Below are 144179 nucleotides of genomic sequence, written 5' to 3' on the forward strand. Positions count from 1 at the left end.
GAATTATTAGTTGTTTTTTGGTAAAATGTGGTTATTCAGTTTAAATGCTGTGTCTACTATGCATTTTATCACACTGGAACTTTCTTGTGTTGGATCCCAGTGAATCTTTGTCACTAATAATTGTGTTTTACAAATAATAGATGCACAGGTATTTTGATTCAGGTAATATTAATGTAGCGCATCTTTTGATTTCAGGGCATGGGAGTGTCAATTTTCAAAAATAGAGGGAGGGTTTTGTAGTTGGACATGTTTTATGGGAGGGATATGTTATTTGTCTTGCAATTTATTATTTTAATTATGGTTAATTTGGCTAGTCTTGCAAAAATTCACCTTTTCCTCATATAAGTTGCCAAGAACTTAGCTCAGTGCTGACATTTGTTTAGCATGTATGATTTCTAAACAATGTAACAATTTGAACTAAGTTCATATTTATGATTGTGCAGGGTCTTCTGTTGGAACATAAACCTAATGAGGCAGCAACCGTCATTCAGGCCCTAAATGAGGTATGCTTGGCGTTGCCTATTTTCTAATGCAATGTGTTGTTTTACCTGATGAAGTGAAACAAATAATTTCTGTTTTTTTTTTTTTGGTTGAAAAAACAAATAATTTCAACAAAAGAAAATAAAGGTAACAAATATATTTTCAAACAAGAATAAGAGAAAATGTCTCAAGCTGTAACACAAATATATATTTTTTTCCAAAGGCACTAAAGCTAAATTGATTCTGGCAACAACAGAGTGAAGATATTTTTTTCTGTTTTACTTGGAATTTGGCTTTTGGGATACCATTATTCTTGACTGATCGTTAATTGAGTTTGTGGGGTGTGAGCTATCATGTGTGTTATAGCCGAGGTCTGGATTTGCAGATTTAGTGTGTTTGGATGACTTCAAACCGTGTTTTGGAAAAGTGATTCTGGAGAATAGATTCTGTGAGAATAGATTCTGAGAAAAAGTGATTCTGAGAAGTGAGAGTGTTTGGATAGTTATTACCAGAAGTGCTTTTTACATGTGGAAATTACCAAAAAGGGTATAAGTTAATATGATAATTATATAAAGGATAGATTTTATGATTTATTTTGATTTGAAGAAATAAATTGTTAATGAAATTTTTTTACTAACAAATTATAATATAATAAGATAATATAATATTAATTACATATTAAAGTTGTACATATATTTATAAAACATAATATTAAATATGTTTATAGAAAAATGATTTTTTATAACAGAAAAATATTAATTTGGTTTAAAGATTGTAAACGTGAAATCCCATAACATTTTTTCACAACTACTTTTTTGTAATAACATACTACATGTATAATAACCTCTGATGTTTAATACAATTAATTAATTAATTGTCACCACACATATATATTCATAAAATATAAGAGTGAAAAATATTTTTAGAGGAGAAGAATTATTTTGTTGCAAACAGAAAGTCATGTATTTTTCATGAAGATTATAAACATAAAATGGGATGATATTGTTTGATAAAATAGAATAAACACGACTTAAAATAATTTATTAATTATTCAAGTAAGTAATAATTAGCTTGAGAATATAAGGCATAATATTAATAAGAGAAATATAAATAAAGAAGTGTCATAATCATTAAGATGATGCATCGATACAAAGCATTTGTAATAGGTTTTGTTTTTAACTACATATTACAATCTATGATAAAAGGAAATAAATAAGACATGACTACTATCCTCGTATTGAATTAACAAGTTCGTCTCTTATGCTGTCACGAACCTGAGCCATGTAAGATGAAGATTGAATTGATGAATGTATACGTGAAAATCTAACCCCATTATCATCATCTTCTGCATAAGTACCTTCTTCTTCCAACTGAACGAATCCAGGATCAGTAATAGATGTCATTCTAATAAAATTATGTATAGCCATCGTTGCACAAACGATTTTAACTTGTGTTTCAAAATCATAAGATGGCATGTTTTGTAAGATTGCGAATTTTTTTTTCCAAACTCCGAAAGTTCTTTCAATTGTACTCCTTAAACTTGAATGGAAATAATTAAAGATCTCATTGTCATTTTCAAACCCAGATGTCCTTCGAAAATCAGGCAAATGGTAACGCTCCCGTCTGTATGGGCCGAGATATCCATTCGGTGTTGGGTATCCAGCATCCACCAAATAATATTTTCCTATATAAAAAATGAAATTATTGTAAATTATGTTTCTATTGTTAAGCTAAATATAAAAAAAATATAGAAAATAAAAAAAATACCTTCAGGTGGATGGGGAAAGTTCATTGAAGGAGTTGTGAGGGCATGATCAAATATCCGAGCATCATGTGCACTACCTTCCCATCCGGCCAAGACAAAAGTAAAACACATGTCCCAATCACAAACCGCCATGACATTTTGTGACACTGTTCCTTTCCTAGAGATAAATTTAGTTTGATCTGTTGCACTGACAACGCAGGAAACATGTGTGCCATCAATTGCTCCAATAGCATGTTTAAAAAAAGGCCAGTATTTATCAAACCGAATTTTTGTATGAACATGCCGGAATGTTGGATCTTTTGGTTTGATATTAGACATGGCAAGTCTACAGCATGCCATTAGGACATTATGAAAATGTCTACTAATTGTCTCCCCTGAATGTTGAAATCTTTCTTGCTGCATTCTGCTACTAAGTGCATGCCCAACAGTATGTAAAAACATTGCAACTGATTCATGTATCCCTATATTTTTAGTTTCTTCTAGACCATGTTGTTGTAATTGTTCCACCAGACTTAAGAACACATCCCGTTCCATCCTAAACATGTTATAACAACGACTGGAGTTGCCATCTAAAACATCCCTTACCCATATGCAGCCTGTATAAGCACTTGTATGCCGAGGGTCCTTACACAAGTTCAAAGTAGCGTATGCACCAACCAATGCTGCAACTTTGTTAACTCTTTTTTTCCGTCCCTTAGCATGCTCTTCCACATGTTTAATTTCATCATCCATATTCGTTTTATCCTGTGCACATACACATAAAGTTTAGAATTCCTACGTAGAAATTACGAAACATTTATAAAAGTTACAGAGTTGTCTGATTCATATAACAATCCACTGGTCACATAAAACATACACATATGGAACTGTCTAATATAATAAACAAGTCATAAATCCCTAGTAAAATGCTCTAAAATGGGTAGAAGTTGTTCCTTCTGATCCTTCAGAGCTGCATACATTTCTCGTGCATCCTGCCGTTCCATAAGGAGTTGTGTGCACCGTCTAAAGAAATCAGGATCACTGACAACTTCAGGAACTGTTTTCAGGTGAGACAGGACTCCCCTAATTGAAATCTCATAAGCACGCGCTTCTTCTTCCAACCTTCTCGCTTCTGCTCGTGAAATTACCTCATTTCCACGCTCGGCCTCAGAAATATTTGTTTCAACAATCTTGCTAATTGCATCCGCTATTTTCATAGAGGGAGATGTGCGTTTCTTCTTGACTTCACTCTTCCTTCTGACCCCCAGTGAGCTACTAGGTCGACTCCTACCTCTGCTTGTACCCCCACCACTGGTATCCTGCCTCAATTCAGTGTTGCCTCCACTACCTCCACTATTATCATTGAAGTTCACTGTGTTAAATTCCCCACTTATACCAGTTGGTGCACCTAAAATTTCATCACTGTCTCCGGACCCTTCTTCCAAATCTTCATTCGGTGTTCCTTCACTTGGAAGTGTCATGGAAGAAGGTGCCCATGCTTGTGGTCCAGTTGCAGCCACACTTCCAAATAGTTGAGTCAATTGATCCCTAAATTGAAGTCCTCTTTCTCTGAATTTTTTGTAGTTTGGAACTTCCTGCACATTAGACACCAATAATATCATAAAATATTCCAAAAACAGTAAATATACACAAAACATTAACAAGTAGAGAAAAATGTAAGATCAAAAGGTTCAATAATTACCCTTATTTTTCTCTCCCACCAATCATCAGTTGCACTGACAGTATTCCTTTCAGTATCCCATTCCAATCCCGTCTCACGAAGCAGCCTATCCCATGTCTGCCACTCCTTTCTTAGGGAATCATATTTATTCTTAAATTGAGCTTTTTCATACACTCTTCCAGTTTTGGCAGTAAATTTATCAGCCAGAATATCCCAAGCTTTCTTTGTTAAGCTAGTACCTTTTCTTTCCCCTTGTTGCACAAGTTCAATGCATAGATCAATAAACACTTTCGTGGTTCGTAGGTCCCAGGAAGCTTTCACCGTATTCTTAGGCATTATGCTATAGCACAATTACAGCTCTTCAGTCATCACAGGTTAATCAACTCAAAATCAATTGAAATAACAAGTGTCATTGTTACCCAAATCAACTATGAATACCATATTAACATTTTTCTTTCCTTCATTTTTATTTCAAACAAAAAGAAATTCATTCTATGTTTTTATAACATGTAATTAATTTTTTTAATCCAACATAAAATGAAACTATGTTCCCATTCCTTTAATGACAAGAAAAAAAAATTAAATAAATTAAATTTGATTACCACAAATACAACATCCTATAATTTTGTTTAGAACAGGATTACAAAAAATAAAACATAAGGATTACAAATATATCTCTAAAAAAACTAGTCAAACTATATGAACCGAAAACTGATCCTCTGGCCCCGAAAGCAAAGACCATCCTTGAGAGTAGCACGATGTTTCGGTTTCAACAAAGGAAGCAAACCGAAATCAGATAAACCAAGCTACACAAATGAATCCATGAATGAAAATTAACCCACCAATGAAACCAAAACGTCAGCCACAACTATCAATGAAGAAAAATCAGCACCAACCAAACACCTCAAGCCAGCACTGAAAAAAAAAATTCACTACAGTCAGGCGACAAACCGTGATGCGACAAAACTTATAAATGTTGAACATTTTTGTTACCATGATTCAAACATTTAACACAAAGATTTGCATTTGGTATATTTGTGCATAAGATAAACATATCTCAGAACCAAAAAAAAAATTCAGACATTATAAACCAACCGAAAATACCATATATCAGGCTCAAACCAACCGAATAATTTCTGTCCTATGCCACGCATAAACCAACCTAATATTAATAAGCAAGATTAATTCAGATCAGAATTTATCCGAACGGACATTCAACGGGTCATGGCAAGTTTCCAGCAAGCATCAACGACAAACGGCCGAACAACATCAATGTTCAAATCAGAATTTTTCCAACAAGCATCAACGACAAATAAGAATTTTTCCAGCAAGCATCAACGACAAACAGCCGATTAAACAACATCAATGTTCAAATCAGAATTTTTCCAGCAAGCATCAACGACAAATCAGAATTTTTCCAGCAAGCATCAACGATTCCGAACGGATAATTAACGGGTCAAACTCTCATGGCAAGCTCACGATTCCTAAACCCAGCAAGCATCAACGACAAACGATTCCTAAACCCAGCATCAACGATTTCGGTTTCATTGAAGGCAGAAGAAGACCCAGAACCAGAAGGTCCAGCTCGCAACACGCCGATTACAGAGCAAGAAACAGGGGCTATGGAGAAGAAGAAAATTGCGGATCTGAGCTACCTTACCTGAGCGACGGATCTGAACCAGGGAACACCGACCGGCGACCACAGCCAAATGCTTCACACCGAACCTAAGCGCCAGAAATAGCTACAATCTTCTTCAACCATGGAGCTGCGATTTCTCTCACCGGCGGCGACTTCTTCAAACCGTGGCTACACGCCGACTTCTTCACCGGCGGCGACTGGTTCTGTGAAGGAGGAGACGAAGACCGTGGTGCAGACTGTGAAGGATGGTGTTGCGTGGGGTGCGAGGACCGACGGGAGAACTGGAGGTGTGAACGAGAGGAGTGAATTATTCAGAGCAATAATGGAGCCTTTGGTCATTTGTGGAGGGACCCACCCGCACCTTTCAGCAAATATCCGAAAAGCAGAAAAATTGTGCTGCTCGCCAAACCATGGTTTCAACCGTTGAAACCATGGTTTTATCAGAACCTTGGTTTTCCAAATTTGCATGACCGTTTGGATGACATTTTGGCCAAACCTTGGTTTGGGCCTCCAAACCAAGGTTTGGAGTGCAATCCAAACGGTCCCTTAAATTTTGTTCCTTCAGATGTTTTGTTTTGCTTGTTTTGCTTACTCTGCTAAGATGGTGGTTGTGTTTGATTCAATTGTTGGATAACTTGTTATTTATTTCACGTCTTTCTTTTGACACTATTGGAGTTTTTGCTTGGCAGACTCTGCCTGATGCTAAAAAGTCAGGCATGAAGGACGAACTTCAGAAGCTTGTATCTGAGTGGCCTTTGGAAGTTATAAAGCACCAAAAAGAAGAGGACAGGAAGGTATACTATCGAATTGTGGAAGAAAAGGGAGAATTACCATTCCTGATGAAAAATTTTCCATATTAATATATAATTCTCCCAAATTTTTACTGCCGAATTTCTTGGGTTCTGCCACTTCAAAGAAACTAATTCATGATTATCTGCCTCTTTTTTTCTGTTGGACTTCTAGGCATTAGCAGCCTCCTTGAAATCTGATATTCTTGCCATGGTTGATTTACTAAGCACGGGACTGGAGGCAAGCATAAACTTGGAAGACCTGAACAGAAAAGATGGAATCCTTCTATAACACGAGCTCAGAACTTGATGATGCCCTTGCCTTGGAATGAGATGCACACAAGGATTAATCAGTGGCCCTAGTTAGATAGATACTGAAACACTTACCTTAGCATTTCTTGTTCGTCAAAACTATGAAATATATTTATTTTATGCGTGTCCTTCCCTTCCATTTCTTTATGCCTCTCAAAGTGGTGTGTAATTTTGCAAACATGTCAATGCAATTTAGTTCTTTAACGACTGAAATTTTGTTGTCACTAGATTATGTTGTATAAATAATGTGGAAGGTCTCATCTTGGGCGCATGCAAAAATGTTCTTCAGTAGGGCTGACATGGAACAAAAATTGATGTTCTGTTTCTGGTTACTGTGCATTTGAGTTTAGATTCGTGAGGCAAATATTGATGATATTGCGTTTTCTGATTTTATGTTATGGCATCTGCTTCCTTATGGCCATATTTGTTGCCTTATTTTGTTGATATGGCAATGGTTCTTTCGCTACCGAAATTATAAGATGAAGAGAATTGGGTTCGGTTTCATTTATGCTCTGTGTTTTCTTCATACATTTATTAATGACCAAGACATAGCAAACATGAAGAGTCCAACATCAAACTTGAGCTCCTCCAAATGTGCTCGTGGATGATGATAACCCTGAACCATTTGTTGATATGGCAGAGCTCTGGAAAGCTTAGTTGCCTATACCTAATAAGTTGGCATTAAGTTTTTAAAAATCCACCTTAGGGTTTTAGTAGGCGCCATCCAATGCTGAATCTCACGGCACGATGAAGGAAAGCTGAGAATGCAATGGAGACTTGTGCATGTAGTTCGCACGAAAGAGAAAACATGGAAACTATTAAGTGACAAAACATGGGCAATCCAGATGTCCGGGTCAATAAATCAGAACTGAGCAAGCACGTGCTTTTGGGGGGTGGGGGTTGACAACCCATGAAAACATTTATAAAAATGTTTTCACTCGAGGTAAAATTTTTTTTTTACATATTTATTTCGTATATCTTAAAATTACTTTTAAAGCTATAATTTGATTTTCACCCAAACAGGAAAATCTAAGAAGAGTAGGGACATTTTGAATCCACACTAATATAGTCCCAAAAGATTGTTTATGGTGAAATAATACCTTCTTATTATTTTGAAGTTTGATTTAAGATGAAATAATAGTATTATATTATATATAATTTGTTATAAATAAAAAAGAAATAGAGAAGAATAATAAAGAAGAAGAGAGTATCAACAAGAGAGAGTGTTTCTCATTTTATTCAATTGTACTCAATATATGATACATGAATTCTATTTATACACACGGTTTTATATCTGATAGAATCTACAGATTACATAATAATGAGAAAATAATTGTGGGATATAGAGATAATGGAAGATATTAGAGATTATAGGAGATATAGGAGATAATGGAAGATATATGGACATCCATAAACATATTATTATATTCATAACATAATTTAGGATTTGAAATCTTTAGAAAATTTATTTTGAAATATAAGATCTTTGGGCGATGTCATATGAAAAAAATTAATATCCTAAGTTAAACCGAATTATAAAATTCTATTAAAGATACTTGAGGATCAAAATTAATATATTTATGATATATATAATTTTTGAAACAGACTTTATTATAATATATAGATGTAATGGTGGTGGACAAATTTTATATATTTAATATATAAAATTTGTAATAATATATATCATTTTATTTAAATAAAGGCTTTAAGTTGAATTAAGTTTTTTCTTACATATCTAAGCACCCACATTCATAATAGAAGTGGGGAATTATTAGAAAACCACCTATAAAAAGAGGAAAGTTATGGGAAACATTAGGGGTAGTTTTCATTTGAGCCCCACACAAAATACACACACACTCACACACACACACACACACACTCTTTTTGGATTGTAAGAACCAATTACGATTCGAGAAAAAAAATGCAAGTACAACATTCGTATTCGTGATGCTATTTTAGTGTAAATATTATTTTTTTTAATCATCTGCGTATTCTAACTATATATATAAATGTAAAAGAAGCGTGAAATGTAAAAGTAAAAATTTGACTTTGTAAATGAAATTGAATAGATAATTAAATATTATGTTTTTTATTTTTTATTTTTTATTTTTTATTTTCAAAATTTAGTTAGAGGATAATACAATCTCATTGTATAGTGTTATTTTATAGCGGCCCCTACTCCTGTGTCTTCATGTTAACAATAATCCATTTTAATCCATTCTAACAAGATAGCTGGCACCTCCAGATTTCCTTATTTCTATCTTGATGGGATCCTTTATGTGCCAAAATTGTTTCTAAGTCCACCTGACTATTACCTTTGATCTTTAATATAAAATCTCGTTTGATTTTATTTTAGTCTTAAATATAAGACCTCAATCTATTTTGTCTTTCATATTTATCTATTTTTTGTAAGATAGTCCTTCTAATAATAGTAATTATAGCCAACAATCTTGATTAGCAAATATATGTTAGGAAAGACAACACCTATTTATCACAAATAACTAACTTAACTTATTTCATTAATCCACTTAAATTAATTAATGAATTCTTATATTTAGGACCGGAGGTAGTATTTTTTAAATTTGTGTAATATATATTTTTTTAACTTGACTATTTATGCCCTATAGCATTATTTATTTTAAGTCATTTTATTTTATAAAAAGGAATATTTTTATCAGCGCAATGATAATAGTGGCGATGACTTGGAAATGTTATTGAAGAAATAACTAATTCATGTTAGACCTTTTCTTAATATTTTTAAAAATTAGTTAAACATTATTGCAATCATATTGTAGATCATTATTTAAATCTATACTTTTCTTAAAAAGGGTGATTCCATCGTATTTGAGAGTGTATATGATAGTCTAGTTGGAGCCATGTGATTATATTTGGTTAAACCAAATGGCTGCCTCTATTCGATCCGAGTGTATCTTCTCATATAGTAGTTTATGAAAAATGTGATTTCCACTTCACGCATATGAAAATTTAAATTATATATTTTATATTTTAATTAAAAGTTTTCAAAAAATTTCTCTTATTTCCCCAACTTCTTTCTTTCTGTTATAATAACTTCCATTGTAATCTTAATTTTCAAATTTTTAATTTCTAATCTTCAAATCCCTTCCATTTTTTATGTAACTTTTTCTTATCATATTATTATATGTTCAAAAAAAATATTTTTAATCATTCAATTTTATACAAACTTTTTGTTTAGTCCTTTAATTAAAACGGGTATATTTTTAATTATTTAAACTTAAAATCGTTAAAAAAACATGTTAAGAAAAAATTTAAATTACTACAATATTAAGTTTAATTTTTAAAATAATGATAGTTATTATAAAAAATATTATCTAAAATTAACAATTTTATAGTTAAAGGGTTAAATTTTTTTTTTAAAATTAAGGATTAAATTAAAATTTTATACAAAATTAAAAGATTAAATATATACTTCAGCATATATATTTCTATTTTTTTGGCATCTTGTTTGTCTCCACTCTCCAATTTAAAAATCAGGATAATTTAAAATCAAATTTTTTTCATCACAACTTCTGCATTACAATAATATTTAACATCACGTTTATGAAATAGAAGGTTTGTGTATTTTTCCTTTTTTTTCCTCTCCTTTCTCTATAGCCTATATGTATACTGAAATATTTAATTTAAACATTTTATTTTTTATAATTTTTATTTTCTTGTAAAAGTAATACTAGGAACTAATTTTCATTTTTAATCATATTTTTCCTTTAAATTCTTTAAAAAAATCAGTTAGAGAATACCGCAAATTTTATTATATACTGTTATTCGGATCTATACTTAATCTATCCAATTGCACCCACCACACTCTCATATTACGATCTATTCTCTCCGCTTTCAGCAGCAAAATGGTAAACGACGGCAATGATGTCACCGTGGACGACGTTGGTCTACGGAGGAGGGGATGTACATTTCGTAAAAACGACTTCCTCCCGGAGGAGTCGTTCCGGAGCTTGGGAAACTACGGGAGGGCGCTCTTGGACACTCCGTTTCGGTTGAAGGATCGGTTCATGACCCGGTCCATGGATAAAACCGAGCTCGTCGATATGAAGTCTAGAAGCCAGGGCGAGATGAAGAAGACGCTCAATTGGTGGGACTTAATGTGGTTCGGCGTCGGAGCAGTCATCGGGGCCGGAATATTCGTGCTCACTGGCCTTGAGGCTAGGGAGAAGGCCGGCCCGGCGGTGATAATCTCTTATGCTGTCTCCGGCGTCTCCGCCTTACTCTCAGTCTTCTGTTACACCGAGTTTGCCGTCGAAATTCCCGTCGCAGGTAACTGATTCTTTGATTCGTTCGATATCTTTTACTATTAAATTAGGTAATTTACCACCAAGCGTTTAGGTCAACTAGTAAGGGGCCATCCTAGGTTAACCAAGGGTCTTGAGTTCAAGTTTTAATTATGCAGTAGTATTAAATACTTGGTGGTAGGCTAGCCGCCCTTAGGGTCCTACGACGGCCGAACAGGATTAGTCCAAGCCTATTGAGTTTTCCGTGACACAGGGGCTGTCGGGTGAAGTAATTGAAAAAAAAAAAGGTAGTTTGGTCCAAAAAAAAGGTAATTAATTAATTTAATCTGTTCATTTAAAATTGCAAAACTAATGATCTACTGGGAATCAACGTTTGAGTGAACATGTGCATAAATTGATTTTTGGCCAGAGCGCATAAATAATTGATGTTAATCTGTATTTGTATGTTATTTGTTCTCCCATGCAGGAAAAAAATACTCCCTCCAATCCTTAATTAATTAAGGTTTCGTGTAGTTTGAAAAATTAGATAAATTAATTAATTATAAAAAAATGAAATAATCTCATTGAAATACTATATAAAATTATATATTATTTTATATGCTAGCTAAATTACTAGTTTAGTAAAAAAAATGATAAACATAAAAAATAAAATGGATTGTAATGTTATATTTAGGATCAAATTCAATCATCAATTAGCTCATATATTCAACATTTCAGTACTGTGAATTTGTATTGAATACAATATACAATATACAATATACATATACATAATATATATATACATGTGTGTGTATATAATGTGTGTGTGTGTCTACACACATATAAACTCACATACGCATGGAGGTTATCCTATTCATATCAATAAGTAGGTTATTTTTTATAAATCATATATTATTTTGATGTGTTGATTTAGATGAAGAAACTCTCCTCGTAATTGCCCATACTTACAAAAAACAAAAACAAAAAAGTTGTCAAACTAGTGTGTATTCCATAACATTTTTTTGTTAATTTTTTAAAACTAGTTAATGTTTTAAATTTATGATTTACTTATATTTATCTATAACTAACAGCATTGAGAAATGAAAAATAATGGAGAAATGAGAAACAAATGTGTGTATTCTAATATTATAAATTATAAATTAAGCATATACTTTGGCAAAAAAAAATGAAACATATAAATGTTGCTAATCAAATTAGATATATAAATTTTTTACAAGATTTTATTTTATAATAAATTTTTCCTATTAATATATCATTCATATTTAAAGTATATCATTATTTTTTAAAATATTGATTTAATTTATTTAAATATAGGTTTTTTTTAATTTGTTCATATTCTTCGGTTCGCAGAGAACCCTGTTAATTTTTAATTAAGTTCAAAGCAATATATTGGTTTTTCCTCCCAGGTGGATCATTTGCCTACCTAAGGGTAGAGCTAGGCGACTTTGTGGCCTTCATAGCCGCCGGAAACATCCTTCTCGAGTACACAGTCAGCAGCGCCGCCGTGGCTCGATCATGGACCTCCTATTTCGCCACCCTCTGCAACAGAGGCTCTGACGACTTTCGCATAATCGTTCACGGCATGAACCCCAGCTACGGCCACCTTGATCCCATCGCCGTCGTCGTTCTTGCCATCATCTGCGTCCTCGCCGTTTTCAGCACCAAAGCCTCCTCTCGCTTCAACTATGTCGCCACCGTCATCCACATAGCCATCATCGTCTTCATCATTATCGCCGGTCTCATCAAAGCCAACCCTAGCAACTACCACCCCTTCGTCCCCTACGGTCCACGCGGCATCTTCGTGGCCTCCGCCGTCCTCTTCTTCGCCTACGTCGGCTTCGACGCCGTCTCTACCATGGCCGAAGAGACCAAGGACCCTGCCAGAGACATCCCCATAGGACTCGTCGGCTCCATGGTGATAACCACCGGAGCTTACTGCTTACTAGCCATGACCCTCTGTCTTATGCAACCCTACACCGAAATTGATGTAAACGCACCGTTCTCCGTCGCCTTCAGCGCCGTGGGGATGGACTGGGCGAAGTACGTAGTGGCTATCGGAGCATTGAAGGGCATGACGACGGTGATGCTGGTGAGCGCCGTGGGCCAGGCTCGGTACTTGACGCATATAGCTCGTACCCACATGATGCCGCCGTGGTTCGCTCACGTGGACGCCAAGCTAGGGACGCCGGTGAATGCAACAATAACTATGCTCGCAGTGTCGGCCGTGATAGCTTTCTTCACGGAGTTGGAGATTCTGTCGAATCTGTTGTCGATTTCTACACTGTTCATCTTCATGCTTGTCGCTGTGGGGCTTCTTGTTCGACGATACTACTCCAGTGGTGTGACCACGAAAGCAAACCAGGTAATGTTGCCGTTGCTTTTGTAAAATTATTTGATGTGAATTTTGACATTGTTTAAATTTAATTTGATGTTTGTTTCTTCTACTTAAATTGTTTTTAAATCTTATTTTTTAATTAAAAAGTCTTTTTTTTTTGTATAATACTAGCTCCGATCATTAATATAAGACATCGTTTGACTTTTATTTTGATTATAAATTTAAGACCCCAATCCACTTTGTCTCTCATATTTATGTATTTTTTTCCTAAGGTAGTCCTTTTAATAATAGTAGCTATGGCCAATACATTTGATTAGTAAGGATATTTTAGAAAAGACAACATTTATTTATCACAAATAACTACCTTAATTTATTTTTTCAATCTCCTCATAGGTCAACTAGCTCTTATAATTAGGACCAAAGTTAGTATTATTCTTTTTGGGTAATATGACTATATAATGAACTTAACTTCATGAATCTAAGTGATCATCTTCTTATTTGATCTGTACTACCATATTACTTTTTATAGAAGAAGCTCATAGGGTGCCTGGTCCTAATTCTGGGATCCTCAGCCGCCATTTCCGGATACTGGGCGACCAGCGACGGGTGGGTAGGCTACGTGGTGGCGGTGCCATTCTGGGTGGTCGGCACGGCGGGGATGTGGCTGTTTGTTCCACAGGCGAAGCAGCCGAAGCACTGGGGAGTGCCACTGGTGCCATGGCTTCCATCTTTATCAATCGCCATCAACGTCTTCCTGCTAGGCTCCATTGACAAAGACTCGTTCATAAGGTTCGGGATATGGACGGCATTGCTTTTGGCCTACTACGTCCTGTTTGGCTTGCATGCTTCTTATGACACTGCCAAAGAGCTTGAGAAGAATAACACTACTTCTGCCAACGATGATGTCGTCATGGAAGAAGGTGTGGCTTCTCCAACACACCCAGCTTCACATGTGTAAATATATATGATGAGCTATGGATAGGTAGATTGGATTTTTTTTTTTTAATTTGTACTTAGAATTGAGTTAATTTCTGTGATTCTAAACCATTCTTTTCATGCTAAAGTGTACGTAAGTGCAGTTTTTTAGGATTCTTTTTCTTTTTTTGGTTCTTTTTGGCAATTCTAGTTTGAGGAGGAGTCTTAGAGCTTTTCTTCTTCTTCTACTAACTCTGCTGCTGTGACTTAGTACAAAATTTGCTTCTTTTTTTTTTTTTATAAATAATTCGTTGATTTATATAAAAGTGTTAGACTTTAATTCTATATTCGATTAGCGTCTTTCCTCCTCTCACGCTGCTCGTTCACCACCGCGTGGGGGTGGCTTCTGAGCTCACTTGCCGACGGTGGAGGGGTTCGGAAGGTGGCTCCTATATCCGTAAGATTTTGGGTTCATGGGGTACGTGCTGGAGCACACAGATATGTAAATTTAGTCAACATCACTTGCTAATTAATAAAGCAATATTGTTAATAATGCGTGGGGAACTCTGAATATAAACCTTCAGTCCCTAATATAAGAGTTAGTTTGACTTTTAATTTGATCACAAATATAAAACTCCAACCCATTTTGACTATCATATTTATCCGTTTTTTTTAAAATAGTTCTTGTAATAATTACATATATTAAAAATTTTATTAAATGACAGTTTCAACTAATGCACATTATTGGCAAGTGCATTAAAAAAAATACTTATTTATTACAAATAAATAACTTGATAAATTTTCTTAATCTATTTAAATTAGTTAATTAGCTCTTATATTAAAAACCAGAGATGACATTATTGTTGTTCCCGTGCTTCTCTTTTTTACTTTCCGTAGTCTCCAAGCTTCACTCCCATTACGCAAGGTGCATGTGATCATTTATCCCTTCTCACCGCCTCTGAAGAACTTTCTTTCTTCATTTGCTTCACTTTTTTTCTATTACACTATTTTGATATTTTCTTTAGGGTAATCTGTGAATTTTATTAGATTGTGAAGTTACATTGGCTTGTCTCTCGTATATTTTATGCGGGAGCTATTTTTAAAAAAATTCTAGCATAAGAAAGTATTTATATATAGTGAACATGGGGATATATATATATATATATATATATATTTATACATGCCCCACCACCATGGGGCATATAGAAAATGGAACACCATAGGCTGACTCCTTTTTTGGTAGGTTGGAAGGGGACTGCTGGCAGTGGTCTTGCAAAAACTTTTTTTAGTATTGTATAAATACTTAAGTAATACTCCTCTTGTGCTTAATATGTCCTATTTAATTAATTTAATTAGATTAAAAAAATTAGGTAAGTTAGCTAATTATAAAAAAATATGACATGTTTTTCCTAAAACACTATAATCATTATTAATATCCTTCTTAGCTCCCTCTCCTACTTGATTATAGTTGAAGGAATATTAATGGAAGTATTTTAGAAAAAATTGATAAATATGATAAATAGATCTTATGTTTAAAATTAAAATCAACTTAACGATTAGATTCTATATTAAAAACAGAATGAATATATTTTTTTTTGGTAAAGATACTTAAGTAGTATATTTGTCTTCGTCCTTTTCAAATTTATGCAAATTTTATTCTACTATTACTATCTATGTTTTTCAAGTTTCAAGTTTTCAACTTTCTTGATAATTAAATCCTGATTACGTCTCGTAAAAGAGGTCAGGCCTCTCCATTTCCATTTCCCTTCATTCTTGTCTACTTCTCATCCCAACCGGCCCAACCATAAAATTGAAACTAATAAATTTTAGTCATAATAATTTTAAAACAATAATAATAAATATTTTATTCATAATTTTTTAAAAATATAAAATCTGGACCATTCAAATTTTAATCTTAATGGTTGAGATAAAACGTTCATGAAAATGGAAAGGAAGAAAAGTGAAGAGATCCGTTCCTTCCCTCTAATTAATTTCAACTATCTTGATCTTTTTCCTTGAATGGTAAAACAAAGACAGGAACTATTATTAATCGTTAATTATTAGGAAAAATAGCCAAAAAAAAACTAAAATGGAAAAATTGTAAACAAGGACCCATAACAACATTAACATGGATTTTGACAACAATTTTTACAAACCAAACCCTGTATGCAATTTTTCTATTTCAATGGTCTTTTTTGCCATTTTTCCTAATTATTAATTATAACAAAAAATGTAAACGGGAAGAGAAGGAAGAGATTAAAAGTTTGATTTTGCCCATATTTTAATGAGGTAATTTGTTTTCACCAAAAGGATCGAGATTTTATCCACGAAAAAACGGAATGAAATACACCACCACTTGTTCAAGTCGTTAAGAGTTAAACTGAAACAGTACTAGAACAATACAAAGCAAACAACCAGAAAATAAGCAATTTACGAAATTTAAATAAAAAAAACCGTTTCAATGAGGTAATTGAGACAATGATGTGGTAAAAGTCAATTTAATTGCAATGGAAATTTGCTGTTTACCACAAATGCCCTCATCAGAGAGCTGCCGCTGTTGTTGTCAGACGGTGGTCGGAGACCTGCTCGGCGACTATCGGAACCCTTGCCAACGACCCCACTTTATTTTCCGCCTGTTCATGGCTGCATGAAAAATATAAACATTTTTTTAGAATTACTTTTTCGCTGAAGAAGTATAATTAGTTGTTTCTTTTTTTTTTGTTATAATTTAAATTTCAAACAGACAAAAATCAGAATAAAAACTAAATCCACCAAACTGTTTCAGTAAAAATCGTGTGGTTAAATAATTTTAAACAAGCTTCATCCAACAGCACCATTTTTGGCATTTTTAATACTCCTCCAATCTTTAATATAAGACCCATTTAACTAATTTGATTAGATTAAGGAAGTTAGGTAAGTTAGTTAATTATAAAAAAAGTGACACATTTTTTCTAAAACACCATAATCATCTTTCTTAATATCCCTTTTCCCTCATCTACTTGATTATTATTGAGAGAGTATCCATAGGGGTAATTTAGAGAAAATTGATAAATATGAGAGATGTGTCTTATATTTAGGACCAAAACTAACTCAAAATTGGGTCTTATATTAAAGACCGGAGGAGTACTTCTAATTATAATATTGACTAGATGCATTACCCATACAGAGAATGGAATGTGTAATAAATTAAACTACGTTATTTATTTATAGCAATAAGGCCATAGCCCATAAGCAATGCTTTTTGTAATAAATCTTATATGCATTTTAAGCGTCTTTATATAATACCCAATGGCCGGTAATTACAATGTATAAAGAAAAGATACAATATACCACATTCAGTCCTTGATACAAAAATTAGTTGAATAATTTGAGTAGATTAAGAAAATTGATTAAGTTAGTATATAACTGATACTCTTCTCATACAAATTAAATGTAAGAGGTAATACAGATATAACTAGCTTAGTTTGTACAAATTAAAACAAATTTAGTTAATTATTTGCAAGAAAAATATGTATTGATTTCTTAAATAGTCCATTTAATAATTTCCATTAGAAACTACATCTAATAAAATCCCTTCACTAAGTACAACTGATTAGTAAAAAAAATAATTAAGAGAATAAATTATAAATTTAATAGACATGTTAGATTATGGTCTTTCATTCAGAACAAATTTAAGATTGGAGGAATAACAAAGTACTCTTGTAATTCCATAAACAAATAGTGTGCAAGCAGATTCTGTTCAATAATATGCCCATTCCTGCCTAATTTGTCATTGTCGGTGGCACAGGAAAAAAATATAAAAAGAGTTAATTCCTTTCTTAAAAAAGGAGAATTAATTGTTTCTTCCCATTTTATATATTAAATTTAAAATAAAATCATATTATAAACTATCCTTTAAATTTGTTCAATTCATAAAGTTAACACGTTTTCCTATTTTTAATTAAGTTGTTTCCAATAACATAGCTACTTTTGCTATTTCTAATACTTGTTATAATACTGGCTAAGTACATTTCGCAGGTGAGAAATACTGGCTAGGTACATTTACTCATACATATATTGAATGACTGAATGAATTTTGAGGTTTATAGTTTATAAAAGTACATACTAAAATGCAGTTTAATACATTGATTACAATATTAATCACAATAAAAGAATTAAACAGTCATTTAAATTGTGTAATTAGTTTTCCTTAATTATATCCATGTATATAGTACACTATATGTTGTCAAAAAAATTAAAAATAAAATAGGAATACAGCCATAGAAATGGGAAGGGGCAACAGAAGTGGGACACGGATGCAATTATACATAATTTGAAAAATCAATAATTTCGGCGAATAATTGTAATTAATATTCTTCTTAATATATTTTTTTTTATTTTGTTAGAAAAAATCGCTGTCACAGTGTAGACACGGCTATGCGGTTCATTCTTACTATAAATAGCGCGTTTCTATCACTTCAAAATCCCATAGTTTTTTGGTCAACAAAACAAAATCCCATAGTTTCCTCTGAAGTCTGAACGACGGTCGTTTTCTGTGAGGTGCAGCGGCACAATGGTGAAGGACGGCAACAGCTTTGTCGTTGACCACGGCGGGTTACGGAGGAGGGGATGTACGTTTCGCAAAAACGACTTCCTACCTGAGGAGTCGTTTCGGAGCTGGGGCAACTATGGGAGGGCGCTTTTGGATACTCCGTTTAGGTTCAAGAATCGGGTTATGACCCGTTCCATGGACCAAACGGAGCTCGTTGAGGTCAAGTCTCAGAGCCAGGGCGAGATGAAGAAGACTCTCACTTGGTGGGATCTCATGTGGTTCGGCGTCGGAGCTGTCATCGGCGCCGGAATATTCGTGCTGACGGGCCTTGAGGCCAAGGAGGAGGCCGGCCCGGCGGTGGTGCTCTCTTATGTTGTCTCCGGCGTCTCGGCGCTGCTTTCCGTCTTCTGTTACACCGAATTCGCCGTAGAAATTCCGGTCGCAGGTAATAATCCGTTCAATACATCTTCAATGAGAAATTAAAGTTTTGATTAATTAATTTTAAATTTTAATGTCTTCCGTTTAAAATTGGAAATTATTACCGCCGTACACCAAAAAAGGAATTTTTTTACCAGAAAAAAAAAGGGAATTAAAATTCAGTAAGTATGGATTTTTTTTAATCGTACGTACATAATTTTCCCTTTAAAATTTTCAGATCTTTAATTGAGTAGAAACAGCAGAAAGTAATTTTTGTTGCGTGCCTACATATATAATTCATATTTTTATTGCTTGTGCAATGGATGGAGTTTATTTTATTGATGCTTTATAAATAAAATAGTTTCTTATAAATTATATATTATTGATTGACGTGCTGAACTATTACACAGAGAAATATGCTTAGTACTTCGAATTGTTCATGCTTCCCTATTAAAATTGTCAAACTTTGTAGTGCTTATTAATTGCTTTTGAGTTATGCATTATAAACTCTTAATTAATGGTTTTCTTTTATCAATTCACCAAATCGATGCACAAATTTTATTTTTCTGCTGAAATAATATTATCATTCTTACAAGACAACATGTGCAATCTGCCAGTGAGATGTAAGTAAAGAATATTTTAGACACACACGAACATATATATTTTATTTTATTTTGATGGCAATATATGTATATATATTATTCGAATACAGTGGATAAGACTGTAGAGATGCCCCAATAATTAACTATATAGATGTTGAAATTTTATAACACTTGAGTAAAGGACTATTAGGTCAGGACAGACTGTGATACTATTTTAATTGTGACTTCACATTAAAATTAATGATTGTCAAAAAAAATCAATTTAATTAAGTGGCTATGTTGATTAAAAATTTGACCTTTTTTCCTGTATTTAAAGAAGTTGATTCTATATTGACGAAATTATATGGTTGTTACAGTATTTAAATGGTATGTGTAGTATTAAAATGAAATTTGACAAAAATGATAAATTCAATTTATTCCACTAATTAAAACGTTGATTTTGTAGACAATTTTAGAAGCAAGCTCGGCAAAACTTGTGGGTCTATGCATGTGGTTTTTTATTTATTTATTTTTTGGTCAACGGAAACCGATGTGTTGACTTACGGATGCTTTACAGCTGGTGCTGGCGTGAAGTCGTCGTCGTCGTCATCGTTATTATTATTATTATTATTATTTACTCCCTCCAACCATTGTTGTTATTAGATAATTAATTTACATATATTAATAAAATTAGTTAAATAAGTTATCGGTAAGAAACATGTATTGATTTTTTTAAAATACTTTCCTTAATTTTTTACATAGTAAACTACCGCTCTAGTCCTTTTTAATTATTATTTATAATAGTTTCTCACATAAGAAGAAGATCATTAAATACATAAAATCTTTTATTTTTATCTTTATTAAATTGTCAGTATATTTTTTCTCGTTCATCCTCTCTTCGGCCTTTACCTTCATATTTGTCTCCATTAATTAATAATTAATAGGAACGGAATTGGAAATGATGCATTAAAAATAGTACAAGTGATAAATAAAAAGGAGCGAAATTCCCTCCTACAAGTGACAATTAGGATCAGAGTGGTACTCTTTTATACAAGCTGATTGATAAAATGAATGACTAGAGTTTTATATTCAAACTTAAAATATACATCTATATTTAAGTTTGGAGGAATATGGCTGGCAAAAAAAAAGGGTCTTTATTTGGCCAAATATATATATATTATATGCGAGTATGTGTGTGAACATGAAAATTGAAAAGTCTTTGTTTTGGGAAAATATATATGCAAAATGTCTACGTTTTGGGAAAATATCTGAGCTGAGTGATTGCTATGTTTGACCAGACTGACTTCACGGGATTTGAATTATCTTTATTATATATATTGCTCCTTTTCAAAATGGAGGTGAAATTACGATTTTATTTAGTTCTTTAAGTTCACACTTGACTTAAAACTAGGACTCTTCTTCTTCTTCTGTTCTGTTTTAAAATGAATGACATGTTTTAATAACAAATATATTTAAATATATTAAATATAACAGCAAACGTTCCCTTAACGAAATGCTGTGGATGTAGACTTTTTGATTGTATTTATATTATTCTTTATTAATTTTTATTCAACTTTGTAAGAGAGTGACATGAGAATGATGTCCTTGTTCTTTATATTCACGTCATCGCCTCTTGTTTTTGAAATCAACGCACTGTTCCATGTCAAAACCAATGCGTCAAAGTCTTTATTCGTCATGTTCCTGAATTTTTTTAAATTTTTTTAAATTCTCAAACGTGATATTATAATTATAAAATTCGCATCCCCTAATTAACTATAGTAATATTCCACTTATGAGGTTGCTGACTTACACTAATCTAGTCAAGTTAATAACCCTTCTATTGGGACAACCTCTACGTAGTAGTGTAACTACCAAAAAATGTTAATTCAAATAGTCTAAATTAGCCTACATAATATTAATATTCTAACTTATTCTTCACTCTATTAGGTTTCTACTAAATTTTCGTCCCATTTTTACAATTTTGTTTGAATAACTTGGTATTTTTTTATTTGTTGGATTGTTTGATAGTTCAGATCCAGATTCTTTGTTCTGGTAATTTTCGATTAGATTCAAAGTAATATATATATTTATAATATTTCTCTCCCAGGTGGATCGTTTGCGTACTTAAGGGTAGAGCTAGGCGACTTTGTGGCATTCATAGCCGCCGGAAACATCCTTCTCGAGTATGTGATCGGCGGCGCTGCCGTGGCCCGATCATGGACCTCCTACTTTGCCACCCTATGCAACAGAGGCTCCGACGACTTTCGGATTGTTGTTCACAGCATGGGCTCGGACTATGGCCACCTCGATCCCATCGCCGTCGTTGTTCTAGCCGTCATCTGCATCCTCGCCGTCTTCAGCACCAAAGCCTCCTCTCGCTTCAACTATATCGCCTCCGTCTTCCACATGGCCGTTATCATCTTTATCATCATCGCCGGACTCGTGAAAGCTGACACTAAGAACTACCACCCCTTCGTCCCCTACGGCCCACGTGGTATCTTCGTGGCCTCCGCCGTCCTCTTCTTCGCCTACGTTGGCTTCGACGCTGTCTCCACCATGGCGGAAGAGACCAAGAACCCCGCCAGAGATATCCCCATCGGACTCGTCGGCTCCATGGTGATAACCACCGGAGCTTACTGTTTGCTAGCCATTACCCTCTGTCTCATGCAACCGTTCAAAGAAATTGATGCTGATGCACCGTTCTCCGTTGCCTTCAGCGCGGTGGGGATGGATTGGGCGAAGTACATAGTCGCCGCCGGGGCGTTGAAGGGCATGACGACGGTGCTGCTGGTGGGCACCGTGGGCCAAGCTCGGTACTTGACGCATATAGCTCGAACCCACATGATGCCGCCATGGTTCGCTCACGTAGACGCTAAGCTGGGAACGCCGGTGAATGCGACGATCTCTATGATAGTAGCGACTGCGGTGATTGCTTTCTTCACGAAGCTGGAGATTCTGTCGAATCTATTGTCAATTTCTACACTGTTCATCTTCATGCTCGTCGCTATAGGCCTTCTTGTTCGACGATATTACTCAACTGGAGTGACGACGAAAGCAAACCAGGTAATGTGCCATTACTTTTACGAAAATTCTTTAGATGTGAATTAAGAGATATATATATATATATATATATATATGGATCTTTATAATATTTTGATTTAATTTTACCTTCAATGTTTATAACAGCAGTATAACAACTAGCATGTGTGTTTTCCTCACCTTTCGTGTACAGTCCACTGAGTACGGACTTTATTTTCCTTCATATTGCTATGGGATCTTCAAGAAGAAGATCATGTTCTGGCCAAAAAGAAGAAGAAGAAGATCATGTAGATCTTATTTAGATTGCCAAAACTATATAATTATTTTTAATTTTGGTAATTAAAATAATTTTTTTAAAAAAATTATCAATGAATAAAATATACCTTTAAATATTAAAAATATAATAAAATCTATTTAAATCTTTTTCAGATACAAAGTTTTACCTTACACATTGCTCTTATTGTTAAAGGAATATAAAATGTGCTTATAAATTAAGTGATGCCAAACGAGCACTTTAATAGTGTGAGTTTTTAAAAAATTCTAAAAACTCTTTAACGTGTTTACAACTAGGTTTCTTTTGGAGTATAAAATCTCAATATGTAATAGTGAAGTTAAATATGTTAAAAAGTGAGTTGAGGTATATATACATTATAGTATTTTCTTGTTTGGGAATATATGATTTGTATAAAGGTTCTAAGTTCATGAATCTGAGTTGTATCTATTGTTGCATATACATATTAACTCTGACATGTACAAACCCGGATGCTTTTTGCAGATAAAGCTCATAGTGTGCCTAGTGCTAATTCTGGGATCCTCCGGCGCCATTTCCGGCTACTGGGCGAGTAGCGACGGCTGGATCGGGTACGCGGTGGCGGTGCCGATCTGGCTGGTGGGCACGATGGGGCTGTGCATGTTTGTTCCACAGGCGAAGCAGCCGAAGCACTGGGGGGTGCCTCTGGTGCCATGGCTTCCATCTTTATCAATTGCCATCAACGTCTTCCTGCTAGGCTCCATTGACAAAAAATCGTTCATAAGGTTTGGGATATGGACGGCATTTCTTTTGGTTTACTACGTCCTGTTTGGCTTGCATGCTTCTTATGACACTGCCAAAGAGCTTGAGAAGAATAAGATTGCTTCTTCTGATATGGTCATGGAAGAAGGAGCACAACCAGGGCCAAAGATGTAGATATATATATATATATATATATATATGGATATAATAGGTTATGGATTTATCTGAACAATGTCTTATAATAGGTCAGGAATTCTCTTCGATGTTATTTGGTTCGCCGGAAAAAAAAAAAAAATCCCTTCTCTCATTCTCTCTCCAGGGAGAGATTAGTGTTTTTGCTTTTTAAGCTTTTCCAAATGATTGATGATTAGATAGTAGTCTGTCTATTTTGCTTCTTGTGATGTTGTTGTTTTAAATGAATTTGTTGTGCAGTTTTTGGGGCTGTTGGTCTAGATTTTGTGTGAAAATTCTTAGGCCAAACGTTTCTTGTTGTAAACTACTTCTCGTTTTTTTTTATTGGCCAATGTTTCCTCTTGTAAATGATTCGTACAACTATTATTAGTGCTTGTTAATTTAATCTGAAAATTTTCATTTTTAGATCTCTATTTACGCTCTACTCTATTGCTACCACTTGAGCTATTATTACATCTGGTCCTAATTATAAGAGCTAGTTGACTAATTTGAGAAGATTAAGAAAATAAGTCAAGTTAGTTATTTGTAATAGATAGGTGTTGTCTTTCTTAAAATATCCTTAATAATCAAATGTATTGACTAGAATTATTCTTATTAAAAAGACTACCTTAAAAAAAATGCATAAATATGATAGACAAAATGGATTGAGATATTATATTTAGAACCAAAATAAAAGTCAAATAAAGTCTTATATTAAGGACTGGGGTGGTATTATACTACCTCCGGTCCTAATTATAAGAGCCAGTTGATTAATTTGAGGAGATTAAGGAAGTAAATTGAATTAGTTATTTGTCCTACATAGGTGTTGTCTTTCCTAAAATATCCTTACTAATCAAGTATATTGACTAGAACTATCATTGTTAGAAGGACTACTTTGGAAACAAAATATATAAATATGAGAGATAAAGTGGATTGAGGTTTTATATTTAGGATCAAAATAAAAGTCAAATAGAGTCTTATATTAAGGACCGGAAGTAGTATATTATTATTATTAATGTATTTGAATTTATATTCTTTAGCTTGACGCATTGACCGTCATTCATATATTTAAAGAAGAAAAAGTGTAAGACATACAAAATAACCACACAAAATGATACATTTAAAGTTCATCGTTCTTTTTTGTCAATTAACATCTGGCCATAGAACATACTTTCTTGTTTTGGATGTGTAGCTAGTTGAATATGCAATTTGGTTGTAAATATAATACTACATAATAATGACAAATAATCTCCATAACTCAAAGAGAATACACTATTGGTTACTAAATGTGAGTATATCTTTTAATGAGAATTCAAATCTTATTTTGTTACATTTAAAAACTAGTTCTTTTTGTTAGATCCAACTAGCAATCACTCCCCCGTGCGATGCACGGGGAATTCACTGCGCTTTTCTTTTCAGCCACCTGTTCACTTAACAGATTCAGCAAACATGTATACCAATTGCCAATAGCATCAAAAAAGCACTACATAATAGTCACAAAAATTGCCGGTAATAAGCTATGCTTCTTGTCTAATTAACAATTTACATAAACATAGCCAACTTCACATACTAAGATTTCGGAAAACTTCTCGATAGACAACATTTGTAGTTGTGTTCTTCCTATTAGAATCATTGCCATGGAGAAGAATCCTAAGGCCCTTAATAGATTTAACCCTAGAAAGAGCAACATACAGCTGACCATGTGTGAATACCAGCTTTGGCAAGTATAAACCCATACAACGCAATGATTGTCCTTGACTTTTGTTGATTGTCATGGCAAATGAAACTGTAATAGGGAACTGCCTCCTCTTCATCTTAAATGGCAACCGACAATCTGAAGGATTCATATCCATGCGATGAATTACCACTTTCTGATTAGGCTTTGAACCATTCAACGTCACAGCTTCAATGACAACATTGCCAAGATGAGTGATTCGTAACCTCGTTCCATTACATAATCCAGAAGCTTGGTCAATGTGTCTCAAAAGCATAATAGGAGTACCAACCTTCAACGTTAATCTATGCATTGGTAAGCCGGAACAATTTATACTATTCAAAAAGTCAGGAGTATGTAAATCCTCAAACCCATCACGATCCTGGAAGGACTTGCAAACAGAATCACAGCTAAAGTAGTCAACTGGATCACCAGGCAATAGTGAAGACATATAATCATTCATTTGATTAACAATATCAATTGTGGGCGCCAGTATAGCCCTGTCATTGAAATAATTAGTGCTGCCCAAATTATCCAACAAACCAGGATAAGTCCATGACACAATTGTAGCAATCGGATCACTGTACCTATCAATCAACAACTCATCAGGGATCTTAATTTCTGCTATCCCATCATGAGACATACCCAACTTACCATCTCCAACATCTAATAACCACTGTGAAAATTTTTGCAAACTACTTCGATCTTCATCAGATGATAATGAGGAGAACAAACGCATATTTTCAGTTAATTGGAATATAGTGCAATGATCCCATAAATATGAAGAGCAAATGCATGCATTCACAATATCTGCCCTCGTACCTCTAGGAATGACAGGGAGAATCTGGCGAAAGTCACCACCCATAATAACACACTTCCCACCAAAAGGATGATTACAATGCATAATATCTCTCAATGTACGATCAAATGCTTCAATGCAAAATCGTTGAACCATAGGAGCTTCATCCCATATAATCAACCTGGTGGATTTAATTAAATTACCTAATGCCGAATTTTGCTTTATATTGCACACAGATTCTTCATTCACCAAAATAGGGATCGCAAACCTTGAATGAGCAGTCCTGCCAGAAGGTAACAATGTTGCAGCTATCCCACTGGACGCCACTGTAAGAACAATATCACCCTGAGCACGAAGTGTTGAGGTCAACGCATTCCATAAAAACGTCTTTCCAGTTCCTCCATACCCATACACAAAGAAGAAAGTCGTAGATACAGAAGACAATGAAGACATCACTACGTCAAATACATTCCTCTGCTCTGCATTTAGGGCATTTAATAATTTTCTTGACTCCTCTTCACAAAACCCACGATCATAATTTAATTCCTGCAATATCAAATGGTTACGAACATCAAGTGGAGGATAAGAGCTTGGATATGGAAGAGAAGGAAAATCTTGCAAACTCTTCCCATTTTCTTGCAATAGTGCTTCAATCTCTGTTAATGCTGCTTGTTCTTTCTGCTCATCTGATATGGAAACACCTGCAAAAATAATAACTATGAAGCATTCATAAATAATAACAAACATAAAGCACATCTATTACACTAATTGTAAGAACAATGCTCACCTAATGATAGCGGATTTTGGCGTGGAATGTACAATAAATCTTCTGACAACATTTTTGAAGTCTCCTTCCAAACAAAAGCAGGTCGGCTCAATGATTGACATAATAGCATGCTTACAAACATCTTCCTTAAAGAAGCACCTGAAGCCCAAAACGACGCCTCTTTAATTCCATTAATGTATTCATTGTCATCATCTAGCAACCCAAGAGCATAACATGCATCTCTAAAAGTAGGTTGAATAACTCCATTCACTGTCCTAATCTCTTCAAATGAAGTTGGTCCTCTAACTTTTGTGAGCAACATGTGAAGGTAATAGAGTTCCCCAGATGAAGGTGGTGTATATGTAATCCTACCAATTGCAAATCCTTTCTCCCTTCATTTCCATTCCCTCTTAGTCCTTTGGTACACATAATGTTGGGGAAACTCTGAGTATGTCAATGTTTTTGCAAAATCTTCCCTTGAGTTTGTTTTCATCCATGCAAGAAACATTGATTCACATACTCTTGGCTTATCTAAAACCTCCGCCACATCATCGGCATTTGAATACATCACATATTGCTGATTAGGTAAATGGAAGCTAAGCCTCTCAACCGCAGGATATCGATGATGAATATCAAAGGCAAAAATCCGCCAAGCAGCTTCACATGCTGAGATATATCTAAAGTTATAATACTGCTGGACCTCATCAACCACTCGCACACCATTACTTTCCTGGTTACCATCATATATCGATGCAATCACCCTATCATTACCCTTGCTAATATACTTAAATAAATACTTTATAGCAGTACTTTGGTTACACTTCTCGACATTGATATGAGCCTGAAACTTCAGCAACAAAGTAGGATTATAAGGAACAATGTATCGGTTATCCAATGGAACCCCTTTTACCTCTATGGTCCTACCATCATCTCTTCTTCTATATGTAGGATACCCTTCATCATCAATCACAGTATTTTCAACAAACTTCTTAGGGAAATACTTACTACATTTATGATCCTTCATACATGGAGCTTTGCTATTAAAGCAACCATATGGCCCATGCACCATAAATTTCTTTACTATTTCATGTAACTCCAGATTTGATTGCTTATCAGGAATTTCTGCAGAAATAACCTTGTCAACATCACTTGGATTAGTCAACTGATCATGCGGGCTAAGAAACAATAGAATGTGTGCATGTGGCAACCCCCTTTTTTGGAACTCTATAGTATAGACATCTGTGAAGTGAAGAAAAAATACAGTAAGACAATATAGTCAACAAACATAACAACACAAATTATATTTCTATCACATTTACCTGCAAGAACTGTCCCAAAAATCTTTTTCTTCTTAATAGTAGCCATCAAAGCTTTCAATTTCATCTGGAACACTCTTACCAATATATCTGGCCTATTTGAGGACAACAGTGCTTGCCCATCACAATATCGTGATATCTCTGGCCAAGCTGGGTTACACGTGAAGGTTACAAATATGCTTGGATATCCAAAATATCTGCAAAGAGCCATTGCATCTTGGTAATTCCCTAGCATATAACGTGCCCCCCCAGTAAATGAAGATGGCAATACAATACGCTTCCCTGTTGATGCTGCATTTCTTTCACCACTCAACAAAGCATCTGTTAAGCCTTGGTATAAATCTACTCTAAGCTCCTTTTGGTGGGTTCTCACCCATAACAGCCTTTGTGCTTCAATCATAGTATACCCATCAACTATAAATTGTTGGAATAACTTCCCTGCATGTAATACAGTTGAGATCTCATTTTCACGTGCCATTAAGCGATATGCAAAATATTCCCTCATGCTAAGCATTTTCTTCTTTTTTGTGTAAGAAATAGTCTCTTCACGATGTTGAATATCATCCCTATAACCATCTTCCCCCTTAGGAAATAAAATTGGATACTGCAATGGAAGATATGATGCATGCAACTCATCAATTCGCTGCAACGACCCTGAAAGCTCATGTACTATAACATCTCTCCTACTAAAATTCATATCAATATCCCCCATAATAAGTGCAGCTACCTCATTAGCAGATGGCAAATTATATGTACGGCCATCATGTTGTCTCCCACTAATTAATCGAAGCTTCACATCCAAATGGGGTCCATTATTAATCATTGATGATGCCAAGCGATATTGTTTGACAAATGGATTTACTTCATCAAGTACCTTCTTGATTTGATCAACAATCTTGTCATCGATGGAGCAATCCTTCAAATGTTTACTGCATAAAAATTAAAAAAAAAAAGTGCATTATGCTTCTAGCATTATACTTTTTTTATACCATCCAAGCCACAAAAAAAACATACCTTACTGCAAAAATACGGTTAGAGACTTCATTCTCAGTATCATGAATATAGAGCTGTGAATAAACAGGCTTCGAACCTTCAGATGGCAACAAACTCCCAATTTTATGGTAATTCATTCCACCCAAAACAAAAGTATATCATATGGACTGCCTCCAGAATTTTTAGAATGATCAACCCTTCCACCCATCGAAGTAAAAGAGAACATGTTATTATATGACCGAATATTTGAATGAAAATTCTTTGACTCTTGTGTCTTCTTGTCAAAAAAAAGACGACTCAACACTTCAGGAGGTGCAGTCATCAAGGGTAGCTGAACTTTCCCACGCAAGCAACACAATGAAAATTTTGGACTTCTTTCAGATTTACAATTCCCAACTTTCTCATTAAACCACATGAATGCCCCACAATACTGACATTTATATACAGCATCTCCTTCATCCACGTAACCTGTTAAAACAAAAAGAACATTAGGATGTAACGTCCCCATACATGGTATCACTGAAAAACATTTCATTTTCACCACAATTGGCCTGCTTACCGAATGAGCAAGATGGTCCAATCTTCCTTGGTTCGGCAATATTGCTTCTATGATTACATGCCAAATTATGCCCATTTCGCCCATTTTCTATATCACAAAGATAAATCACTATCGGTTTACGGACTAACATAAAAACTAATAAATCATGCCTTCATTCATTTTATTACCTGCACTATAATCTGAATCACTACCACTCCTGCCAGAATCAGATGTTATGTTTCTATCAAAGCAGAATTCCAAATCCTTATATTGCAATTCTATCGGAACTAATCACATCAAAATGACAATAATCTCACATCAAAACATCGCCATACATATATAGTGAACAACAAACAAATGCATGCAATTGAATTGGTGCACGCTACTTATTCAAGTCACTATCTGATTATTCCCACACGTGTAACGAAGGTAAAATATCACCTAACATAAGATGAAATTATAGGAATTCATTAGTATTAAGTTCCTGCATCCTAATCATTAGCATGGTTATGTCAATCCTTGCAGGCGTGTAATTAAGTAACGTTTAGTTCACCTAAAAAAAGTCCCAGCCTTATGTAAAATATGATTTCCATCACATTGAACTTTGAACATTGAATGCAATACACACACTCCAACAAACACCCACCAAAAATATCCAAGTCTCAACATAAGCCCAATGCCCACACCTCATGCTGTAACCGGAAAAAAACATGCATTCCCCACGTTTAGCGTCTTCTACTTTTTATTAGTCAATAAGGCCCAACTTAAACACCTAAATTCATTATCAGTGCATTCAGTCCACTCTGATTCACCCGCCCACATGACCCAATATCTAAAAGTAGTTATTTCCATCATATACTGATGCTAAAATGACAGTCAGTACTGCTGTCCCAAAAAGAAAAACGGCACTCAGCATTACCAGGAATTGCCAACAGCATGTCTTAATCTCTCCACAGAACTAATTTTCCTATGTCGCAAAACATGCTACCCTTGCACATTATCTATCACATACGGGTCATAAAACCTTATCTATCACCAACCTGGCATATATGATACAGCAGGTCCCTGAAAATCAACTCTTGAGCCTCTTGCACAGCCTGAACCAAATAACATGTCTCGAAACAAATAAGAATAGCAAATTAGTTCGTCTAAATTGCTCTCTCCCATTCAACCTCACATGAACAATTAACCTTCTAATCCCTTCCAGATGACACCTCAGTTCTGAAACTTACACCACTCAACATTTGTTCTCGTCACAACACTAATAGAAAGAAAGAATTACTGCCTCCCGTCTGCTTACATCAACACAAACCTGAAAAAGAAGCTGATTGCGTAGCCTGACTCGCTGAACTCCCTGCATCCGCTAAATATTGTCGCTGAGAATAATTCTCCATCATGTCAGCAGATGCAAAAAAAGAATTCCTCTGGCTTCTTCTGCTGCTACTTTTTCCTACACAATTGAGTGCACATTCCACCATTAGCATTGATAAAATAGTCATCAGCTTATTTCATTCCCCATGACTGTTTAAGTCATGCAGAGTGACTGTCAGTGCTAACTTTTTTACACATAACTAATACATCCAGCGGCTACAACTTTCTTCCATCCCAATTGAAACTTGACTAACATTCAAAACTACAAATCAAAACCAAAAAACCTCCTACATGTTCATGAATCGAAATCTGATATACATGTTCCCATACCTTCAACTTTTTTTTTACCATTCATATTGACCCCGCTATCGGCCCCTTGATAGTTGAGATTTTCTGCTCCACTTTGACTATTTGTTCCTACTCCTGGCCACCGCCTCTCAACACACTGAAACTTTAAATCCAAGATATATGCCATGTTACTGATGTCTTGCAAAGCCAATGCTCTTCCCCAACGCTTAGCTAATACTCGTTGGCTGCAAGTCAGAGTTGAGCTTGGCTGCGTGTTGCTGGTAGGACACTCATTCTCTTTATCTAGATTATCATTTGCTTCTCCAGACCGACTCCTTTCCCCATCAGCATTGTACCCACCACCTTCATCAGACATCCAGAACACTATCAAAACAACGAACAAAGTAATGTTCAATTCCACTACGAAAAATGAACAGGGAAAAAATGATAACTTCACCAGTGCTGAGAGGCTCGAATCCCTGATGACAGGAGCCAGGACTGATTTGCACCATTCTTGGCTGATTGCTACCCACATCACTTTGGCTACCTTCAAGTCCCAAATAACAACATTAACAATCACTGACACTTATATCTTACCATATATATTCACTATATGTCTGTCACTCTCACTTACATATTCGAGAATTCTGAGATCCATGGCAAGCCTGCATCGCCATAGTCAAGGAGTGGATACGACAATCACAAGCTGTTGCCTCACCTGATTCATTATTCTCTGCAATTGTTATATCACTTTTCCTCTTCATTATCACCTAGATGTCCTCAACCATGCTATAATGTCCTGTTATGACTAAATAATACCTGTACACAGCAAAACAAACCTCCTAATGATACAATCACTTCTCAGTCACCAATCAGACACACTCGTGACAAATGAATGCTCATTGCTGAATGAAATTGAATTTGTTAACACTACCTAGCCACTCGACTTGTTTTAAAGTACACAGGGCAGCTATGGCCCCCTACTGTATTCCTGAAAAGAACATCTTTATGTGTCACATCACCACGATACTCACTTATACCTACCCCCTCCCTACTGACTTCCAATCTGACCTATTCCTCCTATACCTTTTTCTGAATCACATTTTATGCCTCACGGACTACTGACTCAACTCACTTCTTATTTATTAAACCGACCATATGACTCCAAAGTGAATGTCCACTCACATTCCACACTGATTATCACTTTTATCTTGTGTTTACCATGTGGTTCCTTCCCCCACCAAATATACAGATCCGATTATACTTCACTTACTAACCAATACGACAGTACTCACCTAATCATTATCTTGCTCTGTGAACTCCATAATATATGATCTATGATTAAACACACTTTAATTTCCAAACTAAAGCAGACACCAGTTGATGAATCTTTTACGGCCCCTGTCCCTTTCCTCCAAGTTCCTTTTGTATGCAACCACATGAGACATCCATTCCTCTCAGGCGTTCATCAACCCAAGTAATCAATAAAACCATAGTTATTCACCGTTGAATGTGTATGTATTCCAATTTATTTAGAAACTCAGTATTCTCTATCACACCCCATCAATTGATACATATATTCAGTTACTGGTATGCTTGCGCCATAATTTTTGCCATCGTTACTAATACTAAATTCCATCCATAAAACCAACGTTTGTTACCAATACCACAAAATATTAGACATTATTGATCCTGGTCTTCTATAGTCTTACACATATACATGCACATGGCTTGCTCAATGTCGCACATGCTGCTCTGGCCTAACGCCACTTGAGCTAAGATCACACTGACTTGACTGCTGTCGCTAAGGCAAAACAGATTAAACACAACATAACACAACTAAGTTCTCACACATTGCCCTCATGGCCAAAATAGATGAAACCTAACATAACACAACTAAGTTCTAACACATTGCCCTCAAGGCCAAAATAGATGAAACCTAACGATTACAGACCAAGGATCATCCTACGTTTCATAAACACAGCACCACAGTAGAGCAACAATGTGGCTTCAAGGCTTCTCCTGTTTAATGATCTTAACAGGCCTCCATTCAACGTTCTCCTGAGAGTCCTTCAGCCCATCCAGTGATTTCATCTTCAACCCAGCACTCTTTCTTGCTGTAACCTTCTCTTCCCTTTATAAGTTGCGATAGGGTAGGCCTGTGATATGGGCATGACATCAAGCACTTCAGTATCGTCCCCCTTCTGCTCATCATTGACTGGTTGTGAATCAGCAACACCACTATCCTCAGGGGTCTCTTCTTCCACATGAACATAATTGGATTCCTTGACACACAAAGTGATCAAGTCATTTCATATATAATTCTGACCCAAAAATTTTAATCAACAGATAGTAATATCACCTATTTCATTTACCTCTTCAGGAACTTCCTCAGTTGTCTCCCCAGCCTATGTAGAAAACGAAGACCATTCAGTTTCACAAAAAAATAAAACATCTTCCTTGAAATACCAACAAAGAATTACATTCTTACCCTATTAAAGTCCTCCATCAAATTAACAATCTCAGTATATGCAGAGACTGAGATGCTAGAGTGTGGGAAGTCTATGTTGTACTTGTTAAGCTTAATCTTCAATAGCAGCCTCTTCCCTACCAAACAGTCCAATTCATCCGGAAAATCATACCCTCGATCTTCCTACAAACACAAATCTCCGAATATTAGCATCACAAATCCAATCATACTGGACCAAACTCAATGATTAATAACTACTTTCTCTAGCTGCAGCTTCATCTCATTAGCAGTTTTTCCCAGAAATTGAAAGGCCAGCTTGTCAAAGAAGACCACCGTGGCCTTCCCTGAGTCATCAGCAACTGTATAGTGAACCTTCAGCCTGCAACATTCGAATATTAGACACTCAAAAGCTCCAATCACAATACCTCTTAAATAACAACAAAACCAAAATTAAACATGCATTACTTGGGTTCAAAAGTCTGGGGCTTCCTCCTACATGGTGTGTTCAAGCAAACCAACCTCCCGGATTCAGTCTTGGACTTACTGCCACACCTAGCACACCCAAGATAATTCCAGCCATGCCTGGTGTCAACCTTCAGCACCGTGCACTTAATTAAGAAAAAGTCCTCCTGCATGACATCCATAGTTACCTCATCATCAACTTCAAAATGGGTATCTAACTCTCTGAATTATTCACTTACCACACCCCGATTTTCTATCTCAGAAATTGAAATCAAAGGATGATTAGCAAGCAAGCTTCTCTCAGAAGCATTCACGGCCTGAGATGGAGCGCCTGCAGAGATCGTGCTGATTGTTGGTGAAGGCAATGTCTTTGCATTGTCACAACCACATATTTCTTGCATTAGCTTCCTCTGCTTGCAACAGAAAAAACATAGCACTGATAAATGACAACCAATACCTCTGAATGAACTGCTTCACCTCTGGAAAATTCATATTAAAGGAGACCTTAGTCGCATGAAAAGAGCTGCAGACTTCAGGCTTCCCTGCATTTTTTTTGTTGAAGTCTAATTATTAACTAAAAACTAACCTCACTAAACACATAACAACTAAACCAAACTACTATTCTAAGACTCACCGTCCTCATCAAATCCAATTCTCCCTAGCTGAATGAGGATTACTATGGGAGCTTCCAGCCTTGTAAAGTCAGTCATACAGACCTCAGTTGCACATTCATCAAACAATACACATGAAACTGAATTTTCCCTGCATTTCACAAAACACGTCAAGTTTCTTCTCACACCTTCCACCAAATAACAACCGCATATGCATCAAATATTTACATAACCAGACTTCAAACTTTTAGTTTAAAAACAATATCCATCGAGTAATAACCATACAAGTTGTCAGATAAAGTCAGCCGCACTCTATTCTTGACTTCATGGTTCACGCGATATTCTTCCAAGGCACCGATAGAGGTGACAAAGCCAATGACATCTGCACATGATTACCAAATGCATTCAGTACCTGACCCTCTGTCTACATTCGAGGCAACCAAAATAATCATAAATAAAGTTATGCTTAATATAGTTACCAATCAAATAGTCAATGTTGTTTTTTGGTTCCACCTCCAAGATTTCAGCTATAGGGAAAAAGTTATATGAATATTCAGGAATTGGTGCATTTTTTTCCTGGATATATGTCAGCGCACCAAGGGTAATCTTATAGGGATGGTTGGTAGCCCTATACTCCTTTGAGTTGGCTGACACAGAGAAATTAGCAATGAAGTAGATCCTTCCCTCCAAAGGCCTCTCTTCATAAAGATCAAACACACTCTTGTTCATGACCGATGCTTGGATTCTTGTCCCCTGCATATCATGCAAATCCACATAAACCCTTTACTGATTAGAAAGGAAGGAAATTAAGAATCCAATTGAATAAATCAAACATGACATCTACTCATCTACATGATTATATCTACCCCGCATTTATTTTTCAGCTGACAAAACTAAACACCTCTACTACCCCATCGATTACTTATATACTACATAACTATATTTCAAACCATATCTAACACGACAATACCTCCTCATCAACCAGCAACATTGAAATACAGAAGACCTCATCAGGAGCATCCTTGTTAAACACATTCCATCTTCTAATGACACGAGCCACAATCCTCCATCTATCAGTAGAATCATCAACCTCTCTCAGCTTTGAAATCTTCAAGGTCGACATAGTGAAAGAGCGGTGTTTTTTTTCTTAACCAACACAGGCCTCTGCCTCTCACTGGTCTCTCTTCAAGCAGCAGTGCCGGTGAGGAAGCCTGCCTATGGAGCTCCATTTATAGAACCACCTACGTGAACAACCATACTGACATAACAACACATGACAGAAAAATATATCTGACACTAACACTATCATAACTTGCAAAAGTCAGACATCGTGCACAACTTTCAGCTCATCAAAACAAAAGAACGCAGCTTAACTGACGGCACATCATATCCCCGCATAGCCTTCATATCATTAATATCATCTTTTCAAGACCATTCATCATGTCCATCAGCAAAGGATTTCCACACATAAAGTGACTATTATTTTTTTTAGTTTAAATTTGAATGTATAAGCATAAAATCTCTTTACACCCTTCTACCCGCCAATTCTGCCCTCACGACCTCATTTCAAATTATGTTAAAATAGATAGCTGTGTATTGACATTAACCCCTTTATAACACCGAAAGCGTTTTCCTGTAACATTTACACGACCCATCTCTATTTCTTATAAACCCGTGTCTGACTCTAATGCATAGATGACAGCACTGCTTCCTAACACATTTGCGGCAATGCAAGAAGTAATAACAATCCTTTGCAGTTACCCTATCTAAATCACTTTTGCATTGCTTAATACACAATCAGGCCAAAACATAGCGGCATCAATTAATATCATAAATTATCATTTATCAATGCCCCTTTTTATTGAGCATGGATTAGTATTACCACTTCTTTCATTTGATCCCACCACTATTATCCACCATGCACCAAGTAATAACTGTCTTGCTTCATATACCACGCAATTTATCAGCAGACTTCTATCAGGACTTCTACACCCCCATGCTTCCTTGGCACCATCTTGCTCTCACTTACTCTTCCTCTTGAGACACGTCATATCTTCACCACCAACACTTTTTGCTCTGCAACCCATTGTGGTGCCAACTAATCCGCTCACAAACCAATGACCTGTCACTCTGCTGCTCAACTTACCAATCTTTAAACTCACACCCCTCCTAACTTAAACAATCATACCCCTATGTTCCTTCCCAGCACCCTGCCTGTATGAAAAGACCAAACCTTCATGCCTTGTGAAACAACAAAAAATATCCCCTCTGATTTTATCACAGGCACCTCCATATTTTGTAGGCCTATAGCAACATAATCACACCGGCCACCATCAGTCCCCGCCTTCTTGAAATGCAAAAACACGTACATGTAAGAAATATATACTCCCCACTGTAAAATCATTCTTAACTTATCACAGATCCTGGCTTGTATTTATTTAATCCCACAACGCTAACACAAATCAAATACTACATTGACAGTCCACTGCTTATTTGTTTATTTGATCCTGGCTTGCTGCCATTCATACACACTCAAACCATTCATAACTATTACCTGCTTTACAACCATATAATGTTTTTATCCAAATCATTATCCCGACCAAAGTAGCCTAAACACACTTTATCCCAAAAGATGACTGCAAATTCACTTTTACTTCCCAGACCTGTCATCCATCACACTCGCCATACAGCCATCAAAACCTGCTGCTTTTACACTTAACTGACCGGCAAAAGGACAGAAGCAGCACCACGAACACAAAATCTAACCACCGCCAGCCCCCTGACACATTCATTGATAAACCCACACGGGATCAACCAAAGTCAACCAAATCACTTTAATCAGCTCACATGAAAAACATTGACTTTCTCTAACACGTTATCAAAAGCAACCCAGCCTTAAAAAGTGAAAGTAACAGCCAGAACTTGCAAAAAAGCTGTCTTATATCAAATCCTCACTCCCAACACGCATGCTGCATGTATCTCCGAGACATCTAAACACCATCACCATTTTGAACAACCATCCAGAAGACACTGACTGTGTAGATCAATTCGTAACTTGCTCAATCTTTCTTCACCCATTTTACAATCTCTTGACTGACTTAATTTTACAATCCCCATGCTTCCTCTCAACTTCTTTAGTTACCGAAACTAAAGGTTGCACTCTCGTCGTCATTTTTTGTCTTCATTCCTCTATCCTTGATAGCACAGGCTTACCATTATTACAAGCAGGACAATCGTACTACCGATTATCCTCCTAAATTGTCTGACACAAGTGATAGTAATTTTTTTATCATTCATCAACCTCCTGATGATAGAGGCCATGTGTAATCTTCGGTTGTTCTAAGTAATGTTATCCAATGTTTAATTCAAAAACAAAATAATGAGAACCCAAAGTGAATTCAAAGCCGACAATATCATGGAGATACCTTTTTTTATTCACATGTTTTAAAGCATTAATATCATGGAGACATCTTTTTTCCATTCATTTCAACTTGCCTTAAACGACTACTCTACCCTGCAATATTTGACCAATTAAGTCGTTCATTTGCAACTCATATTCACAAAAATCTAATTTTATCGCATATCTGGACCTTTTCCTGATTTAATAAATACCCTTAATAGATAGAAAATAACAACTCATAACCAAAAAATGTTCTCGTATCTGACAAGGCTCTTTAACAATATACCTATGTGGATTCATTATCACACGGCATGACCTTGGATCAACCAAGAACAAAACGCTCCAACAACACAAGATTTTGCTTATCACTGGGCATACACTTTCCACCCTCAACACACCATACATTAGTCAAAATATCCAAAACAAACATCATAAGTGCCTACAACACTATAGTTAAGTATCCCCACAAAAACATGAATGGCCCACACCCATATACACAGTCACCCCTCATTAAGCCCCTTGACTAACTACAGTACTACAGCTGCGCCTAAATTCATCTCCTCCCCGCAGGCTTCAGTAATTTCCTCCTCAGAGGTATGGTCTCGTGAAAAACAGGATTCCAGAACACCCTGGTTGCATTCGTGTAGTTGGTTAATGAGGCTACCCCTGAAGACACAAAAATTAGCTAGATCAGAAATGCTCCAGTACTCCTCGAACTCAATTAAATGGTTGCAACAAAATACACAATATCCTTACCTTCCACTCTCTTCACAAACGCGTATTGCACAATATCTACACATATTTCATGCAATCACTCCACATTCAGCATATTTTCAACATATATTTCCTGATACAACAAAACTAAACACAAACCCCCTAACACCTATTAAATCATTGCACTAACCTCTAACCCGGTATTCAGGATAGATTTCCATCTGAATGCTGTCAATGGAGTTTATCTTCAGAGACCGACTTGGCAACATATGTAAGCGTCGTTGAACAACTATGTTTGGCCCCAGCACCATGTGATAGCTGCTATGAATCCCTTCCCCATCATACCGCACCTCGAAATTCCTAATGTAGTAGATCTTCTCCTCCTTCAGCACGTTCCCGTAATGCTCAATCATGTCGTCCCCATCAAGTCTAAGCAACATCCTCGTGCCCTCAAAACACCAACCATAAAACAATTAGTAAAATCTAATGCAATGCGACAAAAGGAAACTTCATAAACAGAACAAACCAACTACGACCAGTAGTGACACACTAACATTCACCGATTAGATATAAAAAGCCAACCACAAACCACAAAAAAAATCATATATATTTAAATCCTCACCTCCTCATCAAACACAATCATGTCCAGTAAAATCAACACCTTCAGATAGCCACATTTGCGGTCGCATACGTCAAAATCGGTCCTCCAGAATACTCTGTCTACCCTCACGATCACTCTCCAGGAATCCACCGAAGGAGCAACAATATCAAGCCTCTCGTACTCCCCCACCATCTCTAGCAGGTTACTGACTCAACGGCAAACTATATGACTAAGAAACAGGGCTTACAAAACAGGGACTCTGGCAAAAAGCCCTTGGAAACTGAGGACTATGGAAGGGAAAGAGGAACCGACTTGCACTCTTGAAAGAAGAACAAACGTCCTTACAACGCATCACTCCCCGCCATATTTAAAGAGTAACCATTAAAAATCGACCCCTCTACTCCCACCTACCAGGAAAAAAAAAAACCTCAACTGTAATAAATATGGCCTCCCAACAGCAAACATAAAACACACACAATTAAAGAAAGGCACAAAAATACCACGATGGACCCTTCCTCAACTGCAATAATGGAAGTTTCGACGACAAAGTTCTCGTACCCAAACCCAATTTTATACACGAACCACGTAACTCACTAACTATGGTCACCATTAACTACCATGCACGCTTATTTAAAAACCACCCAAGTAACCCATCACGTATAGCCCCCAATTACATCCGGAACACGTAACCTCCATAATAAATGCATGGCTCCAGCAATGACCATCGTGCACACAGCCACGTAACCCAAGCCGGTACTGTTCACAAGCCGGTACTGTTCATAGCACAGTAATATGTGAGATAAGCTGCTGAGAAATCACAACCGGCTAATACAGCCACTGATTTTTATTTATTAGTTATGTTGATCTTTTAGTTATATTTTTTTATGGTACAACGTGGGATTATAGTATTCATGGTCATGTTGGAATGTTTCCTTTTTCGTTTAAAAAGAAAAGAAAAGAAAACCCATTTCCTTAAGCTGTAGCGCATTCGAAGCCCAAAATGAGGTAAAGCCATTGCAATCTCGGCCCGGGAAAAAAAAAAAAAAAGGCGAACGCTATTGTGCATTTGCTTCAGTGCGGATTTTTCTTTGGCTCGGAGAGACTGGAGCAGTCTGGCAGAGCATTTAGCAAGAAGAAAACTTTCTGCTGGTTCCTATGGTCACTTCCATCTCTCTCGTCGACGTGCAGAGCCGAAGGTTGATACAAATTCTGGGTTTCCTTAGCTTTACTTTCATTTCTGTCGAACAGTTTCAATCCTTAATCTTTCTTACTTGCCTACCTTTTATTAGCTCGTTGAGTGATTTCGGTCCATCAACTCGAAACTGCTGTTGGAAAGCTTTCGGATTTATGTGATTTGGTTCATGTCTTTGCGGAATTCTTTATCTCGCTTTCCGGTTTTTCCTTGTAACCTTCATTGATTAATTAATAATGAATTGATTGATTTTCTTTTTTTGCTGCAAGTAATTATGAATTTCGGATTAGTGTGCATGCTAGCAATTGGATATTTTTTACGACCAAGTAACATGATTGTCTTAAGTTCTTATTAGAAAGTTTATGCAAACACCTTAGGAATTGTATTTTTCCTTTTCTTTGTTTTCTTTTTTTCTTTTCGTTCTCATTTTCAGCCAAATTATGGATGTAAACCAGAAAGGAAAAACGGGTGGGGAAGCAGTCTCCCTCACTTTTAGGTTTATCCTGCTTTTAGCAAGACTTCTAGATTTGGAATGTTTAATTACCGATGAGGCTTCTGATAGGTGCCTTTTTTCCTCATTGTTATTCCGTAGTAACTAACAGTAAACTCACCAAAAATCTTCAGTAGCTTACTGATTGAAAGGTCTGACCTATATGTAAGCAAGAATGGGCCAAAAGTACCCATAGCCACAATTATGCTTATTGCTGATCAATATGTTAGCAATGGTTGTTGGAAGACCATAGTAAGTAGGTGACTCATTTGTTTCAGATTTCGCTGGGGGAGTTGAAGTGGACACTGGAGTTTTGCTGGCGTAAATGGCACTCAGAACTCCGAGTTTACTAACAATGGTCCGAGCTGAGGCCGCAAATTTTAATGGTCTACCTCCTCCTCGCTCTTCCAACTCAGTGCCTCATCTCTCATTCACGAAGCCATCTTGGGTTGTGAGGACAGAGTCAAATGTTCGGAAGAAAAGAAGAAAGAAGCCAGATCCTCCTTGTGTAGTCTGTGAGGGGAGTGGAAGGGTTGATTGTCACCAGTGTCATGGAAAAGGGAGGACAAACAATGTTGATTCAGAAATGCTCCCAAAAGGTGAATGGCCAAAATGGTGTAGGACTTGTGGTGGAAGTGGCCTTGATTACTGCTCCCGCTGCCTTGGGACTGGAGAATATAGATATATTATGGGCTTCCATTTCATGAAAAAGGACGAAATTCAATCCTAAGAAAACAAGTCTTAGGTTCAATATTTTTTCTTATTATTTTGCTATTGATTAGTTCTAGATTATAGAGAATGCTACAGTGCAGTAAATTATTATGAAACTCCACTAATGTATTGCCTCGAACTTCTTTTGTAGAGCCATGTGATCGTTTCGTGCTTGCTGGTTTTCAGTATCTGAATAAATAATATAATTAAGAAAAATGCTATATAAATGGACTAAATTTGTTGTTGCTAACAAGAAAAGCCCAAAGTCCATTAATCTATTGTGAGATGTACACTTGTTATGTTTTCCTAGCACTCAAATAAGATGGTGTAAGACTCTGTGATGTACATGCTTGGCCCAGGCATGCTACTGTTGTTAATGTCCATATCTTTCATCTAAATGACTAACATCCATGGAATAATGATGAATTTTCAACATCTAGGAAGATCTTAACAATTGACAACCCACCAAGATGGCTACTTATTTCCCTTTTTGTCTATGATTGCCACTCAAAGATCAAGTAAAGGACTTGACACTTTTAAAATTTTGATTTTTATGTTTCTTTTTGTTGTTTAAAACTATGGTTATTCCACTTGTGTCTCTCATTGGAGAGTGTGATGGAGATAATCTTTTAGGCTAGTTGATTGTAATGGAAGTGAAGGTTCCTGCATGCTAATGCTGAAGTAATGGGGACGAACAGTTTGTGACTGTGGCTTACTTTATGTATACTTTATATTACATGATTGTGAAGGCACTCGCCTGTGAGCATCTACTCTAGTCAGGTTTTCTTTAGAGTCATTGTACATAAACAGATTTGGACCATTCCTCTCTTACAGGTCACTGAAAAGATAATAGTTTTAATTTGATATTTTCTCTGTATAGTTTAAGATAGCTGCTATATTGTGATTCTTTAACACTATTAGATGTTCCTTACAAATATGGAAATCTTTGTTGCTTTTTAAGCAAGTGAATATATGGGCTTGGTTTAATCCTTCAGGCACTGGCGTTAATCTGAAATTTTTCAGTCCACCCCCGGAGTACTACCATTTAAAATGCAAACAAATGAAGAGAGTAATAGACCTTGCCTAGCTGACTCTTCTCTACAGTGGAGTCAGTGGCAGTTGCTTGATTCACTTCTCCCTACTGGTGGATTTGCTCATTCTTTTGGCCTTGAAGCAGCAGTTCAGTCCCACCTGGTGTCTAGTCCTGATGAACTTAAGACTTTTATTATCCATGTTTTGGAGAATACTGGAAGCTTACTCCTTCCCTATGTGTACTCAGCTGCCTTGTCACTGAATTTGGAAACCTGGCACAGGCTTGACAGAATGTTGGATGCTACCTTAACCAATGAAGTCAGTCGAAAGGCATCAATCTCGCAAGGATCTGCACTGATGAGGGTGGCTTCAGCCATGTTCTCCGAGACTCCCTCTCTTAAAACCATGAGGGATACTTCTCTTCGGTCAGGGTCTGTATGTTTTCACCATGCTCCAATATTTGGACTTATATGTGGAGCACTTGGATTTGACATTACTGTTTCTCAGAGAGCTTACTTGTTCATCACAATGAGAGATGTAATTTCTGCTGCAACAAGGCTGAATCTGGTGGGACCTCTTGGGGCAGCGATGTTGCAGCACCAGATTGCACCTATAGCTGAAAATATATTGGAAAAATGGTTGAATCGTGCGGCAGAGGAAGCATGTCAGACAGCTCCTCTGTTAGATGTTGTGCAGGGCTGCCATGTCTACTTGTTTTCTAGGCTGTTTTCCTCTTGAAAGGCACGAAGAGTTCAGCATACTTGACACTTCTGAGCACTCGGAAGTGTGAATGAAAATTGCAAAAGGGGCGCCCATCTAGTTTCCTTGGCCTTACTGTATTGATTACTATAATTGTTTTGAAATTTTGATCAATGGTCACTTTTCACCTATCTCCTGGCTTGTTAATACTCTTTATAACAGTATTACTCTTTGCATTCCCTGGTTATTTTTTGGGTCCATAGGCTATTTCACATTAGAGATTTCGTACCTGGCATTGGTCTTGGAAGCATGGATATAAGGAATAACAGGAAATGAACACGACGAATTATAGTGTAAATCAAAACTTCGTTTGGTACTTGTGGTTTTTTTTCCTCTTTGGGGCTACAGTTTGGTGCTTGTAGGTCATTGTGTCCTTTTTTTTTTTGGGGGGGGGGGGGGGTGGATATCGTGGTTCGTTTTATGACGTTGCAAAGCAGAGCGTCCCATCTTGTGCTCAAAGTCGAAGCCGATCCAACGATAATGACTGGGTTGGTCTATTGGGCCTGATGACCGGCCCAATTCAGATAAATTAGACATTTACTGAAGGCATCAATTTGTCCATAGAACATTTTCATGAAATTTGAATCTGATGAAAAGAGCTAATTTGTCGCAGCATGGTAAATTAAGATTTAAATTCTTGTTGAGAGATGTTTTCATATTTAGTGTCTTTATAAGCGGCAGTATCTCAAATAAGATTATCTCCAATTGAAAGATACCTATTCTGAGCCAAAAGAAAATATTTTCGTAAAAATAAGAAGGTTCAATCACAATGAAACATAAAACAAGAAAATAAATGAAAGAAAAAGGTAAAGGGGACTTAAGTCTATTGCACCATAACTTCTCTAGCTCTCAAAATTTCTTACAAAAAAAAATAAATGTTTCATTTTCAGGCATTTCATGATTTCATTCGGATGACTTTGCATTTTTAACCCGTCAAAGGATTTTAGCCCCATCAACCTGCTTTCTGCTGAGGAACCAATCCCCACATCTTCTATCGTGTCAATCAAAACATAAACAGTATTATTGTTCTAGTCTTAAACGTAAGAAATAGATAATTAATTTATAAAAATTAGTTTATCTAAGATATTAGCACTTTAATAATTTAAAGCATAAAAAATATATGCGATCAAAGGAGATGGTTGGAAAAATTATAAATTTGACAAATAAAATGAATTAGAATTTTATATCGAGAATAAAAAAAACTCTCATTTAACTCATAGTGAAAATCACAATTAAAGAGATGGAATTCCATATCAAAAGTACTCAAAAATTGAAGAATCCAATGATAGAAGATCCTTTGAGATCTTGAATTATAAATCTTTACACAATTTTAAATTTTGATTTTTCGTTTTTCAAAATTTAATGTTGAGATTCTTAATGCAATCATTGTCCTTATGAAATATTTTATTATAATTCTTCCTAGCATATATTTAAAATTCTAGATGTACACGTATTCACTATTTAATACTGAAGAACCAGTCATAAATAGTTGTACTGGAATTGGACCATAGTGTAATCTTAGTTTTGTGTCTTACAGGCTGTATCCAATGAAAATGATGTAATCAAAGTTAACTTAAAGTTTTATTAAAAACAATACCACAGAAATTCAATTTTATATATTTCTATACCCAAGCAATAAAAAAGTCTTCAACCTTGGTTGTTTACTTTATTAAATTCTCTTGAGAATTATAATATTAAAAAAAATCGATCCAACTACCCATACATATTATAATTTTATTTATCTCTTTCTTTTATGTTCAATTTCCTAGGATTATTTTTTTTTTTTGGGGGCACAAACGACATTTCAATGAATTGTTAGCCACGCCCAAATAATTATTTATCCTTGACATGAAATATTCTACGTAGACTTAAATTTGATTGCATGTTATTGTCACCACCAAACTTTTAAAAAAATGTTTTTCAGAAGAAACTGTGATGATAATGAGGATGAAATTCTTTTATTATTGTATTTGAAATTGGTGTCTTTACCATAGTTGATTGACTTAAACATCATATGTCAGTTGACCTTGACTTGCTCTTGTTTGGTTATAGGACGGCAAAGGAACTTCAGGGTAGTCCTTGATGATCCTGAATTTTCCCAGAAAAATCTTGCTTGGTTTCATCACAGGGAAGGAAACAATATGATCTCATGGTAGTTAGGTAGAATGGAAAAACAATAAACTCTTTCTAATCTAAAATGCAGGAGTTGGATAATTAATTTATAAAAATTCTGAAAAATTAATTAAATTAGTAGTTTATAAAAAATGTGCATTAATTTTTTTGAATTGTCGTTTTCAATCATTTGTATTAGACTACTCTCTTGATGAAAAACCTTTTTTTTTTTGGTGAAATGATGAATTTTTTTTTAATATGCACAATTAATGGGAAGATTTTAAAAAGAAATTATAAATCTGAGAAATAAAACAGTAGTAATGCCTTGGATGAAAAACTTCCTTGATATGTTATTTTTAATCATTGCACTGGAGAGATTACATGGTGATCAAATGTTTGTATTGAAAACTATTCTGATTTTAAGATAATTTAATAAATATGAGTTAAAATAAAAAGTATTTTTAAAAGCAAAAGTTGTTGTTGTATCACTAAATGTTACTCTTAATTAAATAACGGTATAAAAAGCTAATAGTTAATAGATATTATAAAAAGGCCTTGTTCCCTAAATGAAATTTAACTAGTTTGGTGATCTTGGACTTTGCGAGTTAAAAATTCTCTCAGTTATAAATAAGGATTAATAATTATTCTAAGCCAAAAATTACTTTTTTATACACTAAAAATTAAAAATTCATTTAAGACAAATGATTTGTTACTTACTTTTTTTTATTGGGCCAACTAAATGATTTCCTTTTGACCAAAAACAAAAAGAAAATGATTTCCGTGCATAAAATGAAAAGGGTTCATGCTGAACTTTGCAAAGCTATATAATTAAACATGTTTTTTTTTTTTTTGGTAATCATATGGTTTTAGATGTTTTAAATTTTAAGTCATTTGCAAATAAAAAGTAAATAAATCTAAAGTAAAATTTAATGAGATTTTATATAATTTATTTATTTATTTTTTTGCGACAAACTTTGGGACAATTCAAGAGGCAACTTCGCTGCAGCAGCGCAGCGACTGACGCTTATAAATTACCTTGGAAAGTGGAAATTCCAATTTACAAAGGACGCGCTTGCCGCTTCATCCATTTTCCGGATTTCTTTTAATAACTTTTTTAATTTACAGAATTGGGAAAAATTTTAAGAGTATATAATTCTAACGCGCAAAATTTTTTCCTTGGACAACTCTTTGCTGATTAGTGATTGGAACGACCAGGTCTCCTTCTGCACTCTTTACTTTCTCTCTCCCCTTCTTCATTCGGGGCTTGGGATTTCCCATTTCTATGCCTCGAATCCTATTCTGTGTTTAGATTTCTCGTCTTTCATTTTCCTCCCCAAATCCTTTGGTAAGTTTATCCGATTGATACTGAAAAATTCACGCTTTTGATGGGTTTTATTTTCCATTTTTCTGTTTTGCTGTTTCTCCCTCTATAGATTCCGTGTAAGTATGAAGTTCGTCTGGTCCTTAGAGTAAACGGGTTTCGGTTAATTTGTTTTTGGGTTTTACAATTCCCTAATTTGAGAGTTTTGTGCTATGGTGGTGATGATGTTTCGTTCTGGCTGGGCTTTTCTCTTAAAATTTTCAGTTAGGGTTATTTTATGCTTTTTTTCGATTAATTGTTGGACAAAATTGCTCTTGCTGCATTCTTGGTGATGACTGAGCATAGAAGTTATTTCTGTCATTGAAGGCTTGAAGCCCTTTGATCTCTTGGTTTGTAATTTTGTTTTTCAGACTTATATTCCCATTGAAGGAAAATATATTTTCATTGAGTTTTCTGAGAGAATATGTACGGAATATTTAATCTACCATAATCAGGGACTGGAGCTTCTCTTTATGGCGCTCATTGGGGGGGGGGGGGAGTAATTGTGATTTTTGTGGGAAGATATCAGATATGATATCGAGCATCTTATGTAACTGCTTCAGTAATAGTTGAAGAATGAGATGTATTTCACTTGTTCTCAATATGTTTATGGTGTCCAGCGATCAGAGGCATATTTTACCTGTTGCCTGTAGATCAGGTGTTGACAGTCACTGTTCAGTCGGTTGGAAATTAGGTGGTAGGAGATGTAGATGGCATATCATTCATTTTCCCATTCTTTGTTCTTCCGTTTGAGATTTAGTAGCTAGTTTGTTTATGTAGTAACTAGAGACGTTTTCTTGAAGTCTGAGGAATGAATCACACTATTTCTTGTTATGGATTTTACATTATTATGTTGTCATTTGCGTGCAATCGGTTTAGACACTTCCTTACATTTATCTTCTGAACTGTTTTATTTTGGGCCTTACAAGAGTTAATTCTTATGGAATCTACTATTTGAAAAATAAGTTTTTAAGGGTCAGAACGCTATTTTGTAAATATATGCGTATCAACTTTAGGAAATTGGTGTGATTGGAATAAGTCACTGGCAGAGCCAATCGGCATGTTGCTTCTTCTGTTCTTTTTTCTGTGATTGATGTTTATTGACAAAGCTTAATTTTGGATATATTGGGATTTCAGAAGCCAAATTTTGGATGAGTAACATTTAGGAGCAAATTTTAATTTTTAGAAGCTGGTGAAAGAGAAAAGATGTCAAGTGAAGCAACACATTGGTGTTATGAGTGCAGACGGCCAATCATACTTGAAGGGAGAGATTTCACATGCCCTCATTGTGATGGAGGCTTTGTGATAGAACTTCGTGAGGTGCAAAGAACAGAACATCTGGAAGATTTTCATCAAGTACCCGATATCTTTGGTGCTATTCATGCTGTTATGGGGAGGAGATTTCCAGAAACAAGTTTTCTAGATTCAGTTGATAACATCATGAGGCACAGAATGGCTGGACGAAACCCAAACTTCGATGTGAGAAGGCGATCTATAGCTGCCATGGGTCCTGATCAGAGCTGGGGTGTTATTAGTTCTGGTCCTTACTTGATATTTCATGGCCAGGTTCCTGGATTCACTTTGACTAATGGCATCCCTAGAGGCGGTCCTAGGCGTGTTGATGTTAGTGACTACTTTATGGGGCCTGGGCTGGAAGAACTTATTGAACAACTCACTATGAATGATCGGCACGGTCCACCCCCAGCCTCGCGTTCTTCAATTGATGCAATGCCTACAATAACAATCACACAGGCTCATCTTCGTTCTGACTCTCACTGTCCGGTTTGTCAAGACAAATTTGAACTTGGTTCTGAGGCAAGGGCGATGCCATGTAGCCATGTTTATCATTCTGACTGTATTGTCCCTTGGTTGGTTCAACATAACTCATGCCCTGTTTGCCGTGTTGAGTTACCACCACATGGACAAGTTAGTCCTCATGCTAGTCGTAATGTGGGAGGAAGTAATGCAGAAAGCACCAACAATGATAACCTTAGGGAGAGAGAGCATAGCCAACAGAACCAAGGAAGGCGGAGTCCGTTTTCATTTTTGTGGCCATTCCGTTCTTCTAGCTCAAGCAGTAATCAATATGCTGAGACTAGAGGAAGCAACTCTTCAAATAGTCGTGACCAGAATAATGGAACGAACCATGGCCGATGGCACTTTGATGAGTAAATCTTCTTTTCCTCTCCTTTGTTGGTATTAGTTACTTCCTAATAATGCTTTTGTAAATTAAATGAGATGGGGAAAAGAAATCTTGGAAGATTGTAATTCAAAATTTCAAATATATGCAAGGGAGGTGGTGGTGGATGGAAGCCCGTGAACATCACATTGTACATGTATTGATGCTCGGTGAGTTGAATGAATCTGCAGCTTTCACCTGCTATTATGCAATTTGGTTGTTGTAATGATTGCCTATATTGGCCATTTGAGTGTGGGATTGCTGGTCCATTTCAAATTAACCATGATGCTGGGCTGAGTAAAGCACTGGAAATTTACTTTGCAGGAATTTGAGGCCTTTCTTAATTGCTTTTAAGGACACAAATAATTTGCTGAGATGATTGGTTTATCATTCTGATTGGTGTTTCAGAAATTTGATGCAGTTGCATTGTGCTTGAGAAATTCTGTCAGTGTGCTTAGGTATGTGTTTGGCATGAAGGAAATTTTTGGGAATGAGGTGGCCAAAACTTTCCTGTAGGAAATCTTCCTGATCTCTCCGTTGATCTTGAGAATATTAATAGATATATAGAAGTAGCAAGAAAATAATTTTATAAATGAACGATGACTTTCATATCACGCTTTTTTTTCAAAAAAGATTATCAGGATAAATGTTATTTATTCTCTTTTGGATCAAGGTTATTGGAAACGAAAATGCAAAACTGTTGGAAAAAAACGTACGGCAGACGTGTGGCAATATGTTTTTGGTCAAGAAAGGTAAGAAGAGTGGTAAAAACTAGAAAGCCAAGTGGTGAGTAGAAGAAATATTTTTAATGACATGAAGAGACTAAAGGGGTGTTTGGGCATCATAAGAAGTGCTTCTCGGAAGTATTTATTTACAAATTGAAATAAATTCATTCATATATTTATTTTGTATACTGTAAAAGCACTTTTAAAATTATGGTTTTGATTTTATCCAAACACCGTCTAAGTATTGAAAGAGAAAAATAGATTTTGTTTTCTATTATTTAATAATTTATATTTTTTTGTTTCAAATGTTACAGCTAAATTCAAATAGGAGTTTTATACCATCAATATCCATGATCTTTTTGAGTGAATATCAGTATCAATTATGAATAATTAATGATTATAAGAAAAAGGATGAAATGAGGGGTAAAATAGTTGATGGGGATTGGGTAGCATGGGGTGATGCATAATTTTGGGCTTTAGGGCCTTCGTCACATGAAAAATAGCAACAAAAAAGAAGAAGGATCAAATTGCAACTTTCAAGCTTCTTGCATGGCGACACAGCCCAAATTCTTGTGGTCCGAGAAACTGATAAAACCAACATTCTTGTCTTTGTATTACAAAAATCCAGGCTCAACTAATTTAGAGCATTTCTATAAAGATTCACATTTTTTCTGTTAAAAAAAAAAAACTCTGGTCTCTTTCTACAAGACCTAATTTTGAGGGGTATACAGTTGCTCTTTTTAAAACCCTTTTTGAAATTCTAGAATGATTTTTGTGTTTTTCTTTTGTTGCCAACCCCAACTAAATGATTACGGGTTGGATAGGCAACAAGGAAAAAGACAAAAACAAGACAGACCAACTTATTGGCATCCATGAATTTCAAAACGGCTTTACACAAAGGGACAGAGGGATCGGTACAAAACCTTAGCTGACATGTTTAAGAGTTTTTCAACCAGCAAATTAAACGCAATAATAATGGAAGAAACATGACGATCTATGTGTTAAATTGGAATCTTTTGGGTTTGGTAAGGACTGGTTAGCATCTCTTGGTGACAAGAAGAAACAACTACTTCAATTGGAATCTGAAGTGAGAACTGGGCAAGTAGTACAAAGGATGATATATCCAAAATAAAACTTGACGTGATTGGCTTTGGTATTAATTCATGCAACACCTGAGGCTACCATTCTTATTCCAACTTCCATTTTTCATGTTGCGGCGGTGTTACACTCCACGGCTTGAGAAACTCCAAATAATATTCAGAGTTTCAGATATCAACTAATTATGCACTACCTCTAATGAGGTCTTATAATTAGAACTACAAAACCACAAATGAGGCCTTTCTTAATTGCTTTTAAAGATACTAATAATTCACTGAGACGGTTGGTTTATCATTATGATTAGTGTCTCAGAAATTTGATGCTATTGCTGTGCGCTTGAGAAATTGTCACACACTGTGCTTAGGCGTGTGTTTGGCATGAAGGAGGATTTTTGGGCGTGAGGTGGCCAAAATATTCCTGCAGGAAATCTTCCTGATCTCTCAGTTGATCTTGAGAATATGAACGGATATAGAAATATCAAGAAAATAATTTTATAAATAAACAATGACTTTCATAGCATAATTTTTTCGGGAAAAAAAAATGAAATGAGGTAAAATTATCAGGATAATATAATTTATTCTCTTTTGGATCAAGGTTACTGGAAATTTATTAGTAGGTGATTTGTGATTTGTATGTGTTCTTTAAGCCTGACAACATGTCTTGGGTCTGGTGAATTTTTATGACCCAATTCACCCAAACTTCTTCTATGTAATGGAAAAAAAGAAAGAAGAAATCTAGACTCAGTTTAGTGCATCTTTATACCCATTGGGAAAATCAGATACACGGAAGGGTCTGATATATTTTTATACATTAAAAACAGCTAAACATTGAACCTGAAGCCTTCACTGAAGACCCATGGCTCTTTGTAACGGGCAGGCCAACTAATTGCCTCCTTCGGGAGAAGGAAGTGACGCCAGAGCCATGGCTACGAGCTAGCATTTCCAAGGCCGGCACGCTATCGTAAAGTACTCCTCCGGTCCTTAATATAGGACCCAATTGGTGAGTTGGTTTTGGTCCTAAATATAAGACCCATTTCTCATATTTATCAATTATCTCTAAATTACCCCTATGGATACCCTTTCAACCATAATCAAGTAGAAGAGAAAGATGAGGTATTAAGAAATATGATTATGGTATTTTAGGAAAAACGTGTCATATCTCTTATAATTAACTAACTTACCTAACTTCCTTAATCTAATCAAATTAGCTAAATGGGTCTTATATTAAGGACCGGAGGAGTAATAAATTTTGCAACAAATGTTCTTAACATGCAAAAACACAGATTTATATATTATAGAAAAACTCTTATTTAACAGAAAAATGTATTTTTTCCCCCAAAGAAATGACGTAAAAAAACACACATTTATAATGAAGTTTACAGAATTATTTATGATTATTTATAACTAGGTGTGTGTGTATATATTTGGGAAAATCCCCAAAAAAAGACCGTTGAATTTTAAAATTCCAAATCAGGAATTATTACAAAAATATATTGTCATTTGTTTTTCGAGTGTAGTCATTTTTTTTACAAGTGTTATAACTAGTATTGATTTGAAATTTTAAAATTCAACGGTCATTTTTTTAAGAATTTTTTGTATATATTTTCCTGTGTATTTTACTCGGAGACTAAAATAAGGTTCATTGTTATGTATTTATAAATAGTACTGCAAATTTTATATTTTTTAATTGATAATCATATATTGCTTATTTATATTTTTAATTTTTCTATCTATCTTTCCTGATTGTCAAACCAATTTGTTTCATTTCCAACCCTAGCTTGACGTTTTATCCAAATATGCAATACGTACACACACACACACATATATCCATGCGTACAGATTAGGGCTGATGATGCTTGTTCTTTTGAAAAGGGTCTGGATAACTCCTCGATTGTGCAAATAGTGTCAAGCAAGCACCTCAAATTGACTTGTAATGGCCAGCGCCTTGAGCTATATCTATCATCTATATATCTATATATATATATATATATATATATTTGGATATATCCTGGAAATATAATTTTTCTGTATCATTCAAGTCAATCTGTAAGCTGTGAGTTAGGGTTTAGGGTACAGGTCGAGAAAACCCACTTGTAGGCCGGTTAACTTTTAACCAACCCTAACACGTCTTGGCGGATTGTTGAGTTGGCATGTTAACCTATCAATAATTATTTTTTTAAATAAAATATTTTTTGATTTTTTTTATATAATATTAAAAAAATTGAAAATTTGCTTTTCTTTGAAATACTTGATTAAAACTGCCAAATAAATGATATAGACTCTTTTTTTTAATTTTTTATATGGGATATAACATAATAACATAATTATGATAATTAATAAAATAAAAAAATTAAAAAAAACGTAGGTTAGCTCATACAATTGGAGACTTTTGGTGGTGCGAGATAAAAATGTTTGTTCATTAGGTAGTTGAGTTTTAACTAATCTTAACTCGCAATTTTTAACGGAGTGGCAGGACCACATTGCGAGTTCTAACTTTTGCTACGGACAAACGCGCCATGTCGTACATGTATCATCAAACTGAAGCACATCCCACGCGTCCTACAAACTCGCAACCGTCAGAAACTTACTTGCCATTAGGCATTATTTAGGTTACAAGGACATTGGTGGCAGTCTTGTATCTCTAATGTGTTGGTTTATTCCCATTCAAGCCTGACTACCAATGACCTTGTAATGGCCTGAAAGCTTTTTTTTTTTTTTTTTTAAATAAGTACAGCAATCTTTTTTATTAGAGGTAATTATTTTCAAGACACTATTCAGTATTAAATATGAGTACATCTCTCGACAAAAATTCAAACTTTAATTTATCATTTTGTGGGGATTAACCCCTTTCAATAGACCTAATTCACATCAATAATGGTATGAAAAATTCATTGTAAGTGAAAGATTATAAGTTCAATCCCACACTCCATGTAACCTCAGATTGTTAAGGCTTGGCTCTCTAATTAAAAAAAAAAAATCAGACCTTGTGCGCGTACTAGTTTTTGTCCTAATTTTACATTGACCCCCGTCATCTCTTCTGTCTTCTCCTATAAATCGTTTGAGGTAGTTGCTGACTTGGTAAGCTCCAATGTGCACAGTCAAACCGCCATGGATTCATTTATAAAGATCTACTGGTACTGTTCAAAGTCAATCCCTTGCAGTATTATGAACGAAAAGAAATAAACTAAAAGCACATCCAGCCTCCTTACTGAAATACCATAGAAATTCCCAAAGTTTCAATGGACGCAGAAATTTCCAACGATTGATGCGACTCACAACTGCCCTTTTGTTTTGGGAGAATTAGAACAGAAGATCTGTAGAAAAACATATTCAGTAAAAAGGATCACAAAAAGTAGAATTATTTTAAAGGACCAAATGTTAAAAATATAGATTTTAAATACCAAATTACCCTTGTCCCTTTCCTTATTTCTCTCAGCAATTCTTTTGCTCTTGTTTTCATTCGATGGCTTATGCACTCGAAGAAAATTAATAGGACATTCAGAATTATTTATAAATTATTGTTCAAAAGGTAACATTTAGAACCATTTGTCACTATGATCCGAAGTGCAACGTTGCAGACTACCAAATTATCCACCGCCTACTGATTTCCAAAACTTATATATTAATCAATGTCTACAGAACATGTAAAGATCCTAAGGTCAGACTATAAAATTAATTACAATTATACACATGACTTGCAATTGTAGAGACACAAGGGGAAACTAATTCTTATTGCTTATTTCTTGACAGGCCGAGACAATATTAATGGTCGGTAAAATGATCAAACTGGCGTCAAATAGATCACAAAGCAATCACTAGTAGATGGTAAGAGTTTATAACAAAATGCGTAGGAGCCTTTATCATTATCGGTGAGTTCCGAGGGTTTTCTAATTCTATGTGAAGTGGGGTGTAAACCAATGAGAAAGAGAAAACTCACTAACTATCAAATAATTGAGAGAGAAAATATAGAAGGATTAGTTACAAGCAATTGAGTCTTTCTAAAATTATATTTTAATGTGTGGTCCTTTAAAATAATTCTAATTTTTATGATTTTTTTACTAAATATTTTCTCTACAGGTCCTTTATTCTAATTCTCCCTTTTGTTTTTTCCAATCAAGTACTCATCTTTTTATTTATTAATTGCCTAAATCAGGCTTTGAATATTTCGCAAATACCACTATAACTTTTATTATTTGTTACTTGTAGGAGTTTTTCACGTATTAAATAGACGAAATTTTTTATTTTTACCCTTATTAAGGAGGGAATTAAATATTAGTATATTTTTTCTCACTTATTTCCTCTCTCTCTCTACCTTTATTGTAATTAATGAAAGCATAATTGCAAATGAAGCATTGAAGAGTGTACAAATAACAAATAAAGAAGATCAAAATTTCTCTCTATAAGTAAAAAATAATAAGGACTGGATTGGTATATTTTCTTGGTTATAAAACCTTTCTCAGGTTAATAATTAATACCGTCATTAAAAATTTGAGCATTTTACTTTGGGACCTAGCAAGCCATATATAGCAACCCTTCCGTTTTTTATAAGATCCAAATAACTAGATCATGGATAATAAATAAGTAGTTAAAATTAGTTAAAAGCAATAGATAGGTTAGAAAAATATTTATATTTTCAAATATATCCTTTAAATAAATGAGAAAAAGGATGAAAGAGGATATGTGGGGAAATGTGATAAGAGAAATTATTTCAATGAGAGAAAATAAATAATTAGCAGCAAAATTGAAAAAATTACATTAAATGTTAAAACAAACACCAAATTGAAACTTACAAAATGGACCACATTCATTTTTAAATTTAAAACTTATAAATATGACAAGGGGGAGTATATGCCTGCCCACATGGGAAACCTTGTCTTTCATTAAAGATCTATATATCACTCTGTTTTTATATATAAATCAAGGAGAAAAGTTTCTTCCTAAATATACCACTCTATTTTTATTTATAAGTCACTTATATTTCAAACCCGTAAATCCAAGAAATGCATTAAGTCAGCATAGATAAAATAAAAAAAAAGTCATTAACTACCCTACAAGTGACTTATAAATATGAACATAGTGGCAAGTCATGGGTAATTAATGATCTTTTTTAGTTTTAGCTATATGGAATACAATAATAAAAATAGGTAAGATAAAATGTATGACATATTTATTTTAATACGTTTTTTTGACTGGGGCAAATTTAGAGATTTTTATCAATTTAATACATTTCTTAATATACAAGGATAACATCTACTTACATATAAGAACAAAGTTTGATATTGGAAGCCTTCAACATCTCAAAATTTTATGCCTTTTGGTGAACAAGCTTTCAGGAATTATACCTCCATCTATTTCTATTAATTTGAATAGATTCAGAATATTAGTTCTTAATCAATTATTTGTAACAATATGAGTTGATTTTCTTAAAGCATCATTTTTAATTATGGCTCCCCTTGGACGGAAGCCCTTGAACGTGCGTAATCAATGAAAATACTTTAGAAAATGAATTATAAATTTGAAAAACAAAATAAATAAGGTCTTATATTTAGAACTAAATCTAAATTCCAACTGGCTCTTATATTAAAAATGGTATAACTTCCCTCATCAAGCTCTTATTTATTTGAATGTATGACTCCATATTTTCCTACACGAGCGCACAGGTGTATTTTAAATTCAAATTAAGAAATAAAAACACTCATTCATAATAAAGTTTACAGAATTATTTATATTACTTATAACTGTATATATTTTCCTGCGTATTTTACTCGAAGCCCAAAACAAGGTTCATTGTTATGTATTTATAAATGGTACTGTAAATTTTATATTTTGAATTAATAATAATATATATCTCGGCACTGTAATGTAATTTTGTTGTATCTTTTCATTCATATCATATCATTCATTTCTTAATCACTTTAGGCTTTGTTTTGAATGACTTATAAGTAAGTTATAAGTAGTTTTTCAATTATAATTTATGAAATACAAGATAAGTATGTGAGGAGAGATCAACATGCTTATTAATCATGAATCTAAATAAGCTAGTTTTCTCTACTACTGACAAGGCTTCATGATGCGCCATGTCATAACTTCTTGTGAATGTATTGTCCTTCGTTAGAAAAACCTTGCAATTTTTACTAAAAGGATTCCCTGTATCATCAAATTAGAGTATCTCCCACACATTCTATTGACAGTCTTGTAACAAAATCAATTCCTTTCAGTATTATCCACGAGAAAATGTATGTTAAAATCTTATTATTTATTATTTAAAATATCAATATTAATCAATGAAAAGCACATCTAACCACCTTATTGAAATACTGGTTAAATCATTACCTTCGTTTGAAAATGAACGGAATTTTCAAATCTACCATATTTAAAATCATAAAATAAATATTGAAAAACTGAAAAAGAAAACTGCACTTGACTTTGAATATGAATAGTTCTAAAAAAAAGTACTATCTCAGTCTTTAATATAAGAGTTAGTTTAACTTTCAATTTGATCTCAAATATAAAACTCCAATCCACTTTGTTTTTCATATTTATCCATTTTTTCCAATATAATCTTTGTAGTAGTTGCACATATTAAATGTTTCATCAAGCGGTAGTTCAAGGTAATACTCATAATTAGCAGTGTCATTTTAGAAAAGATAACACCTATTTATTACAAGTAACTAACTCAATAAAGTTTCTTAATCTACTCAAATTAGTCAACTAGTTCTTGTATTAAGGATCCCTTTTGCTAGAGTATATATAATAATTAAGATCCACACATTACTTTTTTATTTTTTCTTTTCTTGGTTAGTCATGTTAATAGCACCTAAGTGTGTGATGACTGTTCTTTTAAAACCCATTTAGATCAAAATTTTCAATTTATTCAAAAGATTAACCATGATAGAAAAGAAGAAACCTTAAAATTTTAAAATCACTATCATGGTTAAAAGAAATAAACTTATTACGAACATGTCGATACTTAACTTGGGCCTTAGACTTCCAAAGTCCAGAAATATCATTCAACCCTTAGCCCAAACAAAACTCATACTTTCAAACGAATGTCACGTACAAAGCCTTAGAGACCTCTAGCTTTCTAATAGCCCTCTCATCAATTAGCAGTAATCAAATGTATTAGTTCACAACATCAAAATAAATGAGCCCTATGTGGCAATATATAATAAATTAGCACATAAAACAAACGAAGGGAGGCTATACAAGCTGTGATAGCACACTAAGCCTCTGAGGCCTTCCCTGACAGATCATCACCTGAACTATCACCTGAAAATGTTAAACCACAGGTGAGACAAATGCCTCAGTAACCAACTTTCCAACTCATCATACATACCAACACGTGCTCGTGAGGTGTCAAGTGGGATAGTTATTAATTCTTAAGAAACATAGATATGTCCATAGAAATATAATTTTAATCATCTAAACCCTCACTATGGGGGCCAACACACAAGCCACATAAGTCTATCCCTCACTATGGGGGATCAATCAGACATATAGGCCTATCCCTCACTTTGAGGGACGAATAAGAAGCCACAAAGGCTTATCCCTCGCTATGGGGGAAGAAGGAAGAAGCCAACCAATGTGCACCAATAGCGGCCTTGCCACGTGGTAGGATAGCGCTCAATCTAAAATCCAAATAACAACCAATGATTCACAATATCATTAAAATGTCTTAATTTTTTCTCAGTATAATCCATAAGATATAAATCATATATCTTTTCCAAACTTCTCAATCACAATTCTAAAAATCCCACAAGACAATTTTCATAGCTCAAAAGATATAATATATCTACTCAAATTCCCAATAACAAATATTATTCAAAAATAAGAAAATACTCACAAACAACATATTAGTACATATAACAAGTGGAAAGTGGTTATCTCTCGTCAAAGTAATAGAAGGATTATCACGAGGTCAATCCTTTGCTCAACCAATAATTAATTTACACAATTAATATAACCACATATTAATATAAACTAATTAATTAATTAATTAATCGAGCTTATATATTAGTTAAATTCCTAATTTAATTTAATTTTCATTCTAAATTCTCACAACTCTTATAACCCAAAATTAAGTACTTTAGAACTAACTGATAATTTTCTAACAAGCCAAATTATTTATTTACATCCACCAACTTATTTACTTTAATAAAAAGAATTTTTCAAGATTTCTAAATATGAAATTCCTATATTCTAAATTCTAAAAATCTCATTTGAAATTTAAACCTCAAAACCGAACTATCAAAAATTCAATAGTGTCTCAAATATTTATATATATAAATGATCTAATCAAAATTTTAATGGCATATATATTTTTTCATGAATAATAAACTTTGACTACAATAATTATTTTAAAACCTCCAGTCACCCAATAAATAAAACTAAATTGATTAAAATCTCAATAATATGTCAAACAACCCAAATAAATTATTTAACTTAATTTTAATCGGTACAAATATGATATATCTCATAAATAATATTTTTTTAATTAAAAATTAATTTTTAAATACTAAAATCAATAAATGGATAAATCTAAATCGATAGAAATGATCTATTATAACAGATCTATAATACTATGGTTAACACTCATTAAAACTAAATACTTGCTCCAAATTCTATACCAAACATTTTCTCTAGGTAACATAAAATTACTATCATTAGATAGATCTGACTAAGTAGAACAACTTTCATGAAGAGAATTTTGTAATTAGAAGTAGTTTTACTTACCAAAATGATCTGTAATGATGAAAAGAGAAGGGAGAGAGAGCGACGCTGTGAGCAAACAAAGTAACGCGGAGAGAGAGAAGGAGAAGGAGGAAAATGACGGGGATAAGGTAAAAAGAAAACACTCGGGGTAAACTGAAGTTAAAGACCCTAGTAAAACAGAAAAAATAACATTTTGAACCCCTTTTTTTCAATTTTTGAATATTTAAATTCTTAGAGTAGAATTTAAGATGTTACAAAGTGCCTTTTGATGTTTTAACAAGCTGATGAGATATCTTAAATGAAAATGAAACCAATACGACACCAAAGACAGCCATGAAAAAATGTGTTATCTAGAAATTGTTAGATTCTTTTACGACAGAGTATAAGGTTTATAGAAAGGGCAGTTTGTCCCCTTTCATAAAAATGTCCTCACAGCGATCTTAAATATAAAGTCTATTTAAAAACTTCATTTGATTTGATACTAAATAGACAAAATCCAATTCCATCTTGTCTCATATATGAATTACTTTTCTTTTTCATAATACCCCTATTTATTATGATATGTTTATCTTTACGCATTAAATTCTAAGGGTAATTTTAAATACAGGTTACAAATTCTCTATTAATTTTAAATAATCATCCTACCGTTGTTGTACTTTCCCTTTCATTATAGACATAAGTCATAGGAGACTTTAGAGACAATAAAAAGTTTCTGGGAGAATTACTTGAGGCCTCAAAAATGAAAGATAATTACTAAAAAGTTTTAATAATAAGTAAACAATTGAAACTTGTTATTTTCTGCTCCACAACTTGTTACTACAAGCTACTCAGTTGTTATGTGACCATTTTTTATTTAATTAATATGTTCCCTCATTGGGGCCTTACTGCAATTCTCATAGTTTTCCCCCATTTCATTGATGATTGATGGGTTCCAGAATTGTCCTAAAGACAAAATGACCTGCCTGAGTGAGAATATACATAGGCCGAAAAGAATTGGAGGGACATATTCTTCCTACCACATGAATTTTCCAGATATTGAGGTCTTGTAATCCAAAGTTTGTAATTACTTGGACAAATATGAACACTTGGAGGATTCAAAATGTGAAAATGCGAGGAAACTTCCCATCCAAGTTGAAAATTGTCCACTGAGTTCACCCTTGATGAATGAAAGGACTGACAACAACCACCTAATTGATGGTAAAACTCAAGGGAACTAGTTTCGGTATTTATCACAGTGATAAGCATTATAATACGCTACAGTGAAATCTACACCAATTCAAGTACAATTTTAATAGTCTAGATTTAAAATTTTTAACCAATAATTTTTAATTTTTTTTAAAAAACGCAGTTAAGAGATTATATTTATTTTGAATTATCTACCTATTAAAAATATTTTTTTAAAAAACGCAGTTAAACTAATTCCTTAAACTTAGAAAAGTATCAATATAATAACATCAGCAGTGACGACATTGGAATTGCGACATTAATTTATAAAAGGCCACTCGCATCTGCGCTATACACCAATAGTCAAGATGAGAGCCCTAGGAAGGAAGACGCTTGCCAAGTTGTTAGCTGTGCTCTTCATTGCTGTTCAGTTTCATATGATCCCAATCCCAATCTCTCTCGCCGACGCGGCAGAGCATCAAGGATCCTCCTACCACCGGCCACCTCTGCCATCTTATATCCTTAATCATTTACCATGTGCTAGGCGTGCAACTCACAATCCTAATCCGCCATGTACTAATAGTGCCTGCATTCAATGCCGAGATCCACCTCCACGAAAGAGGCATGACCTCAAAGGCCATACAAATTTAAACCACCACCGAAAAGAAAGCCACCAAGCCCCGCCCTGAGTGAAACTCAAAACTGAAGTAAAAGAGGTTCCAAATGGGCATCACAAGTCACCGTCAAAATATATGATTATATAAGAAAGCTTATATGTAAGATTGAGCCTACTTTTTATTCACGTTTAATGCTCTTTTTATAGATATATCAACTATTACGCGTGCTTGTTTTAGACTTTCAATGCCACATTGTCTTTTCTTTTAATAATTATACCTTTCCCTCTTATAGCGTCTTCTTTTCATTCTACTAATCTCATTTCTCTTTCCCTCTATTAAGTAAGCCACAAATTAAATTAACCTTGCCGGACCTTACTAATTACAAACCCATGGTCAAGTCTAACGAAGTAACTTAATTTGGAGGTTGGTAATGTGTGTTTGGTTTCACGTTAGAAACCACCAAAACCATAGTTCATTTTTGATGATTTTTTAACCTGAAACTAAACACGCGTTTTGCTTCATAGGCCCAGGATCTATGCTAGTAGAGTTAGCAAGCAGCCGAGTGATTAGTTCACATATGGAAAGGCAAAGAATGAGATAGGGGGAGAGAAACACATGCTTGGTGAGATGATATCACAAACATTGAAACTCTGCAAAATTATGTTAAGCGAACATAGCATCAATAATTATTGATAGTTTTGTTAAAATAAAATTACACCAGTTTTACTCCGACTTAAAAATTAAATCATAATTGAATCTTTTGAGAAACTTTATGAACTATTCTTAGTCCAAAGACTCAAGATAACTGGGCGACTTTTCCACGGAAAAGGGGTGCGTCGACTTGACCTGAAAAAGTTAAAAAAAATTAGCATAAAGATAAGATGGTGTTTGATAGGAAAGGAACAAAGCAAGGAAAACCAAAACAGCAGCTTCCTCAGTTGGAAAACCAAACCTCAGATACTTTCTGGGGAGGAAGGTTATGGGGAAGACAGAGAAGGGAGTGTGTGCAGATCTCAACACGTTGCATGTTCGATGAGTTAAATAAATAGATTATTGAATTTTTCCCTCTAGTTCTTCTCTTCCTTTATTCACCTCGTTTCCCCCTTCTTGCTTTCTATCCCACCTCCAATTTTTCTCTTCCCCTCCTCTTTCTCTCCTTTCCCCTTTCCCTTCCCTGTCATGTATCAATCTATTTTTCAGAGTCAATCTTTTGCAGTATTGTTCATGAGAAAGTGTAAGTTGTGACAAATGTTAAAATCTCATTTTGAAATACCAATACTTAATTAAAACAAGATATAGGAATCACATGCATATTTACCTTCCCAAATATAGAGACTGGGACTTATATAATTATTGATTGTTCCAGCCTTCCTCTTATCCATATGATATTGATCCCATATGGCTTCATTAATTTCTTCTTATCCTTTTCAATTCTTCCTTCCCAAGACAATTAGAAACTTACCTAAATCACATGCATATATTTACAAATTACAATTACTTTAACTTTATCCCCTTCATTATTTTTTCCCTTATTCCTCAAGTTTCTTTGATCCTTATCTACTTCTTTCTTTCTTCCCAAGCCCTAGATTTATTTTTATCATTATTATCTAACACTTTATTTGTTTTATACTTTTGCCCCCAAAAAATTTAAATATGTGATTTTAGTTCTTAGAGATCATTCTATCTATTAATGATATTGTTTTTGGACTTATGCTTAACCAAGCTCAGTAACCTACCTAATTTAAGTTTATTATTGAATTTTTAGACTTAAAATTTGAGATGTTACATAATTCCTGATCGGTATTATAAAATATCCCCAACCACATTATCCAAACAAAATATAGGTTAAGTCAGTTAAAATAAAATCAAATAAAAAATTTATTATATTTAACATCATGAATTGTATCTTGACATGTTGAAAATGAAAATTGCATTCTAATTTTAGATATCGACAATCTTGGAAAAAATATAACTAGTATAAAAAAAGGGAATGATGGTACCATTGTATCATATCAAAACATATACTACCTCTGATCCTTAATATAAAATCAGTTGACTAATTTAAAAAGATTAACAAAATTACCAAATTACTTAATTATAGCATATGTTATATTATATCTCTAAAATACTTATGTAGATCATTAGATTATATATCAATTTATGAGTCAGGTAAATTAGTTCAATTTAGGAAAAAATGATAAATATATATAGTTTAAAATAATTCAATAACTTTTTTTAAAAATAAAATTAGTCAATTGAGTTTTATATTAAGTACCGAAGGTAGTGTGTGCGTGTGTATATATATTAGAACTAAAAGATTCTAAAACTTTAACAAGAGAGTTTTTGGCCACCCTGTCTGTTGAGTAACTTTATATTTGTGGCAAGCTTCAATCTCCCATTGTCTGTTGAGTAAATTCTGGATCTCACAGACAAGCTAAAACCCCTTCGCTCCTCCATTCGTATACATACATGCAGGCATTTATACAAGGGCTAAGGTCTAATGTGTCTTTCTCTAATAGTCTCTAATGCCGTTTGAAATTTCCTAAATTTCCTCGTAGCATATATTTATATATCCAGGCTAACTCTAGAATAGATTTATTTTATATTTATATATCATTTAAAATTAATATACATTAATTAATTAATTAACCCCAACTGTTTTTATATGTTTTTCTCTTGGCGATTTGATCTTTCCTGACTTTGAAGTTTATGGGTGCAAGTAGGGAGATGGGAAGGACATAGGTGGGCTCTAGTTAACGTGATATTTTCCACTTGAATGAAATATGAAAAGATGTAAAACCATTCTTTTTGATCTTCAAGATGTAAACACATCTACCTTCATTCACAGAATTTCGCAAATATTAGTTGTCATAATCAGATGAGCTCCAAACATGTTCGAATTCTTAAAAAAAAAAATTCAATCTCTTGGGGCCCATCAATGGATTGTAAGAGATTTTTGAAAATCTCCTCATTTAAAGAGTCAAAGAAAGTGGCTGAACGCATTATGAATACATTTGAATAGTCTATATTAAATACTATCTCCAGTCCTATTTATAAGAGCTAGTTGACTAATTTCAGGAGATTAAGGAAAGAAGTTAAGTTAGCTATTTGTAATAAATAGGTGTTGTCTTTCCTAAAATATCCATACTAATCAAGTGTATTGGCTAAAACTATTATTATTAGAAGGATTATATTGAAAAAAATGCATAAATATGAGAGACAAAGTGTATTGGGGTATTATATTTAGGACTAAAATAAAAGTCAAATAAGGTCTTATATTAAGGATCGGGGTAGTATTAATTTAGTAGCGAAATCCATTTTCAAAATATTATTGCATTCAGACTGGGACGTAAAGATAAGACATGCATCCAGGGAAACAATCAGATGTGCCGACTTCCTGGCACGAATGGCCCACAATTTGATGGAGGAATATTGTGTGTGGACAAATCCGCCTACTGGTTGTTTGAATCAACTAGGATTAGATTCCGCGCAGCCAAATATGGTCATGGCGGACCGCAGTAGTTAGTAGCTCAAGTTTTAACTTGCCTCTGTAATATAAAAAAAAAAAAATATTATTGCATTATTGCAGGACCTCACCATCCCTCTTTTTTTTTTTTTACCAGCATCCCATTTAATTTATGTCCAATCTTTCGTTTTAATTGACTAATAATGTTAAGCGGACACAGAAATTTCCACCATGGATGCGACCCACAACTGCCATCCTTTTTTTTTTTTTGTAATAAACTTTTCTTCATATTTCTGTTGATTGCCTAAATCAAGCTTTGAATATTTCGCATATGTTTTTTCTTTGTTATAAAATCTTTCTGAGGTATACAATTAATTACCCGGCAACCATCACTCTCAGTATAGTATTTATTCGAAGCATTAATGTCCTTCTGGGTCTTAAGTCTAGTAACAAGCCATATGCCTTCTACAGACATGGGAAATCTTATCTTTCATTTCTGCTTTATCTTCTTCATGATTTGCCCAGGGTTACATGCGATTCTGAGCATAAGAGAGTGAGAATACTGAGTCTTGCAAAGATGGGTCTTAATGGAAACTTACCCTCACAGATTGGCAATTTGTCGTTCTTAGTAAAACTTGACCTCAACAGCAACAACTTGTGTGGTAAGATGCCAAAAGAGTTGCTTCAGCCGCACAGGTTAGAAATTCTGAACTTGAGTTATAATGCATTCAGTGGAGAAATCCCAACTCGGATTGGAAGCTTATTTAGGCTTCAACACTTGATTCTTGGCAATAATAGTTTCGGAGGCATCATTCCTGCAAGTATATCCAATTTGTCAAAGTTGGAGACCTTGGATTTGAATTCTAATTCCCTCCAAGGATCTATTTCCTTTGATATTGGTAGGCTTCAACATCTTAAAATTTTACGGCCTCCTGTGAACCGCGTTTTTTAAAAAAAGAAATAACACCTAAGTGCCTTTTGATGTTTTAACAAGCTGATGAGAAATCTTAAATGAAAATGAAACCAATACGACGCCAAAGACGGCCATGAAAAATTGTGTTATCTAGAAATTGTTAGATTCTTTTAGAATAGAGTATAAGGTTTATGGAAAGGGCAGTTTGTCCCCTTTCATAAAAATGTCCTCCCGGGGATCTTAAATATAAAGTCTATTTAAAAACTTCATTTGATTTGATACTAAATAGAGAAAATCCAATCCCATCTTGTCTCATATATGAATTATTTTTTTCCTTAATAGCCTTATTTATTATGATATGTTTATCTTTACACATTAAATTCTAAGGGTAATTTTAAAGACATGTTACAAATTCTCTATTAATTACGAATAATTATCCTACCGTTGTTGTACTTTCCCTTTCATTATAGACATAAGTCATACGAGACTTTAGAGACAATAAAAAGTTTCTGGGAGAATTGCTTGAGGCCTCAAAAATGAAAGATAATAAGTGAAAAGATGAAACTTGTTAGTTTCTGCTCCAAAACTTGTTACTACAAGCTACTCGGTTGTTATGTGACTTTTTTTGTTTTTTAATAAATATGTTCCTTCACTGGAACCTTATTAAAATCCTCCCATAGTTTTCCCCCCATTTCATTGATGATTGATGGGTTCCAGACATGCCCTAAAGACAAAATGATTTGCCTGGGTGAGAATACATAGGCCGACAAGAATTGGAGGTACATATTCTTCCTACCGCGTGAATTTTCCAGATATAATCCAAAGTTTGTAATAACTGGACAAATATGAACACTTGGAGGATTCAAAATGTGAAAGCGCGAAGAAGCCTCCCATCCAAGTTGAAAATTGTCCATCGAGTTCAGCCTTGATGAATGAAAGGACTGATAACAACCACCTAATTGATAGTAAAACTTAAGAGAACCAGTTTCGGTGCTCATCGCAGTGATAAATATTATGAAACGCTACAGTAAAATCTACACCAATTCAAGTACAATTTTAATGGTCTGCATTTAAATTTTTAACTAATAATTTTTAAATAAAAATTATTTTTTAAAAAAACTTGTCATTAAAAGATTATATTTATTTTGAATTATCTACCTATTAAAAATATTTTTTAAAAAACAAAAGTATGAAAAATTAAACCTCTTTATATCAAATTTGAATAGTTGAGATTCGATGAGTATTATAGTATTTATCATTGTGATGAGCATTGAAACTAATTCTTTAAACTAAGAAAAGTATCAATATAACGACATCAGCAGTGACGACATTGGAATTGCGACATTAATTTATAAAAGGCCACTCACATCTGCGCTATACACCAATAGTCAAGATGAGAGCCCTAGGAAGTAAGACGCTTGCCAAGTTGTTAGCTGTGCTCTTCATTGCTGTTCAGTTTCATATGATCCCAATCCCAATCTCTCTCGCTGACGCGGCGGAGCATCAAGGATCCTCCTACCAACGGCCACCTCCGCCATCTTATATCCTCAATAATCCACCATGTGCTTCGCGTACAACTCACAATGATAATCCACCATGTTTTTAGAGGCTTGCTTTCAATGCAGAGATCCACCACCGAGAAAAAGCCACCAACCCCCGGCCGCCCACTGAGTGAGCCTCAAAACTGAAGCAAAAGAGGTTCCAAAGGGGCATTACAAGTCACCGTCAAAATATATGATCATATATATCTCTAAAGCTTAAATGTAAGATTAAGACAACTTTTTATTCACGTCTAATGCTCTTTTTATAGATATATTCAATGCCACATTGACTTTTCATTTAAGGATTATACTTCTCGCTCTTATCGCGTCTTCTTTTCATTCTACTAATCTCATTTCTCTTTTACTCTATTAATTAAGCCGCAAATTAAATTAAGCTTGCCGGACCTTACTAATTACAAACTCATGGTCAAGTCTAACGAAGCAGCTTAATTTGGAGCTTGGTAATGTGTGTTTTGTTTCACGTTAGAAACCACCGAAACCATAGTTCAATTTTGATGACTTTTTAACCTGAAACTAAACGCGCGTTTTGCTTCATAGGCCTAGGATCTATGCTGGTGGAGTTAGCAAGCAGCCCGCGTGATTAATTCACATATTGAAAGGTAAAGCATATAAAAACAGGTTAAAGATATATGTAGGGGGAGAGAAACACATGCTTGGTCAAATGATATCAAATACATCGAAACTTTGCAAAATTAAGTCGAGCGAACACAACTTCTGTTGGAAATTGTGTGTGTAAAAAAGAACAAGTCCCACATTGCTCAAGGGAATGAAAGCACAAGTCCATAAATAGTAGCTTGTGATCTTAAACCAGTGAATGGGCTTGGGGGGAAGGAAGACCTCACGTGTATGACCATGAGCCACTAGTAGCAAATGCAATGAAAATTCAGCAATTTGAATTTTGATTTAAGCTGATCTAAGAACTATGATTTTATTACATTTGAATTTTGAAAGCTTACCGTTTGGTTTTTCACACTCCATCAATAACGTACAGGTTAATTACCGTTAACACTCAAAATGTATATGTTGCTTAGATTTATTGCCGCAACATTTGTAATTGAGTTTTTAATCACAATTAACATGATTAAGTCAGGGCCCAACATCTCTTGAGTCTGTGGCCTATATAAGGCAGAGCCTACATGAGGTTTAGGAATCCCACACTTGAGCTTTTATGCCTCTCATTCCTTTATAATTTCCGTTGCCTTGCTAGGTTTATTTTTCTTCTTCTGCTATTCTATTCACCTTGTTCTTGCAAGAGGAGTCCTTTTAATCCTGGGGAGTGCCACTTCCTCATCTGTCGATGGTCACGGAATAGCTTTTAAGGAAAGCGCTCATAGGACGTGACTCGAACTAATCATTTTCTAGAGGTGCTACCGCCAACAATCTTAAGAGCTAGTTACATCAATGGAACAACCTCACAACACTGTTGGTCAGAGTGACAATGATGCTACCCCAGTCACTGTTTTTCCCACAGCGGTTCCTATTCTTAGGCTATTTCTTGACACTTCAAAAATAAAGACATTTGATGGAAGGAACTTCAAGTGGTGGTAGGAGCAAGTTTATTCTGTCCTTAATTGACATGCATGAAGTAGCTGTTGCTCTTGCTCAGTCTGAACCAGCCCTAGATGCTGATCAAGCCCAGAAAGATATTTGGACACATGCTAATAAGGTTTGTAGACACACTCTTATCAGTACTTTATCTAATGATCTGTTTGATGTGTACTGTGTCTATAAGAAAGCACACAAGATATGGGAATCTCTTATCCTCAAGTGCACTGCTGAGGATGTTGAAAAGCAAAAATTTGTGGTAGGGAATTTCTACAAATAGGAGATAACCAAAGAGAAAGAAATCAAGCTTGAAATCAATGAGCACTATAAAAAAACATCATATTAGCGATAGAATTTAGTGACAAAATTATCAAAATTAGCAACGGAATTTTTTCTGTCACTAATTCCACCGTCACTAAATAATTCGTGACAAAATTTAAAATTTTGTCCCTAATTAGTGACAGATTACTAACAGATTAGTGACAGAAATTTTCTGTCGCTAATTTTTGTTGCTAGTTAGTGACAGATAACCCATTAAAATTTTGTCACAAATTAGCAATGGATTTGCGACGGAAATTTTTGTCAACTAATTTTTTTTATTTTGTAAATTTAAAATACCACATGGCAATAATTAATTACACCACGTGTCATGTTTGTGACCACCACCTCATCACCGGCTGCCACCTCACATTCTCCTCTCTCTTCCATGTAGCCATGTCATCCCCCTCGTCCACATCATTGCCACGTGTCCATCATTGTGAGCTTCCACGTCATCACCAGACGCCACCTTATCAACCCCCTCATTTACACGTTGCCACATCATCTTTTCATCCATGTCATCGCTATGTGTCCATTACTATGAGCCGTCACATCATTGCCTTGTCCACATCATCGCCACATCACAAATTGACTCAATTTTGTGAAAGAGTGTTGGTTTGATCCTAAGACTTCCTGTATGTGCATTGAACCCTTTGCCAGTTGAGCTGAGAAGTGCCTGCAAAATTTTTATACAAAAATAAATATATGTAATATTTCTAATAAAAAATAAAAATATATATGATAAATATTATATACATAATCTAATATATATTATATATTTAATAATATATTATTTATTTAAATTTAATTTTTATATATTAGTAAAAAATTAATAATTTATATTTTTATTCATATATTTAATGAAATAATAAGTATGTTGTATACTGTATATTTTTATTTCCTTTTTTAATATTTGTATTTTTAATTTTTATATAATATATTATTTAAAATATGATATTTTATATTTTATTTTAATAATAATTTTAAAAAAATAATTATTATATATTTATATTATATTTTTTGCGATGGATTAGTGATGAAAATTAGTGACGGAAAATGTTTTGTGATGGGAGTTAGCAACAGATTAGTGACGGAAAAATTTTATCACTAATTTCCGTCACTAATCATTTAAAAGAAAATTAGTGATGGACTTTTGATAGAATTTAGTGACGGAATATAATTCTGTCCCTAATCCTTGGCAAATTTAGTGACAAAAATTTTCCATTACCAAATTCTGTCGCTAAAATTTGTAAAGGATTAGCGACAGATTAGTGACGGAATAAAATTCCATCGCGAATTCCTAGTTTTTTTTTGTAGTGGAGTACCACAAATTGCTGGAGGAGCTTCGTGCTGAGAAGATTAACCTACCAGATGAGTTCGTACTTGGCATACTGATGAGAAGCTGCTAGAGACATGGAGTGACTACAAAAAACAATTGAAGCACAAACAGAAGCAGTTGTCCCTGTCAGATCTAATCACCCACATAATAATTGAAGACACAAACAGAAAGGCCATACAACTTGCAAGACGAAGAAAATAGCTGCCAAAGCAAACTTGTTGGAGGCAAAATCGCACTTCAAGAGGTATGATCCCAAAAGCAAAAATAATAATAAAAACCCGAATACAAATCCAAGGATTCTAACCCTCAGTTCAAAAAGAAAGGCAATTGTCTTGTTTGGGGAAAGTCAAGACACTATGCTACGTAATGCAGGAAAAGGGCTACTCAAAAGGGTGATAATCCTCCTAAGCCAAATGTGAATTTGGTTGAAGGAGATGATGGCAGTGATGATGAAGTCATAGCTATAGTAGTTTCTCAAGCCCTCATTATGGGTAGTGGATTCAGGAGCTACTAAGCATATCTATGCAAATAAAGAGATGTTTACCTTCTTTGAAGAAGGGGAAGACCACATCTACCTTGCCAACACTAGAACTACCAAAGTTCAAGGAAAAGGAAAAGTGGTACTCACATCAGGAAAAACCCTAGCACCGAACGATGTGCTGTATGTTCCTGATGTTAGGGCAAACTTAGTGTCTGTGACGCTGCTTGGGAAAGCTGGGGTTAGAGTGTCCTTTGAGTCTGACAAGGTTGTCATGACTAAGAATAATGTTCTTATTGGGAAGGGATATTGTAATCAGGGTCTGTTTGTTTTAAGTGTTATTGAAATTAATGAAAATACATCTTCTTCTACTTACTTGGTTGACTCTCTTGATTTGTGGCATGCTAGATTAGGACATGTTAATAAATCATATATTAAAAGATTGCAAAACCTTGGTCTAATTTCTAAACTAAAAGGTGACAATAAAAACAAGTGTGAAGTATGTGCAGAAACTAAATTAACGAAGAGAACACATTTTTCTACACAAAGGGAAACTGAACTATTGTCCTTAATGCATATTGATTTAGGAGATTTAAAACAAGTTGAAACTAGAGGAGGTAAAAGATACTATATTACTTTAATAGATGATTTTTCAAGATATACTAAGCTCTATTTATTAAGGAATAAAGGTGAACCATTTGAAAAATTTCTTCTATATAAAGCAGAAGTAGAAAATCAACTTGATAAAAGGATCAAAAGGGTCAGGTCAGATTGAGGAGGTGAATATTTAGCTTTAAATGAGTTTTGTGAAAAAGAGGGAATAATCCATGAAGTAACTCCTCCTTATTCACCTGAGTCTAATGGTGTAGCAGAAAGGAAAAATAGAACTTTAAAAGAAATGATGAATGCCATGCTTGTGAGTTCTACTACACCTGATAACTTGTAGGAAGAGGCCTTATTATCTGTTTGTTTTTAACAAAACAAAATACCCCATAAGAAAACTAAAAAGACACTCTATGGGTTGTGGAAAGGATGTGTGCCTAATTTCAAATATTTAAAAGTGTGGGGGTGTCTTGCAAAAGTTTTATTACTTGACTCTAAAAAGAGAAAGATTAGTGCTAAAACTTCTGATTGCATGTTTATTGGTTATGCTCACCAAAGTGCTCCTTATCATTTTTTGGTTTTGAAAAGTGATGTTTTAGACCCCAATACAATTGTTGAAACAAAATATGCAAAGTTTTTTGAAAATATATTCCCTATGAAAGTTGAGCGTGTTCCTAAAAGAATTGGAAACTCTTCCTCTTTAGAACAAACTTCAAATGATGGTTTGGATGAGAATTTAAGGAGAAGCAAAGGCAGAGAAAAGAAACTTCTTTTAGAGATGATTTCTATACTTATATGGTACAAGGTGAATCGAAAAATTTCCATGAAATCATTTCTTCTCCAGATTTTGAGTTTTGGAAAGAAGTTATCAAAACTAAAATAGATTATTTAAATCAAAATAAAACATGGGTTTTAGTTGACTTGCCTTCAGCAGCAAAATCTATTGGGTGCAAATGGGTTATTAGGAAAAAAATATTTTTCAGATGGGTCAATTGACAAATACAAGGCTAGATTGGTAGCCAAAGGTTTTACTCAAAAAGAAAACATTGACTATTTTGATACTTTTTCTCCCTAACAAGGATTTTTTCTGTTAGAATCCTGATTGCTTGAGCTTCGATCCACAAGCTTTTCATTCACTAAATGGATGTTAAAATAGCTTTTTTAAATGGTGATTTAGAAGAAGAAATGACCTAGTGTGAGGGTTGTATAATTCCTGAGCAAGAAAACAAAGTTTGCAAAATTGTTAAGTCTTTGTATGGTTTGAAACAAGCACCTAAACAATAGCATGAAAAGCTAGACCTAGTTTTGTTGAGGGGTGGCTTCTTCACTATTGAGGTAGAACGTTGCATTTATACAAAAATTGTAAACAGTGATTGTGTAATTATTTGCTCATATGTGGATGACATGCTTATTTTTGGTACTAGCATGAATGTTGTGCATGAGACAAAATGTTTTCTTGCTTCAAATTTTGACATGAAAGATTTGGGTGAAGCAAAGGTTATATCGGGCATCAAAATCATAAGGAATGAACGTAATATCCTACTTTCTCATGAACACTATGTTGAGAAAATCTTGAGAAAGTTTGAACACTATGATGTTTCTCCTGTTAGCACTCCTTATGATTCCAATGCACATTTAACAAAAAATGAAGGAGATCCAGTTGCTCAATCTAGATATGCACAGATTATTAGGAGTCTGTTGCATCTGATGAGCTATACCAGGCCAAACATAGCTTATGTTGTGTGTAGGTTGGGCAAATATACTCATTGCCCAAGCAGTAAGTATTGGGAGGCTGTGTTGAGGGTATTGAGTTACTTGAGAGGTACCATGAACTATAGTATACTATATAGTGGATTTTCTGCTATATTAGAAGGATACAGCGATGCTAGCTAGGTTTCAGACTCAAATGAGACAAAATCCACAAGTGGCTATATTTTCAATCTTGGTAGTGGTGTAGTAACATGGAAGTCATCCAAACAAACTATACTCACAAAATCCTCAAGGGATTCTGAGTTTATTGTAATGGAGTTGGTTGGTTTTGAGGTTGAGTGGTTGAAAAACTTCTCAACAAATATCCCATTGGGTAAAAAACCAACACCATCAGTGTCCTTACACTGTGATAGCCAATCGGTGATAACTACTGCTAAAAATAACACTACTAGAAAAAAGACTTGCCAAATAACGGCAGTTAATCAGGAAAACGCCGTGTAAAAAAAAGCGATTGGCATTTTTGTAAATAAGGGCTGTGACGGTTGATTTTTCATGGCTGTTATTTATAAAACCTCCATGGAAATTTTTTTAATGCCGGTTATTTAAATAACCACCATTAAAAACACTTTCCACGGTGGTTTTCCAAATAACCACTATGGAAAGTTTTAAAATAACCCTACCATGGGTTCAATTTCTTTCACTTTCACAGTTTCATTTCAGTGCCCCGTGGTCCCCCTCTGTCCCACCACCAATGACCTTGCATTATGGCCATTCCCCCCCCCCATTTCCCACCATTTAAACTCCTCCATTTAGTTTGTGGTGTTTTGCCACTGTCCACCACTATCCACCATCGTTCAAACGTCCTTCTTCTCGCATTTGAATCGTCTTTACTGAGTGAATATCCTCTTCTTTCATTCTTTTCTATGGTTCTTGGTTTCTTGAATGTTTTGGCCATAAAAATCTATTGTATTTCAAATGGGTTTGTTAGTTTTATCTTGTGGTTGGCTTGCATTGTTGATTGTATTTTTTATGTGATTGAGGTGTTGATTGGTGGCATTTGGTGTGAGAAAACCTCAATTCCTTCCTATATACGGTATTAGAAACATATTTAAATGTTTGAAGTTGATTAGTTTTGAGGTTGTTGATTTTTTAAATAATTTTTTGATATTTATTTCGAATTTTTGGTAATTTTTTAATAAATTTGAGAATTTAGTAATAAATAATTTGTTCAGTGTTTTGTGAATTTTTTTTTCGTTATAAACTTTGATTGATGATAAAGTGTTGTTTCAAATTTCATTACAAATGGATATCATTTGTGTTCTCGTTTTAGATTCAGAAGTTTTAGCTTTAAGAATATTTATTCATTGAATTAGTTTGAAATTGAATTTTTATTTTTGTTATATTTCTTTAAATTTATCCTGTCATTAATTGGTTTATTATATTGTTTAGTTAATTTGATTGATTGATTGATTTGTTTATATTTTAAATAATTTGGGATTTGTTATGGGAAAAATTAGAATAGAGAACCCAAAAGGAATAATATTTTTACAAAAATTTACTTTTTTAAGTATATATCTGTTTTAATTTATTTTTACAAAAAGCTAAATGTTGTATACAAAGCTATTTTTATTTTTTTTATAACTTTAAATTAGAAACAAGTATTTGAAAAGAAATTATATTAAACTTTATGCATGTTGAAATATGTTACGAAGAATAGTTTTAATGTTGATTAAAATAATTTTTGTTTAACTATTTTACAAAACTTATATATGTTTGTTTGATTTTTTTATTTTTATCAACATTTTCGCTCAATTCACTATATATACCAATTTTTAAGAAATTACTTAATTTAACTTTTTCTTGGTCTTTCATTCTAATTTTTCCTTTGTTATATATTTGAGGGGAAATTCTGTTGAATTTTTTATTTTTAAAAAGAGACATTCCCTTTAATTTGTAATTAAGTGTTAGTCAACTTTAATTTATTGACTAACATTTAATTATCTTATTATTTCAATATTTCAATTAAGGAGTTAGAATTGTGCTTGACAACTATGTTCATTGACTTTGTAGAATAATGGATCGTAGTTGGATAAAAACTGAGAATCAGCAAAGAATATGAGGATGGGGTTGAAAGGTTTTTTAAGTTTGCTCAGAGAAATACCCCTAGTAAAAGAAATGGATTGTTCTATTGTTCTTGTGTCAAATGCTTAAACAATAATTGATGGGGTATTTCTAAGATAAAAGAACATCTTATCTGTGATGGGATAAATTTGAGGTATACAAATTGCGTATGGCATGGAGAAATTAGAAAGATTACACTGTCTAGAAAGGAGAAGGTTGTGAATGAAAACTCTGGTGATAGAATTTCCGATATGTTTTGTGACATAAGGTCTAAATCCTCTACACGGTTCTCTCTCGCTTTTGAAAATTTGTGTAGTGATGCAGAGACGCCTTTATACCCAAGGTGTAAAGATGATTACACAAGGTTGACAACTGTGTTGAAATTGATGAACTTGAAGGCAAGAAATGGTTGGACCAATGCTAGTGTCACGGAATTGCTTGAATTGCTGAGTGATATTCTTCTAAAAGGGAATTCACTTTCGAAATGAATGTATGAGGTAAAGAAAATTTTGTGTCTGATGGGTTTGGAATATGAGAAGATACATGCGTGTCCTAATGACTGTATATTATTCAGAAATGAGTATGAAGGGTTGAATAAGTGCCCCAAATATGGGACTTCAAGATACAAAGTTAAGAAAGATGATGGTAATTATAATGAGATGACCAAAGGTTCTCCTTTGAAGATTCTGTTGTATTTTCCAATAATACCACAATTTAAACGTCTATTTGCTAATGCCACAGATGCAAAGAACTTGAGATGGTATTTCGATGAGAAAATATGTGATGAAAAGCTTCGTCACCCAGCAGATTCTCCTCAATGGAAAATAATGGATAAAAAATTTTCCCAATTCGGTAGCGAGCTAAGAAACCTTTGGCTAGGGCTTTATACGAACGGAATTAACTCTTATGGTAATCTTAGTAGCACATATAGTGCTTGGTCGGTGCTTCTCGTAATTTACAACTTGCCTCCTTGGTTATGTATGAAAAGAAAGCATATCATGCTATCTTTGATGATCTCAAGGCCAAAACAGCTAGGAAATGATATCAATGTGTATTTGACACCTTTGATTGAGGATTTGAAGAAATTATGGGAGGAAAGTGTTGATGTGTTTGATGCATATAAACAAGAGACCTTCAATTTATGTCCCATGATTTTCACCACAATAAATGACTTTCCAGCATATGAAAATTTGTCAGGATACAGTGTTAAGGGGCATAAAGCATATTCGATATGTGAAGAAGGCATCCACTATATGCAACTTAAACATGGTAGGAAGACGGTCTACCTTGGTCACAGAAGGTTTCTTTGTCGGCACCACCTTTACCGTAGGTTGAAGAAGGCATTTAACGGCTCACAAACATATCAAATGGCTTCAATACCATTAACTAGAGAAGAAGTTTATCAGTGGGTAGAGGGAATTAATGTGATGTTCAGTAAAAAGAAGAAGAAGACTGCCGGTAAGAGGAATATATGGAAAAAAAGATCTATCTTTTTTTATCTTCCATATTGGCAAAGTCTTGATGTGAGGCATAGTCTAGATGTGATGCATGTGGACAAGAATGTGTGTGAGAGCCTTGTTGGTACATTTTTACATATAAGTGGCGAGACTAAGGATGGAATCAATCTAAGAAGAGACTTAGTCGAACTTGGAATAAGAAAAGTCCTCCACCCGCAAGAAAGAGATAGTAAGAGGGCTTATTTATATCTAATTGCACACACATTATCAAAAGAAGGAAAAAGAAGTTTCTGTGGTTTTGTCAATAGCACTAAGATGCCACAAGGTTATTCTTCTAATTTGAGCAAACTTGTTTCAATGCAAGATTTAAAGATAACAGGGATGAAGTCTCATGATTGTCACGTGTTGATGCAACAATTACTTCCACTTGCTATTCGAGGCATTATAAAAACCAATATGAGAAGTACTATTACAAGACTTTGTATGTTTTTTAGTGCTATTTGTAGTAAAGCCATTGATCCTGCTGAGTTAAATGAATTAGAAAATAAAGGTTATGTGATCAATTGGAAATACACATTCTTCTATTATTTTTTGACATTATGGTCCACTTGATAGCTCATCTTGTGCGAGAGATAAGACTTTGTGGCCCTGTGTGTTTAAGATGGATGTACCTTTTTGAGAGATACATGAAAATTCTAAAAAGTACTCTAAGAATCCTTATCGGTTTGAGGCATCAATTGTTGAGAGATATGTAGTTGAGGAGGCAGTTGGATTTTGTAACGCATATCTTGATAGGGTAAAGATAGTTGGACTTCCTCAATCTCGACATGATCAGGGGAGAAGCAAGGGAACACGGGGTCATAGTGAGGTCTATGTCAAGAGAAGTTGTAATGCAGGCACATCTATGCATTTTAAATAGCACGGATGAAGTTTTGCCTAACTTGAATGCTTACAAGAATATGCTGAAGAAATTGAATCCAAGAAAGAACGATATGCAACTAGCTAATGAACATAATAAGTCATTTGCAAAGTGGTTCAAGCAAGAAGTGTTAAAAGATGGCAATCCTTCAGAGACAATATAGAGGCTGGCTGCAGGGCCTTGTTTTGAGGTTTTGTGTTGGGGCAGATATGACATAAATGGTTATTCATTTTACACAAAAACCCAAGATGACAAGAGTACCATGCAGAACAGTGGGGTGATAGTAGTAGCTGAAGCTAGCTATGCATTTTGCTAGTTCTAAAGATAGAAACCCAATATTGGCGGCAATATCCTATTATGAAATAATAGAAGAGGTATGGGAGGTTAGTTATATGAAGTTTAAAGTTCACGTCTTCAAATGTAAGTGGGTTAATAGTAATGCTGCGTAAGTGGATGAAGAATTTGGATTTGTTTCGGTCGATCTTGATAGATTTGGATATGGAGATGAGCCATTTATTTTGGCTAGTCAAGAGAAATAGGTGTTTTATGTTCCCAATCTAGCAAAGAAGAAATTGTCTATCGTGCTTCAAGGTAAGAGGCAAGGAATTGGTGGAGATGATAGTGACCTAGAGTTTAATCTTGATGAAAGCCCCCTTTCACAGCTACTTGACCTAAAACAATTGAATTAGATTTGGTAGATGATGACTATGCTGTTAGATATGATTATTGTGAAGGAATTTGAGAGGATAATCATTGTAAGGCTTAAATGAATTATTTGATGTTTTATTATTCATACTATGATACTTTTTGTTAAATATACTTAATATTTTACATTAAGTTGATATTTTTTATTCTTACATTTATTAATTGGTTGTTCTTTGAACTAGAAATAGACAGATTCGGTCAACAGGTTTCTGGCGATGATAGCTCTTTTACTAGCCAGAGAAAGGGTAGAGGGCCAACCGGTATGAGGTATTTAGCTTTACGTGATGAGAGCACATAACCTATGAAGATTACGATGGAGTTTGATGATGATTTGAAGCCTGTAGGAAAGACTGGGACTCAATTTACTAGTTATGTGGGTTATGTCACACACAGTAAGATTGCGATTGACATTCCTATCTGGAAGAAGGTGGACCAAGATTTGAAGCAAAACATTTGGGAGGCATTAAGTCAAATTTGTTTCATTGTCATAGGCATTAAGTCAGAAGAACAAATAAATATCTGAGCAAAACGTGTACCCACATACCATGTCTCGTATAGGGTATGGTGGGTTGGAAAGAAGTATGATGAAGGAGCGGATGAAGAAGGCTCAGATGACTACTGTTTCAGATCCTACTGGCTATATTCCACCCATTGAGCATCCTTCTCACCAAGAAAAATAGGAGGCGGTGAGGATTAAAAAGAGTGAATACATTACTCCAGAGTTTGCTGTTGTTGTTGAGAAGATTGTAAGTAATATTTAAGAATTATGCTTCATTAATTGCTTTTTTCAATTATCTTAAATTGAATTTGTTGCTTTAATGTTACAGGATACACTTGAGGAGCAATTATCCCAAGATACATTTGTCCCCCAAGGACGGATAGATATCTTGGCCATTACTATTGGAAAGACTGACCATCTCGGCAAAGTCAGAGGGACCCCAAAAGGGATTGGTATTAAACAATTTTTTTGGCTTTGCTTCACGAAGAAGCACTGGATCATCCTCAGAAAACATGGTAGCTCAAGAAGAGTTTGACCAGAGATTACAGGAAGAAACAGAGAGAGTTCGAGTTGAACTCAGTGAACAACACATGGTGGAGCTGCAAAAGATACTCGAGGAATTTGATGCCAAGTTCCAACAGGCAATGATGATGATGGGCACGACTAGATTCTAGATGTCCTGAGTATCCGAACCTTCCTAGGTAATAATCACACATCTTTTTAAATCTTCTAAAGGTTCATTTGATCCATTTAAACTTATTTAATGTGCCTTAACTAATTTCATATGATGTTTCAGGGTTCACTTATGATGAAAAGTGGGAAGGGCAGTAATAATCAGACACAGCAACTGACAATGTCTAACCCTGACCCTAGCCCTAACCCTGTCGAAGACAATGGAATGTCGTGTGCTCTCTATATGGATTATGAAAATTCAACTGTTCATGTCGCTAATGGTCGAGCATTCTTGGGCACAACGATCCATGGCAAGAAAGTTTCGAGCGATCAAGCAAGGGTGACAGTGGATAGGATTCTTCGTGGTCATGGCGGTACACTAGTGCCCAGTCCTACTGATGAAGTTTGACTATTGGCTCAGGCAAAAGGACATTTCATTTTGTGGCCAAAGAAACTTATTGCAAAGCCAGTGGTGAAGAAGGCGATAACGAAGAAAGCCATAAAGAGCGCATCATCAGATCCTGTACTCTTGCCTCTTCTTGATGATGTTGCACTGATGTATTCCAGTTTGGTGGTTCTTCATTCTGTAGTGGTAAACATGGATAAGCCCTAGACTTTGAAGATGCCGCTGGAGATTGTGGGTTCTGATATAATATATGACTTTACCATTGACAAGAAGGACCTCGTTCAGTTCCTCAACTTTGAGGAGCTGGATATAGTCTTCATGCAGTTGGCTATTTTGTAAGTTACAATATCATTTTCTTATTTCATGTTATACTCTATGCATGTCCTAATATTTTTATTTGAACAAGAGGCACTTTACTCAAATCTGTCGGAGCGGAGGACTTGAAGGAACATATGGTTTTATGTGTCCTCAAAGGGTGCAGAAAGAGCTTAATATTGTGGAAGTAAGGTTGATCTGCATGATGACCACAATGACTCAGCCGAGAAAGCAAAGATATTTTACACCTTACGTGGAACGGTAAGTATATTATTGTATTTGAGATACACAAGTTGCATGTATATGATTATAATTAACTTGGTTCATATTTTGCAGTTATCATTGGACTCTAATTGCTTGTGCCCCCTTTGATAACAAAGTCTACTAGTTTGATTCCCTCTGTGGAAGTCCATCCGAAGAAACCAAAGATGTCATCGACATGTTACTTTATGTTTATATATTTATTACGTGTGAAGTTTCTAAAAACATGCTCTAATATCATTCTTTTTATACTCTTGATAGGGCTTTTCATAGTTTCAATGTTGTGGCGATTAAGCAAAATAGACAACCACCAAATGGATTCTCCCAAAAGTATGTTGTTTTGAGCTAAATTTATACTTTTAAATCTTTTTCAATAATTAAAGTTAATGTTTATAATCAATGTCTAATACTCAATTTTATATTTCAAAGTACTGTTGTCAACAAGGGCATGTTGAATGTGGATATTATGTCATTTGCTACATGAATGACATCATTGAGACAGCAGTGACTGAGAAATTAGATGAGGTAAAGATAAGTTACATTACATGTCATTCTTCAATTCATTTCACATTTTTGATTATGTTAACTATGTTATATTTGATTTACAGGTATTTCAAAATGCTGCGCCATATCCTATGGATGACATCAATATGATGAGGAACACTTTGTCAACAACAATGCTAGAGAATTTTGAGCATTTGAAATAGTTAGGTCATTCCCAAAAAATTTATTGTTAGATTTTTTCTCTTAGTTCCTATACATCTTCCTTACTTCAATTGTATAGATTGTTACTTTTCTTTGAAGAATTTTGGCTCTCTATTTTGCTTTGTGCCTATGTAAAAAGAAATTTTAATGTTTGCTGTATATATTAACCAGCTAGTTGATGTTCATATGGTCTTGTTCTACGTATTCTGCATTGCCCACATTACTATAGGGAGGTAAAAAGAAATTCACACAGTATTATAAAAAAAATTTAATGGCGATTAATTAAATAACCGCCATTAAAACAATTTTCCATAGCAATTGAAAACCGCCGTTATTTATTAACTTTCAACGTCGACTGTATCCACTTCGCCTCCAAAACCGCCATGAAAAACCCTTAATAACCGCTGTTAAAAGCCTTTTTTCTAGCAGTGTAAAACCTTCAATGGTAAAAGTAGACACATTCGATTGAGACATAATATTATAAGGCAGTTGCTAAAAGATGGGGTGATCTCAATCGATTATGTGAGGTCAGAAGTGAACCTAGCAGATTTATTAACAAAACCTCTGGGGAGGAAATAAATTTACGAAATATCAAGTGGAATGGGACTAAAGCCAATTCGAAATTAATAGTGATGGCAACCTAACCTTTGTGATTGGTGATCCCATGAAGAAGGTTCAATAGGTAAGAACAAGTCATTTGTTAGTTCTGATAGCACTAAATAAAATGCTAGTCCCTTCCTATGGGGTGTGAGAAAGTTCTAGAATACATTTTGGTGAGGTTGAGTAGAAGTTCTTAATGATTTCATAGTCTTACGGGACGGTGTGCTCATTATAGGTACACTTTATGAAATTACCTTTATGAATGTGGAGTGGGGCCACTCTTATGAGATCATGGTAAAATCTCTAGAGCATTTGTTATGCACCAGGCACGCGCATGACCGTCTTAAAGAGCAAAAAAGCCATTAGCAGTAGAAATATGGGGGTATAACTTGACTAATAATACCTCTAGTATATGCCCAAGAGGTGTGAGTTCATAGTCCATAGGACTACTAACATCTTTGTGTACTAAGTGTTGTTGGTCTAGGTCTAGTTCATAGTCTAAAGGACCATTAGATACAGTAGTTATGTCCATATGTGTAACTCAGCCAACGACGTTCCTTTTGACACATGTGGGGGATTGTTGGAAATTGTGTGGGTGTGTCAAAAAGAACAAGTCCCACATTGATCAAGAGAGTGAAAGCACAAGTCCATAAATAGTAGCTTATGTGCTTGGGCTAGTGAATGGGCCTAGAGGAGAAGAAGGATCTCGTATGCACGACCATAGGCCACCAGAGGCAAACGTAGTGGAAATCCAGCAATTTCCCTCCCTGCAATTTATTGCTGCAATGTTCGTAATTGAGTTTTTAATCACAATTAACGTGATTAATTCAGGGCCCAACATCTCTTGAGTCTGTGGCCTATATAAGGCAAAGCCTGCATGAGGTTCAGGAATCCCCTACTTGAGCTTTTGTGCCTCTCATTCCTCCTCTGGAATTTTCACTATCTTACTGGGTTTATTTTTTCTGCTTCTGCTATTCTGTTCACTCTATTCTTGCAGGAGCAGTCTATTTAATCTTGGAGAGTGCCGCTTCCTGTCTACCGGTGGTTACAGAATAGCTCTTAAGGACAGCATTCATAGGATGTGACTCGGACTAATTATTTTCTGCAGGTGCTACCGCTAACAACATCAACAATTATTTATAGCTTTGTTAAAATAAAATTACACCAATTTTACTCCGACTTAAAAAATAAATTATGAATTGAATATTTTGGGAAACTTTGTGAACTATTCTTATTCCAAAGTGCTGGTAAAACAAAAGAAAAAAGAACTATTCTTATTCCAAAGACTGAAGATAACTGGGCGATTTTTCCACAAAAAAGAGATGTGTCGACTTGACCTGAAAAAGTTAAAAAAATTGGCATAAAGATGAGATGGTGTTTGATAGGAAAGGAACAAAGCAAGTTAAAACCAAAATAGCAGCTTCCTCAGTTGGAAAACAAAACCTCAGATACTTTATGGGAAGGAAGGTTATGGGTAAGACAGAGAAGGGAGTGACTGTGGAGATCTCAACACGTTGTATGTTCTATGACTTGAATAAATAGATTATTGAATTTTTCCCTCTAGTTCTTTCCTCCGTTATTCACCTGGTTTCCCCCTTCTTGCTTTCTATCCTCCCTCCAGTTTTTCTCTTCCCCTCTTCTTTCTCTCCTTTCCCCTTTCCCCTCCCTCTCTTGTATCAATCTATTTTTCAAAGTCAATCCTTTGCAGTATTATCCATGAGAAAATGTAAGTTGCGACAAATGTTAAAATCTGATTTAAAAATACCAATACTTAATTAAAACAAGGTATAGGAATCAGATGCATATTTACCTTCACAAATATAGAGACCGGGACTTATATAATTATTGATTGATCCAGCCTTCCTCTTATCTATATGAAAATGATATGGCTTCATTAATTTTCTTATCCTTTTCAATTCTTCCTTCCCAAGACAATTAGAAACTTATCCAAATCACATGCATATATTTACTTTAACCTTATCCCTTTCAGTATTTTTTCTACAAGATACACATTTTTTCCCTTATTCGTCAAGTTTCTTTAATCCTTGTCTACTTCTTTATTTCTTCCCAAGCCCTAGATTTATTTCTATCATTATTATCTAATGCTTTATTTGTTTTATACTTTTGCCCCCAAAAAATTTAAATATGTGATTTTAGTTCCTAGAGATTATTCTATCTATTAATGATATTGTTTTTGGACTCCTGCTTAACCAAGCTTAGTAACCTACCTAATTTAAATTTATTATTGACTTTTTAGGCTTAAAATTTGAGATGTTACACATAATTCCTTATCGATAATATAAAATATCCCCAACCACCCTATCCAAACAAAATACGGGTGAAGTCAGCCAAAATAAAATAAAATAAAAAATTTATTATATTTAAAATCATGAATTGTATATTGACATGTTGAAAATGAAAATTGCATTCTAATTTTAAATATGGACAATCTTAGAAAAAATATGACTAGTATAAAACAACGGGATGATGGTACCATCGTATCATATCAAAACATATACTACCTCCGACCCTTAATATAAGACCAATTAACTAGTTTAAAGAGATTAACAAAGTTACTAAATTACTTAATTATAGCATATGTTATATTATATCTCTAAAATACTTAAGTGAATCATTAGATTATATATCAATTTATAAGTGAGATAAATTAGTATAATTTAGAGAAAAAAAGATAAATATATATAGTTTAAAATAATTTAATAAATTTTTAGTTTCTCCAAATTATTCAACCAGGTTTTATATTAAGAACTGAAGGCAGTATACATATATTATAACTAAAATATTATAAAACTTTAACAAGAGAGTTTTTGGCCACCTCGTCTGACAGATCGACCTTGTCCTATGCCTTGGGGTCTGTCAAAGAATTTACCAAATTGGAAGGATTATAGCACAATGATGCAACTTGGGTCGTGTTCACTTTTGAGAGTCTTTATTGATAACCTAAGCTAATCTAAATGCCATGCAATACAATGAAAGGGGTTATGGTTTTAAAGATTTAAATTGAATTGTCACTAAAGTATTGCAATGAGAATAAACCTAAGCTACTATATTTTTGGATTTTTGGATAAAGTGATGATGGAATGGAAATGGATGATATGAAACCTCTTGAAAATAGTTTTAATGGCAATCATAGTTTACTTAAGATAATTGGGAGTTTCGTAAAGTCATTAGGTTTTCTTGAATAACAACCTCAATGACTCATTGAGTCCTATGTTTAAATCAATGAACTTGGGAGTTTCATAATGTCTTGATTATTTCCTAATGTGCAATTTGAGAATGATTAATGCAATTGGTTCAATACAACCCAAAATCAACTCAATATCAAAACACAACTATGCAAGATAAGAGAGAATCAAGAGTGTTATAAGAAAACATATATTTAACCACATACATTGAAGCACAAAATTCTATATTAACCATTCCAAATTACAAATATAAATCATTAAACAAGGATTACAACAACAATCCAAGAGTCTAACTAAGAATTATAAATCCTAAACCTAAGAACATAAATAGATAGCTAAAAACTAAAGATTAATTGAAACTGAACTTCTCTTTGAAGCTTAGAAACTCATGCCACTCCACCATCTTCAAGAGTTAGAAAACCCTGGCCCTCCATAGCTTCTAAAATAGCTCGAACTGGAGTGAATTCATCAGCCATAGTAGCTGGGAGTGAATTCATCACCCATTGTCTGTTGAGTAAATTCTGGATCTCACAGACAACCTAAAGCCCCCTCGCTCCTCCATTCGTATGTATACATGCAGGCGTTTGTGCAAGGGCTAAGGTATAAGGTGCCTTTCTCCAATAGTCTCTAATGCCGTTTGAAATTTCCTCCGTAGCATATATTCATATATCTAGGCTAACTCTGGAATAAATTTATTTTATATTTATATATCATTTAAAATTAATATACATTAGTTAATTAACCCCAACTGTTTTTGTAAGTTTTTCTTTTGGCCATTTAATTTTTCTTGACTTTGAATTTTATGGGCTCAAGTAGGGAGATGGGAAGGACATAGGTGGGCTCTAGTTAACTTAATATTTCATTTTCTAGGGACCACATGAATGAAATATGAAAAGATGTAAAAACATCGTTTTTGACCTTCAAGATGGAAACACATCTACCTGCATTCACAGAATTTCGCAAGTATTAGTTGTCATAACCAAATGGGCTCCAAACATGTTCGAATTCTTGAAAAAAAATTCCATCTCTTGGGGCCCATCAATGAATGGTAAGAGATTTTTGAAAATCTCCTCATTGATAGAGTCAAAGAAAACGGCCGAATGCATTTTGAATACATTTGAATAGTTTAATTTAGGAGCGAAATCCATTTTTTTCAAATAATCGGTGAAATCCATTTTCAAAGTCTTATTGCAGGACCTCATCATCCCATTTAATTTATGATCAATCTTTCTTTTTGACTGACTAATAATGTTAAGCGGACACAGAAATTTCCACCATGGATGCGACTCACAACTGCCATCCTTTTTTTTTTTAAAAAAAAAAAATAAACTTGCCTTCATATTTCTATTGATTGCCTAAATCAAGCTTTGAATATTTCGCTTATATTTTTCTCTTTGTTATAAAGCATTTCCCTGGTTCAACTTAATTACTAACCATCACTCTCAGCATAGTATTTATTCGAAGCATTAATCTCCTCCTGGCTCTTTAATCTAATGACAAGCCATATGCCTTCTACAGACATGGGAAACCTTATCTTTCATTTCTGCTTCATCTTCTTTTTGGCCACCCTGTCTGTTGAGTAACTTATACTTGTGGCAAGCTTCAATCTCCCATTGTCTGTTGAGTAAATTCTGGATCTCACAGACAACCTAAAGCCCCCTCGCTCCTCCATTCGTATGTATACATGCAGGCGTTTGTGCACGGGCTAAGGTATAAGGTGCCTTTCTCCAATAGTCTCTAATGCCGTTTGAAATTTCCTCCGTAGCATATATTCATATATCTAGGCTAACTCTGGAATAAATTTATTTTATATTTATATATCATTTAAAATTAATATACATTAGTTAATTAACCCCAACTGTTTTTGTAAGTTTTTCTTTTGGCCATTTAATTTTTCTTGACTTTGAATTTTATGGGCTCAAGTAGGGAGATGGGAAGGACATAGGTGGGCTCTAGTTAACTTAGGGGGTGTTTGGATGAAGCCAAATCATGGTTTGGAGAATAGCTTCTGGAAAATAGATTCTGGAGAGAATAGATTATGAAAGAATAGATTTTCTGAAAAAGTGATTCTGATAAAGTGAGAGTGTTTGGATAGTTATTATCAGAAGTACTTTTTATATGTGCAAATTACTAAAAAGGATATAAGTTAATATGATAATTACATAAAAAATAAATTTTATAATATAATTTAATTTCAAGAAATAAATTTGTTAATAATATATTTTTTACCAACATAATTAATAATATATAAGAAAATGTAATTAAAAATAATTAATATTTATATATATTTATAAAACATAAGATTAAATATGTTTTTTTATAAAAATAATTATTTTCTTGCCAATAGAAAAACACCTCACCAGCGCCTCTTCTTACTAGCTGAGGATATGAATTGCACCGCCACCACGACGTCTATTGAATGAGCAAGGAGGAAAAAAGAAAAAGAAAAAGAGGATTTGATTTTAATAGAGGGTCATTCTTGTCTAGACTGTTGCTTTCTTCTGACACTCATAATAATTATACCAACACCCACAATTGGAGCCTCATAAGCGAAATGTTTTAGCTTTTCCCGGGACCTTGGTTTCGAAACGGAAACCATGGTTTCAGATTGAAACCATGGTTTTTGAAAATATTAGGGTGTTTGGCTAATTTTTCTCCAAACCATGGTTTGGGTCTCCAAACCATGGTTTGGAGAGATAGCCAAACACCCCCTTAATATTTCATTTTCTAGGGACCACATGAATGAAATATGAAAAGATGTAAAAACATCGTTTTTGACCTTCAAGATGGAAACACATCTACCTGCATTCACAGAATTTCGCAAGTATTAGTTGTCATAACCAAATGGGCTCCAAACATGTTCGAATTCTTGAAAAAAAATTCCATCTCTTGGGGCCCATCAATGAATGGTAAGAGATTTTTGAAAATCTCCTCATTGATAGAGTCAAAGAAAACGGCCGAATGCATTTTGAATACATTTGAATAGTTTAAATTTAGGAGCGAAATCCATTTTTTGCAAATAATCGGTGAAATCCATTTTCAAAGTCTTATTGCAGGACCTCATCATCCCATTTAATTTATGATCAATCTTTCTTTTTGACTGACTAATAATGTTAAGCGGACACAGAAATTTCCACCATGGATGCGACTCACAACTGCCATCCTTTTTTTTAAAAAAAAAAAAAAAAAACTTGCCTTCATATTTCTATTGATTGCCTAAATCAAGCTTTGAATATTTCGCTTATATTTTTCTCTTTGTTATAAAGCATTTCCCTGGTTCAACTTAATTACTAACCATCACTCCCAGCATAGTATTTATTCGAAGCATTAATCTCCTCCTGGCTCTTTAATCTAATGACAAGCCATATGCCTTCTACAGACATGGGAAACCTTATCTTTCATTTCTGCTTCATCTTCTTTTTGGCCACCCTGTCTGTTGAGTAACTTATACTTGTGGCAAGCTTCAATCTCCCATTGTCTGTTGAGTAAATTCTGGATCTCACAGACAACCTAAAGCCCCCTCGCTCCTCCATTCGTATGTATACATGCAGGCGTTTGTGCACGGGCTAAGGTATAATGTGCCTTTCTCCAATAGTCTCTAATGCCGTTTGAAATTTCCTCCGTAGCATATATTCATATATCTAGGCTAACTCTGGAATAAATTTATTTTATATTTATATATCATTTAAAATTAATATACATTAGTTAATTAACCCCAACTGTTTTTGTAAGTTTTTCTTTTGGCCATTTAATTTTTCTTGACTTTGAATTTTATGGGCTCAAGTAGGGAGATGGGAAGGACATAGGTGGGCTCTAGTTAACTTAATATTTCATTTTCTAGGGACCACATGAATGAAATATGAAAAGATGTAAAAACATCGTTTTTGACCTTCAAGATGGAAACACATCTACCTGCATTCACAGAATTTCGCAAGTATTAGTTGTCATAACCAAATGGGCTCCAAACATGTTCGAATTCTTGAAAAAAAATTCCATCTCTTGGGGCCCATCAATGAATGGTAAGAGATTTTTGAAAATCTCCCCATTGATAGAGTCAAAGAAAACGGCCGAATGCATTTTGAATACATTTGAATAGTTTAATTTAGGAGCGAAATCCATTTTTTGCAAATAATCGGTGAAATCCATTTTCAAAGTCTTATTGCAGGACCTCATCATCCCATTTAATTTATGATCAATCTTTCTTTTTGACTGACTAATAATGTTAAGCGGACACAGAAATTTCCACCATGGATGCGACTCACAACTGCCATCCTTTTTTTTAAAAAAAAAAAAAAAAAACTTGCCTTCATATTTCTATTGATTGCCTAAATCAAGCTTTGAATATTTCGCTTATATTTTTCTCTTTGTTATAAAGCATTTCCCTGGTTCAACTTAATTACTAACCATCACTCCCAGCATAGTATTTATTCGAAGCATTAATCTCCTCCTGGCTCTTTAATCTAATGACAAGCCATATGCCTTCTACAGACATGGGAAACCTTATCTTTCATTTCTGCTTCATCTTCTTTTTGGCCACCCTGTCTGTTGAGTAACTTATACTTGTGGCAAGCTTCAATCTCCCATTGTCTGTTGAGTAAATTCTGGATCTCACAGACAACCTAAAGCCCCCTCGCTCCTCCATTCGTATGTATACATGCAGGCGTTTGTGCACGGGCTAAGGTATAATGTGCCTTTCTCCAATAGTCTCTAATGCCGTTTGAAATTTCCTCCGTAGCATATATTCATATATCTAGGCTAACTCTGGAATAAATTTATTTTATATTTATATATCATTTAAAATTAATATACATTAGTTAATTAACCCCAACTGTTTTTGTAAGTTTTTCTTTTGGCCATTTAATTTTTCTTGACTTTGAATTTTATGGGCTCAAGTAGGGAGATGGGAAGGACATAGGTGGGCTCTAGTTAACTTAATATTTCATTTTCTAGGGACCACATGAATGAAATATGAAAAGATGTAAAAACATCGTTTTTGACCTTCAAGATGGAAACACATCTACCTGCATTCACAGAATTTCGCAAGTATTAGTTGTCATAACCAAATGGGCTCCAAACATGTTCGAATTCTTGAAAAAAAATTCCATCTCTTGGGGCCCATCAATGAATGGTAAGAGATTTTTGAAAATCTCCCCATTGATAGAGTCAAAGAAAACGGCCGAATGCATTTTGAATACATTTGAATAGTTTAATTTAGGAGCGAAATCCATTTTTTGCAAATAATCGGTGAAATCCATTTTCAAAGTCTTATTGCAGGACCTCATCATCCCATTTAATTTATGATCAATCTTTCTTTTTGACTGACTAATAATGTTAAGCGGACACAGAAATTTCCACCATGGATGCGACTCACAACTGCCATCCTTTTTTTTAAAAAAAAAAAAAAAAAAACTTGCCTTCATATTTCTATTGATTGCCTAAATCAAGCTTTGAATATTTCGCTTATATTTTTCTCTTTGTTATAAAGCATTTCCCTGGTTCAACTTAATTACTAACCATCACTCCCAGCATAGTATTTATTCGAAGCATTAATCTCCTCCTGGCTCTTTAATCTAATGACAAGCCATATGCCTTCTACAGACATGGGAAACCTTATCTTTCATTTCTGCTTCATCTTCTTTTTGGCCACCCTGTCTGTTGAGTAACTTATACTTGTGGCAAGCTTCAATCTCCCATTGTCTGTTGAGTAAATTCTGGATCTCACAGACAACCTAAAGCCCCCTCGCTCCTCCATTCGTATGTATACATGCAGGCGTTTGTGCACGGGCTAAGGTATAATGTGCCTTTCTCCAATAGTCTCTAATGCCGTTTGAAATTTCCTCCGTAGCATATATTCATATATCTAGGCTAACTCTGGAATAAATTTATTTTATATTTATATATCATTTAAAATTAATATACATTAGTTAATTAACCCCAACTGTTTTTGTAAGTTTTTCTTTTGGCCATTTAATTTTTCTTGACTTTGAATTTTATGGGCTCAAGTAGGGAGATGGGAAGGACATAGGTGGGCTCTAGTTAACTTAATATTTCATTTTCTAGGGACCACATGAATGAAATATGAAAAGATGTAAAAACATCGTTTTTGACCTTCAAGATGGAAACACATCTACCTGCATTCACAGAATTTCGCAAGTATTAGTTGTCATAACCAAATGGGCTCCAAACATGTTCGAATTCTTGAAAAAAAATTCCATCTCTTGGGGCCCATCAATGAATGGTAAGAGATTTTTGAAAATCTCCCCATTGATAGAGTCAAAGAAAACGGCCGAATGCATTTTGAATACATTTGAATAGTTTAATTTAGGAGCGAAATCCATTTTTTGCAAATAATCGGTGAAATCCATTTTCAAAGTCTTATTGCAGGACCTCATCATCCCATTTAATTTATGATCAATCTTTCTTTTTGACTGACTAATAATGTTAAGCGGACACAGAAATTTCCACCATGGATGCGACTCACAACTGCCATCCTTTTTTTTAAAAAAAAAAAAAAAAAAAACTTGCCTTCATATTTCTATTGATTGCCTAAATCAAGCTTTGAATATTTCGCTTATATTTTTCTCTTTGTTATAAAGCATTTCCCTGGTTCAACTTAATTACTAACCATCACTCCCAGCATAGTATTTATTCGAAGCATTAATCTCCTCCTGGCTCTTTAATCTAATGACAAGCCATATGCCTTCTACAGACATGGGAAACCTTATCTTTCATTTCTGCTTCATCTTCTTTTTGGCCACCCTGTCTGTTGAGTAACTTATACTTGTGGCAAGCTTCAATCTCCCATTGTCTGTTGAGTAAATTCTGGATCTCACAGACAACCTAAAGCCCCCTCGCTCCTCCATTCGTATGTATACATGCAGGCGTTTGTGCACGGGCTAAGGTATAATGTGCCTTTCTCCAATAGTCTCTAATGCCGTTTGAAATTTCCTCCGTAGCATATATTCATATATCTAGGCTAACTCTGGAATAAATTTATTTTATATTTATATATCATTTAAAATTAATATACATTAGTTAATTAACCCCAACTGTTTTTGTAAGTTTTTCTTTTGGCCATTTAATTTTTCTTGACTTTGAATTTTATGGGCTCAAGTAGGGAGATGGGAAGGACATAGGTGGGCTCTAGTTAACTTAATATTTCATTTTCTAGGGACCACATGAATGAAATATGAAAAGATGTAAAAACATCGTTTTTGACCTTCAAGATGGAAACACATCTACCTGCATTCACAGAATTTCGCAAGTATTAGTTGTCATAACCAAATGGGCTCCAAACATGTTCGAATTCTTGAAAAAAAATTCCATCTCTTGGGGCCCATCAATGAATGGTAAGAGATTTTTGAAAATCTCCCCATTGATAGAGTCAAAGAAAACGGCCGAATGCATTTTGAATACATTTGAATAGTTTAATTTAGGAGCGAAATCCATTTTTTGCAAATAATCGGTGAAATCCATTTTCAAAGTCTTATTGCAGGACCTCACCATCCCATTTAATTTATGATCAATCTTTCTTTTTGACTGACTAATAATGCTAAGCGGACACAGAAATTTCCACCATGGATGCGACTCACAACTGCCATCCTTTTTTTTTAAAAAAAAAAAAACTTGCCTTCATATTTCTATTGATTGCCTAAATCAAGCTTTGAATATTTCGCTTATATTTTTTCTTTGTTATAAAGCATTTCCCTGGTTCAACTTAATTACTAACCATCACTCTCAGCATAGTATTTATTCGAAGCATTAATCTCCTCCTGGCTCTTTAATCTAATGACAAGCCGCCATATGCCTTCTACAGACATGGGAAACCTTATCTTTCATTTCTGCTTCATCTTCTTCATGATTTGCCCAGATTTATGTCAGTCCAATTTTACTTATTCCGATGAATATGCGCTTCTGGCTTTCAAATCTTCTGTTAAGGATCCTTACAATCACTTGGAAAACTGGTCCAATTCGTCATCCATGTGCAATTGGTCTGGGGTTACATGTGATGCTGAGAATGAAAGAGTGAGAATACTGAGTCTTGCAAAGATGGGTCTCAACGGAAAATTAGCCTCACAGATTGGCAATTTGTCGTTTTTAGTGAAACTTGACCTCAACAGCAACAACTTGTGTGGTAAGATGCCAAAAGAGTTGCTTCAGCTGCACAGGTTAGAAATTCTGAACTTGAGTTATAATGCATTCAGTGGAGAAATCCCAACTCGGATTGGAAGCTTATATAGGCTTCAACACTTGATTCTTGGCAATAATAGTTTTGGAGGCATCATTCCTGCAAGTATATCCAATTTGTCAAAGTTGGAGACCTTGGATTTGAATTCTAATTCCCTCCAAGGATCTATTTCCTTTGATATTGGAAGGCTTCAACATCTTAAAATTTTACGACTTCCTGTGAACAAGCTTTCAGGAATTATACCTCCAACTATTTCTAACATGTCCTCCCTTGAGCGGATCTCATTGTCTCGCAACCTTTTACAAGGTATGCCTTGCATAATTATTACTCAACTTAGTCCTTATTATACGCACCTAATAATAACCTCACCTAAATTAATGAAGTTAGTTAAAACATATTCTCTCCCCGGTACTTGATGTAAGACCTAACTGGAAAGTTGATGTTAGTCGTATATGTAAAATCTATTTTATATCAATTTTTTTTTCCAAATTAACTCTATTGACATTTCTCGAACAATAACTAAGTAGAAGAGATAGGAAGATAATTAAGGAAAATATTTAAGGTGTTTTAGAAAAAACATACCATATTAACTAATTGAACTAACATTTTCAATATATGTATTAGTTTTAGGTCTTACATTAATACTCGTATATTAACTAATTGAACTATGTTAATGTTCCACGTAATTGTAGGTAGATCTCAACTTTTATGTGTTACAAAGTTCCGTCTCTAAGTCAACATTCATACTCGTCTATATGAAGAGACCACAATATAATGTGCTAATTGTCACGTTTCGGTTAATACGATATTCCATATGCATCAGCATCATATCAGCAGTTCTTTTTCTTCTCTTGTTATCATAATGCAAGAAATAGCACTCTTGCATCGTAATACTAGTCTAAAACTCAATCAAACAACATACAATAATTACCATAAATAAACGATCAGTAGAGGAAATTCAATCACGTATTGATGGATACTGACATAGAAGAGGAATTTCAGGGAAAAGAGAAGAGCGAAATTCAATCACCAGCATGCAAGTCCAATAATAGTTTAATCAAAAGTTTAACATCTCAATCAAAATACGCAGAGACGAGACAATATACAACCATTGATCACATAAAATAAAAGGAAGGGCTATACAACGATTATAACATTATAATGGTGTGGAAGACCAATAAAATGTGCAAATATGCTCGAGTGATCAACCCCCACCAAAATTGCTTACCATCAATTAGAGTTAGCTAGCCCAGTAATGAGGTCAAAAGAAATTTCCTCCCATATATTTTTAAGAATCCCTAATGGTTGCAAAAGCCCAGTTGGGGGTTGCGTGAGATATTTGTTTTTTTTTTTTTTGACAAGAAATGCAATTCTAGACAAAATTTTAGACTTCCTCTTTTAAAACCGACGTTAAAAGCTTTTCTTGTTGGGACTTCTTAGCCTTGAATATGCATCCCCTTTGGTCTCTCTATCTCAAATTTAGGAAATTCAACCTTAGAGTGGGAATGACGAGCTTGTTCCACCAAGGATTGTCTTGATCTTCTTCATCCAACTCTTCATCAACTTGTCTACCGTTAATACTTTTGCTGCCTCTGGGTTCAAAAATTATCTTTCGATGTTTTAAAGTAGACATTTCTGCATCCAATGAGTTTAGTTTGGCGATGATCGCAGACAATTGTGAGAAAGTAATTCAATGGTAGGATGGTTTGTTGGATTCGGATGGAGTGGCAGAAGTTTGGGTAGGTTCTAGAATGGGGAGAAGAGGGGCAGAGTTGAGTATAGAGTTGCGTGTGTAGGCCATAGTGACCCCACAGATTCCAGAGACAGGGCTTTGATACCTAAAATGATAGATACAGATAAAAAAGAAGAAATTGAAGGAGATAGCAGACAAAAGAGAAGAGAATAGAGGCGAAGTGAGAAGAGAGAATTATCCTAGAACCAGGATCTGTAGCTCGAGTAGAAGGAAAGAGAAGTTACTGAATAAAGACATCCAACTCTTCTAACAAAGGAGTTTTTAACAGTCTACCCAAGTAACCGGATAACACAAAGTAACTGACAATACTAACATAAATTAAATAGGGAATAACTAACAACGTTAGTGATAAGTAACATCCCAAACTATCCTTAGCTTCAACGCTTCTTTCTAGAATACACCATGGGCGCTGAAACCTATCACCTATCCATGAAATAGCTTCCAATTAATCCCATACAAACAATGAGCACTAAATAATCAATCACTAATTATGGCCAATAAAAAAAATATTGAGCAATAATGAGCACACAGGGAGGGAATACAGCTATATACTGCCGTACTGTATAGCAATTGTAGAAATGAATAGCTTTTGCATTGGGGCTAACAGTACTAATAAAGCAAAGTTACAGAAGCTAACGTCGCTAACAGAGTAAAATTGGAGTGTTTGATTAAGAAGAAGAAATACACAGGTACCAAATTGAATATTGAAGGAAACTATAGCTACCTGCAAAATAGTTTTTCCTTGTTAAAAGAAGGCGTACCCTCTATGTCGTGTGCCATATATACTATTACAAGCTTTCACTGTAGCATATGAGATCCCTCACTATTCATCAAGAGCTTATAACTTACATGGCACCCACGCCGATCCTCATAATGTATTGAATTTGTACTTCTGATATTGAGGAAAAAGGCAACAAGCATCGCCTCTTGCGTTATGTTCGCCTCGGTACATCCTGACTATATATTAGGCACCTCATGATTCATTTTGTTACCTAAAACTCTATGATCGCATCGTTACTTAAGAAACTATTATCTCAACCTACCCCATATCCTTGCAAAATTTTACTACAATTTTACAATAAAAGGTAAAGCATCTATAAACATGATATATCCAACCTATTGTAAAACTCTATGATCGCATCCTTACTTAAGAAACTATTATCTCAACCTACCCCATATCCTTGCAAAATTTTACTACAATTTTACAATAAAAGGTAAAGCATCTATAAACATGATATATCCAACCTATTGTAAAACTCTATGATCGCATCCTTACTTAAGAAACTATTATCTCAACCTACCCCATATCCTTGCAAAATTTTACTACAATTTTACAATAAAAGGTAAAGCATCTATAAACATGATATATCCAACCTATTGTTTGTACCTGATCCTACCCACAAGAAAATTACATTATCTAAAAGCAAACTCTAGGTGGATAACATTAGTGACCAAGCACTAAATAGTATACATTGAGTGTTATAGGTACATATAAATAGTTGGACACTATAATTTTATTTACATTTTTGTATTACCTTCAAATATTAATTTCAGTGGTACGTGGATTAATATTTGTATTCGATCCAGGCTCAATACCTATGGAAATAGGTAATCTTCAACAACTTAAGACATTATTGTTGTCTCATAACAAATTGAGCGAATCTATTCCATCAGAAATTTTCAACATCTCAAATTTGAAAGTCTTGTCCCTCCTCAACAACTCTCTATCAGGAAGTCTTCCATCAGATTTTGGATATGGCCTTTCTAATCTACAAGAGTTGTATTTGTGGGACAACAAACTCTCCGGAAGAATCCCAAATACTGTATCCAATGCTTCTAAGTTAACCATTCTAGAATTGGAGCAAAATAATTTTGATGGGGTTTTACCAAGCACACTTGGACATTTAAGATACTTAGAATCCCTTTCGGTGGATGATAACAATTTCACCATAAGAGATTATTCAAATTCTGAAACTGGCTTTTTTAGCTCGTTGTCAAACTGTAGACATTTGACGACTCTGATTCTCTCTATTAATCCTTTGAATATGAAACTTCCCAAGTCCATTGGAAACTTGTCTGATTCTCTACAAATGCTGATGATAGACTCCTGCGAGATTAACGGTAACATACCATCAGAAATTGGGAATTTGTCTAACTTGTATCACTTATCTTTGGCTGAAAATGTTTTAAGTGGATCAATTCCAGCAACAATTAGCAACTTACAGGCTCTTCAGCGTTTGACTCTTATGGACAATGAGCTAGATGGTAAGATTGTTGATGAGCTTTGTGACATTAGAAGACTTGCATATCTATATCTGTCTCGAAACAAATTTTCTGGAGCAATGCCGTGTTGCTTAGGAAATCTTATGTCCCTGCAGGAGCTTTATTTGGACTCCAATAAATTGATTGCTGAGGTACCTTCTTCCTTTTGGAATTTGACAGGTATATTGCAAGTAAACCTATCTTCCAACATGTTGGTTGGAAATCTTTCATTCAAGATTGGGAACATAAAATCTCTCACCCTATTAGATTTGTCAAGAAATCATCTTTCAGGCACCATTCCAACAACAATTAGTAGCTTGCAAAATTTGCAAATTTTCTCCTTAACACATAACAGATTGCAAGGAAAGATTCCGGAATCAGTTGGGAATTTGCTAAGCTTAGAAAAGCTAGACCTTTCCGAAAATAATTTGTCTGGTGAAATTCCTAAATCACTAGAGTCACTTACATCCCTTAAATATGTTAATCTCTCTTTTAATGAACTACAAGGCGAGATTCCTCGTGGTGGGGTCTTCAAAGATTTGTCAGCTGAATCTTTCATGATGAATAAAGCACTTTGTGGTGAGCCAAAAATGCAAGTTCCTCCATGCAGAAAAGAAAAAAGGAACAGGTCAAAGGCAAAATTGATTTTGCTGAGATGCATACTACCGGTGGTTTTGTCAACAATTTTGGTTGTTTTAGGCTTTATCCTGTTTCACCGTAAACGAATAAATTCCAGGCATACCATGAAACAAGATTTATCAACTTTAGGAATGCCAATAAGGATTTCTTATTTTGAAATTTTGGATGCAACCAACAGATTTGATGAGAGCAACTTACTGGGAAGTGGAAGTTTTGGTTCTGTATTCAAAGGAAGGCTTTCAAGTGGAATAATGGTTGCTGTCAAAATATTCAATTTTGATTCTGAAACATTGTCAAGGAGCTTTGAAGTGGAATGTGACGCAGTGCGTAATGTGCGTCATCGCAATTTGGTGAAGATCATTAGTAGTTGTTCCAATGTTGATTTCAAGTGTTTGATAATGGAGTTCATTCCCAATGGGAGTCTTGAAAAATGGTTATATTCTCATAACTATTGTTTGGATTTTCTGCAAAGGTTAAATATAATGATAAATATCGCATCTGCTTTGGAATATCTCCATCATGGCTTAACAACACCAATAGTCCACTGTGATCTGAAGCCAAGTAACATTTTGTTGGATGATAACATGGTTGCTCATTTGAGTGACTTTGGACTTGCAAAATTTTTAGATAAAGGAAAATCGAGGACACTCACAGAGACAATGCCCACAATTGGTTATGTTGCACCAGGTAATTATCCTAAACGTTGCTACTTTTTTTCCTTCAATAAGAGTACTCACAAATTCTTGTATGATAAAAACTCTTGGGCATTTGCTTCTAATTTTATGAGGGTGGTTTTTAGATTAAAAAAAGAGGGCTATACTTGTTTAATTAATTTAGCATACGGATGTCCAAGTTCTTTAGTCTAAGAAAAAGAATAAATTTTGATCCTTGAATTTTTCCTTAATTATTGATTCTGTATTTAAACTTTAATTTGAAACAACTTAATCCCTATAATTTCTTGACTTAGAAAAAGCAATTATCATAACTTTTTTGACTTGAAATATCTTCATCCTTGTAATTCTTTATAGCTCAATGGGCAATAAAGACTGAATTGATTAAATGCTTATTTTGTAAGTTGTGTTATGAGATAGTTGACTTTTCACTTGGATGAATCAAATCATATGCAGAATACGGATCTCTTGGAATTGTTTCAACAAAAGTTGATGTGTATAGTTTCGGAATAATAGTAATAGAAGTGTTCACAAGAAAAAGGCCAACAGAAGATATGTTTGTGGATGGTTTGAGCTTGAAGAGTTGGGTAAGTGAATCGTTGCCACATTCATTAACTCAAGTCATAGATTCCAATTTAATACAAGGAGATGATCAACAATATATTGCTAACACTTTGACAACTACATCCACTATCTTTGAATTGGCCTTGAATTGTTGTGCCGATGTTTCACGAAAGCGTTGCAATATGTCAGATGTTGTGGCATCATTGAACAAGATCAAGGACATGTTTATGCAAAGATGTCAGTTGGATAAATATTGAACCTATTTGTAATTTATTTGTATTGTTATCCATCACTCATTTTTATTGACAATCCCATTTAGAAATGTTTGGATGCAATAAGTAAGAATCCTAATTTTTAAGTTTTTAAAGAAGGTATTAAAGCATTTAGATTGAGCACATTCAGTGTGTTCACTTGAGTACAATTAGGTCAGGTTACTTATATACATTATGTTTAATTCTCCAATCACAAACAGAGTCATATGCTCTATTGTCATATTTTTAAAAAAATAAAATACATGGTTATGTGAATATCTTGTAAATATTTTCCCTCACATCTTTCGTGCAATTATGTACTTGGTTCTTTGGTATTCTTCTCAATAGTCAATATAATAATATTGTAATTATTGTTATATTCACTTACTTTATTTTCTCAGTTAATTTTATTATTATTTTTCTTTGAAATCAAATTTTTATGCATTCTTGTTATTATTTTTGTATTTCGTTATTTAAAATATAGATAATATAGATTAAAATATAATTAAATTATGATCGATTCAAATACAGTCCAATGATCAAGAAATTCATATATGCCATTGCAATATAATCTTTATTTTTACTTTACATAACTTGCATCAACCCCGATCACATGCATGAAGATTGCCCAGGTATTGCATACTTGGATTTACGTTGAGCTAATTCATACTTAGAGCTAGACTAGCTAGGAAGATGGAACTGAGAAGGAAGATGGATAGACAGGAAAAGAAAAAATGACGAACATATTATTACCAATTGCAAAATATAAAATTTATAGTACTATGTATAAATACATAGCAACGAAGTTAATTTTAGGCTTCGATTAAAATACGCAGGAAAAATATATCTAGTTTGAATAATTATACATAATTCTGCAAATTTTATTCTAAATGTGTGTTTAAGAAACTTTTATAGATTTGGCTTTTATATGAACTCGTAATAGCATTACCAATGGTGGCACTATAAAAATGATGAATTTGTTAACAATTAATACTTCAAATCCTCAATATAAAAGCTAGTTAGGGGTTGGATTTGCTCTTAATTATAATATCTTAATCTACTTTGTTTCCTATTCTTTCTCAAAATATTCCTATTGATTGTAAAGGGTTCTCGTCACGAAGTAATTCTAATTATTTAATGGACATGATTAAACAGGATAGTTTATGGAGATCAACACATATTTGTGACAAATAACTAACATAACTAATTTTTTTAGTATTCCTAAATTAATTATCTTGTTCTTATAATAAGGATAAGATGTAATACAGTGAAAGTTAATACGGCGAAAGTACAATAACATAAGCAAGAAGAATATGCAATGCAAGAGCACAACTATTAGCTCATTCCCAAAAGGACGAAGTTTGGATTTAAGTGACTTGGTCATAAGATTTTCTTCTTTGGCCTCCTCCTCTCTCTTTGCTCCTCCCTCGGTCCCTAGTGTCCTCAATTCCCACGTTCAGGCCCAAAGAGGTTAGATTCAGTCCCTTTGCAATCGCAACTTTTATCACCGAACAAGATGACTCATTTGGCAGAATCAGATGGTAATACCTCGAGCAAAAGGGAACGGATCAAAGGGTCCGTTTCTGAATGAACTGATGACGAGGCAAACAGCATCTATACCCAAGAGGATAAAATAGTCCCCCTTCAAAAAATTTTTTTAAAAAAAAGGCTCTCTCTTTTACAAGTTGAGAGTCAGTTTTTGAACAGTAACAATGAATAGGCATTATGCAGGGGAACATGACCCTCGTTACAACACCCATTAGCCAAACATGATAATGGAAAAAGTTTTAAGATTAAGAGAATAAATCATAAGCTAAGCTCAGTGAGTAAAAGGAGGAATAATCATTCATTAACTCCTCTATTGATCTAGAGGCTGTGGGCACCACAATTCTAGAATGTTCTTTGTTTCTTGGCCAGCCCCTACTAAATGAATAAGGGTAGGATAGGAAAGAATGAAAAAGGAAAAAAGAAGGCATTGACATGGATGAATGCGGCAATGGCAGGAACATAAAGGTCCGTGTCTTGGATTGGAATCTTTTGGGTTTAATAGGACTGGTTGGCATCTCTTCATTGAAAAATAATAGTTGATGACAAGGTGAAACCAACTACTTCAATTGGAATCTGCAGCGAGAACTGGGCAGCAGTATAAAGGGTGATCTATCTAAAACCTGATGTGATGCGCTTCTTAAGTTTATTGGTTGGTATTAAGGCATTTAACACTTATGCTACCGTTCTTATTCCAACTTCAATTTTTCATGTTGCAGTGGGTTGACACCCCAGTTCTTGAGAAACTCCCACAGAGTTTCAGATATCAGGAAATCATATCTTGGCCGGTCATAACATTGCAGGTGGAATGGCACCTCTCTCTCTCCCTCTCTGTGTTATATTGGCCAAAACGACAGAGGTCAGAAACAGAGCATCGATAGACGGCCCAAACAAGAAACTGGCAATGTTTAAAAGTTAGACCGGACCTCGAGTTGGATAAGTTAGAGAATGAAGATTTAAATGGTCAGATCCGGTTGGACCCTTCAGTCAGATAGATAATATAATAAGTGAATAAAAATAAAATCATATACGTATATAATAATGTATAATTATTGGGTTAAAAAAGATGTAACTAAGAAATATATTATTAAAGTGTCAAAAAATACCATAATATGACAAATTATCAACATATTAGGTAATAAATTAATGTTATAATATATCAGACAAAAATAAAATTAAATACATATGAAATTCATTTTAAATATATAAATAACATCCAATTATAAATTATTCGTATAAGCTTTTATTAAGAAAATTAATAAAAAGTACTAATATATGTTTCTTAAGTTTTTTTTGGAAACACATAGACCTAGGAGGCAAAAAAAAAAAAAGTATTTATCGAGATTAAATAATATTTAATATTAAATTAGTTTTATAAACTCATTTGTTTGACCACACTGCAACGAAAATTTGATGATTTTTATCATCTCTTTTCGCCTAGCTATTTAATTTTATAATCAAATTAAATGGGACACGTGGTGAGAGATAAAGATGACTGTGCCAAAGCCCAAAATGTAACCCTACTTGCCCTCTTTTTATTTCAGGTCGTCGTTTACATCTTTGCGTTTTCTTAGCAGCACCTCGCCTGGATTCTCCATTTTGCTGATATCTAGAGGTTTTAAAAATGAATTTGGGTTTGTGATTGAAGTAGATCTAGTTAGTTTTTTTTTTTTTAGGGATAGGTAGATCCAAGGTTGTCAAACTCGCGAGTTTAAACGAACTCGTGAGAATGATATAAACTCGGATCCTAAACTCAAATTGTGAACAGTTTACTTTTATTAATAAACTGGAATTAAAACTAGAGAAATTTGCAAATAAAGACCTTCAAAAATATAAAATTGCAATTTAGGTACTTCAATTCACAAAATTGCTGTGAGAGACTGGGTCTTAAATATGAATTATGAAATGTAAGGAAAAAGACTAAATTGCCCTTCTTCTCTTTCTTCCATCACCTTATCTTCTTCTCTTTCCCACTACGGTCTAATCCAGAAGTTCTCTCTTCCCCCCTCCTTCTCTTTCTTCCATCACCTCATTTCTTTCTCTCTTCCAGTGACCTCAAGGCTCTACGTGGGGTGTGAGTTAGTAGGGATTTAGTTTAGGGAGCATGGTGGAGCGATTTTATCAACTAAGGAGAGAGATTTTTTAACTGGGAAGATTAATGGAAGGGCGGTGCTCAATGGGGGCTAGAGTTATGGGGATTTATGGATGAGAAATTCTGGTAAAAATTGGATTGATGACAAAGTATAGATCCCCATTGCTCTGTCACTGCATCCAACTACTTGTGCGCTCTAAGTTCCACTGTGACAAGCAAAGCGAAGATGAACTCAAGGGGTGGGTGGAACTATCAATTTCACGCATGTGTTGAAGAGCTGGGACGCTGGCCTTCTCCCATTGCACAAAATATTGACATGGAACAAAAAGAAGGGAAAGAACATGTGCGGTTTGGTTGGGAGAATTGGACCGACCCCTTCACAGTGTTGCTCAATCACAGAAGCTCGAATGGGGGTTTTGATTACAAGATTGGGCCCCCCCCTTCGATGGATGCCTCTAGGTTGGGAAGAATGATATGAGGTTGGGGCATCCTAGATCTGCGACCATGAAAACGATGATGAGCAATATTTTTTTAGCAACCATGGGGAAAGAAGCAAAGCGGGGGAGCTTGGGCATCCAAGATGGTGTTTTTTTTCCCTTGGTTTTGGTTTCCTTGATTTTAGTTTTGCTTCTTTCTCCCCCCTCACATCTAATAACTGCATTCATGGATAAAGTAACATATAATTATCATTTGATAACATATAATCGTCTGACTGAGGGGGTGTTCTTGGTAGGCTAGGCTTCACTCACCTGTTTCTCAAAATGCATCCTCTTCAAACCCTGCAACAAGGATATTAAGAGTTGTTAGCTTATACTCGAAAGGCTTGGATTTCAACTTTTGTGCTTCTCGTTGGGTTGATTGATTATTTGTTCATCCCTTTCTAACTTCAAAGATGAAAAAAAAAAAGGTTGGAACCCAGGCGGGTGCTTCGCTTGCTTGGCTGAAAGAGCTAAAAAAAAAAAAAAATCCTACCCACCCACAACTCAGCACAAACACAAATGAAATCTATTCGATGTATTGCCTCAAATGCTTAGTTGAAATCCTTAGTTGAAAGAGAAGGACGAAGTAGGAGAGAGGAGAGAAGGATATGGGTTTGTGAGGACGGAGTAGAGGAGGATATGTGAAGCTAGTGGGTATTTTTGGTCTTTTAATCAACATTTCGTAATTGCAAATTGGGACCGGGTCCTCTACAGCAATTTTTCGAATTTAGGGTACCTGATTGTCATTTTATATATTAGGGTCTTTATTTGCAATTTTCCCTTAAAAAGTATATAATCAAATAATTAATATATAAAAAATGAGAACAATTTCATTTAAATATATTTTAAGTTTAAATAATTGAAATTATATCCATCAATGTTCATAATTTATCACATTCAATTAAAAAGTTTCTATAAAATTCATATATAAAGTCATTAAACATAATCAAATCCAAAAATTTAGCATGAGTTTAAGAGCGAGTTAATGTAACACCCCGAATTTTATGATTTAGGATGAGTAGAAAAGAGAAAAATTTATTAAAATTATTTATTTGCCAAATAAAGGGGGAAAATTATGGAATAATGATTTTTAGGGTTTAGAGACATTTTGAAAAAGGTATTTCCCCAAAAATGGCTTAAATAATTTTAATAGATAATTTTAAGAGAAGAATGGTTTATTTTCTCTGGAAATTATGGAAAAATACTTAGAGATTTATATTTAATCTGAGAATTTTAGGATAACCAGTTGTGATGGATAAGAAAAATCCATTCAGGATATCTTGGTTTAATTTCTAGATATATCTTATATTTTAGAAAAAATAGGAGAAATGATAGGATTGGAGAAATAATTATGTGTGAGGTCAAGATTGGTCCAGGAACTTTGCAATACACGTGCTACCTTCTCTAATAGCCACCTGATTCACTCCTCCATGTAACAGCTGGTTACCCACGCGTCTAACTCATTTCGTTCGGTGCCCAAAAGAAAAGAGAGGTAGAGACGGAGAGTGAGAGAAGGAGAGCACGGAAGAAACTGAGTTGGTGGAGCTGGAGGAGTGACCGGAGATAGTATCCAGTGCATGCAAACCGATCAAACATTCCAGGTGAGCTCTCTAATCCTTCTCGCATCTTTATTGTCGTTAAACAGGGGCTGTTTGAGGTGTTGATGAAGGTAGAAGTTGGGTTTAGTGAGAGAAAGTTAAGGAAAGCAGAGAAGGATCGGTGGGTTCATGTTATATGGCAATATTGAAGTATATGGTGCTGGTTTTTGAGTTTGCATGTGCTGTTTTCCTTCTCTGTTTTGGTTGCCGAAAAACAGAGGTTTGTCGCTGCATGTTGATCTCATTGGTTAAGGGGGGAAAAAAATGTTTGATGAATGTTTAATCAACTGATGTATGTCGCTGCATGCTGATTTCGTTTCTTGTTTGAGTGGAGACCGAACTGATATATATATATATATAGTTTCGATACTTGTAGCTTCAGGTTCTGTTAGTTAGGAAGAATATAATATAATATTATATGTATACACAATCTGTAGCAGAATAAAGTTTAGCTTATGGGCCTGTGTTATATGTACATATAAGTATATATCTTCTGGTTGATTTAGTGACGGGAGGTTACGGGTCTTCCAATTTTGATGTCTCTGATATGTTGATTAATGTTGCTGTCATGGGACTGAAATTTTAGAAACTAAAGTGGCGGAGATGTATGTTTATACATGGATGTATCGGGTTTTAAATGGAATGAAGAAAGATGATGATTTTGCTGCTGAATGGAGTTGAGTTTGGGTTTTATATATTTATATAATTGCTTGAGTGTGACCGTGGGAGCTGGAATGTGAGTAGCGAGAGATATATGAGAAAGAAGGAAGTAGTGGTGTGTGAGCTGTAAATCTGGAATTTAAGTTTAAAGATTCTAAGCTAGTTATTTTAAATATTGTTCTCCAACATGAAAATTTCCAGATTTAAGTTAGCAATTGAAACAAGATGTTGAAATAAGGATTTTGAGTTGAGGGTAAAAATTTATTGGGATTCAAGTGTGAGTGGGAGAGTTGGAGTTTAATGGAAGGAATGATTAGGAATATAAAGAATAATGATGCGCAGCTGTTTAGTGGCGATATGAAGAATTGACTTTGAAAGCCTAGAGTTGATGTGGAAATGCTGTCTAAATAAATAAATAAATAAGAGTGTGGTTTTAGAACCTTGATACTCAAAATTTACTAGGAGGAGAACCATGTATGGTTTGTTCTTAAGGTTTTGAATGATAAGTGATGATTATGTAAGTTAATTTGTTATATGATCGAATGGTGAATAGAAATGGTTGAAGCTTGGGGACTTTTGAATTTTTAAGAGGAAAATTGATTAGAACTCTAAAATGTGAAACTTTGAACCAAGGGATATTTTGTTACAAAGTGTTGAGAAATCATTGGATTTTATTGATAAAAGAACCTATAGAATGTTGAGTGGAATGATTTAGCTATTGGCATCCAATCTGGAATTTCTCTTTTAGACTTAAAGTGAAGAATTGTATGGATTTGGAAATTACAGTATGAAGTTAATTAAGCCAAGCCAATTTTAGAAGCAAGTTAGAAGTACAAAAATAATAATTTATACTCTAGCATAGGCGCCTAAGTGTTAGGTGTTTGGCATGGGAAGTGCTATAAAGTATATATTTGTGTATGTGTACACACTTTCGATTAGTAAGCTTGTAAGGCAAGGGGATAAGAGTAATTAAAGGCTAATAGAGTTGTTATATATAGTTGTTTTGGAATATGGTTAGAAATTTATCAAAGTGCTGTGACGATGATTTTCAAAACTGGAGAATAATTTTGAGATTTAATATGAAGTGTTAATAGAAAATATTTTAAAGATAGAAGACTTGTGTGTGTATATAATATATTATTTTTGACCAAGATGATCAGTTACTAAGAAAAGTAACTATTTGGGCTGAGATAAAGAGAGCAACTCTCCACAGTAAATGTATTAAATAAGAAAAATTGTCCAGGATGACCAACTATTAAGTAAGGGTAGAGATTGAAAAAGGATTGGGATTTAAAGAGAGATTTCTAATTTATGAATTTTAGTTGGATCAAGCATTAACCTACCCTTACTAAAATAATAGGTTTTGATATCTGCAAAAGCCTACCGAAGAAGCTAACAGAAAGGAAACAAGTAAGGTTTGATTTTGAAGCAGAAGGTTCAGGTAGTAGTTCTTTCCTACCTTACACTTGTGTATGATTGCTGCATGTCTGTTTGTGCCATATTGCTTTTCTAAAGCATGAGAACATGTAATCCTTAATTCCTTGCATGGATTATTTAGCCGTGATCACGTGTAGCTAATAGACATGGGGCAGTGATTGCCAATTATTTGCGCATTATTTATTCAGCTTGTCTATCTGTCATTGTGCATAAATGCTTAATTGCATTAGCTTGCAAGGTTATGTTCCACTTTGGCTTGTTTTGCATGCTTTATGTAATCTGCACATTTGTTTGATGGAAATTACTACTACGGGGATTCGTTCGAATCTCACCCTCCCTTCCTATATTATACAGCTAGAGCAAGCAATTCCAAGAGTAAGGAGGTCATAAGTGCTGAAGGTGGGCTTGTATAAAGAGCAGGAATGCCTGCTACTTTTGTACCTATAGAATAATTATTTTGATATTTAATTATCTGACTTATTAGATGTTTAAGAGCAAGTAACCCCCACTTACTAGTACTTATACTATTTTGTATCCTTCTTTAAGGGAGTGTGTACTTTCAGTGCTCAGGTAAGGGTCATTGTCCTGAATGACCAGGGTAGTAACTTATATAATAGTAGTATTATTTTAAAACTGTGTGCCTGTCATACGTGCTTCAAAAGTAGGGTTCAAGTGTGTGAATCACTCGTCAGTATTTATATATATAAAAAAAAAATTTGTCATTTTCTATAATAGAACACTGACGTCTAGTGATCCACAGATGTTAAGTGGACCCTACTGGTATATAGAAAGTTAGGTGTTGCAGTTAACACGATTTTATAAGATTAAAATGTAAAAACGGTAAACTCAGTAAATGAACTCATAAGTTTAATCGAGTTTATAGTTATCATGAGTTTACGAGTGAATCGACACAATTTTGTTAATTGAAAACGTAAAAACGTTAAACTCGGATAGTCAAATTGTGAGTTTGACAATAGTGGGTAGATCTAATTAGTTATTTGCTCTGCAATAAATACTACGATGAGAGCGATGGTCGCAAGGTAATTAACTAACTGTAAACCGAAGAAAGGTTTTACTCCTCTGCTCCTTAGGAGCTAATTAAAAAGTTAATGTTAGTCCTGTAATATAATATAAGACCTATTTTACTTGTTTATCAATTATTTTTCAAATTAACGTTATTGATATTCCCCTAACAATAATCAAGTAGAAGAAAGATGAAGAGAATTAAGAAAAACATTTAAGGTGTTTTGTAAAAAATATATCATATTAACTAATTTAAATATCATATTTAATATATTCAAATTAGATAATTAGGTTTTATATCAGGACTAGAAAAGTATTTTATAAACAAGCAAAAAAGTTGATGAGAAAAAACAGGAAAGCACAGTTGTGAGCGATCCTGATTCCAGGGTCGGCTGAACATTATTTAGTCAGTGAAAAGGACAGAATGGTTATAAAGGGGATTTTTTTTTTGGGGGGGGTGTTGTAGAAAATGGATTTCACTGTTTGTGTACTAAAAAAATGGATTTTGCTCCTAAATATATATTCCTGTCTTATTTTAAATCAAGAAAAATTTTAAATCTTATCAACTTTATTTTTAAAATTAACAACTTTTTAATTTTATATCTATTTAGTATATATTTTTAATAAAATAATAATATATATATTCCGAATCCTCATTACTAATGGAATCGAAATGATCTCTGGATTGATCAGAAGATCCTTTCAATTGGCTAGAATCTGTTACTTGAATGAAACTAGATCTTGTAGAATCATATTGAATATTTGACGATACATTCCGTACCTTGCTAAAAAACCAATCCTTGTTTACCAACCACAGGTTGTCTAACCAAATCCAATTCTCTCTTGAATAATAAATGAAACATAAAGTAATATATTCATGCTAAATATTTAAGATTGCGACCAATAATTGATTAATGAAATTTTCTCTTATCTTGTAAATATGGCCAGATGCGTAGAATAGGCTATGCCTTTTTTTTTTTTTGGCTATTCCAAGGCATTCATAAATTCAGCCACTTTCTTTGATTCTTTTATGAAGAGATTCTCAAATTGATCTCTTACAACTCATGCATGCATGGGCTGAAACCACCATGAGGAAAAATATATATAAAAACAGTTTGGGGACCAGGGGTCCAAATATATATATTAATGGGAAAAATATATACTCATGAAATACAAATACAAAATAAAATAACTCTAGAGTTAACACTATTTTTTTGTCTTATTTGACAGTTAAGAATAGCAAGTAAGAATACGTCATTTAAATTCCAAAACTATACTTGAAATTTTTTCATTATCAAATAAGGGGTAGCCTGTTTGATGGTTGAACAATACAAATTTTCAATTAATGAGGTTATAGAGTTGTTTTAGGAGATTGGGTTACTCTATAGTATACTGTGTTACTTGACGATTTTTTTTTTTTAATCATAACCACCAAGTGATTCATTTATATATTTGTCATTTTTCCATATAACCGTAAACTATTCATACATAATTTCCCTAAAATATGAGTTGTTTTTCAAAATACCTCCCTACATTAAAGGTATATACATATTTAGCCAAAAGCATTCCAACAACAAAACCTATTTGCATCTATCCGTATATATATATAAAATAAATTAATTAGAATTATATAAGAAGAGTATATAAAACAAAAAGATAAAAGTCCTCCGTATAGCAATCAACAAAAACCTTAACTCTTGGATCAGAAAACATTAGTTTAAAGAAAACCCTAATGGCACAAGAGAAGCTGGTAAGGACATGCTCCATTCCACAAGTTATTGCAACATATTGAACAGCGCAAATTAGATCGTTTACATTCAACATGTTGTATTTAGCCGTGGAGGCACATGTGACCCTTCTCTTACTACAACAAACTAATGAACATTATTAAGTGACTAATAACTATCAACAATTATTGATTTTATGTTCAGTTAACATAATTTTGCAGTTTCGATGAAAGCGATATTATTTCGCACACACTTACAAGCCGTCATTGTGGCTGAAGAGAGCACTCCAGGAAGCTTAATTTGTGGCTTAATATAGAGAGAAAGAGAAATGAGATTAATAGAAAAATCATACTACTCTATTCCTATTTATAAGTCACTTGTAGAGAAAAAGTTTGTTCCTAAATAGGGTTAATATAATTTTTGGTCTCTTAAATTTGCCTTTATTTTGGCTTCATTTTCTCAAATTTCAAACCATAGATTTTAGTCAGTCAAGTTTCTTTTCATTTAAAATATTGGTCTTTATAATCCAATAAATATCTGGACCATTTTGCCCTTGGAGGGACTAAAAATTATAGTTCGAATCTTGAGGGACTAAAATCATATATGAGAGCAAACTTGAAGGACAAAAAATTACATTAACCCTCCCAAATACAAGTCACTTGTAGGATGATTAATAAACTTTTTTCAATTTTATTCCTATTGATTTAGTAAATGCAGAAAAAGAGATAAAGTATATAGATGAAAGAAAATATAAAAAATATTTTTAATACCTTTTTTAATAAAGGTAAATAGGAAAAAAATTATCAATTTAGTATATTTCATGGTTTGCAGACTTAGGATACACTCATAAAATAGTAACAGGGTGGTAGATGAGAAGAACACAAAATGAGAGAGAGAGAGATTAAAAGAAAAATCCATGTCGCATTGAATTTCTAAAAATAAAAGTCTAAAAGTAAAATAACAATAATTCTAAATCCGAGGGAGTATACGTACATGCGCGCAGTACTTGATATATGAAAAGGGCATTACGCATCGTGAGTAAATATACTTTCCCATTAATACATCTCTTTTTATATAAGCTTTACACATCCAAACAAAAAAAAAAAAGAGCATTACACATCATGAGTAAAAAATACTCTTATTCTTACATATAAGCTTTTGATACCTATGGCTTGTAGTGATCATAAGCTAGCTAGTTTGAGCATTGACGGTGGTTTATATTTTGGTGGGTCATTTACTTCAGTTTTGAGGCTCAGTCTGGAGCGATGGAGGCTTCCTTTTCGGTGGTGGTGGTCGTTGTCGAGGTCGGAAGTGAGGCGGTGGTGGGCGTGAAGGGTTATGTTTTTTGTTTGGAAAGGTAGGATCTCCCTCATCAAGTGTGGTGCTTGATGACTTAAGAATATAATATCTTCCTGGTGGCCACCTGTGAGCATACTGCCGATCGGTGAGGGAGGTTGGGATCGTCAGAAACTGAACAGCAATGAAAAGCACAACCAACAACTTGGCAACCATCTGACTTCTTAGGATTCTCATCTTTAGAATATTGATCTATTGGTGTAGAGAGTGTCACATCTCAGACTTTGGATCTAGAAGTACTGAAATTAGCCTAAATTGAGTAGACTACCAGACTCCTTTTTGGCAGAGGTCTCAGAGATTCCCTGAAAGGACAGAGAGATTCTTAGGGACTGAATCGCAAAAGGAAAGTTTTCTGGAATTGAGAAAAGAGAAAGTTAAAGACTCAAAAGAAGTCTCGAGGCCTAAGAATGAGAAATAGAGATAAATGTAGGCCAAAGGTTATGTTGGAGGCCTCAATGAGGTAAATTTTGAGGTCAAGCCAACCAACGGCAAAACTGTAATTTTGTAAAGTTTTGGACTGGTAAGGGCAAAAATGGAAATTATACCCGAAAATCCCAGAAAATGAGAAATGGTATGTTAAGGCCTGAATAGCTTAAAAAAATTTCAGAAAAATGAGAATAAGGTTCAGAGGCCTGTATGAGGCTAAAAATGACGTAAATGCCCCTAGAAGGAATTTGTGGAATTCCTAGGGTTTTGACTGATTTGGAATATTTTTAAAAATGAATTATTTAAAGTATAAGGAGGCCTCATATAATTGAAAGAAAATGGGAGAAAATACTTGAGGAATTATCAAAGGTTTTAAAAATAATTCTGTCCCCAGAAAGCGAAGAGATTGGCTTGAATGGAATTTAAAACCTATTTACATACTATCCGGGGAAAGTCAAAGTCAAATGTCTAGAGGTTGACTTTTGACTTAAGAAAAATTAGAGAAATTCCCCGTGATGAATGAATAGTATTGGTACCCGGAGATGGATTCTCGGAGTTGTAGACTGGTAGAAAGAATTCGGTCAAGATCACTCGGAAATAAATATTATTAATTATTTTAATGGAAGAACAAGGAAAGAGCATCACTCTCTCTTTAGGCATGTTATATCATGCCATGTGGATTTATTTGAGGTAAAAAATGGTGCCAAAACATGTCCCAGTGGTCTTGGGAAAGTCAGGACCTGAAAAAGTATCCTATACGGTGCAAAATGGCAAGATAGGTGGAAGAATGCCTAAGGGTGGTATTTTGCACGAATTTTATATCAATTTTCTCCCTATTTTAATGCCTTAATGATGAAGAAAAATGAAAGAGACAAGTGTACGGTTAGATGGGAGAAGAAGGTATTACGTGTATCGCTGGATGCAAGACACGTGTACGGTTTGATTGGAGACATGTGGCTTGATGATGTAAGCATGATGTCATCATGATGAGGTAAGCATGATGTCATCATGATGAGGTAAGCATGATGTCATAGGACATTTGTCACCACAAGATTAAAAGGGAAAATGGACGGTCCAGATCAAGCCACACATTTTTAAGATCAACGGCCCAGATTCAGTCTTGTTTTCTATAAATACCCCTCCCCTCTCTCTCATTTCGTCCAAGCTCATGGAAACCTTGGGGAAGCTCTAGCAAAATGGTTTCTAGAGAGAGAAAGAAGAGGGAGAAAGAAAAGTTAAGTGGTCTCATACAAGATCAAGCTCTAAAACAAGGTATATTCATGGTTTTTGATGTAGTTTTCACTACTCTTGTTGTTGTTGAGCTTGGTTATGGATTTTAATGATTTTTGGGAGCTTAAAACCCTTGGGGGAGGTACTGCACGAAATTGTTAAGGATAGGGGAAGGTGAAATTGATGTTAGATTAATGTTCAACGGCTTGAAAAGAACACGAATCAGGTTGTTTTATGCTGAAATTGGTTGAATTTCATGATTGTGTAACTTGAGTACTGTTTCGGCCAGACCTGGTTCTTATGCCTAGGATTTGATTTTGATAATTTTGATGCTTTCAATGTGTTTAAAATGAAAAATTGTGTAGGGATAAGATGAAAGAATGAAGTTGGAAGCATTGGAATCAAAACTGAAAATTAAGTGGCAGATTTCGTTTTTAGCCTAGACCCATGGGAAGGAATTGGAGTTTTATGAATCTAAGATCATATTTGGATTCCTTGGGCAAAATTGTGTAGGATTGGCCTAAGGAAACAATTTTTACATAGCTAGAACACTACATTATAAATTAAGAAAAAAGAGATTAAGTTTAAGGACTTAAGTCTTCCATATTATGTAATTCTTGGTCCTAATGAGTAATGTGACCCTTGTGACTGTGATTAGGACCTTGAGGCATCCAAGAGAAGGTTTGGATGTGGTTGAGCAAGCAACCTTAATGGTTGGAAACAAAAAGGGAGTAAGAAGAAAGCTTAAGGACATAAGGTAGCAAACTTGACCTTACTCTTATGTACTTGGTATTTGCTTGCATGTATGACATGTTTCTATGTTATATGATTTTATGAACTCATGTGTGTTGTGATTGTGAATGTGTTTGAAATATGCCATAGGCCTATGTGTTTTATGATAAATACATGATGATTGCCAAACATGTCATTATGTTATAAAGATGTTAAGTTGCAAGTATGTTATAAATGCCAAGCTTGCCATGTATGTTTGGGTGGTTATTGTTTGCTACTGAGATTCTCCCGAATCTCACCCTCCCTTAACAACCCCTAATAGGTATAAAGTGCATGAAGAAGAATTCAAGAAGTAAGGAGAGCATGAGAAGGAAGGAGAAGAAAGTGGAGAATTATTGATATTAATGATTGGTTAAGGATTTATGTATAATTCTCCTATTATATAAATTATGTATATGAATGCCAATAATGTAATATTTTTGTTTAGAATGTTTATGGCATGCAACTCAAAATATATGAATGAATTAGAATCCATAAGGGTAGTTGTTGCATGTTCGAATGAAGGAAGAATTAAAGTAAGAATTGTTTAATAGATAAAACGTAGGTCCTGGAGCAGTCAGTTTTTAGCTCCAGTTTGACCTACCAAATGAATGAGTTAAGGCATGAAATTTGGCATGATTAAAGCACACATCCTTAGCTTTAAAACAAGTGGTAGATCACTTAAAACAGATGTGTGTGCTAAGAGTTATGCCCTCCCAAAATTGGACCTGTAATCTGAAATTTAACCAATAAATAGTAACCCGAGAACCAATCACAAAGTTCAATCTACGGGCTTATTTTGTGAATCGCTTGAACCATAACGCTTCCAAGCACATACTCTAAGGGGTTAAAAGAAGAATATTTCAGAGAGCACATGCGAGTGCTGGCCTTTTATAATGTCACAATTCCTATATATTCGTTATTGACGCCAATATAATGCTTTTTTAAGTTTTATTTACTTATTAATCATGTGGTTGTTTCATTCAAGCGCTAAACAAAATGGAATTCAAAATTTGAAATTCTTTTGAATGAACACAACGGGAAGGCTTCGACTTGGATGGGAAACTTCTTCGCACTTGAATGATCCTCCAAGTGAATCATACTTGTCCAAGTTAGAAACCTCCTCGCTTGTTCCATATGTTTTTGGAACTTTCAGGAAAAGAGAAGGATTATTGCAGTTCTTGTCATTAGTCAATATTCAATTCATTCCGTTGTATGCAAATTTGTTTCTTTAATTTTCTTCTTGTTGAATTTTTCTTTTTTTTTGGCCGCCACTTCTAACAATCCATCTCTTTTACTATGAGTAATTTTCTGAGCAAATTCAAGAAACTGTTCAATCCTATCCTTATATTCTTGGCTAATACTCTTAGCTTTCATCCAATTACGATCTATTATTCTACAAAATTAATGAGTATAGTTGTAATTACTTTTAAAAATTAGATTAAGTAATTTTTTTGGAACACTTGTTTCTAATTTAATGTCACAGAAAAAATAAAATTAGATTTGTATATAAAATGTAGTTTTAATTTTTTGTAAAACTAAATTAAAATAGATACTTAAAGAAATAAATTTTTGTAAAAATATTATTCCCTTTAGGTACTCCATTCTAATTTTTCCTATAACAAATCCCAAATTATTTAAAAAATAGGCAAATCAAGTAATCAACTAAACCAACAATGTAATAAGCAAAGATAGGATAAATTTGAAGAAATATAACAAATAAAACAAAAGTAACAATTCAATCTCAAACCAATTCAATGAATAAAGATTCTTAAAGCTAAAACTTCTGCATCCAAAACGGGAACACAAATGATATCCATTTACCATGAAATTTTAAACAACATTTTACCATCAATCAAAGTTCATAACAAAAAAAAAAATTTTCACAAAACACTGAACAAATTATTTATTAGTAAATTCTCAAGTTTATTACAAAAAAATACCAAAAATTGGAAATAAATATAAAAAATTATTAAAAAAATCAAAAACTTCAAAAGTAATCAATTTTAAATATTTAAACATATTTCTAATGTCGTATAGATGAAAGAACTGAGGTTTTCTAACACCAAATGCCACTAATCAATATCTCAAGCATATAAAAAACACAAATAAATAATGCAAGATATGCAAATGCAAAACCAATCAATTCATTTAAAATACAATAAAATTTTTATAGTCAAAACATCTAACAAATCAAGAAAAAGTGAAAAGAATGAAAGAAGAGGATACTCACTTAGTGAAGACGATTCAAATGCGAGCAGATGGGCAGTGAAGACGGCAGTAGACAGCGGCAAGCAACCACAAGTGAAATGGAGGAGTTTAAACGGTGGGAAAGATGAGGGAATGGCCGATAATGGCAATTCGGTGGTGGTGGGACAGAGGGGGACCACGTCGTACTGATATGAAACTGTGAAACTGCTAAAAATCGAACCATATCACGATATAATTTAAAACTTTCCACGGAGGTTATTTAAAAGACTGTCATTAAAAATACTTTCCATGGTGGTCTTCCTAATAACCGCCATGGGAAGTGAAGAGTCAGGGATTTTATTTATAAAAATACTACCACCTTTTTTTTCACGGCATTTTTCTTCTTAACCGTTGTTGTTTGGCATTGTTAAATCTATTTTTTCTAGTAGTAACAGTTTAATTCTCACATTAGACCAATAAAAGCTCCTCCGATACTTGAAATATACAGAGTCCAAACCTAAGATTGTCCATGTTTAAAGTGATGCAAGTTTTATGTCTAACATCTCAAGCTACAATTCATGATTTTTAAGTATGATAAATTTAGAAATTTATTTTATTTTTAAATGACGTAACTTATATTTTGTTCCAATAAAATGGTTAGATTTATTTCATAATAACTCTTGCAGCTTGATCTAGTTTTTGGTTGATTTCTCAAACACTTACAGGCCATTATTGTGGTTAAGGCAATACATGTTCAGTTTCAGATTGAAAATAATTAATCAAAATGAACCTATGGTTTTGATAATTTCCAGCATAACAAAACGCTATCTAGGTCGCATGTCAATTCGTGAGACATGACCATGTGTTACGTATCCGGTAAAGTGCAGCCAGCTAAGCTTAATTTGTGGCTTTTAGAGATAAAGAGAAATGAAATGAGAAGATTGATTGAAAAGAGGGCGTGATAAGAGGGAGAGGTATAGTTATTAAAAGAAAAACCCACGTGGCATTGAATTTCTCAACAATAATAAAAAGGGCATTACACGCTAGTAAAGAGGGCTCTTGTTCCCCTTTTCTCTAATATACTTTGCAATGTCCAAACTTCCCAAATATTCTTTGTATCATTAGATTTCAGATAAAATGAGTAATATTTTGACATCTTACGACGGCAAAATGTTGCAATTTTAATTTATTTTAATAATTTTCAAAGAAAATAAATAAATAAAAAGCATAATCTCAGAAATATTTTCTTTAAAAAATAATAAAAGATTTAAAATTGTTGCATTTCATCACTACAAGATATCAAAATACTTACCATTGAAATCTAATGATAAGAAAACATTTAGAAGATTAGGACATTACAAAGGCAATGGGGAGGCACATTAATTAGAAGCCCCAAACCCGTATTCTTACATATAATTTATATATATATATATATATATATATATGGGTGGCTGGCGGGAGGAGGATCTATGATGCTCCGCAACATCGGCGAGAACACAAATGCGAGTGCTGGGCTAGGACTGAGCAATGTACGGGCTGGGCAGGCCGGCTCCAAACTCGTTGCATGCTCGTTTAAGTGTTAACGGGTATGGTTTGGCCCGTACCGGTACATAACCTATTATGATTTAAATAAACTCGTTGCAATGCCTACTCCAGCATGTACGGACCAACCAGCACAATGCAGCTGGCACCTAGAAAGGAATGGTAAATTTTCAGTGAAGTCAGCATATGGTCTTCTCACCCAGAATGATTTAGAAGAGGAGAACAGTAAGTGGCACCTGATTTGGAGGTGGCCGGGTCCACAAAGAATTCGAACATTCCTCTGGCTGGCTTTGAGTAGCAAATTGCTCACGAATAGCGAGAGGAAGCGGAGACACATGACAGAGAACGAAGGTTGCCAGATCTGCGGCCATAGTAAGGAAGATGTAAACCATGTCCTCCGAGAGTGTACACTAGCCTCCAACTGCTGGAATCTACTTATCCCGCCTACAGCTCAAAATCGGTTCTACTCGGCCAATTTTACAGATTGGGCGTATGGGAATTTAGGGAGTGGAAGCAGCAATCCCCAATGGTGCATCACGTTTGGCACCCTTTGCTGGAAACTGTGGAATGCTAGGAATCACATGCTTTTCAACGATGGAAGAGTCCACGCCCACCGCTTAGTTAATGAGGTTCTTGCCTACACGGAATACACCATGAAAGCCAATGACCTCCGCCTCCAAATGCGTTTAGCCTAGGGCTATTATTGCTTGTTGTCGTTTACCCTTGTACTCTCCTTTTGTAAATATCTTCTGTTTAATGAATTATTCTTTTACTCAAAAAAAAAATAGACGGGTTTCAACGGGTTACGAAAAACCCATTTACAAAAATGAGACCTGGACCGATGTTGTTGCAGTGAGTCTCAAAATCAGTATATCAAATTAGTGAAATTACCGCTTCCCCTCCTCATAGCCTTCCTCCCACATAAATTGTTTCAATGACAATTATACATAGGTGAGCATCAAATTCATATAGAAATTGTAGCTTAGCATGATGGGATTTGGTTAATCATTGTAGTTAAATCTATTGGCAACAAAATTTTACAGTAGCACCTCATACTTGGAACACAATGACAATGAAGTTACTACCTGAAACTTACGACTTATTGAGTGAGGGACTAGAGATCGAGTTAGGAGGCTGGGAGCGGTGATCCTGCGAGAGAGACCGAGAGATCGAGCTGCCGATCTGGGAGCCTGGAACTGGCGAGAGAGACTGAAAAATTGAGCTGGGAGAGGAAGAGGGACTTCGCGTTTGCAGCTCTGCGAGACCAGCGAAGTGCGAACTAAAGAAAGACGAAACTAGAAAGACAGTGAGATAAAGAGGGGCAATCGGCAAGTCAGCATCCATGACTGTGAGTGCCTGTCTGCCTAAGCTGAAAACCGAAGACTGAAGACAAAGAGTGACTAAGTGAGCACTAAGCAGAGCAAGTGGGAGTGGCCATGTGGGGCGCCCGGTGGGTGACAGGGTGAGCTGTGAGTTGTGAGTGTGACTACTGTGAGTGAGAGACACCGAGAGGCTGAGAGAGTAGAGACGAGGACGAGGGCAGAGAGTGGTCAGTGGGAGACGGGGTGACAGACTCACAGTCACAGAGCATTGAAATGGGCCTTGAAATTGGACTGGACTTGTAGTTAGTGTCTGGATTCTCATCTATCTGTATTTTTTGAAAACTTAAAAAAAAAAAACTAAATGGGTGGGTATGGGCAGCATGTGCTTGTGTCCGTAACCCGCCTGTTTATTTTTTTTTGGGCAGGCTTAGATGGGCCTAATTTTTATGAGTTGCGAGTGGGTGGTTGGGCTCCGGGTTGCATGCTCAGCCCAAGTGCTGGCCTTTCATCATGTCACAATTCCTATTTTGTCATGTTGGTGTGTCATTATAATACTACTTTCGGTTTTGAATATAAGAGTTAGTTAACTAATTGAAATAGATTAAAAAAACTAGTTAAATTAGTTATTTACAATACATAAGTGTTGTCTTTTTTAAAATATTCTTACTCATAAAATATATTAGCTAGAACTACCATTATTATAATGATTACCATAGGAAAAAATAGATAAATATGATAGACAAAATGGTTTAGGGTCTTACATTTATGATCAAAATAAAAATCAAACAAGTTCTTATATTAAAGACTGAAAGTAGTACTTTTCTAAGTTTGACTATTAATGAGGTGTTTGTTATCAGTCCTTGCAATAATTCAAGAGTTAAAAAAAAATTGAAATTGCGTTTTGATTGAGTCAATCGACAATTTTCAACTTGGATGCGAAACTTCTTCACACTTTCACGTATTTGAATCGTCCTAGTGGATCTTATTTGTCCAAGTTTGTTTTATAATTGAGTATGGAATTTTAAATGAGATTTTAACATTCGTTACGACTTACACGTTCTCGCGGATAATACTGCAAAGGGATTGACTTTGAACAGTATATCTTTATATATGGTACAACCGCGGTTTGACTGGGCTCATTTGAGCTAACCAAGTCAACAACCACGAAAAACAATTTATGGGAGAAGACAAAAGAAATGAAGGAGGTCAATGAAAAATTAGTACAAAACCTAGTACGCGCACAAGGTCAATATGTTGGACCAATTGGCACATGAAAAGATTTGGTTTTATATAAACTCATGATGGGCGATGGCGCATTGGAAAGGGATTGGATTACATGGAATGGGAGGTTGCGGTAAAATCCAACGATCCGAGGATTTGGTTAAAGTGAGATTGCAAACTGACTTAAAGAGGTATTAGAGTAAAACCAAACTTCAGTTTAAAGAATAATTGCTGAAAAAAATTATTTTGAGAATATATTTTGTGAAAAAAATGATTTTGATAACGTGAAAGCATTTGGATAACTATTATCAAAATCACTTTTTCTTGTGTAAATTGCTAAAGAAAGCATAAGTTAATATAATAATTATATAAAAGATTTATTTGCAATAATAAATTTGTAAATAATATATTTTTCCAACATAATAAATAATATATGAAAAAAATATGATAATTATTATGTGTATATGTATTTATAAAATATAATATTAAATATGTTTTTAGGAAAAATTGGTGAAAAGTTTTTTTTAAGAGCTTAATGATTGACTTCATTTTACTTATTAATTATCATTTTGCCTTTTTTCCCCCCGGGGGGGGGGGGGGACAGTACATCTAATTCATGGACGCACGCTTGCAATTGTTTCTCTTCAAGGTGGCTTTTGGTTTGCTTTCAAACCTGAGAGGTGTTTTTGTCCATATCCAGTTGGCACCATATTAACATCCCAAAAGCAACATTTTTTTTTTCCACTTTTCTGAAAACTTTGGTTTCCAGCCTCAAGCCATGGTTTGAAGCAAAAAATCAGTTTTCTAAAATATTGAGCTGTTTGGATGATTTTAAGCCCAAATCATAGTTTGGGATCTCTTATGTTTTTTTTTTAATCTAAATACCCCTTAATAGGAATGAATGATATGAATGATTATATTGCCAAAATATTAAATGAATTTCCAGATCAGTTGCATATTGCCATAGACTTGAGATTATTCTATTTGTATCCAATTAATCGCTAATAAGATTGATATATAGAGCTCAAGGTGGCCGCCATTATAAATATTTCTATTCAAAACATCTCCAAATCCAGTATTACTTTTTTGAGAAATTAGAGGAGTTTTTCCATAATGGAGGGCAGTTAATTATATTACACCGCATAGTTAGTCTCTACTACGAGTTGAACTTCTGTAATCTCAAGTGTTTATGATCACAGGTGGGTCTACTTTTGACATATGTCTTCACATATTCGACTGCTTATGAGTTGAAATATGTATTTGGCAGATACCATCATGGAGAAGAGCAGAAGTAAGACAGCGAGGTGATGATGACAAAGCTGCAAAGCAGTTAATACAACATATATGTTACCTCTTGTGGGAGTTGGGACTTTCTGCAACAATATGAAAGCCTAGCTGCACAATTCTCTCTTTACATTTCTTGCAATGCAAAAAGATGTGAAAAGACTTCGGTTACGTGCATAAATCGTGAAACAATAGATTCACCTGTTGATATGATTCATAAATTGCAAGTTCGTTTTTTATTGTCTAAAATTGGATTTGGAAGATGAAGGGGGAGCAATAGGAGCTATGCAACATGAACATTGCCATGATGATAATGTTGACAGTGACGACGATGAGAGAGAACAACAACAACATAAGGAAGAAGACAAATCTCTTTTTTGGTCCAGTTCTTGTTGTCTAGATTCTGCAGAGTGCAAAATGATATTTTAGTAACAACAAAAACAGAGAAACAGAGCTGCGGGAGGAAAAAGTGATAGTTCAAGCGGCTAAGCTCACCAGGCATAGCAGGCTCGAGAAGCAGCGGCCTGTGATCCTTCCACTGTGAGGAGCCTGAGGTTGGCGCCGTTCTGTGAAACCAGCCTCACGCGGTGCCCAGGCTTCGCTTAGGACCCATGGCTCAGCTCTCCACTTGGAACGCGTAGACCAGCCAGCTGCCCCCTCGAACCAGCCAGGCGTTGACAGAGCCATGTCCCATCACCTTAATGCCCCCCACTCGGGTTACAAGCTAAAATTACCAAGCGCGGGGAGCTGCACGTTGTGTCAGAGTTTATTGTAGTGTAGTTTGTTTCTCATACTAATAGATGTGGGACTTCTCTCCAAATACTCGCCAACGTTAAAAGTTTTTGTAATAAATATTCTTATTTTTGCGTTGGTGGAAAACAAAATGGAGAAAGGACACTGAGGTTCCATCAAACACAATACTATAAAAAGGTGTCAAAAAAACTTGGTAATGAAAAAAGAATTTGAAATTCTAAAACAACCTAAGTGCAATTTAGTGAAATGTGCAAAAACCTCTATGGCCTAGTAAGATACACCCAAAGCAGCTAAAAGTTGTCCTGTTTTAATTTGAAAATCAGCACTCTGTTTACCAAAAACAAGAGGAAAAACAAACCCAAACTTCATCTTGTTTCTTCCCCATTCCCAATAAAAAACTTGGCCATTTCATTCGCATCAACAATTGGCAAAACACACTTATGTTTTTGGTTTGGTATGTGTTGGTTATTTAAGTTGGAGTTTTATTATGGGTGAATAATATATTATGAGCAGGTTGAGAGTAATCTTACTTTGTTTGAATATGATTTAGTGGGTAATGGTCAAAAAGTTAAAGATTGACGTGGTTAGAAACTTTTATTGTAAAATAAGATAATATGTTATTAATATAAGCCGTGATAATTGTTAATATAGCTATTTATTAATGATAACTATGTTGTGTAGGTTTACATTGATTGGTTATGTTTTGATACAAAGACCATGACTTTGTATGCCCTTGACTTATTGGTAAAAGTTACAAAAGAAGCAAGAAGAGACCAACAAAACAAAAGATAAGCAGCCACGTGAGGTAAAAGGAAAAAAAAAAAAAAGACAAAAAAAAAGCCATTTCAAATCCAGATAAATTACGGCAAAAGCTTTTTTTTTTGGTAAATATAAGTGATATAAATTTTTTGTAAATGTCGCAACACACTTAAGGCTTTTTTCTGTCAAATAATTTACTCAAATTAAGAAGCTCTTACTTTAAAAGCAGCAGAGCGATATATATTTAAGAAAACATGAGTTCCTGTTGAATCCTTCTGCTTCATGGATACATAGTGCAAGATGATGGGTAGAGATGGATAAGATTTGCAGGGAACCATTCATTCCAAAGTAGTCCTTTACACTATACTAAAATATACTTCTATAATCATCCAAAAATGGACAAAGAAAATTAAATCTTTTGAAGGCTCTGAAAGTTTGCAAGCAATTCGGAAAGCACAACATATCCAGCACCTCCAAGAACCAGCAATAGAGTGATCTTCCCTACGGGAACTAGCTCAGGTAGTTTCACATGGGGAGATGAATGTGAATTCGAATTTGAGTACCTATCAGACCAGGATATTGCAGCTGGAACAATTCCAAAGAGCACCAACACTACAAATTGAAATGAAACTAGGAGAAAAATTTGCAGCACCAGAATTAATCCCCAATAAATAACAACGAATTATATAGAAAAAATAAATATTGAACGCAGTTCCGTTTTGCAGTCTGAACATTAATCTGATGATTATCAATGGGGAGATAAGTTTAACTTCGTCAACACATTCTGACGGGGAACGCTTCGCTGTTGTCGGTTCATGACTTTTAGGATTCTAGGTTTTCGCTTCTTGCTATTGCTCTGCTCTTGATGCCTTCTTAAAAACAGAGTTATATTCAAGAACATAAAATAGTTCCCCTTCAAACAAACAAACTAAAAAGAGAAGCTCCCTCTTTTAGTAGTTGAGCGTGAGTTTTTGAACTGTAACAATGAATAAGCATTATGCGGGGGAACATGACTCTCATTACAACACCCATTAGCCAAACACGATAATGGAAAAAGTATTAAGATTAAGAGAATGAATCTTAAGCTAAGCTTATTGAGTACAATAATAGGGAACAATCATTCATTAAATTCAAGGCTATCATGGATTCAACTGTGTCTACTGAACGGGAGGTCGAAAACACTACAATTCTAGAATGATTTTTTTTTTTTTTTTGGGGCCAACTCCCACTAAATGAAAAAGAGTAGGATAGGAAAGAATGAAAAAGGAAAAAAGAAGATGGTTCAAGCAGCTAGGCTCACCAGGGCATTGTAGGCTGGAGAAGCAGCGACCTGTGATCCTTCCACTGTGAGGAGCCAGACGTTGTCGCTGCTCTGTGAAATCAGCCTCACGCAGTCCCCTCTTGTCTAAGAACCACGGCTCTCAAGCCTTCGCATAGGACCCATGGCGCTGTGAAATACTTGCCAATCTTGCAATAAATGTTCTTAGTTTGATCTCTTTAGAGAACACCATCCAGTTGGAAATTATTTCGTAAAGCTGGTTCCATGGAGCAGAAGTAATCAACCTCTTGTATTTTCATTTACAAGATGACAGTCTTTTTAGTAGACCAGAGGGATTTTTCTGGACATCGGTCTTCTTTCATTTCTCATCCAAATTTTACGTGGGTCAAATTGTACCATTAGAAAGCTTCTACATCCAACTTTTTGATCATATATGACCTGTACATCCTAATAAGTGACTAAGGATATGTAGGAATGAGGAGAAGCAGAGATGTGCGAACTTAATGGCATCCAGGAGTCTGACAACTGCGTTTTACTTCCATAAAGAGACGGAAGAACTACAAAGCTCTAAAAATAATTAATAATCATTAAAAAAAATTAAATTTACAATCACCTCACCTCGAAATTGATTATGGTGAATGATTTCAGGTTTATAAAAATTTATGTCAGTTTTTTATAGAAAAACTCTTGTTTGACAGAAAAATATATTTTTTCAAAGAAATAATATTATTTATAGTTTATTCGCTCGAAAAAAATAGAAGAACAATTATGAGTGCATTACGAAGTCATATATATAACGTAAGGATTTTCCAGCATGGGATAAGCAAATTAATTACAAGTTGTTGAACGACATTTTTTAATTCATCGAAATTGTCAAACTCACTTGGGAATAAGGATTTATAAATATTTAAAAAAAATCACCATACATTATGTAGCATCAGAGAGCATCCTCAAAAACGAACTAGGGAAGTAAATATACTGGAATGATGGGACGGGACATAAATACTTCTATATCTCTTTCTTCTCCCTCACCCCCTCCATGGCCGCCATGACTGGCTGTCAAGATCGTCGTCATTAAGGCTGGGGTCTCTCCAGCCTCGTTACAGCTTCAACAAGATCATCACGAAGTCGTAGACTTTGGGTCCGTTTGGATCAGCGATTCAAAAAGCAGTTTATTGAAAAAGTAACTTATGAAAAAGTGAAATTGGGTAAAAGTTAAATTGGATAAGCTGAATTGTGTTTGGATTGGAGTTCAGAAAAGCTAGCTTGTAAAAGTGAGATTGGTAAAAGGTTGTTTAGATTATGATTGAGTAAAAGTAAGTTTGGTTGTAAAATGACCAAAATAGATATGAGTTTTAATAAATAACAAAACATGATTAAAAAATGATTTCACATAATATAATGAAATTAAAATAATTTAATATGAAGAAGTCATAAAAAATATTTTACATATAAAGTGAAACGTGAAAAAATAAAAGTATATTTTTAGGAGCATATTTAAAAATAAAAGTATACTTCTAACTTATTTATTACTTTCAACTAATTTTAACTGATTTTTTATTATCTATAAATTAGTTATTTGAGGCTTATAATAAGAACTAAATGAAATAAATTTCTTAACTTTTTCTCTCTCCATATTTCAAAAGTCATAAGTCATAAACTATAAGTCATAAGCTATTAATTTTAGCTTATAGCTTATTGCAGCTTTTTATACAGAAACCCGATTGCAGAAAAACCCAACCAAACACTGAAAATTTTCCAATCGAGCTTATAGTGAAAATAAGCTGCTTATAAGTGATGCCAAACAGGCACTTTGAGAAAAACCACCGTGGGGCCGGGAGTCACCAATCTATATAAGAAGTGAAGACGATGGTTTGAGTACACAATTTGAGTCACGTCTTTTAAAGAAAAGAAGACGGACTTTTACAGGGCTGTTAATCAGGGTGAAATTGATCTACTTTTATCATACGAGAGGCAAAATTGCACCCGAAAATATTTCCTGATACCGGGTACACTTTAATCCTAAGTTAATAGATATTGTGATTATTTTATTTTTATTCATAAAATTATAATTATCGTTATATTTACTTACTTTACATTTTTAGTTTATTTTATTATTGTTTTTCTTTGAAATCAATTTTCCACGCATTTTTGTTATTATTGTTGTATTTCCTTATTTACAATAGATAGTATAGATTAAAACATAATTAAATCATGATTGATTCAAATAGAGTCCGATGATCAAGAAATATGCCATTGCAATATAATCTTTATCAATTTAAAAAATGAAAAAAATAAATAACCAATATAATATTATCATTTAAAATATAAAATTTATAGTACCATTTATAAATATAAAACAACGAAGTTTATTTTAGGCATCGATTAAAATTGCGCAGGAAAAACATATCTAGTTTAAATTATTTATATGCATAATTCTGTAAGTTTTATTATAAATGTGTTTTAGAAATTTTATAGATTTGGGTTTTGTATAAACTCATAACGGCATTACCAATGATGGCACTGTAAAAATAATACAACCGTAAAAATGATGAATATGTTGAAGATTAATTACCACCTCTAATCCTTAATACTTCCTCCTATTCTTAATATAAAAACCAGTTGAATAATTTGAGTACGTTAAAAAAGTTTGTTAATTTAGTTATTTGTAATAAATAAGTGTTATGTTTTTCCTAAAATACCCTTGGTAATTAAGTCTATTATTAGCTTTAACGTTTGATAAAATTTTTAACATGTGCAACTATTACGAGGACTATCTTAAAAAAAAGCTGAATAAATATGAGAGACAAAGTAGATTGGGGTTTTATATTTATGAACAAACTGAAAGTTAAACTAACTCTTATATTAACAACAAAATGTAATATAATATAAGAGTAAGAGCTAGTTGAGAGTTGGATGTGATCATAAATATAAGACTTCAATTTACATTGTCTTACTCCTTTGATCCTATTTATAAAGCACTTTCGGCATGTTTCACATAAACCAAGAAAAATCTTAAACTTTATTAACTCTCATTTAAAATTTAATAACTTTTCAACTTTATCCCTATTTAATACAGATTATATCTCATATAAATAAAGTCAATACAATAATAAATGAGGGGTAAAATTGTACATCCATACAAAAAATTTCTCTCAATGCCCTATAAATAGGATCAAAAAATATCTTTTCTCTCTGCCCTATAAATAGAACCAGAGGTACATCTTTTTCCAAAATACCACTATTGATTGTAAAGGTTTCCTACCATGAAATAATTCTAATTTTCTAATGGACATGATTGAAGAGGAGAGTTTACAAAAATCAACACATATTTGTAACAAATAACCAATTTAACCAATTTTCTTAATATTGCTAAATTAATTATCTTGTTCTTATATTAAGGATTAGCTGTATTACAGTGAAAGTGAAGTAAAATAACATGAGCAAGAAGTAGGGGTGTTCCCAATAGCCCCGTATGCCCACCTGAGCCTGCCAAAAAAAAGCCCTGCGCAGCCCAAAAAAACACAGCTTGAGAAAAAAATGGGCATTTTCGGGTTGGACTAATCACAGGCAGGGTCGAGCCATGGGCACAGCATGCAGCGCTGCTCATTTGGCCCTACCCGAAATATATATAATTATTTATATTTTAATATATATTTTTTCAGGATTATAATATATATAGTGTCATATTAATATACTATATTTTATTATATTTCAATACCCAAAAAGAACATTACTCCCTTATATTATTAGACTTTACATTTTTAAAGTTCTAGTTTTTTTTTTAATATACCCCTTTTTTTAACCTTTTTAAATTATCTTGCTGTGTACTATAATTATCTTTTAACTTTTTCATGTTGATATTACTTCATATATCATGAAATGATACTAATTATATCGATTTGAATGTAATATATAGATCTCTATAAATTATATTAAACTATAAGTTAATAATATAATTGAATATGTTAATATAGTTTGTATTTTTTTATATGTTTTGTTATTTGCTCAACTTTGTGGAGATCGATGCAAATCATTTGGACTTTAAGGCTTTAATTACAATTTTTTATTAGCTTATTTTTAATAAATTATGGATATTGTTAAATTCTTAAAGCATGGATATCTGCTAAGACATACGGTAGTATTTTAATTTTTATGAGTCAAGCTGTAAATTTGGGCAAGGGAAACCCGCCTTGCCTAACTCACATTATCCCAGCCCAAAATAACTAGAGCTTCTACTAGGCAGGGCTGGGCAGATGCAACCCACTCATCCTTTGGGCTGGGGTCTTACCCTACCCAACCTTGCCGATGCACACCCCTACCAAGAAGGATATGCAATGCCAAGGCACAACTATTAGCTCATCCCAAAACCACGATGTTTGGATTTAAGTGACATGATCGTAGCTTTTTCTTCTTTGACCTCGTCGTCCTCTTCTATCTTTGCTCCTCCCTCCGTCCCTAGTATCCTCAATCCCCCTTCCAAAAAAAAAAAAAAGCTCTCTCTTTTACAAGTTGAGCGTCAGTTTTTGACCAATGAGCAAGCATTATGTAGGGGAACATGACTCTCATTACGACACCCGTTGGCTTAATATTAAGAGAACAAATCTTAAGCTAAGCTCAGTGAGTACAATAATGAGGAATAATCATTCATTAACTCCAAGGCCACCATGGATTCAACAGTGTCTACTGATCGAGAAGTTGAAAACACTACAATTGTAGACTTTTTTTTTTTTTTTTTTGGCCAACCCCTACTAAATGAATAAGGGCAGGATAGGAAAGAACGACAAAGGAAAAAGGAAGATATCGGCATCGATGAATTTCAAAACTGGGCTTTACGTGAAGGGACAGAGGGATCGGTACACAACCTTAGCCGACATGTTAGGAGTTTTTTCAAATCAACCAGCAAATTAAACGCAATAATAATGGGAGAAACATGAAGATCTATGTGTTGAATTGGAATCGTCTGGGTTTGATAAGGACTGGGTGGCATCTCTTTATTGAAGAGTAGTTGATGACAAGATGAAACTACTACTTGAATTGGAATCTGAAGTGAGAACTGGGCAAGTAGTATAAAGGGTGATCTATCTAAAACATGATGTGATTGGCTTCTTAAGTTTATTGGTTTGTATTAAGGCATGTAACACCTGAGGCTACCATTCTTATTCCAACTTCAATTTTTCATGCTGAAATGGCGTGACACAGCAGATTGACAGTTTCATTGATGGTCGAATGGCATCTTTCGATCTCTCTTGTGCAGAAAGAGAGCACGGCAAGGAGGCATAAACAAAAAGGTGATGGTTCAAGCAGCTAGGCTCACCAGGCATTGTGGGCTTGAGAAGCAGCGGCCTGTGATCCTTCCACTGTGAGGAGGCAGAGGTTGTCGCTGCTCTGTGAAACCAGCCTCACGCAGTGCCCTCTTGTGTAGGAACCATGAGCCTCGAGCCTTCGCTTAGGACCCATGGCTCAGCTCTCCACTTGGAATGGACAGGCCAGCTAATTGCCTCCTTCAAGCCGACCAGATAATGCCAAAGCCGTGTCCCATCACCTTAGTACCCCCACTTGTGTTACAAGCTAGCGTTGCCAAGCTCGGTGTGCTGCTATTGTCGCTAGAGTTTTATATCGTATAGTTTATTTTTCATAGTGGTCGATTGGGACTCTTCTCCAAATACTTGCGAAAGTAATAAGTTTTGCAATAAATATTCTTAGTTTTGTCTCTTCAGAGAACACAATCCTCCACGTTAGAATTCTACATGTAGTCGGAAATTATTTCGTAAAGCCGGTTCCATGGAGCAGAAGTAATCAACCTCTTGTATTTTCATTTACAGGATGACGGTTTGTTTATAGACCAGAGGGTTTTTCCTGGACATCGGTTCTCTTTCATTTCTCATCCAAATTTTACCTAGGTCATATTGTACCATTAGAAAGCTTGTACATTCAACTTTTTGATCATATATGACCTGTACATCCTAACAAATGATTAAGGGTAGGAATGAGAAGGAGGAGGAGAAGCAGACATGTACGAACTTAACGGCCTGCAGAAGTCTGAGAACTGCGTTTTACTTACATAAAGAGACAGAATAAGTACAAAACTCTAAAAATAATTAATAATCATTAAAAAAATTTAAATTTACTATCACCTCAATAATATGATAAAATATATTGAAGAAATAATAATTTTTTAAATATAAAAAAATCTTGTTTGACAGAAAACATGTTTTTTTTTTAAGAAATAATATTATGTATTGTTTATTCACAAAAAAAAAAGAACAATTACATAAGTGCATTCCAAAGTTATATATATAATGTAACGAATTTTCCAACATGAGATAAGCACATCACTCACAAGTTGTTGAATGGCATTATTTAACTCATCGAAATTGTCAAACTCACTTATAAAAACTTAAAAATATGAACTCCTACTTATCATTAATCAAAACGTTCATAATCCATATATTACAGCTCATACAAAAACAAAAACAAATTAAATTTACAGCTCATATATTTTTCTCCAGTGTGTCCCCATTAATTTCTCACTACGTATTGCATCCAATTTCTGAATGAGAGATAGAAAATAATACAAGTTAACTGCAAATAGCTTCAATATTTCTTTAAATGACGTGATTGAACAAACATGTCCTTGATCTTGTTTAATGATACCACAACCTCTGACATATTGCAACGCCTTTGTGAAAAATTGGCACAACAATTCAAGGCCAATTGAAGAATAGTGGATGTGCATGTCAAAATGTTAGCCACATATTGTTCATCATGATCTCCTTGTAATAAATTGGAATCTATGACTTGAGTTACTGAATGTGACATTGATTCACTTACCCAGCTATTTAAGTTCAGTCCATCCACAAACATATCTTCTGTTGGCCTTTTTCTTGTGAATACTTCTATCAGTATTATTCCGAAACTGTACACATCAACTTTTGCTGAAACAATTCCAAGAGATCCATATTCTGCATATGATTTGATTCCACCAAGTTAAAAAAAAAAAAAAATCAACAATCTCATAAAAACAACTTGCAAAATAAGAATTTAATCAATTCAGCCCTTACAGTTTATTGAGCTGTAAAGAATTGCAAGGATTAGGCTAGCTCGAGTTAAAAAAGATAAAAGAATTGACTTATCAAAATTATTTCAAATTAGTTTAAAGACAGAATCAATAAATTGAGGAAAAGTTCAAAGAACAAAACGTAAAAGTATCTGACAAGCGTATACTGTAAATTACTTAAACAAGTATAGCTCCCTTGTTTAGTCTGAAAAACTCCCTCATAAGTTAGAAGTAAATAATCAAGAGCTTTTGTCATATAAGAATTTTTGAGTATGCATATTGAAGGGGGAAGAAAAAGAAGCAAAGGTGTCGGATAGTTACCTGGTGCTACATAACCAATTGTAGGTATTGTTTCTGTGAGTGTCCTAGATTTCCCTTTATCTAAAAATTTTGCAATTCCAAAGTCACTCACATGAGCAACCATGTTATCATCTAACAAAATGTTACTTGGCTTCAGATCACAGTGAACTATTTGTGTTGGCAAGCCATGATGGAGATACTCCAAAGCAGATGCAATATTTATCATTATATTTAACCTTCGCAGAAAATCCAAACAGTAGTTATGAGAATATAACCATTTTTCAAGACTTCCATTGGGAATGAACTCCATTATCAAACACTTGAAGTCATCACTGGAACAACTACTAATGATCTTCACCAAATTGCGGTGACGCACATTACGCATTGTGTCACATTCCACTTCAAAGCTCTTTGACATAGCTTCTGAATCAGAATTAAATATTTTAAAAGCAACCATTATTCCATTTGAAAGCCTTCCTTTGAATACAGAACCAAAACTTCCACTTCCCAGTAAGTTACTCTCATCAAATCTGTTGGTTGCATCCAATATTTCAAAATACGAAATCCTTCTTGGCATTCCTAAAGTTGATAAATCTTGTTTCATTATGGTATGCCTAGAATTCCTTCGTTTACGATGAAACAGGATAATGCCTGAAAGAACTAAAATTGCTGACAAAACCATAGGTAGTATGTATTTCAACAAAATCCATTTTGCCTTTGACCTCTTTCTTTGTTCTTTTCTGCATGGAGGCACTTGCATTTTCGGCTCACCACAAAGTGCTTTATTCATCATGAAAGATTCAGCCGTCAAATCTTTGAAGACCCCACCACTAGGAATCTCACCTTGCAGTCTGTTGTCAGAGAGATTAACATACTTAAGGGATGTAAGTGACTCTAGTGATTTAGGAATCTCACCAGACAAATTATTTTGGGAAAGGTCTAGCTTTACTAAGCTCAGCAAATTCCCAAGTGATTCCGGAATCGTCCCTTGCAATATGTTATCTGCTAAGGAGACATTTTGCAAATTTGGTAAGCTGCCTATGGTTGATGGAATGGTGCCTGAAATATGATTTCTTGACAAGTCTAATCGAATAAGAGCTTTCATGTTCCCAATCTTGAATGAAAGATTTCCAACTAACATATTGGAAGATAGGTTTACTTCCAATATACCCGTCAAGTTCCAAAAGGAAGAAGGTATATCGGAAATCAACTTATTGCCGCCCAAGTAAAGTCGCCGTAGGGACATAAGGTTTCCTAAGCAAGGGGGCATTGCTCCAGAAAGCTTGTTTCGAGATAGATATAAATATGCAAGTGTTCTAATGTCACAAAGCTCATCTACAATGAAACCATCTAGCTCATTACCCACAAGATTCAAATGCTGAAGAGCCTGTAAATTGCTAATTGTTGCTGGAATTGATCCATTTAAAACATTTCCAGCAAAAGATATCTCAAACAAGTTAGATAGCTTCCCAATTTCTGATGGTATGTTACCATAAATCCCGCAGAAGTCGATCATCAGCATCTGTAAAGAATCAGATAAGTTTCCAATGGAGTTGGGAAGTTTCATACGCAATGGGTTCTCTGAGAGAATCAGAGTTTTCAAATGTCTACATTTTGACAACGAGCTAAAAAAGCCAGTTTCAGAATTTAAATCATCTATTATGGTGAAATTGTTACCATGCACCGAAAGGGTTTCTAAGTATCTTAAATGTCCAAGTGTGCTTGGTAAAACCCCTTCAAAATTATTTTGCTCCAATTCTAGAATGGTTAACTTAGAAGCATTGGATATAGTACTCGGGATTCTTCCAGAAAGTTTGTTGCCCCATAAATACAACTCTTGTAGATGAGGAAGGCCATATCCAAGATCTGATGGAAGACTTCCTGATAGAGAATTGTTTGAGAGAGACAAGAATTCTAAAGTTGAGATGTTGAAAACTTCGGATGGAATATATTCGGTCAATTTGTTTTGAGACAACAATAATGTCTCAAGTTGTTGAAGATTGCCTATTTCCAAAGGTATTGAGCCTGGAATACAAATAATTGGAGTACCAATGAAGTAAATATAAAAATGTAAATAAAATTATACTATCTAACTATTTGGATGTGCCTATGATAATTATTGAGTGCTTGGTCACTAATGCTATCCACCAAGACTTTATTTACCGGTAATGTAATTTTCTTTTGGGTAAAGTCAGATAATGTATTTTAACTTACAGTAGGTTGGATATAAAATGTTTATAGATCCTTTACTATTTTTATTATAAAATTCTAGAAAACTTTTGGTAGAAACCTCACAAAAGAACATAAATGTACAAGCACGGGAACTTACCTTTCTTTTGTTTATTCTCTCTATCACTTCACATGAGAATATGCATAAAAAGTTTTGGTGGATTGGGAATCAACATATCACAATATTCCGTTAGCCGTTTAGAAAGTTGCATGTTTATATTCTCTAGCATGTATGGAGCAACTTTTCTCTCTTTTAGAAGATTAATAGGGGATTCTTATGGGTTTAGAGAGCAGTTTGAGTGATCTAAGAGGAAAAAGACCTGACAATATCAGTTTGAGCTAACTTTCTCTCACAGTGCTAATGGCATTTTTAGTACTCAAGATGGCTTGGTATTAATTATTCTAATTAAATCGAGTCTTAGGGATGGCCATTAGAGTCTTTTGAAGCTGGCTAACTCTCAAATTAATTAAAGTAATGATAGTCTAAATCATTGTACTGGAGGATTACCATCTCATTCTTGTCACTTGTTTTCATCTCACTCATACCATTTTTATAAACTAAAAACCATTTTACTGTTTTTTGCATCTTTATTAATCTTGTCAATTAGTTAGTTGAGAGAAAAAAATCAATCTTTTTCCAAAGTCAATTTTTATATTTTGCATACTTATAAATTTTTAGAGGTACCTTAAAATGAATATGGTATTAGTTGTGCGCTATATTGCATTAGTTTGGTTTATTTTGAAGTGGATCTAATGCAACTAATTTGTTCTTCAATGTATATGGCCACACACTATGGTTTTTGGAATGTGGAGATTTGCATTGAGAATATTGACTTTTTTTTTTGGTGAACTGACATGTATTATTTTTTTTTTATGCACTCTTTGATGAACACTATTTTTTCTTTGATTAAATATAGGTATTCTCTTATATATTAGAAGCTAGTTCGAAGTTTGTAAAGGACTAAGTGTGGACTCATCTCCTCATGAGAAAGCAATTTTAAATCACCACATTGTGAGGGACTAGCTCTTTTATTTGAACACAACTCTATTATTGTAGATGATTAAATCTAACCAGTCAAGTAGTCTTAGTAGCATAGTACCCCCCCTCTCTATGTGTGCGCGCGCGCGCGCGCACAAATAAATGGCATAGCGCCCTTGAACATCTCTTGCATTATGGCTGCAAACTATAAGAAGAAAAAGCACTACTGAATGATGCTGATGCATAGAAATAGAATATCATATATATTAACCGGAAAATGATAATAAGCACGTTATATTGGGAGTGAAAATGTACCTTCTAAATTATTGTTTTCAAGGTCCAAATTTTGAAGCATAGTCAAGTTTTCAATGCCTCTTGGTATGTGGCCAAATAGTTGATTGGCTGATAGGTCCATTATTTTCAGATTTGTAAGGCTTCTAATTTCATTGGGAATAATTCCTGCACACCAAAAATAAAAATAGCAATGTTTATAGTGTTGATGATGCATAAAAAGTTAGAAGTAAAATGAGCAACACTTAGGTTATGTGTTAGTATGATGGAGTCTTTTTTCTTCTTTTAGTGATAGTAGCACTTTCTACTTTTCTAAGCTGTCAACCTCTGGATATACTAACTTGGGTAAGGGGTTTCTAATGCCTCACTCTCTAGTACCCCTTGTAATGCGCAAAGCTCCCAAATATTTTTTTCCCCCATGGATCATTAAATTCTAAATAAAATAAAATGACATTTTGATGATGCAGTTTTAAATTTTTTAACCATTTTTTTTAAAAAAAATTACTTTAAAAGTTTGCAATTTTGATTTATTTTTAAAAAGTCATAAAAATTCAAAATTATAACATTTCGTACTTATTATAAGATATCAATATCACTGATTTTATATAGAATCAAATTATTAATAAAAAGGAAAAATATATTTGGGACTTGAGAGCTTGTGATATTATAGGAGACATTAGAGAGTGGGGTGCTAGAAGCCTCTTGCCTAAATATACCCATTGAAGTATAGTTATTAAGTTTCAAATCTCTGGTGATATGCGGCCAAAAAGCATATTTAACTTTATGAAATTCATTTTGATTAGATCACCAAGTTTTTCAATAAATACTGCATATGAGAGAGAAGGTTTTTGAATATTTTGATTCTATTTATAAAATATTGGGAATTTTAATCAAGTTTTTCACTTTTAGTTATATTATTGCATCACTTATTTGTCATTCACTTTCTTATTCACCTCATTCTCTATCTCACGTTCATTTTCCTCCATAAATAAGATTATTTTTTAAAAATTTAAATATAAATTTTACATATTTACTTCCTTAAACAATTTAAACTAACTTTTTAATCTATATAATTTAGTTATTTTGTATATTATGTATAGGATTGAAGAAAGTGTACTCTATGCACTATATCTATTGATTGCTCATGCATGAGATATTACAGAAGAGCCCACGAAAAAAATATCATAGTAAAAGAAAAGTGCCGAGCACTTCCAATTTAATAAACTATATATACCTTCAAAGTTGTTGTTGGCAAGAGATAACTCTTGAAGCGTTGTCAATTTTCCAATGCTTTTTGGTATGTGACCAGACAATTGATTGGTTTCCAGGTATATATTCTTCGCATTTGTAAGATTGCTAATTTCGTTGGGAATGTCTCCTGCAGTATGACAACACAATAAAATCATAATACTATGAAGTCTAATTTGTAGCATAAAACAATACTCCTCAGTGCTCTTAACATAAGAGTTATTTAATCAAATTGAATTCTAATAAATGTGTGACATAATTTCTCTAAAATATCTCTATCTAACATTGGACTATATATACATATTAATTTATAAGTTAAATAAATTAGGTTGAAGAAAGATTATAAATATGTAAGATAAAATGGATTAAGGTCTTACAACCAAAACCAATTTTCTAACTCCTATATTTAAGAGCAGAGTTGTTGGAAGGATGAAATGGTAAGGTGGGTAGTTAATTAGTTAGACGAGTCACTTAGTTAGGCTCTACAAATGACTGTAGGGTGTGTTTGGATTGTCATTGGAGAAGCCAAAAACACCTGGGAAAGTGTGTAACTGAGGTTACTGGCTTATTTGACTAAAATTCATTGTTTGGATGTGCAGCTTTTGTAATTGACCTATAAGCAAAAGTAGCTTATTTTTGGACGCTATCTAGAGGAGCTTCTCCATTGTTTCAAAACGCAATCTAGAGAGAGGATAACATGAGTCTCTCTAGAGACAGGATGTTATGGAATTTGAGGAAGAAGAGGGAAGAGAGAGAAAGAGAAGGAGAGAACGGAGAAGTCGGGAGACGGCTGGGCATTTGACTTTTCAAAATGAGCTTTTGCTTTCCACAACAATCCATAACCTGTTCAGTTTGTCTTGAAAGTCGCATATAGTCTTCACTTCTCCAAGTCAATCGCGTATGCATCGAGTTTGAAGACACAGACAATCCTGAACACATTTTTGTAAAACGCGATCGTAATGACTGGTATCCACCACATGCAAATGTGATTTCTTCGCTGCTCCACCTGTGCGTTGCGTGCGAAAGGTCTTGTGATCCTTTAACAGAGTTGACACTTAGAGAACCATTAACAGCAGAGCTGATTTTCACGCTACTCCACATTTTTGGTTTGCGAAGAGCATTAACAACTCCATGCGTAGCGACCAAGCATTAACATCGTGTTTGGGCTTACCTTTGCGTCTTCGGTCTTTCGTGTTACATGTGAACACGTCAGCGCTTGCTCCAAGAAGCTTAGTTGTGTGGTTTTGGCTGCACCATTGCCCTCGGTTTCTTGTTGAGGAACAAGTGGTTCAAGCGTTCTTTCTTTTGTTGACAACATCTTTATGGGTTTCTTACACTTGTCTTCACAAACATCTGGAGGACTCTTCTGCAGTTGCTCGTTGATGCTAGACGATTCTTGCATTTCAACAAACACCTCTTGGGACTCATTCTTCTTGCGTTTCCATTGCAAAGTGAGCTCCTGCATTCTTGTGAGGCTTTTTGCTTTGCGCATTGTTCGAGGCAAGAACAGACGTACTGGTTCAACATAGTCTTCTTGCAGTGCCGAGATGTAAGCATCGACCAACCAATCTTCAGGCAATGAGAGTTTGGAGGAAATGGTGTCAAATTCAGAATTAAATTCTGCCATGGACCCTCGATGTCGAAGATGAAGCAAGTCTTTTTGTGGTATAAGTTCTTGCAGCTGCATGGACAAGCCAAGAAGGGCCTCTTTTAATTTATTGATGGAGCCTTGTATTCCATCGACTGAATTCAATTTCTGTTCAATGTTCAGGAGATGTTCCTCGATAGAACTTGAAATTGATTGGGAATGAGGGAGAAAGAACTAAGTAGTGGGGTAGGGCCGAGGAAAGACTAGCTCTGGATACCACTGTTATGTTATTGAAAAAGAACGAGAGAGAGAAGGAGAGAGGGAGAGAGAGAGGGAAAGGAAAGGGAAGAAAAACAGAGAGAATAGAGGAAATTAGAGAGAAGGAGAAGAGAGTAAAAGAGAAGGAGAGAATAGAGAGGTTAGGAGAAACTGAAGAATTCAGAGTGTATTCAATTCTGGAAAATCATACAAATGATCTAGGAACCCCTTTTATGGGTTATGTCCCTTGAGTATAACGGCTGGTGTACGGAAATGAAAAATAAAACAGAATCTCAATAACTAACTAACTAACGGTATCTTATGTTTTTTTTAACATGAATAGGATAACATAGGTCTCTCTCTAGAGATAGGATAACATGGGTCTCTTCCAAGGGTTTAGTAAGTTGTTTGTTATCCTCGAGGAAGAATTGTATAGCCCAAAGGGGATTCAATGTCTCTCTTTTATTTATTAATGACATTTCATTGGCATTTGTTCTTACATGCTTAACATGGTATTAGAGCCAGTTGAAGTTTTACTTGGAAGCAAGGACCATCTAATTTGCAGACTTAGGAAGCAATCCACTAAAATCTTTCTCTTTTCCAGATTCTAAATTTTGCTTCTCATAACAGATTTGGCCATAAAAAATTTTAACTCTTAATGTTGAATTTTTATTTGTAATAAATTTGAAAATCAGGGTATCAATATTCTCCAGCTCCAGCTTATTGTCTCTCATAAATGCATGCCAACATTTGCTAAAGTAAAATCTACCGTTGCAATTTTTCACTCGAACTTTCAAAGTTTGACTACGTTTCAAGAATCATTTTATTGGGCAATTCTACCCCAAACAATGGTGGAATTTCCCGGCGAGTAATGAAATCTGCATGTTGCAAAGTCTTGAAAAAAGAACCAGTCTTCATCAGTTTTAAGAACCATGCAGCATTGTAAGCCAAGTCTTCGCCTCTTGAGTGTGAAATCAAATAATTATGAAGTATACTTCGCTTCTTGATTATTATAGCAGCATACCTATCTCAAGTACATCATATGAAAGTATTGCACACTTGAGATGTTGATTTTCTCCCTGGTAAGACTTTTGGTTGGGTGAAATATGGGTATATAAAAATAAAACTCATTATAAGAATAAGACTCACTCAGATGGCTCTCTCAAGCAGCCAAAAAAAACAAAAGGTATAATACTAATTCCTATTGGGCTAGAAGCGTTTAAGGTTGAAGCTACTTTGGATTGGCATTAAAAAATATGGACTCAAACATAAATCGATTATAACCTCTTTTATTTTGTGAAAAAAAAACAAGGTTAATAAGAATAAGACTCACTTGGCTGGCATTAAAGAATATGGACTTAAATTTAAATTGGTTATAACCTCTTTTTGTGTAAAAAGCAAGGTATCTCAAAATCTACTATAGGTTTAAGACTAATTTCTATTGGATCAGAAGCGTACAAGGTTAAAGTTCTCCTAACGATTGTGCTTTCTGGGATTTGTCGGGTGAGGCTGCTTAATACCTCAACCAAGCGAATAGCTTGTTGGTGGTTATAGCCTCTTTTATTACTAATATTACTTATTAGTTTTTCAGAATATCATCAAGTTACTTTGAATTCAAGACTAATCTCTATTGGATTTTGATTGTTAAGATTAAAGTTCTCCCAACAGGTGTACTTATCAGGATTCAAACTCATGTTTTTCTTCTTACGGTGGGTGAGACTACTTACTATCTCAACTAAGAGCTTGCATGGAATTGAGAACCAGATCAAGCAGGCCTGTCAAGACCAAATATCAACGAACCGGCCACCTGTCCGGTCCAGATGATCAACAAAGCTGGGGAAGAACTGAACTGGTGTGACTAGGCCTAAATCGAGGCAACCTAGCCTAACCCAGATAACTTGCTGAGCTAGGGGAGTTACAGGTTTATTTTTTTAAAAAAAGGGGGAAAGGAAAACTCAATCCGTAGGTCTTGCCATCATTCTCCCTACCTGCCACTACCACATAGAATGGCTTCTTCCTTGTACTCCCTCTACCATTTCAGTAGTGAGATCTCCCTCTTGGACCATTGTAGAGACGTAAACGATGCCAAGTTCAAAGAAGAGGGACCGATCAAATCTGACCAAGGTGAAGTCATGGAGGCTGCTGAAAGTTTAAGCCTCAAGGTGCGCTCCTTCTAGTTTGTGGGTGAGTTGAGACTTGCTGGCAGGGTGCTCCTCTCTTGTTTATAGAAATCCAAAGACGCAAGTTTGGAAAATAGAAGGGGTTTTGAGGGAATGATAGAGGAAGAGAGTGATTATTATTAATTTGTTATTACTTTTATTACATGAGAAAGAGAAAGGGTAGTAATGGAGGAGAGAGAAAAAATTTGCCGATCCTGTCAATCATATTGACCGTTGCGTATGAAAAAGAAGAAAGAGAAAAATACTTGATGTGCTGAAGAAGGAAAGAGAATAAATTATAATTAAACTAAGGATATATTTATAGATGTTAGTTACATTGCATTATTTTAATTATGAGTGGTCTGACTAGATTTGACTTACTAACCTTTGACCCACGATCTTAACTAGTTTATTCACCAGTCTAATTTTTGTACCTTGATTGCTGGTTGATAAAAAATCAATGTGCTTGCTTCTAATGATGCAACTATAGTTGTTGGAAAAATGATAGAAAAGATGCATGCCCGGGGAAAATCATCAAAAGGGGAAAAAAAATAAAGATAATGACAAATTATGTTGATTTACAATCTTATGCGTACCTTGTAAGTTATTGTTTGAAAGAGATAACTCTTGAAGCATGATCAAGTTCCCAATACTTCTTGGTATTTGGCCACTCAACTTATTACCTCCCAAGTATATAATTTTCAGCTTTGTAAGCTTATTCATTTCTATGGGAATATATCCTGAAATATGGCAACAAAAAATAAAATTTTTGTGAGCTCCGTAAGCTGTTGTATGGAAAATACTACTATTAAGAGAAAACTGAGTAAGACATTAGATTTTTTTGTAATGTATTACTGTTGTCTCTTGATATATATCCAATAATCTGAGCGATGTTCAAAATTACCATCAGATAATATTAGACCAAAAAAAAAAAAAGCAAAAAAGGCAACGGCAATTTAGAGCCGGAATTTTGTAATTTCTAAAGCTCATAAGTTTTGTAAAACATAATTGACTTACAAAATGAGTAATTCTTTGGGGTTAATATAGTCTTTAAATTTTAAAACTTGACTTCATTTTAGTTTTAATTTGACCTCTAAAACGAGGTTTCAAGGACCAAAACTACTATTCCAGAGTCAAAAAAATTTTAGGTGGACCAAAATGAGGTCAAATTTTAAGGACCAAAATTACTGATTTTAAATTTTTGGGACCTAAACCAAAACAAGGTTAAATTTCATGATTCAACATAGTCTCAACTCTTTTCTTTTTTTTTTTCCCTATTAGAGAGGTAAATACTAACCAACTTCTAATCTTTTACCCATAAGGAAGCTTGATTATCATGTTATTGGCAAATGAATAGGTTTTTTCTTTTCGGTCCAAGTTATATATCGCTTGGTGTTTAAAATGAGGGACCTCAATTGCAAATTATTATATATGTAGTAGTCAATTATGGAAGATGAGTGTGAAATCTTTTTTTAAAAAAATATTTTCAAAACTTCACACTAAACTTCTGAAAATTTGAAACTTATATTTGAAAATTTTTCAGTTGGTGTTTCAACTTTTGACGATATGAAATTCTTCTTTTTTCCAAAAAAAAAATCTAACAAATTCATGCATACATGATACATATATACGGAGGTACAGAAATTTTACACTTTCTGAAAATTTGATAATATCTATATATATATAGAGAGAGAGACAGAGGTGGAGAAGACATATTGCTACCTCTGGTCCTTACTATAATTGGACTAATTTGGGAAGACCAAGAAAGTTATTTACTTTAAAATATTTATATTTATTATTTTTCTTCAAACTAATTTGCCTCACTTACAAATTGATATACAATATAATAATATACATAAATATTTTAGAGAGGTCATAAAATATATGCTATAATCAAGTAATTTACTAACTTCCTTTATTAAGGAACGACGATAGTATGAATTTTGAAATAGAATAAAAGCTTATACAAAAGGCATACCTTGTAAGAGGTTGAGAGACAAAATGAGCCGCTCAAGTGAGGAAATGTTAGAAATAGATGGAGGCATAATTCCTGAAAGCTTGTTTACAGAAAGGCGTAAAATTTTGAGACGTTGAAGTCTTCCAATATCAAACGGAATAGATCCTTGGAGAGAGTTAGAATTCAAATCCAAGGTCTCCAACTTAGACAAATTGGATATACTTGCAGGAATGATGCCTCCAATGTTATTATTGCCAAGAATCAAGTGTTGAAGCATAAATAAGCTTCCTATCGAACTTGGAATTTCTCCACTGAAAGCATTATAGCTCAAGTTGAGAGTTTCTAACGTCTGCAACTGAAGCAACTCTTCTGGCAACTTACCATACAAGTTGTTGCTGCTGAGGTCAAGTTTCACTAAGAACGACAAATTGCCAATCTGTGAGGGCAAGGTTCCCTTGAGACCCATCTTTTCAAGGCTCAATATTCTTACTCTCTCATGCTTAGAGTCACATGTAACTCCAGACCAATTGCATATGGAAGACGAATTGGACCAGTTTTCCAAGTGATTGTAAGGATCCCTAGCAGAAGATTTGAAAGCAAGAAGAGCCACTTCATCGGAATTAGAAAAATTGGACTGACAAAAACCTGGGTAAACCAGGAAGAAGATGAAGCAGAAATGAAAGATAAGGTTTCCCATGTTGGTGGGGATAAGGCTTGTTATCAGATTCTATTCAAGACCCAGGAGGAGATTAATGCTTCGCAATAAATACTATGATGAGAGTGATGGTCGCAAGGTAATTAACAAACTGTAAACCGGAGAAAGGTTTTATTTTGTAACCAAGCAAAAAATCTACGCAATATCCAAAAATCAAAGCCTGACTTAGCCAATCAATAGAAATAAGAAGACAAGTTGACGAGAAAAAACAGGAAGGCACAGTTGTGAGCCATCCTGGAAATTTCTGTGTCGGCTTAACATTATTTAGTCAATTAAAAAGACAGATTGGAAAGGGGATGGTGGGGGCGCCTTATTGAAAACGGATTTCACTGTTTGTGTATTAAAAAAATTGATTTTGCTCCTAAATATATATTCCCGTCCAATTTATAACTCAATTCAAAAATGTTTTACTGGAATCAAGAAAAATTTTAAAGCTTATTAACTTTATTTTAAAA

At 34.4% G+C, this 144179-nt stretch overlaps 11 protein-coding genes and 1 long non-coding RNA gene across 15 annotated transcripts; 8 read left to right on the forward strand and 4 right to left on the reverse strand.

Moving 5' to 3' along the window:
* The first annotated feature begins 436 nt into the window (after positions 1-436).
* LOC114753204 (uncharacterized) lies at positions 437-6993 on the forward strand. Its single transcript, XR_003740977.1, has 3 exons — positions 437-503; positions 6234-6338; positions 6508-6993. It is a non-coding gene; the product is annotated as an uncharacterized LOC114753204 (long non-coding RNA).
* Positions 6994-10549: 3556 nt separating this feature from the next.
* On the forward strand, positions 10550-14217 carry LOC114753193 (cationic amino acid transporter 1-like). Its single transcript, XM_028941851.1, has 3 exons — positions 10550-10949; positions 12331-13286; positions 13789-14217. The coding sequence occupies exons 1-3, from the start codon at positions 10688-10690 to the stop codon at positions 14215-14217; spliced, it is 1647 nt and encodes a 548-aa protein (XP_028797684.1). The 5' UTR covers positions 10550-10687.
* A 4458-nt stretch (positions 14218-18675) lies between these two features.
* LOC114753203 (cationic amino acid transporter 1-like) lies at positions 18676-24250 on the forward strand. Its single transcript, XM_028941864.1, has 3 exons — positions 18676-19150; positions 21811-22766; positions 23518-24250. The coding sequence occupies exons 1-3, from the start codon at positions 18727-18729 to the stop codon at positions 23926-23928; spliced, it is 1791 nt and encodes a 596-aa protein (XP_028797697.1). The 5' UTR covers positions 18676-18726; the 3' UTR covers positions 23929-24250.
* A 1237-nt stretch (positions 24251-25487) lies between these two features.
* On the reverse strand, positions 25488-27526 carry LOC114753196 (ATP-dependent DNA helicase PIF1-like). Its single transcript, XM_028941858.1, has 2 exons — positions 27226-27526; positions 25488-27139 (listed from the first exon to the last, which is right to left on the reverse strand). The coding sequence occupies exons 1-2, from the start codon at positions 27524-27526 to the stop codon at positions 25488-25490; spliced, it is 1953 nt and encodes a 650-aa protein (XP_028797691.1).
* A 72-nt stretch (positions 27527-27598) lies between these two features.
* LOC114753197 (uncharacterized) lies at positions 27599-32474 on the reverse strand. The gene is made up of 11 exons (XM_028941859.1): positions 32345-32474; positions 32168-32257; positions 31753-32094; positions 31364-31501; positions 31092-31148; positions 30240-30338; positions 30073-30159; positions 29901-29981; positions 29535-29610; positions 28524-29449; positions 27599-28443 (listed from the first exon to the last, which is right to left on the reverse strand). Exons 1-11 carry the CDS (start codon positions 32472-32474, stop codon positions 27599-27601), a joined length of 2871 nt encoding a protein of 956 aa, XP_028797692.1.
* A 1332-nt stretch (positions 32475-33806) lies between these two features.
* LOC114753198 (replication protein A 70 kDa DNA-binding subunit-like) lies at positions 33807-36376 on the reverse strand. The gene is made up of 11 exons (XM_028941860.1): positions 36224-36376; positions 35733-36006; positions 35539-35635; positions 35277-35404; positions 35147-35184; positions 34882-35052; positions 34700-34809; positions 34439-34559; positions 34202-34363; positions 34086-34118; positions 33807-33995 (listed from the first exon to the last, which is right to left on the reverse strand). Exons 1-11 carry the CDS (start codon positions 36374-36376, stop codon positions 33807-33809), a joined length of 1476 nt encoding a protein of 491 aa, XP_028797693.1.
* A 4707-nt stretch (positions 36377-41083) lies between these two features.
* Positions 41084-44206, forward strand: LOC114753195 (urease accessory protein F-like). Its single transcript, XM_028941857.1, has 3 exons — positions 41084-41164; positions 41929-42395; positions 43357-44206. The coding sequence occupies exon 3, from the start codon at positions 43412-43414 to the stop codon at positions 44129-44131; it is 720 nt and encodes a 239-aa protein (XP_028797690.1). The 5' UTR covers positions 41084-41164; positions 41929-42395; positions 43357-43411; the 3' UTR covers positions 44132-44206.
* Positions 41976-42380, forward strand: LOC114753199 (uncharacterized). Its single transcript, XM_028941861.1, has one exon. It carries the CDS (start codon positions 41976-41978, stop codon positions 42378-42380), a length of 405 nt encoding a protein of 134 aa, XP_028797694.1.
* A 3253-nt stretch (positions 44207-47459) lies between the features above and the next one.
* On the forward strand, positions 47460-50126 carry LOC114753194 (probable E3 ubiquitin-protein ligase RHC1A). Of its 4 annotated transcripts, none has more exons than XM_028941853.1 (3): positions 47460-47479; positions 48762-49792; positions 49917-50126. In XM_028941853.1, the coding sequence occupies exons 2-3, from the start codon at positions 48831-48833 to the stop codon at positions 49942-49944; spliced, it is 990 nt and encodes a 329-aa protein (XP_028797686.1). In that variant the 5' UTR covers positions 47460-47479; positions 48762-48830; the 3' UTR covers positions 49945-50126. The 4 variants fall into 4 exon arrangements, with proteins under 4 accessions (XP_028797686.1, XP_028797689.1, XP_028797685.1 ...); XM_028941856.1 differs by having other exon boundaries at positions 47462-47479; positions 48811-49792; XM_028941852.1 differs by lacking the exon at positions 47460-47479 and adding an exon at positions 47566-47609.
* A 12873-nt stretch (positions 50127-62999) lies between these two features.
* LOC114753201 (receptor-like protein 12) lies at positions 63000-66536 on the forward strand. Its single transcript, XM_028941862.1, has 2 exons — positions 63000-63094; positions 66110-66536. Exons 1-2 carry the CDS (start codon positions 63000-63002, stop codon positions 66534-66536), a joined length of 522 nt encoding a protein of 173 aa, XP_028797695.1.
* A 27200-nt stretch (positions 66537-93736) lies between these two features.
* On the forward strand, positions 93737-102672 carry LOC114753202 (putative receptor-like protein kinase At3g47110). Its single transcript, XM_028941863.1, has 4 exons — positions 93737-94412; positions 97447-99447; positions 99888-100018; positions 102511-102672. The coding sequence occupies exons 1-4, from the start codon at positions 93737-93739 to the stop codon at positions 102670-102672; spliced, it is 2970 nt and encodes a 989-aa protein (XP_028797696.1).
* A 28865-nt stretch (positions 102673-131537) lies between these two features.
* On the reverse strand, positions 131538-143629 carry LOC114753192 (LRR receptor-like serine/threonine-protein kinase GSO1). Its single transcript, XM_028941850.1, has 6 exons — positions 143031-143629; positions 141649-141792; positions 137034-137177; positions 135824-135967; positions 132322-134325; positions 131538-131905 (listed from the first exon to the last, which is right to left on the reverse strand). Exons 1-6 carry the CDS (start codon positions 143473-143475, stop codon positions 131538-131540), a joined length of 3249 nt encoding a protein of 1082 aa, XP_028797683.1. The 5' UTR covers positions 143476-143629.
* Between the last annotated feature and the right edge of the window lie 550 nt (positions 143630-144179).

The sequence above is a fragment of the Neltuma alba genome, unplaced genomic scaffold, assembly GCF_004799145.2.
Source record: "Neltuma alba isolate B1F8T4 unplaced genomic scaffold, ASM479914v2 tig00007765_pilon, whole genome shotgun sequence".
In the NCBI taxonomy this organism is placed as follows: Eukaryota; Viridiplantae; Streptophyta; class Magnoliopsida; order Fabales; family Fabaceae; genus Neltuma; species Neltuma alba.

What these genes read in the sequence shown, in the direction of transcription:
- LOC114753193 (XM_028941851.1), top strand. Translation starts at nt 10,688, where the DNA reads ATGACCCGGTCCATGGATAAAACCGAGCTCGTCGATATGAAGTCTAGA. An exon ending in CGTCGAAATTCCCGTCGCAG is followed by an intron (nt 10,950 to 12,330) that starts GTAACTGATTCT and finishes TTTTCCTCCCAG; the next exon opens with GTGGATCATTTGCCTACCTA. An exon ending in TGACCACGAAAGCAAACCAG is followed by an intron (nt 13,287 to 13,788) that starts GTAATGTTGCCG and finishes TACTTTTTATAG; the next exon opens with AAGAAGCTCATAGGGTGCCT.
- LOC114753203 (XM_028941864.1), top strand. Translation starts at nt 18,727, where the DNA reads ATGGTGAAGGACGGCAACAGCTTTGTCGTTGACCACGGCGGGTTACGG. An exon ending in CGTAGAAATTCCGGTCGCAG is followed by an intron (nt 19,151 to 21,810) that starts GTAATAATCCGT and finishes TTTCTCTCCCAG; the next exon opens with GTGGATCGTTTGCGTACTTA. An exon ending in TGACGACGAAAGCAAACCAG is followed by an intron (nt 22,767 to 23,517) that starts GTAATGTGCCAT and finishes TGCTTTTTGCAG; the next exon opens with ATAAAGCTCATAGTGTGCCT.
- LOC114753196 (XM_028941858.1), bottom strand. Translation starts at nt 27,526, where the DNA reads ATGTTGCTCACAAAAGTTAGAGGACCAACTTCATTTGAAGAGATTAGG. An exon ending in CCAAAATCCGCTATCATTAG is followed by an intron (nt 27,140 to 27,225) that starts GTGAGCATTGTT and finishes TTATTTTTGCAG; the next exon opens with GTGTTTCCATATCAGATGAG.
- LOC114753197 (XM_028941859.1), bottom strand. Translation starts at nt 32,474, where the DNA reads ATGAAGAGGAAAAGTGATATAACAATTGCAGAGAATAATGAATCAGGT. An exon ending in TAATGAGAAAGTTGGGAATT is followed by an intron (nt 29,611 to 29,900) that starts GTAAATCTGAAA and finishes TGCCATCTGAAG; the next exon opens with GTTCGAAGCCTGTTTATTCA. An exon ending in TTTTGGGACAGTTCTTGCAG is followed by an intron (nt 28,444 to 28,523) that starts GTAAATGTGATA and finishes TTCACTTCACAG; the next exon opens with ATGTCTATACTATAGAGTTC.
- LOC114753198 (XM_028941860.1), bottom strand. Translation starts at nt 36,376, where the DNA reads ATGTCGACCTTGAAGATTTCAAAGCTGAGAGAGGTTGATGATTCTACT. An exon ending in AGATAGAAAATCGGGGTGTG is followed by an intron (nt 34,810 to 34,881) that starts GTAAGTGAATAA and finishes GATGTCATGCAG; the next exon opens with GAGGACTTTTTCTTAATTAA. An exon ending in CTGAGGAAGTTCCTGAAGAG is followed by an intron (nt 33,996 to 34,085) that starts GTAAATGAAATA and finishes TTGTGTGTCAAG; the next exon opens with GAATCCAATTATGTTCATGT.
- LOC114753199 (XM_028941861.1), top strand. Translation starts at nt 41,976, where the DNA reads ATGGCACTCAGAACTCCGAGTTTACTAACAATGGTCCGAGCTGAGGCC.
- LOC114753195 (XM_028941857.1), top strand. Translation starts at nt 43,412, where the DNA reads ATGCAAACAAATGAAGAGAGTAATAGACCTTGCCTAGCTGACTCTTCT.
- LOC114753194 (XM_028941853.1), top strand. Translation starts at nt 48,831, where the DNA reads ATGTCAAGTGAAGCAACACATTGGTGTTATGAGTGCAGACGGCCAATC. An exon ending in GGCCGATGGCACTTTGATGA is followed by an intron (nt 49,793 to 49,916) that starts GTAAATCTTCTT and finishes AATATATGCAAG; the next exon opens with GGAGGTGGTGGTGGATGGAA.
- LOC114753201 (XM_028941862.1), top strand. Translation starts at nt 63,000, where the DNA reads ATGGTGTTTGATAGGAAAGGAACAAAGCAAGGAAAACCAAAACAGCAG. An exon ending in GATACTTTCTGGGGAGGAAG is followed by an intron (nt 63,095 to 66,109) that starts GTTATGGGGAAG and finishes TGATTTGCCCAG; the next exon opens with GGTTACATGCGATTCTGAGC.
- LOC114753202 (XM_028941863.1), top strand. Translation starts at nt 93,737, where the DNA reads ATGGGAAACCTTATCTTTCATTTCTGCTTCATCTTCTTCATGATTTGC. An exon ending in GTCTCGCAACCTTTTACAAG is followed by an intron (nt 94,413 to 97,446) that starts GTATGCCTTGCA and finishes TATTCGATCCAG; the next exon opens with GCTCAATACCTATGGAAATA. An exon ending in GTTTGAGCTTGAAGAGTTGG is followed by an intron (nt 100,019 to 102,510) that starts GTAAGTGAATCG and finishes TTCATGTTGCAG; the next exon opens with TGGGTTGACACCCCAGTTCT.
- LOC114753192 (XM_028941850.1), bottom strand. Translation starts at nt 143,475, where the DNA reads ATGGGTCTCAAGGGAACCTTGCCCTCACAGATTGGCAATTTGTCGTTC. An exon ending in GTCTCTCAACCTCTTACAAG is followed by an intron (nt 141,793 to 143,030) that starts GTATGCCTTTTG and finishes GCCATATTTCAG; the next exon opens with GATATATTCCCATAGAAATG. An exon ending in TTCAAACAATAACTTACAAG is followed by an intron (nt 137,178 to 141,648) that starts GTACGCATAAGA and finishes GTCATACTGCAG; the next exon opens with GAGACATTCCCAACGAAATT.